Genomic DNA, 123,991 nt, shown 5'->3' with positions numbered 1-123,991 from the left:
TGCAGCCTGTGAAAAGGAGACCCCAAACACAGTAAGTTAAGCAAAATGAGAAGACAGAGAAACACCCACAGATGAAGGAGCAAGGCGAAAACCCACCAGACCTAACAAATGAAGAGGAAATAGGCAGTCTACCTGAAAAAGATTTCAGAATAATGATAGGAAAGATGATCCAAAATTTTGGAAATAGAATGGAGAAAATACAAGAAACATTTAACAAGGACCTAGAAGAACTAAAGAGCAAACAAACAGTAATGAACAACACAATAAATGAAATTAAAAATTCTCTAGAAGGGATCAATAGCAGAATAACTGAGGCAGAAGAACGGATAAGTGACCTGGAAGATAAAATAGTGGAAATAACTACTGCAGAGCAGAATAAAGAAAAAAGAATGAAAAGAATTGAGGACAGTCTCAGAGACCTCTGGGACAACATTAAATGCACCAACATTCAAATTATAGGGGTCCCAGAAGAAGAAGAGAAAAAGAAAGGGACTGAGAAAATATTTGAAGAGATTATAGTTGAAAACTTCCCTAATATGGGAAAGGAAATAGTTAATCAAGTCCAGGAAGCACAGAGAGTCCCATACAGGATAAATCCAAGGGGAAACATGCCAAGACACATATTAATCAAATTATCAAAAATTAAATACAAAGAACAAATATTAAAAGCAGCAAGGGAAAAACAACAAGTAACACATAAGGGAATCCCCATAAGGTTAACAGCTGAAACCTGCAATCCAGAAGGGAGTGGCAGGACATATTTAAAGTGATGAAAGAGAAAAACCTACAACCAAGATTACTCTACCAAGCAAGGATCTCATTCAGATTTGATGGAGAAGTTAAAAGCTTTACAGACAAGCAAAAGCTAAAAGAATTCAGCACATCCAAACCAGCTTTACAACAAATGCTAAAGGAACTTCTCTAGGCAGGAAACACAAGAGAAGGAAAAGACCTACAAAAAGAAACCCAAAACAATTAAGAAAATGGTAATAGGAACATACATATTGATAATTACCTTAAATGTAAATGGATTAAATGCTCCAACCAAAAGACATAGACTGGCTGAATGGATACAAAAACAAGACCAGTATATATGCTGTCTACAAGAGACCCACTTCAGACCTAGGGACACATACAGACTGAAAGTGAGGGGATGGAAAAAGATATTCCATGCAAATGGAAATCAAAAGAAAGCTGGAGTAGCAATTCTCATATCAGACAAAATAGACTTTAAAACAAAGACTATTACAAGAGACAAAGAAGGACACTAAATAATGATCAAGGGATCAATCCAAGAAGAAGATATAACAATTGTAAATATTTATGCACCCAACATAGGAGCACCTCAATACATAGGGCAAATACTAACAGCCATAAAAGGGGAAATCAACAGCAACACAATCATAGTAGGGGACTTTAACACCCCACTTTCACCAATGGACAGATCATCCAAAATGAAAATAAATAAGGAAACACAAGCTGTAAATGATACATTAAACAAGATGCACTTAATTGATATTTATAGGACATTTCATCCAAAAACAACAAAATACACATTCTTCTCAAGTGCCCATGGAACATTCTCCAGGATAGATCATATCTTGGGTCACAAATCAAGCCTTGGTAAATGTAAGAAAATTGAAATAGTATCAAGTATCTTTTCCAACCGCAATGCTATAAGAATAGATATCAATTACAGGAAAAAATCTGTAAGAAATATAAACACATGGAGGCTAAACAACACACTACTTAATAACCAAGAGGTAACTGAAGAAATCAAAGAGGAAATCAAAAATAGCTAGAAACAAATGACAATGAAAACACAATGACCCAAAACCTATGGGATGCAGCAAAAGCAGTTCTAAGAGGGAAGTTTATAGCTATACAAGCCTACCTTAAGAAACAAGAAACATCTCAAATAAACAACCTAACCTTACACCTAAAGCAATTAGAGAAAGAAGAACAAGAAAACCCCAAAGTTAGCAGAAGGAAAGAAATCATAAAGATCAGATCATGAATGAATGAAAAAGAAATGAAGGAAACGATAGCAAAGATCAATAAAACTAAAAGCTGGTTCTTTGAGAAGATAAACAAAATTGATAAACCATTAGCCAGACTTATCAAGAAAAAAAGGAAGAAGACTCAAATCAATAGAATTAGAAATGAAAAAGGAGAAGTAACCACTGACACTGCAGAAATACAAAGGATCATGAGAGATTACTACAAGCAACTCTATGCCAATAAAATGGACAACCTGGAAGAAATGGACAAATTCTTAGAAATGCACAACCTGCCGAGACTGAACCAGGAGGAAATAGAAAATATGAACAGACCAATCACAAGCACTGAAATTGAAACTGTGACTAAAAATCTTCCAAGAAACAAAAGCCCAGGACCAGATGGCTTCACAGGAGAATTCTATCAAACATTTAGAGAAGAGCTAACACCTATCCTTCTCAAACTCTTCCAAAATATAGCAGAGGGAGGAACACTCCCAAACTCATTCTACGAGGCCACCATCACTCTGATACCAAAACCAGACAAAGATGTCACAAAGAAAGAAAACTACAGGCCAATGTCACCGATGAATATAGATGCAAAAATTCTCAACAAAATACTAGCAAACAGAATCCAACAGCACATTAAAAGGATCATACATTATGATCAAGTGGGGTTTATCCCAGGAAGGCAAGGATTCATCAATATACGCAAATCAATCAACATGATACACCATATTAACAAACTGAAGGAGAAAAACCATATGATCATCTCAATAGATGCAGAGAAAGCTTTTGACAAAATTCAGCACCCATTTTTGATAAAAAACCTCCAGAAAGTAAGCATTGAGGGAACTTTCCTCAACATAATAAAGGCCATATATGACAAACCCACAGCCAACATCGTCCTCAATGGTGAAAAACTGAAACCAGTTCCACTAAGATCAGGAACAAGACAAGGATGTCCACTCTTGCCACTATTATTCAACACAGTTTTAGAAGTCCTAGCCCTGGCAATCAGAGAAGAACAGAAATAAAAGGAATCCAAATTGGAAAAGAAGTAAAGCTGTCACTGTTTGCAGATGACATGATACTATACATACAGAATCCTAAAGATGCTACCAGAAAACTACTAGAGCTAATCAATGAATTTGGTAAAGTAGCAGGATACAAAATTAATGCACAGAAATCTCTTGCATGCCTATACACTAATGATGAAAAATCTGAAAGTGAAATTAAGAAAACACTCCCATTTACCATTGCAACAAAAAGAATAAACTATCTAGGAATAAACCTACCTAAGGAGACAACAGACCTGTATGCAGAAAATTATAAGACACTGATGAAAGAAATTAAAGATGATACCAATAGATGGAGAGATATACCATGTTGTTGGATTGGAAGAATCAACATTGTGAAAATGACTCTACTACCCAAAGCAATCTACAGATTCAATGCAATCCCTATCAAACTACCACTGGCATTTTTCACAGAACTAAAACAAAAAATTTCACAATTTGTATGGAAACACAAAAGACCCCGAATAGCCAAAGCAATCTTGAGAAAGAAAAATGGAGCTGGAGGAATCAGGCTCCCTGACTTCAGACTATACTACAAAGCTACAGTAATCAAGACAGTATGGTACTGGCACAAAAACAGAAACATAGATCAATGGAACAGGATAGAAAGCCCAGAGATAAACCCACACACATATGGTCACCTTATCTTTGATAAGGGAGGCAAGAATATACAGTGGAGAAAAGACAGCCTCTTCAGTAAGTGGTGCTGGGAAAACTGGACAGCTACATGTAAAAGAATGAAATTAGAACACTCCCTAACACCATACACAAAAATAAACTCAAAATGGATTAAAGACCTAAATGTAAGGCCAGACACTATCAAACTCTTGGAGGAAAACATAGGCAGAACACTCTATGACATAAATCACAAAGATCCTTTTTGACCCAGCTCCTAGAGAAATGGAAATAAAAACACAAATAAACAAATGGGACCTAATGAAACTTAAAAGCTTTTGCACAGCAAAGGAAACCATAAACAAGACAAAAAGACAACCCTCAGAATGGGAGAAAATATTTACAAATGAAGCAACTTACAAAGGATTAATCTCCAAAACATACAAGCAACTCATGCAGCTGAATATCAAAAAAACAAACAACCCAATCCAAAAATGGGCAGAAGACCTAAATAGACATTTCTCCAAAGAAGATATACAGATTGCCAACAAACACATGAAAGAATGTTCAACATCATTAATCATTAGAGAAATGCAAATCAAAACTCCAATGAGGTATCACCTCACACCAGTCAGAATGGCCATCATTAAAAAATCTACAAACAGTAAATGCTGGAGAGGGTGTGGAGAAAAGGGAACCCTCTTGCACTCTTGGTGGGAATGTAAATTGATACAACCACTATGGAGAACAGAATGGAGGTTCCTTAAAAAACTAAAAATAGAACTACCACATGACCCAGCAATCCCACTATTGGGCATATACCCTGAGAAAACCATAATTCAAAAAGAGTCATGTACCACAATGTTCATTGCAGCTCTATTTACAATAGCCAGACATGGAAGTAACCTAAGTGTCCATCAACAGATGAATGGATAAAGAAGATGTGGCACATATATACAATGGAATATTACTCAGCCATAAAAGGGAACGAAACTGAGTTATTTGTAGTGAGGTGGATGGACCTAGAGTCTGTCATACAGAGTGAAAAAAGTCAGAAAGAGAAAAACAAATACCGTATGCTAATACATATATATGGAATCTAAAAAAAAAAAAGAAAATGGTCAGAAGAACCTAAGGGAAAGACAGGAATAAAGATGCAGACCTACTAGAGAATGGACTTGAGGATACGGGGAGGGGAAGGGTAAGCTGGGACAAAGTGAGAGAGTGACATGGACATATATACACTACCAAACATAAAATAGATAGCTAGTGGGAAGCAGCTGCATAGCACAGGGAGATCAGCTCGGTGCTTTGTGACCACCTAGAGGGGTGGGATAGGGAGGGTGGGAGGGAGGGAAATGCAAGAGGGAAGAGATATGGGGACATATGTATATGTATAACTGATTCACTTTGTTATAAAGCAGAAACTGACACGCCATTGTAAAGCAATTATACTCTGATAAACATGTTAAAAGGATAAAACAATATATGGGGCTAAAACAAATAAAGAAAAAACTATTGGGACTATTTGTGCACAGATTTTTTACGATCCCTTAGCCTTATTGAACTTAGTTGTCTACTTAATCCTCCATGTTTCTGAATGAATTACTGCTTTGGCCTCACCTTTCCTGGAGACTGTTTATTGAATATTTACTGCTTACCAGTCCAAGACTAAGCACTTTACATGCATTATTTAATTTGATTCCTATAATAATCCAATGAGGCAATGTTGTCTTCCTCCCCCTTAGTTCCCCATCCCAACCCCAAGTTTACAGAGAAAATGGAGGTCCAGAGAGGAGAGCCAGCTGTATGGGGTCATGTAATTTGTAAGTACAGATTAGCGGTTCAGTAAGAGGTCAGTTTCACTCTAAAGGCTCTTAATCACTGCAGTAGACCACCTTCTCTTGAATGGGTTTCTCACTGTTATTTGGGAAGCAAATTTTAGCTCAAGATACTATTCAGGGCCACTGTTTTCAAGGCTTTGAAAAATACTTCACATACCTCCCAGGTGAGTTTGCTGCCTGGAATACAAATGGGATATCTTCTTGGTTGAGCAGAAGGAGAGGGCATTGCAGTATGGCCACTGTCTCCCTCTCAGGCTCCACAGCTGCACCTGATTGAAAGGTCTTCTGGTGGAAGGAGCCACATAGAATGTTCTATTCACTTCCCACATCAGAATTTGCTTCTTTCTTGAATTCACTTCTGTACCCAAACAGACACAAATACAAATTACTTATTACAAATAAGTTCCTTGAAAATACTCAGTTAATGATCTTTGAGCTGTCCAGTTCTGTACTTCAGAGTGTGACCTTATGGCCATTTTCTTAGACTACTAATAGCATATACTTTTATAATGCTTAGTATGTTACAAGCATGGGTCTAAGCATTCATGTTAGTTTCCTGTGGCCTTTATCAAATTACCATAAACTAGGTGACTTAAAACAACAGAAATATATTGTGTCACAGTCCTAGAGGCCAGATGTCCAAACTCAGTATCATTGGGCTGAAATTAAAATGTCACCAAGGCCATGCTCTCTCTGGAGACTCTGGAGGAGGATCTACTTCTTTTCTCTTCCAGATTCTGGTGGGTACTGGCATCCCTTGGCTTGTGGTCACATCATTCCAATCTCCACCTCCATCTTCACATCACCTTCTTCTATGTCTGTCTGTGGTCAAATCTTCCTCCCTCTTATATATACCTGTGATCACTTCTAGTGTCCACCTGGATAATCTCGGCATCTCAAGATCCTTTACTTAATCACATCTACAAAGTCACTTTTTACTATATAAAGAGACATTTACAGGTTCCAGGGATTAGGACCAGATATCTTTGGCAGCCATGATTCAGACCGCTACAGCACATTACACATATAATTCACTTAATCACACAGCCATTGAGAGAAATATAGTTATTATCTCCATTTACTGGTGAGGAAATTGAGACAGAGAGAGATTATACAACTCATCCAAGATCAAATATTCATTAAATGGCAGTATCTGGATTTGAACCCAGGTTCCATCATTCCTATAGAAGAATTCTCCAGACTGATGTGCCGAGATAGAAATCAAATGAAAAAAAGTTTCTCCTTTAAAGGCAGTACTCCTAGGTTATGGAATTTCCCCACTTTCTCATCTTTGGCAGAACTCTTTGTTCTATTGTGTAATTTATCATCTTATACACACAAAATCACTTTAAGTGCAGGGTTTTTAGAATAATGTGAGAAAAGTATGCTATATTAACTGTATCCAGTTGAAGTATTTGCTGAATGAATGGACTTTCAACCAATCCATCAAAGGAACACCATTGTTGGCAATAAGCAGTAAACAAGCTAGATACTCCTTATCATTTTTAATTTTTAAGACAGACCCTTCTGGAAAAGCTTTCTAGACCCCTGTACTCCCAATATTTCAGCCCTAAATCTTATTCAGTAACCCACAGATCCCAGGAAAGGTTTAAGGCTAAACATCCCATGGCATCAAATCTGTCACTCTTCTAGTAGACAATCCTGTAACCTTTGGGCTATGGAGACCTATAGGCTTTGCCCTTTGAAGTCTTTGACTATCTCTGCTTTTCTTGCTCAGGTGAGGCTATTTTAACCAATCAGCTTTTCTCTTCCAGGAAGCTCTGTATTTATATCCTTTCCCAAGTCTACATTCTTTATAGCACCATTCAAACCAAATCATTTTCTATTTCTCTCCCCCACACACCCAGTTTCACCAAAGCAAATTTCATAGTTCTTCACATCACCACACTCTTAGGGTCAGGTCACTTGGCCCAAAGGCCACATCTTCCTTCCACAGAATCTCATTCTCCTTTGACCAAACTAGCACAAGAGCTCACATGCACTTCAGTGTATAGCCTTAAGCTGTCCCACCAGTTCTGAGACACCACAGGTATTGCTAGTCTACAAAATACTGGAAAGATGTATTCAAAGAATAATACCACATCATATAAAAATATTTTTTAAAATATTATATGTTGGTAGGTGGAATAAGACAATCCTTCATATATTTCCGGTCAGCATGTAAATTAATATAATCCTTTAAAAAAACAACTTGACTTCATGTATCAAAAACCTTGAACATATTAATGATCTTTGATCTAAGAATTCTATTGTGTAAATTGCTGTAGGTTAAGGTGCTGTAACTGCTTCCAAACATGTAAACTGGTTTAAACACAAAAGAGGTTTATTTCTCACTCATGTGACAGCCCTGGTAGGGTGGCTTTCCTAGACATCCTGATTTAAAGATGAGGAGGCTTCTTGCTAAAGCATTGCCATCCCCTATTCATCATCTGCACCTGGAAAACAGAAGCGACAAGAGAGCACGGGGAAGCTATATTCACTTAAAGCCTTAATCCAGAAGTGACAGACAGCACTTTCCCCCACCTTCCACTGGTAAAAGTGATGCATAGTCTATACAATACAATATGAAAACATATTTAAAATATAAAAATTTAAAAGCAAGAGACATTTGTAAAGAGTATAAATTTAATTAGGTTAAAATACTCTTATCTATAGAAAAAATTTTAATGCAACAAAATTTTAACTGATACTATCTATGATATTTCACTTTGTTTTGACTTTTTATATTTTAAATTTTTAGTGATTATTTTACTGCTTTTCCCTTGTTTTTTTTGTTTGCTTATCATAAAAGTTCCTTTAAGTAATAAAATATGACAGATGTAGTTGAAATCCCTTTACAATGTCTCCTGAGAACCCTCTCCTCACCCCAGAGAAAACCTTTTCTGGAGTTGGTGCATATTCTTCCTGATCAAGTATTTTACTCTGGGTATGAAAGTATGTTTGAATAAAAATCTACGATTACTGGAATTTTTAAAATTACTTGAATGGTATCCATTTTTAATTTATTTTCCATGTAACATTATCTATTCAATATATATCCGCATTTATTCTACGGCTCTAGTTCATTTATTGTAACACTTCCATAGTGTTTCATTGAATGAATATAATACAATCCCTTCATTCATTCACTATATATGGATATTTAGGGGTCTTCAGTTTTTTGCTATTCCAAAGAAATATTGCAGTGAACATTCTTTTATATGCTCCTTGTGAACTCGTGATAGATTCCCTAGAATATATTATCAGAAATGAAATTTGTCAGTCACAGGTTAGGATCATATGGAGGTTTATTAAATATGGCCAAATTGGTTTCTTACTGAGTGAGTTCATATTCTACTAAGAAAATATGAGGTTCAATTTTCCATACCTTTTGGCCAATTCTTTGACTCTTTCTCTATTTTTGCCAGTCTTACAGCATTTAATGATATTTCTGTGGTTTTAATTTTCCTTTCATTGATTAATTATAAGGTTAAACATTCTTATACTTTTGTTAGACATTTAGATTTCATCTAATAACTGCCTATTTTAATTCTTTGCCATTTGTGTTTATTTTTTACTAATTGATTTCCAGCATTCTATATGTATATATATATATATATATTCTCAAAACTCAACTCATTTTAAAATATAAGCATCCCAAATGTCATTGCTGATTTTGTGGTCTGATATATTGCTTGACAAATTAACCTAAAAGTCAAACTGATATTTGCTAACTCTAGTGGGAAATTATAATTATTTTCAAGTTGTTTTTATTGTCATTAATACATGTAGTTCACTAAAGGGATTTCTTGGGACAAACATAGATTCCACACAGATCAAAGAAAGACAAGCACTGAACTTCTTATAGTTCACCTTCCCTGTAGCTAAACACAACAGAATCTAAACATGCTGCCAACTGTCGAGGATTTTTGTACTGCTCATCCAGGCTTAAATATCTGCTAATTGAGATAATGGCTACAGTCCATCAGTTAATAGTATTTACAACAAAAACATATGGCCAGTACTTGGAAGGCCAGACATTAGCTAATGTGAGTCATTTCCAGATGATAAAGAGATCATTTATATTGTCCCTATGAATTCTGCTTGAGTACTGTGGCATCTCCCAGGCTTGACCTTAAAAGTAGATATTGGTGGCTTCTTATGTATTGACTATTGGGAGACTCTGAAAAAGCCTACTCGTTCATCACAGATTATGAGGTACAGACTGAAAGAAACTCTAGAGTTTGAGAGAGGTAGGGGAGAGATGAGAGAAAGAAGAGTCAGAAAAGATTAGAACAGAGATTGAGCAAATTGAAGTCTACTTTAGTCAGAAGAGGTAGTAATTTATGCTACAGTAACAGACAAACCCTAATATAATGACTTAACCCAATAAATAATTTTTCTTTAAGTACATTACATATTCAGCATGGGTTAGAGAAGGCTCTGACCAATGTAATTATCTGGGAGGTAAAAGCTTCTGTGATCATCAGAGCTTTCTCTCCAAATTGATATATATCGTTTCTGACCACACTTGGTTGTCCCTAGCAAATCTCATGGCCACCTGTAACTTCAACGGGAACTGATAGATTTTCCATGATATGCCTGGAAAGAAATTGGAAATATTTGATAAACAGCATAGTGACTATATAAAACCATCATTCTGTTTATCAAATGTGGTTCAACTGGTTCACTCTCTGTCCCACAAAGAGAATACATCTACCCCTACTCCAAGAAAGACAGTCCAAAAATCCCACTCATGGGACTTCCCTGGCAGTCCAGTGGTTAAGACTGTGAGCTTTCACTGCAGGGGGCATGGGTTTGATCCCTGGTCAGGTACTAAAGATTCCCCATGCCACATGGCACAGCCAAAAAAAAAAAAAAAAAATCCCACTCTGTCATGGCATTAAGCTCAATACCTTGGCTCTCTGCATTACATTCATCAGTCTCTACCTCAAATTTGGATGTGGCTACTCTAGAAATGGAGACTGCCAACTAAAACAACAAGTTAAATTCCAACACACACACACACACACACACACACACATACATTAGGGTATACATAGGCTAATGCTGGAAGCAATAGGAGGCCAGTTCAGGAAGTTAAGAACTGCTGAAAAATACTAGTTTAGTGATTTCTCTGTGACTTTTATCAATGAGCAGGATCAGGAAGCAGTCTGGCATTTTATTCATGCTAAACTAGGCCTAGGGTGATACCTGGAAAAGACAGACACAAGGAGCTTCCAATGCTTTGCCAAATTAATATGATGAAGTTAAAACACTATGTAGCCTGTATAAAGATAGACAGGCAGCAGGATATGACACAATTTACTTTTATCCCAGGGATGTCTGTCAGTTTCTAGGTCTGCAAAATTAAATTCCCTTGTGGGCTAACTAAATTTAAACTCCAGGACTCCTTTAGCAAATGCGTTTCTCATCTATTTCCACCTCATTTTCTTCCCGTCTGTCCTGCCTGTGCTGTCTACAGCCCCTGAGCTCATTTGGACTGAAGTCTCGTATCTGTGCTTCTGGCATCTAGTTTGTTTGGTCCCAACTGAGTTTTCCCCTACAGAAGATAGATCTATAAAAAGAAAGGGAATATTTTTCACAAGGACAGGGAACTTTCACAGAGCAACTGTTTTCATTAACTGATGGCACAGTTGGCTGAAAAATAAATGATAAATGAGAAAGTATGGGGTATCTTTTAATATGTAGATTATACTTCAAGAGGAGTAACACCAGGAAGTAAGGAAATAACCTTGTAACAAGTACAGAATGCCAAACACCAAGGGGAATAAACAATTGAAAAGAAAAAAACCTGGGGAACTTTTAAACAGAAGTCAGTGAAGGAGGCTCGCCCTTGCTGTCAAAGCATGACCTCTGCACTAGCAACATGGGGATCATCTGGGAATTTGTTAGAAATGAAGAATCTTGGGTCCTGAAACTTACAGAATCAGAGTTTTCATTTTAACCTCATCATCTAGTGATTCATGTGTGTGTCAATGTTGGCACTCATCTAGATTACAATTATTAAAAGTTATTAAAATGAAAAAATATAATTGTTCATATGTTCTTGCCTTCAGAAAGCAGCATCAAACACAATGCCTGACAACTAGTTGGTTATCAGTGACTATTTACTATTAAGATCAAACTATCCCTTTTGGACTAGAAGTATTTCTTTTCCTGTGTAGAATATAATTGCTGAGATAAAGTATATGTGGATGGCTAAGCAATAACATAAAATCTGAAAAACAATTTTAAGTAGAGGAATTTCTTACCATTTGTATATTTACATATTCCTGTAATGTACACATACATAAATCATGTATACAAATATGTAAAATTGTTATATAAATTTAAAAGTATATCCGGGGGGGTGGGGGTGGTGGTGTAATGAATCGGGCGATTGGGACTGACGTGTATACACTGATGTGTATAAAATGGATGACTAATAAGAACCTGCTGTATAAAAAAATAAAATAAAATTCAAAAATTAAAAAAATAATAATAAAATAAAAGTATAACCTTTGTCACTAAGTATTTTTATATAATAAAGGATACTTGGGACTTCCCTGGTGGCACAGTGCTTAAGAATCCGCCTGCCAAAGCAGGGGACATGGGTTCGAGCCCTGGTCTGGGAAGATCTCACATGCCGCGGAGCAACTAAGCCCATGCACCACAACTACTGAGCTTGTGCTCTAGATCCCGCGAGCCACAACTACTGAAGCCTGCGTGCCTAGAGCCCGCGCTCCGCAACAAGAGAAGCCACCGCAATGAGAAGCCCGCGCACCGCAACGAAGAGTAGCCCCAGCTCACTGCAACTAGAGAAAACCCGTGCACAGCAACAAACACCCAACGCGGCCAAATAAATAAATAAATATTAAAAAACAATAAAGGATACTTGGACACAGAGATGGATAAGTGTATACATCACATATAAGTGGCAGAATATGGAATAGGATCTAGTTCCCCTGATCATAATCTTACATTATATCTAATAATTTTGAGGCTTAAATATTTTAATTAACGTTAATTACAGTAGTATTCCATGATGAATTTCAAACAAGAATCAAGTTACAGCTTGAATGGTTTGGTTTTATGGTCATGTTCTTCTGGAATTTTAAACTAATAAAAATTTCATCTTCAGTTTAAAAATATTTGTCATTATTTATAATCATATATTTCTAATATTTGCTATTTTATGACTATGGGCTACTCTTCTGCTTTCTAAATAAGATGGGTTAAATTTAATTTGAATGTTAAGGCTTTAGCTCAGGGAAATTTTAATTTTACTAAATGTTATCACAAAGTTTTAAATCTGAAAGCTTTCTTATACTTGATTTATTTTAATCTATTTAATTTTTATAATGAAAACCATAAAACATAAAGTGATAAAACTAATTTATTTAATATTTTCCATGTGTTATCCACTTATGCCATACTGTTTTTCATGAGTAAAGTTCCTTTGCTTTAAAACGTAAATATACATTAGCACCAGCTTTTATTATGCATAATACCTTATTATTTACATCTATGAAGGCTTTAAAAATAGGGAATATAGAAAATTAAAACATATTTATTCTAAAGTAATCCAAAATTTTATGTATTCCATGATTACAATATAAGAATATTTGTGCACATAGAGGGTAAAATGCAAAATGCAAAAATATGTTTATTTTAATATAGGATTATAGATTTTTGCTATTCTAGCCATTTACCTAATGTTATATATTCTTTTCAATAAAAAGTGAGTTTTCTCTGTGTGTGTACATGTTCTCTCATAATCTGTGGCTGGAATTTTCATCTTCTTAATGATAGATTTAGAAAAACATAAAGTCTTAATTTCAATTGAATTAGAGATATTAACCTTCTTCGTAGCTAGTGTTTTGGTTCTGTTTAAAATTTTTCACCTCCCGAGTTCATATTCTCTCATCATCTAAAATCTTTATTGTTTTTGCTTTCACATTGAGATTTGCAATCAATTTGTATTGATTTTTGCTTGTGGCATGATGCTGAAACAAGTTTCATTATTTTCCCACATGGATATCCAATTTTCACAGCGTAATATTTTGAAATCAATGTAATTTTCCCACCACTCTCTAGTGCTACATTTTTCGTAAGTCAAATGTCTATATGTACACAGGTATGTTAATGGTTTCTGTATTTTCTTTTTTCTTTTATTTTTCTGTTTGTGATGCTATGATAATATATTAAGTATTTTAACTGTATGATAGATCTTTAATTAAAGATTGAATTTACTTAATAGAATATTCAGATTTACTATCTTCTTTTGTATCAGTTTAAGTAAGTTGTATTTTTCTGAATGTCTACCATACTTTTAACTAAAGTTCCAGAAAGAAAAAAGAGAGAAAGAAAGAATGGGACAGAAGGAATATTTGAAGAGATAACAACTAAGAATTTCCTAAAACTAATGGAAGACTTCAATCGTTAGATTCAAGAAACTCAAATTCTAATCCAGATAAAATTTAAGTTAGTGACAGATAAATAGGAAGATGGTTAAAGAAGTCACAAAAGTAGAGAAAGGAAAAGCAAAGAGATAGACTATGTAGAAAGCAAGTAGCAAGATTGTAAATTTTAACTCAAATACTATTGATACTGGTTATAATTTCAAGTACTAGTTACGTTAAATGTAAATTACTAAGTGCTAGGATTGGGATTTTTCAGAACGTCTCAGATGCCTTAAAGCTGTTCTATAGTCTCTGCAAGAGCTGATTCATTCCCAGTTTACGCTAACTACTAGAATGCAATTTTTTGAGCCTTAATCTATGGCATTGGGCATTTATAAGGGTCCCCACAATTGGTGGGCTCTGGAGGATAACTTTTGTTCCCATATCCTCTAATTTCTTCAATAGTGTTGCTCAGCTTCTCTACCACCACTTCAGGGTTGACCAAAGACCTCTGGGCCAAAGCAGCCCCAAAGGGATGCTGTATTTCTCTGCATTTCTGTCTTCTCATCCACTAATTTTTTACTGTCTTGTTAGGATAGTGATCACTTCAAGTAAATGTTTTACAACAAATTTTATGCAAGTTTTCTAGTTCTCAGTGAGAAGAGTGGTTTTAATTACCTAGTTTGCTACTATCAGTAAAGATAATTCCCCTTTTGTTTTTTTACATGTCATTTCATCTCCTTCTAATCTAGTTAAAATGGTTTCTTCATTTCTTAAACTTATTAAAAATAAGGGTTTTAATAGAATAGCATAAGATCCATTGAAAGTCAGAATCTCAGAATTCAATCATTAATATTATATTTAATATTTATAAGCCAAGGGTTTAACAGATTCATGGTATGCAATGCCCCATACTCAATTCTATCAATATTAAAATGGGCATAAGTTTCATGCAAGCACATTTAACATCAATTTCCTTTACCTTAGCTAACTCTAAGGAAAAACATAGTGAACATAGATATAATATTAGGGATACGGGGAAAGTAGACTCCAAATATTTATAGCTTAGAAGACACACAAGAGATAGGAATACCATGAAGCTGAAAGAAAGGATAGAAATAAAGGTAGATATGTGCAGAAGACAAATTCCACTTTCTCTCAGTTTTCCTAGGATCTACTATGGCTCTTTGAAGCTGTTCTGGAAGAGCTGGCAGTTCTCCTAGTATGCAAATAATGTTGAACTGGGGGCTCATATGAATCCTTCTCCCATCTCAGTTTCACAGCTTTATGCTTGGTTATTCTGGATAATGAAAACAAGGCCAGATTGTATGACCAGTTAACAGGCTGGATGAGACAGCTACCAGAACTTAAATAAATAGAAGTTAGTCTTAAATAACTCAAAGGCTTTCAGTTGCTTTTCTCAGTGTGAATGAGCAATGTGCAGTCAGTTGGCAAGAGATGGACTCAGTTACTTTAATACTTCAAGTTTTGCTAATGCAGATTTGTTCAGAAACTGCTTATGGAGTAGGGAAGATTTCCTGGTTAAGACAAAGTCTCTGATGACTGTTGAATAATGAGTATGAATTAGAAAGGTTGAAAAGGGCATGGGGAAAGGGCAATCGATGCGGGGAGACATTTAAGAGATATATTTTAAGATCTCATTATGTGAGAACCAAAGGAGCAATTTCTGACTCTAAAAAGACAAAAGTTTCTGACTTGAGTAATTGGGTGGGTGGATAATGGTGCCGTTTACTGTTATCATAAATGCAGTAGGTTGAAATCCTGAGATGCATCCATATTTAAGAACTGAGTTGAGAAAGAGGAGCAAAGCGCTTTGAGATAACATAGAAAACCCAGAGAAAGTAGTGTATTAGAAGTCAAGAGACTCGAGAGTTTCAAGAAGAAATAAGTACTCAAAGATGTCAAATAAACCTTGTATATCTAAAGAAAAAATTTAACAATAAATTTTGTTTACTGTTATCCAATAAATAATAAATAAATATTGGATTTAACAATAAGTTGATGATTAAGTACTTTTATAGAGCAATTTTGGCATCAAAAATAAGATATCACTGAGTTAAGATGCAAAGGAAGTAAGTAACTGGAAATAACAAGGTCAGAGTAGATTTTCAAGACTTTATCTTAGTTATAGTGAGATGGGACGGTAGCTGTAAAGAGGAGCAAGATTGACGAAGGGTTTGTTTGTTTTTTTTCTTCCAGAAGGAATAAACTTAGAGACTGAGAAAGACCCAAGGGAGTGATAGGATAAATATAAGAGAAAAAGTTCATAACTGATGGAGAAAATACCAAGTGAGAAAGAGGAGTCTTGACGGGAAGTAAGTAAGTGGTTGGCCATAAAAAGGAGAGGACATTTTTAACAACTGAGGATAGGCGAAACTGCTTAATGAAGATGAAGATGTGAACATGTTTGTAGAAGATTAGTTGTGTAGATGATGCATGATCAGATGCTAAACCAAGCAAGATACATTGATTAAGCTGCACTCTGAAAACTCAGTTGAAGCTGATTTTAATATAAATGTTATAATTATGAGGAATGACAATTTGTAATAGTCATCCACATAATGAAGTCTCTAAATAAGATAAATTATACGGTGAACAAATCCAATAATAGATTTTCATAAAAATCTTGCATGCAAGCCTGAAGTTGAACGACCATTATGGGATATAAGGGAGTTGCTAATGTTCCACAAAGGTTATATTCTCATCAGTTAGGCTACCCTGAGACTTCAAGGATATCCAGTCCGTCAACTAAAGAAAATGCCAGTTGTCAGGATACAGTGAACATATGAGATGGCAGAAATCAAAGAAGAGGACATGCCTAAAGATATGATACAACATAAGAGCTCAGAAAAGGGGTTTTGAAGCTTTCACTACAACTCACTGCACCTAGTAATCTTTTATTTATATTAGCCTTTGCTATTTAGATAGAGATCACACATCTTTGTTTGCCTGGTCTACAAGTGTCCCAGCCTCCTTTTCTATTCAGCATTTGTCATATGGAGAGCCTAGATTTAGGCACACCTAGTTGAATGTTAAAACTAAGAAAGGTCACGCTGGAGTTGAGTGAATATGCCAAGTTAGGAGAGCCAAGAAATTTAAATCAGATGGCCATGGCTGTTGGAGTTTGTCCTAAGCCACTCCTAGCCAATGCAGTTTGCTTTAATCTAATTTGACCTTGTTATGCTTGGTATTATAAATTTAGCTGCTCAGACTACAGGAAATTAGCTAAGGCTGAACTATTGACCTGATGATAAAAATCTAATCTCAGGAAAAATGCCTAAGAGGCTCATAAACCCCTGGAAGCTTTCTCAGGGTCTCCTAGGTTAAGAGCCAGTGCCCTAGAAAGAAGTAATTATTTGCCACCACAAGTGATCAGGAAAGGATTGTATTAACGTTTATTTGTTTCTTTTTTTAAGGAGAGAAAAGGGGGGAAAAAAGAAAAGAAAGATCAAATTAACTTCTCCTCTTCTCCTGTTAACTTGCATTGCCTTCCTTCTTTTCCTTCCCCATTTCCCTCCCCATCCTGGAAAACTAACTTATAATTTGAATATTGTTTCTTGAATACAAAAATCAATGCAAAATATTCAATAAGCAGGTAAGGGATTTTATGCTTTAGCTCAATGATTTGCCAACTTTCACACTGTAAACACCTGGAGGGTTGTTAAAACACATTGCTGGGCCTGCCTTCAGAGTTTGATTCAATAGGTTTGGAGAAGAGCCAGATAATTGCATTTCTAGAGTTCCCAGGTGCTGCTGTTGCTGCTGCCCCAGAACCACACCTGAGAACCACTGCCTAGCTCTAGGTAGCTGCACAAAATACCCTCTTCCTTCTGGGGTACTTGAGAAATCCCCATTCATTTTCCCCCTACCACATGGCTTCTTAGAGTCAATGAAAATTCAGGTGTGCATTGAAATCCCAGATCACTCCCGATTAGCCATGTGCTTCAGGAGACTCCTTGTGACCCTCAGGATGCTCTTGTAAGAATTAAATTAGAACATGTTAAGTTCAATGGCTACCAAGCTGCCTGATCACAAATCCAAAAGTCCATTGTTACCAACACAACGCCTGTAGGAGACAAAGAGCGTAAATGAGAGCATCCTGTGTTAAGCGTGCACAGCTCGGACATCTCAGCAGGCCAGAAAGAACTCGTGGGCAGTCACTGAAGCGACAGTTATTTCACATCCTCGTACGACTGCAATTTTAATGATAATTGGCGATTTTAAAGACTACTTAATAAAATTAAACAGTAAACCGCCATTCTAATTTGGTGCTTCTTAAATTTTGGGGGGGTTCTAGACTTACTTTGAGGAAAGCTATGGCCCCTTTTCCCAGGTCGGTGCATCCAATTCGTTGGCGAAACACTTAGAGATCTCCTGCGGGATCTATGTTTTCCAAATTCAGAACCTCTGGCTCTCAGTGCTTCAGGTTGATCCCTTCCTGATGAACGAGCAGTCTCACAATCCTATGGGCTACATCTGAGAAGATTTCAAAATCAGAAGCCAGGCGCCTACTGACCAGAGACAGTCTCTGTTTTTAACTCAATCCTCTTTTGTCCTAGAACTCAGCATCTATATTAGTTTCAACTGTTGGGACAAAATACCATGAACTTTGTGGCCTAAAACAACACAGATTTATCTTATACCTCTAGAAGTCCAAAGTCCTAAAATCAGAGTGTTGGCAGGGCTTCCTTCCTTCTGGAGGTTCTCAGCGAACCTGTTTTCTTGCCTTTTCCAGATTCTTGCTAAAGACCACTAGCATTCTTTGGTCTATGGCATGGGCCTCCATCCTCAAAGACAAGAGTTTAGCATCTTCAAATCTCTTTGCTTTCATCTTCCTGCTTCTGGCTTTGATTCTCATTCCTCTGCTTTCCTCTCTTCCTTTATAAGGCCTCCTGTGATTACCCTGGGCCCACCTGGATAAGCTAGGCTACACTTCCCATCTCAATATCTTTAACTCAATTGTATCTGTAAAGTCCCTTTTGTATTTAAGGTAGCATATTCACAGGTTCTGGAAATTAGGACATAGAAATCTTAGGGTGTATGTGGGGGAGACATTATTCTCTCCGCCACAGCATTCATTTCATTTATATCTTTCTAACATGCACTAGCTCTTTACTTTCAAGACCAGTCAAATAAAATGAATAATAACTGTGGATTTCAGTTAATATCTTAAACTTACTTCTAACATTTGGTAGAAGTTAGAAGTTCTAACAGTACTTAGTAGAAGTTATTACTTCTAACAACAGCCTCTCCAATGAATTGTGAAAAACTTCTAAAATTAGATGCTGGTAGCCACAAGTTAATAATTTTGCTTCCAATTCTCTAATGTAAAACCTGTACACTATGGAAACATGGTCTAATGATCCTATATTTTGAGATCAATTGAGAAAATATTGAAAAAGAACAAAGTAGGGGCTTCCCTGGTGGTGCAGTGGTTAAGAATCTGCCTGCCAATGCAGGAGACATGGGTTCTATCCCTGGTCCGGGAAGATACCACGTGCTGTGGAGCAACTAACCCTGTGCACCACAACTACTGAGCCTGTGCTCTAGAGCCCGTGAGACACAACTACTGAGCCCATGTGCCACAACTACGGAAGCCCACACACCTAGAGCCTGTGCTCTGCAACAAGAGAAGCCACCACAATGAGAAGTCTGCACACCACAACGAAGAGTAGCCCCCGCTCACCGCAACCAGAGAAAAGCCCGTGTGCAGCAATGAAGACCCGAATGCACCCAAAAACAAAATAAAATAAAATAAATTAATTTATTAAAAAAAAAGAAAAAGAATAAAGTAGTAGGCAGCTTATCTTAAAAGTACAATGTAATCAATCAAAGCTCTTGCACTTAAAGTGTAAAAAACACCATGAACATGCAATGAGAAAGATATGACTTCACAGAAATATTGTCAAAAATAAACTGTTATAGTTTTTTTAGCTGACTCCATGATCAATACGAGTTTTTTAAGAGAATGCAATTTTAAGCTGCATTAATAGTACTATATTTAGAAAAGGGGATAACATTCATTCATTCATAAAAGATCGTTTTGAAAGCACCTATGTGCCAAGTACTATGCTAGACAATGGAGATACTCTCCACTTTGTACTGCTACTCTGTCCTCATTAAAAAAAAAGAAAAAGTTAGGTTCATATAACCTGGATAAAAAAATGACATTACCGTTATAGGAAAACGCTTAAACTTTAAACTCAATAAAATCTTTGTGCAACAATTTTTTCTGAATTATTACATCCGATCATGCAGATTTATTAGCAAAAATGCACTTTAAAATGTTTATTATCATCTACATAATGCAATATTATGATTTTAAGCCATCTGTTTTTCAAAATGTTCAAACATCATCAACAGTTTGAAAATTTTTTTTTGTTTTAATTTTGCTTATATTCCTCCTAAATATCTCTCACCATGAACTGTAATCATTTATAGAATTTTAATTCTATTATTTTAAACTAAACTTTTAATATATTGCAATTTTAAGCTGCAATAAGAGTAGTAAAGGAGATATTTTAAAATAAAAGATAATTTTTAAGCAAATGACTATGTAGGTGACACTCTAAATTGTCTCAACCTTTTCCACAGACTCAAATCCCTGTTTTATTATTATATTTCAGATATACACATATTCTTAAAATTCCAAATTGATACGTAAGTGAGCAGATGCTATTTGTTTTAAAAGTTTTATGACAAAGAAGTAATTAATTCCTCTCCTTCAGTAAAGTAAACACGGAAGAAGATGGGAAAACATGAGCAGTGACTGGTGAATGTATCAGGTCACAAACTCAGGTGCACAGGAAGTGAAACTAGTTCTGGTTAACTTTTGATCACTTCACTTCACTTCACCTGCTGAGTTGTCCATCATTCCATTTGCCCATCTGGTCTGCAGATCAGACCAGTGGCACATCAGTGGCAGCTGAGTCGTCCTTCTCCCCAACTTCATAGCTTTTTATTCCAATTCTTTCATTACTATTATGCCTCTCTTAAAAGCTTGGGAAAATACTTTGCTGTGCTCCCAAGCCATGCTGGCACAAGAAGAAATTCTCCCATGCTATCTCAGACCATTTTTGCCTAAACATGCAACAGGTAATTCCTACCCACACCACACCAGGTTGGATAAAGGGGATCTTGATGTCTTGCTGCCTCCCGTGGCTTTACTGGAACTGGGGTTCAGATCCCACACCGTTCTAATTAGGGTTTCTATTGTTCTTCACTTCCCTGGTACTTGGCCTCAGACATCAGCCAAGGCACAGAGCCCATTCTCTGGGAATCACACCAATATCCAACCCTTTTGTAACTGCCCATCCCCTTTCCAGTCTAGCAAACTCGAATATTATCTCCAGAGACAAGAAACAGTGGCTCTGACTGACTTTGCAGCTTGCAATTCTGAAGCGCAGAAGCTAAGTACTGACTTCTTTGTTCTGTGTTCTGCTATAATTAATAGGCCCACTTTGATGGAACAGGTGCCTCTTGCCCTAGCTCTTTAAGAGGGTGGTGAGGAGGGAAGGGAGAGGGGTGAAAGGGTGGTTCTTGGATAACGAGGAGGTGGATACACAGTGCAGTCTTAGTCTCAAACTCATATAGCCTAGGAAAAGGACAAACATGAGAGTGAATGTTTGGAGAGGAAGCTCTTAAATTACGTGGAATTATTGATATTAGGAGAGTTGTGAAATGTAAATGGCTCTACTTGAAAGGGAATGGGATTAGAGTTAAATCCAGGCTAGGAAAGAATTTTATCTATTCAGGGAAGACAGAGAAAAGTGCTAGTTAATTAGCTAGTTTTTAAATGTGTGTATAATTTTACTAATTGTAATTTTTCCTGAAATAAGTTAAAATTTAAGTTTTTAAAATGCTATGAGAAATGGAATGTGCTGGGGCAGAAAATTCACTCATTTTTATAGCTTGTTCTCTTCTGGTCACATGGTGATAACAAAATTTAACTCAGGAAAAATTGAAAACAAAAATACAGAGATCTCATCCTCAACATCCTTTCCCCTTCTTATTGAAGACGTTCAATCCTAAATCTCAGATGCTACTAAATATTATGGGATGGAGTTCTCTTTCTCTCTCTTTTTCTTAAATGTATATTTTTGTATTGTTACTAAAATAATACTTGTGTTCTTGCTAGACGATTGTATTTTTCAAATGACAATGTAAATTTTATTTTACACAGTAACGGGAAAAGAATTCAGACACCAGTCCATAAAAGCGTTATAGTCTCCTGGTATAAGTACACAATCTGCTTAGCTCTATGGAGAATGTAAAGCTACAATTCCATAAAGGGAACAGTCTGAAACTGGCAACCTAGGCATGCTTGCCTGGGCCACACAGGCCAACCCCAGCCGTTACTGGGCACTCAGGAACTAGGGTGCCAGCTACTGATACCAGGGAGCAGCAAAGCAGTATATCTTTACTCAGGTAATCTATTTTGGCATTTGAAAGTTTATTTAATCCATCTTTGAAAGTACCATTTATGCAAGGTAGTATGTGGCAAAATATGTTCTTATAAGTGATTTTTGCACAATAATGGCCACTTCTAATTTCATTCTCCTTTTTTCCTTCTGGTTACGGTTTATTACTGCTGCTAATACTGTCAGGCTTTGTGCTTGACTTACATGTGAACCTGACTTAGCTGCTCTCCTGAAAGTCCCTGATGTGTTTCCTAGTATTGATAGATAGTGAGCACCTCAGGATACTTTCTTTTTTTAACTTTTTATTTTATACTGGAGTATAGTTGATTAACAATGTGGTGTTAGTTTCAGGTGTACCACAAAGTGATTCAGTTATACATATACATGTATCTATTCTTTTTCAAATTCTTTTCCCCATTGGGTTGTTATAGACTATTGAGCGGAGTTCCCTGTGCTATACAGTAGGTCCTTGTTGGTTATCCATTTTAAACATAGCAGTGTGAACAAGTCAATCCCAAACTCCCTAACCATCCCTCCCCGCACCCCTCCCACCCTGGTAATCATAAGTTTGTTCTCTAAGTCTGTGAGTCTGTTTCTGTTTTGTAAATAAGTATATTTGTATCATGTTTTTAGATTCTGCATACAAGCGATATCATACTGCATACAAGCGATATCATACAATATTTCTGTTTCTCTGTCTGACTTACTTCACTCAGTATGACAATCTCTAGGTCCATCCATGTTGCTGCAAATGGCATTATTTCATTCTTTTTAACGGCTGAGGAATATTGCATTGTATATCTTCTTTATCATACCACATCTTCTTTATCCATTCTTCTGTTGATGGACATTTAGGTTGCTTCCATGTCTTAGCTATTGTAAACAGCCTTGCAATGAACATTGGGGTGCATGTATCCTTTCGGACCATGTTCTTCTCCAGGTACATGCCCAGGAGTGGGATTGCAGGATCATATGGTAGCTCTATTTTTACTTTCTTAAGGAACCTCCATACTGTTCTCCATAGTGGCTACACCAATTTACATTCCCACCAACAGTGTAGAAGGGTCCTCAGGATGCTTTTTTTTTTTTAATAAATTTATTTTATTTATTTATTTTTGGTTGCATTGGGTCTTCATTGTTGTGTGCAGGCTTTCTCATTGCGGTGGCTTCTCTTGGCGCGGAGCACGGGCTCTAGGCACATGGGCTCAGTAGTTGTGGCACGTAGGCTCTAGAGCACAGGCTCAGTAGTTGTGGCGCACGGGCTTAGTTGCTCCGCGGCATGCAGGATCTTCCCAGACCAGGGCTCGAACCCATGTCCCCGGCATTAGCAGGCGGATTCTTAACCACTGCACCACGAGGGAAGCCCCTCTCAGGATATTTTCAATGACAGCTAACTAAAGGGACTTTATTGCCTCCCATAAATAAAAGTCCAGATGAAGAACAAATTGTAGAGTGGTCCAATTAGGGCCTTCGCTCCATTTCTCTGCATTTGTCAACTCTGCGCTTCTGTATGTATGTGTCAGGTTTTTTCTTTTGTTTTTTTTGGTTTTTTTTTTAGCTTGATTCCCCTTATCACTGTAACAGAACTGCCATCAACAATTATGGCAACCTGCGTCCTCATTCACATCTGGCTGGAAAGTCTGGCTTTCCATTGCTGTCCATTAAAAGTAAGGAAGGACTTTCTCAGAAAACCTGCCCTGGTGTCTCATTAATTAGAATATGAGGCTCATTTCTATTCTTAGCAAGTCACTGGTAAAGGCAATAGCAAGACCAACCACTTCTAGCCCATGAAATCATTACACAAATCTTATAAATGGAAGGAGAAAATCATCATCATCATTATCATCACCATCACTATAATCAGCATTTCAGATAGGTTTAGGAAATTAAACATATTGGTCATTTATGGACTTATTTTTTCTACTAGAGACCCCCCACTCCTGCATCTTGACAGTTACACTCCAGGGACCTATTCCCTAAGCATGGAGCTTCAAGCAGGCTTTTTCTAAATTTCTTATCTCCAACTCTTTCCTTCTCATGCCCCTCCTGCAAGCCTTCCCCATCAAGCACATTCTCTCTCCTTGGGGGTCTGCTAAATAAAAGTAAATAAATATACTATATACTATTCATTCATTTAATTGCTATTTAATTAAATTCCTTGTTTTTACCGACCTTGATAGTTTTAAGGAATACAAGACAGATATTTTATAGAATGTTCTTAACTGGGATTTGTCTGATTTCTTTTTCATGATAAGACTGGGGTTGTCTATAGGTTATTGCCTACATATTGTCTTTTTTTAGTCCAGTGTCAGTAACTAACATCTAAGGAAAGCATATGAGAAATCTGTATTATTGCTTTGCTCTTCTCATATATAGAACTTTCCCACATGTCCTGTAAAAAATTGATTCATTTTACTACAAAACCCCATTTAATCTAAACGTCTTTCATGTTTTCATACAGCACAAAATTAGATCATAATAGCTTCAAATAACGTTCTCTTTTTGGATTTAAATAGTTTATGAAGGTAATTAAATAGTAAAATCAGGTATTTTGATGCAGATAAAAGACAACTGACCATTCAGAGACTTCCTCTTTAAGCTTAATAGTTTGGCTTGCTTACCAATCACCGAAATATTTGACTGACACAGGATTTACAGGCATAGGTTTGATCATTAGCTTTGATATAAATCAATTAGTTCATATTTCTCCCTTACTGGTTTTCTTGGCACCATCAAAAAAGAATTGCCTTTTTGTTTACTTACCTCAGTCCGACAGAAATTTGTTCATTATGTTATTGCCTTTTTGGCATAAGCTTTCATGTATCATCTTCAATATTTTTAGCTTGTCTTCATGAGAATATAATATCTGGTCTCAATACTGCAGCTCTTAATATACGGAGAATTGCTTTAATTTTCCATTAAGTTATTGACAATTTATAAAACATATATCTATAGAAAATGGTATTTTTTTGTCTCAGATGTCCAGTTAGAGATAATAGTACATTCAAGAAATAGCACAAAGAGCCACAATAAAAAAAGATAGCAAATGCATTACCTATTTCCATTTCCACATTTGGCAGCTCGGGGTCAGCACAAGTTTATCTTTGACCCACCCATTACTGATAACGCATTCCTTGTTCTCATTCATCGTGCACAATGAAGCCATAGCAGTCGCTTGGCTGCTCTTCCTATTCCAGACATAATTCACAAACAACTAGAAAGAAGTAAAATAGCTGTCAATTGTGAATCATCCTAGAAGACCCCAAGAAGCACAGTCAATGAACAGTCCTCTGAGTATATATCGGTAGAGAGGCTTCTTTGTAATTCTATGTCAAGAATTAAAAGTTAGGGAATTTAACTTTAAGTTCAAGCCAGAATTAATCTAATTTCCATTTGAAAAGGCAAGATTGCAGCACTTAATTTCAGGCAATTTTGGCTTCTCTTCCATCTATCATTTCTCTTGACATTGGGTCTTAAGTTTTTGAGAGTGTGCTAAGGATACTTGGGGAGGAGGGGGCATTGGGACTGCTTAAATAAAGTATGATATAGGCATCAAAAACTACTATAAAAAGTGAGAAATCTCTTTGTATACTAATTTGGAAAGATCTCCCATATACATTATTAAATGGAAAACTTGAGGTACAGAATAGTATTTTATATGCTTGAAATGGGCACAGAAATAAGAATATGTATTTATACTTATTATATCTTCATAAAGACACACTGCAAGTTTTCACAAGAAATGAATAAAAATGGTTCTCTACTAAGGGCAGGAGACAAGTCAGGATGGAACCAAGACTTATCAATGTATCTTTTCATCTTGCTTTATGTATTGTTTTATTTAAAACCAGATGGTCTATTTAAAAGAAAATACAAATAAAATATTTAAATTCTCTCTTGACTCCACATACCCTTCAAGCTCTTTATTTCTCTGTCCCCATTTAATGCAAAATTTCATAAAATTATCTCCACTTTCTCACCTACCATTCACTCTTCAACCTATTTGAACCTGTCTTATTGCCTTCCCACCAGTACTCTTGCTGAAGTCATTAATGATACGTATTTTGCCAAACCCATGTAACAGTTTCCTTTCTAGCCCTGTCTTTCTAGATCAATCTGTATCATTCTACACTATTGACTATTACCTTGTTAGGTCTGTGACACTGTAGCGCTCACTTACCTCTTACTTCTTTTTTTTTTTTTTTTTTTTTTTTTCTCTTTTTTTTTTTTTTTTTTTTAAACATCTTTATTGAAGTATAATTGCCTTACAATAGTGTGTTAGCTTCTGCTTTATAACAAAGTGAATCAGTTATACATATACAATATGTTCCCATTTCTCTTCCCTCTTGCATCTCCCTCCCTCCCACCCTCCCCATCCCACCCCTCTAGGTGGTCACAAAGCACCGAGCTGATCTCCCTGTGCTATGCGGCTGCTTCCCACTAGCTATCTATTTTACATTTGGTAGTGTATATATGTCCATGACACTCTCTTACCCTGTCACATCTCACCCCTCTTACTTCTCTGATCACTCCGGTGTTTCCACTTCCACCTGAGCTCTAACTGTTGGTTCTCCTTATACGTTGGTCCTAGGCTCTCTGGGCTTGGTCTTGGGTCATCTTTCATTCTGCTACTAGAAGGTGTCCTTGAGTTCCTTAACTCGAAATACATTTATGTGGCAATTCCAAAATTTTATCTGTAACTCAGACCACCCACTGAGCTCTAGACTGGTGGGCACATGCACTCTTGGATTGTTCCCAGTACCGTTTTACTACAGACAATGCCCAAGTCAATGACCTTGTAAATATTTCTTTCTGCATACAGCCAGGTGCATCTGTTTGAATAAATTCCCAGAAATGAGATCACCAGAGCAAAGATACATGTTTTAAAATGTTAATAGATATTGCTAAACTGATTTCTATGGGGTTATATAATTTTACACTTGCATTAGCAATATATGAGGGCCTGTTTCCTTATTCCCTTGCCAACTGTTGTGAAACTTTTGAATTTTGCCAATGTGATAAGTGAAAAATAGAAGCAAAGTGTATTTCCAGTACATGTTTCCCTTATTATGAATAAGGTTGGACATTTTTTACACACTTAATTATTTTCTCTGAACTGCTTATGTTCATAACCTTTTTTGTTGTTGTTGTTTTTTGGGGTTTTTTTACTGTTACTTATCTTTTCTAAGAGATCTTTATTTAAGAGAATATCTCTTATCTGTGATACAAGTTGCAGATATTCCCCCAGTTTTTCATTTGTCATTTGATTTTGTGGTGTTTTTTTCCCAAGCAGAAATTTCTCGTTTTCTTTTTTTTTTCTTTCTTTCTCCTCCTCCTCCTTCTCCTCCTTCTCCTCTTTCTCCTCCTTCTCTTCTTCTCTCTCTTTCATGTTTCCTCCCCACTCTCTCCCACCCCTTTCAGTCTCCTCTCTTTCCTGTCCTTCCTTTTACATAGTCAAATATTTTTATCTTTCCATTTTGATTTGTAAATTTTGAGTTATATAGTTGGAAAGGCCTTTGCCTCTCCAGTGTTATAAAGGAATTGGTCCATATTTTCTTTCAGTGTTTCACATTTAAATATTTCAAGTGCTTAGAGGTTATCCTCATATACAGTGTGTGGTATGAATTTATCTTTTCCAGATGGCAATCTTGTTGTTTCAAGAAGATTTATTTAAAATTTTATCTTTGTCCTATTGCTGTCATACTGTGTACTAAATTCTTGTCTTTGCTTCAAACTTTTGATCATTTTCCATTGGCCTACCTGTCTATTCATGAACCAGGGACACACTGCTTTAATTGCTGAGAGTTTATAATATGTTTTATTTATTTATTTTTAAAATTATTTCTTTTTGGCTGCATTGGGTCTTTGTTGCTGCACACGGGCTTCTCATTGTGGTGGCTTCTCTCATTGTGGAGCACGGGCTCTAGGTGTGTGGGCTTCAGTAGTTGTGGCTCATGGGCTCTAGAGCACAGGCTCAGTAATTGTGGCACATGGGCTTAGTTGCTCCACGGCATGTGGGATCTTCCCAGACAAGGGATTGAACCCATGTCCCCTGCATTGGCAGGCGGATTCTTAACCACTGTGCCACCAGGGAAGCCCTTATAATATGTTTTAATATGAGGTATGACTCATTAGCCCTCATGGCTCTTCTTTTTTCAAAATTATCTTAGATATTTTTCCACACATACTTTAAAATCACCTTGTCTAGTTCTAGAAAAGGGAAGTCTTTTTAAATATGGAAAATAACAGAACATACTTATATACTGAGGAAAATAATCAAATAGAGAGGAGAGGTTAAATTCAGAGGAGAAAGGGAGATAATCAGGAAGAATTCTTAAGTGGGGCAGAGAAGATGAGTTCCAGAACATATATAATAAGAATGGCTTTTGATAGTAAAAGGAACATTCATTTCATGGCAAGAAAAATGAAAGTAATTGGCATATAGACTTACATTTTTTGCATGCTATGAAAATGATGGTGTTCCCATATGGTGACATATATTCTCAATTAAGTGTGAGGGGAGCTATCAGCTGAATGGAGTGGGGTGGATGAGGAATGGAAGATTGGGAAAGCATGAGGAAGTATTTTATAGTGAAGAAAACATGAGAAACCAATTGGTTTAATGAAGATTGGGATTGACTGATGACATGAATTAGAGAGAGAAGAAGGCTGTGAGCCCTTTGATGAAGTTTTCAGAGGATGAGGTGGCAGTACCAAGACATGAGGATGTTATAGCAAGATTGCAGGGTCCTCACAGGACCAGGAATCATAATAGTCCAGAAGGGACCATGAGGTACAAAGAGCATAACCTCTGGACCACAATATTTGGGGTATATGAGTATTTACAACCTCCACTTTAGTGGACCAAAGGGAAAATGGTACCCTCCAGGGAGAGCCACATTTCCAATAAGGCAAATAGTTGGAAGGATGGGTTTGATAAGACATTGAGGGTTTATAGGGGATTTGGTATGTGCAGATCTGGGTTCCAAGAGGGCCTAGAGGAAACTCTGGGCAGCAGGGAGAGTTGGAGAATGAGAATAAAGAAATGGGACACAATACATAGCCAGAGCTCAGAATCTTAGGGGAGTTGTTAAAATGCAAGTTCCCAGGACCTATATCCAACAGAGTTTCTGATTCAGTAGAATTGGGTAGCACCTGAGAATCTGCATATTAAAAGATGCAAAAATGATTGTTACTCACTCTGGCCTTGAGAACCATGTCTCTTGTTGGAGGCTGGGGACTGTGGCAATAACGGCTTCCTGCAGTAGTTTGATGAAGAGGAGGAAGCATCACTCTTCACAAGGTCAGGTTGTGTTGACTGAGAAACGCAATCATACTTTCACTCTCTCACCTCACTGTTGAAATGTGACAGAGTACACAGATGGTAATCATACAGCTACGCCCCTGTCTCCAGAAGGAGGTGAGTCAAATAGTTTACATAGACTAAATGTCAGATTAAATCAAGAGACCAAAATTCTGACTAAGGAAAAGACAATGAAAGCACTGCAAGAGGTTAGTAAACTCCATAGACATTTTTAGTACTGCATTTTAACTTTGACTTTTAATTTGGTGAAGACATTGCCCAGAGCTTTCTGGTCCGAAAACCACAGTCTCAATAATAAATCCTTTCACTAGTAAAAAAGCAGATGTAACAATCAATGAAAGATCATCAAGAATGTGGTTCAAACTTGATTTTTGTTACACATTTAAAAATTTACTTACAAATTTACTGATATGTAGGCAGAATTAACAGCCAGAGTGTTCTTCCTCAAGAAGATAATACTCATGTATGAAGTTTATAAAAAATATCAGATGCTTTTTTCTCTTCTCTTGAACTGTCTTAATTCATCTTAAGTATGTCAAGAAGTGGTAGAATCTACAGGGAAGTGAATTTTATTGAGTGAGAAAATGACAACCTAAAAATTATTTCTACTGAGAAAGGTTGAGTATCTTAAATTCCCCCCTGTAATAACAGTTAATTCAATTCTCTGCTATCTGTCTTATGCTTTCCTTAAAGATGCCAAGATACTTAACTTTAAAATTGTCTTAAAAGCATACATAAGCAGTGTATGGCAGTTTTTCAATTCAAATGACACAGAGGGTAAAGAGTAAAAAGTAAAAATCCACCCATTCCTCATCCAATTCTATACTTAATTAATTAGACTATCTGAAACTGTCCTTGTAAATATTTATACTTCTCAATGTATTTTTAACGAATGATAAATACCCTTTGTAACCTCCATTCTTACTGATATAACATGGAAATTATTCCATGTCAGCACATGCTGACTTTTCAGTCACTCTTTGTAATCATTGCAGAGCAACACAAAATATGGATTCTACCAATATTTATTTTACTTTTCTATATTTTAGGTTGTCTTCAATTCTTCAATTAATAATGTTGCCCTGAACTGAATATAATCTGACATAAATACTGGCTCACTATCAATAACTTTTTATTCCTAGAAGTAGAATTGTTGGGTCAAAGTTACATGCATTTTATATTGTGATAGGTACTATCCTCCAGAAAGTTGCACCCATTTATAGGCCCACCAACAATGCCTATAAGAGTTCTATTTTTAGTATGTTGCCAGCTCTAGACAGATCCAATCTTTTTAATTGTTCAAATCTCATTGGTAAAAAGTATCTCATCCTTATTTTAAGTTACAGTTTCCTAATTTGTAATGAATCTTAAGATTTCTTTCCCCAGTGCTTCATAGACATCTATAATTTTTCCATTGAATTTCACATTCTCTATGCTATAATTATTATTTGCATTACATCTACACAGAGTATAAGCGCCCAAAACAGTATTACAAATTATGCTTTAAACAAAGAAATAATATTTTTTAAACAAAGAAATAACATAATCTTTTATATTTACCCACATATTAACCATTTTCAATATTCTTCATTCCTTCCTGAAGATAGGAGTTTCTACTTGCTCTTATTTTTCCTTGGTCTATAGAAGCTACCGTAGTATTTCTTCTAATACACGATTCCTGGCTATAAATTTTTTTTATCTGAAACTTCTTTTATTTCATTTTCGTCCTTAAAGAATACTTTTCTGGCATATAGAATTCTGGCTTCAGTTATTTATCATTTTAAAAATATTATTCCATTTTCTTCTGTCTTTCATAGTTTCACTGAGAAGTCAGCCATAATTCAAACTGGTGGTTTATTCTATTATTATTTTTATTATTTAAAATTTTTATTTCTTTATTTTTGGCTGTGTTGAGTCTTCGCTGTTGCACGCGGGCTTTCTCTAGTTGCAGAGAGCGGGAGCTACTCTTCGTTGTGGTGCACGAGCTTCTCATTGTGGTGACTGCTCACCGCAGTGGCTTCTCTTGTTGTGGAGCACGGGCTCTAGGTGCATGGGCTTCAGTAGTTTTGGCATGTGGGCTCAGTAGTTGTGGCATGTGGGCTCAGTAGTTGTGGCTCACAGGCTCAAGAGTGCAGGCTCAGTAGCTGTGGCACATGGGGTTAGTTGCTCCATGGCATGTGGGATCTTCCCAGACCAGGGATCAAACCCATGTCCCCTGCATTGGCAGGCAAATTCTTAACCACTGTGCCACCAGGGAAGTCCTTTATTATTATTTTTAATGTAACATGCTGTTTTATTCTCTTAACTGCTGTCAAGAATTTCTCTTTATCTGTAGTTTCCAGCAGTGTGATCATAATGTGCCTTGGTATAGTTTTCTTTGTATTTTTCCAGTTTGAGGTTTGCTGAGCTTCTGGTATACTGAAAAAATTTTATGTCTATTGCCAATATTGCTTTCGAAAATAACCCTCAAACCCTCAAACCTGTGCTGTACAGTAGGTCCTTGTTTGTTATCTATTTTAAACATAGCAGTGTGTACATGTTGTCAACCCAAAACGCCCAATCTCCCCTCCCATAACCATAAATTTGTTGTCTAAATTTGTGAGTCTGTTTCTGTTTTGTAAATAAGTTCAATTTGTATCATTTTTTTTTAGATTCTGCATATAAATGATATCATATGGTATTTGTCTTTCTCTGTCTGATATACTTAACTTAGTATGATAATCTCCAGGTCCATCCATGTTGCTGCAAATGGCACTATTTCATTCTTCTTAATGGCTAATATTCTGTTGTATATAAGTACCGCATCTTCTTTACTGACTCATCTTTTGATAGATGTTTAGGTTGCTGCCATGTCTTGGCTATTGTAAACAACACTGCAATGAAAAATGGGGTGCATGTATACTTTTGAACAACGGTTTTCTCTGGATATATACCCAGGAGTGGGATTGCTGGATCATATGGTAGCTCTATTTTAGTTTCTTAAGGAGCTCCCATACTGTTCTCCATAGTGGCTGTATCACTTTACATTCCCACCAACAGCGTAGGAGGGGTCCCTTTCTCCACACCCTCTCCAGTATTTATTGTTTGCAGACTTTTTGATGATGGCCATTCTAACTGGTGTGAGGTGATATCTCATTGTCTTATTTTTTTTTTAACATCTTTATTGGAGTATCTCATTGTCATTTTGGCTTGCATTTCTCTAACAATTACTGATGTTGAGCATCTTTTCATGTGCCTTTTGGCCATCTGTATGTCATCTTTGGAGAAAAGTCTATTTAGATCTTCTGCAAATTTTTTGATTGGGTTGTTGTCTTTTTGTGATATTGAGCCACATGAGTTATTTGTAAATTCTGGAGATTAATCCCTTATCGGTTGGATTGTTTGCAAATATTTCCTCCCATTCTGTGGGTTGTCTTTTCGTTTTCTTTATGGTTTCCTTTGCTGTGCAAAAGCTTTTGAGTTTAATTAGGTAGCATTTGTATATTTTTGTTTTTATTTCCATTACTCTAGGAGGTGGGTCAAAAAAGATCTTGCTGTGATTTATGTCAAAGAGTGTTCTTCCTATGTTTTCCTCTAAGAGGTTTATAGTGTTCAGTCTTACATTTAGGTCTTTAATCCATTTTGTGTTTATTTTTTGTGTATGGTGTTAAAGAATGTTCTAATTTTTTAATATGTAGCTGTCCAGTTCTTCCAGCACCATTTATTGAAGAGACTGTCTTTTCTCCATTTTATAGTTTTGCCTCCTTTGTTGTAGATTAATTGACCATAGGTGCGTGGGTTTATTACTGGGCTTTCTATCCTGTTCCATTGATCTATATTTCTGTTTTTGTGCCAGTACCATACTGTTTTGACGATGGTAGCTTTGTAGTATAGTCTGAAGTCAGGGAGCCTGATTCCTCCAGCTCTGTTTTTCTTTCTCAAGATTGCTTCGGCTATTTGGGGTCTTTTGTGTTGCCATACAGGTTTTAAGATTTTTTTGTTGTTGTTCTAGTTCTGTGAAAAATGCCATTGGTAATTTGATAGGGATTGCATTGAATCTGTAGATTGCTTTGGGTAGTATAGTCATTTTGACAATATTGATTCTTTCCAATTGATTGTTCCAAAGAACATAGTATTTCTTTCCATCTGTTTGTGTCATCTTCCATTTCTTTCATCAGCATCTTACAGTTTTCAGAGTACAGGTCTTCTGCCTCCTTAGGTAGGTTTATTCCTAGGTATTTTATTCTTTTTGATGTGATAATAAATGGGATTGTTTCTTTAATTTCTCTTTCTGATCTTTCGTTGTTAGTGTAGAGAAATGCAACAGATTTCTGTGTATTTATTTTGTATCCTGCAACTTTACTGAATTCATTGATGAGCTCTATTACTTTTCTGGTAGCATCTTTAGGATTTTCTATGTATAGTATCATGTCATCTGCAAACAGTGACAGTTTTACTTCTTCTTTTCTGATTTGGATTCCTTTTATTTCTTTTTCTTCTCTGATTGCCGTGGCTAGGACTTCCAAAACTATGTTGAATAAGAGTGGCGAGAGTGGACATCCTTGTCTTCTTCCTGATCTTAGTGGAAATGCTATCCAGTTTTTCACCATTGAGTATGATGTTTCCTGTGGGTTTGTCGTATACGGCCTTTATTATGTTGAGGTAGGTTCCCTCTATGCCCACTTTCAGGAGAGTTTTTATCATAAATGGGTGTTGAATTTTGTCAAAAGTTTTTTCTGCATCTATTGAGGTGATCATATGGTTTTTATTCTTCAGTTTGTTAATATGGTGAATCACATTGATTGATTTGCATATATTAAAGAATCCTTGCATTCCTGGGATACATCCCACTTGATCATGGTGTATGATCCTTTCAATATGTTGTTGGATTCTGTATGCTAGTATTTTGTTCAGAGTTTTTGTATCTATGTTCATCAGTGATATTGGTCTATAATTTTCTTTTTTTGTGATATCTTTTTCCGGTTTTGGTATCAGGGTTATGGTGGCCTCATAGAACGAGTTTGAGAGTGCTCCTCTGCAATTTTTTGGAATAGTTTCAGAAGTCTATGTGTTAACTCTTCTCTGATTGTTTGATAGAATTTGCCTGTGAAGCCATCTGGTCCTGGACTTTTTTTTGTTGCAAGTTTTTAAATCTCAGTTTCAATTTCAGTACTTGTGATTGGTCTGTTCACATTTTCTATTTCTACATGGTTCAATCTTGGAAGATTGTACCTTTCTAAGAATTTGTCCATTTCTTCTAGGTTGTCCATTTTATTGGCATATAGTTGCTTGTAGTAGTCTCTTACAATCCTCTTGATGAGTCTGGCTAAATGTTTATCAATTTTGTTTATCTTTTCAAAGAACCAGTTTTTAGTTTCATTTATCTTTTCTATTGTTTTCTTCATCTTGATTTCATTTATTTCTGCTCTGAGCTTTATGATTTCTTTCCTTCTACTAACTATGGGTTTTGTTTGTTCTTCTTTCTCTATTTGCTTTAGGTGTAAGTTTAGGTTGTTTATTTGAGATTTTTTCTGGTCTCCTGAGGTAAGACTATATTGCTATAAACTTCCCTCTTAGAACTGATTTGCTGCATCCCATAGGTTTTGGATCATTGTGCTTTCATTTTCATCTGTCTCTAGGTATTTTTTGATTTCCTCTTTGATTTCTTCAGGGATCCATTGGTTGTTTAGTAGCATATTGTTTAGCCTCCACGTGTTTGTGTTTTTTACAGTTTTTTTTTTTTCTTGTAGTTGATTTCTAATCTCAGTGTTACGGTAGGAAAAGATGCTTGATATGATTTCAATTTTCTTAAATTTACCAAGGCTTGCTTTGTGGCCCAGCATTTGATCAATCCTGGAGAATGTTTCATATGCACTTGAGCAGAATACGTATTCTGCTTTTGGATGGAATGCTCTTTAAATATCAATTAATTCCATTTGGTCTAAAGTGTCATTTAAGGCCTGTGTTTCCTTATTGATTTTCTGTCTGGATGAGATGTCCACTGATTTAACTGAGGTGTTAAAAATTCCCCCACTATTATTGTGTTACTGTCACTTTGTCCTTTTATGGCTGTTAGTATCTGCCTTATGTATTGAGGCACTCATGTTGGGTGCCTATATATTAACAATTGTTATATCTTCTTCTTGGATTGATCCCTTGATCATTATGTAATTTCCTTCTTTGTCTCTTGTAACAGTCTTTATTTTAAAATCCATTTTGTCTGATATGAGTATTGCTATTCCAGCTCTCTTTTGGTTTCCATTTGCATGGAAGACCTTTCTCCATCCCTTCACTTTCAGTTTGTATGTGTCCCTAGATCTAAAGTGGGTCTCTTGTAGACAGAGTACAAAATAAGACAGGTCTTATTTTTGTATCCATTCAGCCAGTCTACGTCTCTTGGTTGAAGCATTTAATATGTGTATATTTAAGGTAATTATCGATATGTATGTTCTTATTGCCATTTTGTTAATTGTTTTGGATGTGTTTTTGTAGGCCTTTTTTCTTCCCTTCCTCTTTTGTTCTCTTCTCTTGTGATTTGATGACTAACTTTAGTGTTGTGTTTGGATTCCCTTTTATTTTTTGTGTGTGCATCTATTATAGATTTTTGGTTTGCAGTTACCATGAGGTTTTGATATGGCCGTCTATATATAAACAAGATTGTTTTCAGTTGCTGGTCTTTTAATTTCAAATGCATTTCCAATATCCTGCGTTGTGCTTTCCTCGTCTCACAATTGCTTGTTTTGATATCATATTTGTGTGTGAATGATTTCCTACCTTTACTGTATGGTTGGCTTTACCAGTGAGCTTGTCCAGTCATAATTTTCTTGTTTCTAGTTGTGGCCTTTTCTTTTTCACCTAGAGAAGTTCCTTTAGTATTTGTTGCAAAACTGGTCTGGTGGTGCTGAATTCTGTTAGCTTTTGCTTGTCTGTAAAGCTTTTGATTTCTCCATCAAATCTGAATGACAGCCTTGCTGGGTAGAGTATTCTTGGTTGTAGATTCTACCCTTTCATCACTTTATATTGTGCCATTCCCTTCTGGCCTGCAGAGTTTCTGCTGAGAAATTAGCCAATAACCTTATGCGAGTTCCCTTGTATGTTATTTTTGCTTTTCCCTTGTTGCTTTTAATATTTTTTCTTTGTCTTTATTTTTTGTCAGTTCAATTACTATGTGTCTCAGTGTGTTCCTCCTTGGGTTTATCCTGCCTGGGACTCTCTCTGGACTTGGGTGACTGTTTCCTTTCCCATGTTAGGGAAGTTTTCAGCTATTATCTCTTCAAATATTTTCTCAAGTCCTTTCTCCCACTCTTCTCCTTCTGGGACCCCTATCATGCAATTGTTGGTGTGTTTAATTTTGTCCCAGATATCTCTTAGACTGTCTCCATTTCTTTTCATTCTTTTTGCTTTATTCTGTTCCATGGCAGTGAATTCCACCATTCTGTCTTCCAGCTTACTTATCCGTTCTTCTGCCTCAGTTACTCTGCTTTTGATTCCTTCTAGTGCATTTTTCATTTCAGTTATTGTATTGTTCATCTGTTTGTTTGTTCTTTAGTTGTTTTAGGTCTTTGTTAAACATTTCTTATATTTTCTCTATCTGTGCCTCCATCTTTTTCTGAGATCTTGGATCATCTTCAGTATCATTACTTTGTATTCTTTTTCCAGTAGATTGCCTATCTCCATTGCACTTAGTTGTTCTTCTGGAGTTTTATCTTGTTCCTTCATCTGGGACATATTCCTCTGCTGTCTCGTTTTGTCTGGCTTTCTGTGATTGTGGTTTCCGTTCAGCAGGCTGCAAGGTTGTAGTTTGTCTTACTTCTGCTGTCTGCCCCTGGTGGATGAGGCTGTCTAAGAGGCTTGTGCAGGCTTCCAGTTGGGAGGGACTGGTTCCTGCCCACTGGTAGGTGGAGTTGGGTCTTATCCCTCTGGTGGGCAGGGCCGAGTCATGGAGTGTGTTTATCAGGCAGCTGTGTGCTCAGGAACACTTTAAGCAGCCTGTCTGCTGATGGGTGGGGCTGTGTTCCTGCCCTGTTGGTTGTTTGGCCTGAGGTGCCCCAACACTGGAGCCTACAGGCTATTGTGTGGGGCTAGGTCTTGTTGAGAAAATGGTGGCCTCTGAGAGTGTTCACACCAATGAGTATTCCCCAGAATTACTGCTGCCAGTGTCCTTGTCCCTGCAGCTAACCACAGCCACCCCCCCCACCTCCACAGGAGACCCTCCAGTACTACCAGGTAGGTATGGCCCTGTCTCTTATGAGTTCACTGTTTTCCCTGGGTTTTGGTGCATAAGAGATCCTGTGTGCACCCTCCAAGAGTAGAGTTTCTGTTTCCCCCAGTCCTGTGGAATTCCTGTGATCTAACCCTGCTGGACTTCAAAGCCAGATTCTCTGGGGGCACCTCCTCCAATTGCCAGACCCCCAGGCTGGGGAGCCTGACATGTGGCTCAGAACTTTTACTCCTGTGGGAGAACTTCTGTGGTATAATTATTTTCCAGTTTGTGGGTCACCCACCTGGCATGTATGGAATTTGATTCTATCGCGATTGCACCCCTCTTACAGTCTCATTGTGGCTTCTTCTTTGTCTTTGGATGTAGGGTATCGTTTTTTGGTAGGTTCCAGTGTTTATTGTTGATGGTTTTCAGCAGTTAATTGGATTTTGGTGTTTCTGCAAGAAGAGGTGAGCTCATGTCTTTCTACTCCACCATCTTGTCTCCCAATCTAGTCTCCAAAGATTTTAAAGAGCTATGAATTAATAAAAAAAGTTCATTCAGATTTATAGCATTTTAATCTAAATTAAAAATATAAAGGCAAAACAGTTTTTTAATGGGAAAGGTAAAGAACAGCCAGATCATCAATATAAAAATTAAATGCCAATTTCTTCATTTACTTAATACTTTTTAAATAAAGACAGTTAATCCATTCTCATTTATATAGTGGGAACATGGCTATCCTTAGATTTATTTAACTTTTTCTATTTCTATTCATTTAAACAATTTCTTTCTCTTAAAATTATGGATTTTTGCAAAACTGATATTATTTTCTCTTTCATTTTTTTTTCATTTGAAAGTGTGACCTTTTATTTCTATGCTACTTATGGTTAACCTTTACATTTAAAAAATGTTTTAACTTTATAACACATGTTTTCCTAACAATGACAAAAAGGAACTATCTGCAACTTCTCTTCCAACCAAAATAAACTTTTTAGCATATGGAGGCAACACGAGGCAAAGTCAACTTTCCTTCTGGTTGTACAGAGAATTAGGTTTATGGACAAAGGAGTTTGCTCCTGGGTCCTACTCTACTTCTTCCTTTTTTTTTTTTTTTCATATTAACAACTTATTTTTTATTTTTGAATATCACAAACTTCAGTCAGAATACTTTAAAAAATATTATTCTGCATGCGCTTAACAAATTTGACAAAGGGCAAGGATTCAGTTGACTTGTATTATGCTATGAAGTTTGAACTGAAAAGCCAATTCACATGTATTTAAAATCGTTAAGTACAGGTAACCATGAACACTTCACTGCATTAATCTGATGGCATCCTACCTCTATGCACACATTCATGTAACACTACTAGTAATTACCCTGGAGCAGAAGCAAAATGGAGATGGAGGAATTGCCCTACAAAGCAAGTTTGAGGGATTAAACAGTGTCGTCATCATCGTCATCACTACTGAGGACAAAGCTGCTGCCTGTAGACAGGGGCCCTTCCTCCTTAACATTCCCTAAACCACCTGCAGTCCCTCTCTCATTGGAATCTTCAAACAACTTGTCACTGGAATTGTCATCAAACAACTTCTCATTGGAATCGTCATCTTTGAACATCTTTTCATCTATGACTTCATCTTCTTTTACATCTACATCTTCCTCATCTTCTTTTCCGTCTGAATCTTCAAATATCTTTTCATCTGCATCGTCTTCTTCATCCTTTTCATTTGCATCTCCCAGCCCCTTTTCTTCTGCTTCTTTGTCCTCTTTTTCATCCGACTCATCGCCAAATACTTTTTCATATGTTTCTTCCTTCTCATCTGACTCTTCATCAAATTCCTTCTCAGAGCCTTCTTCATCAAACACTTTCCTGGAGCTGTCATCTTTGAATTCTGATTTTTTAGAGTCATTTTCTTCTAACTCTTCTTCAGAAACGTTTTCATTAAATTCCTTTTCAGAGCCCTCTTCCTCAAAACCTTTCTCAAGGCCGTCTTCTTTTAACTCTTTTTTCAGAGTCATCTTCAAACTGCTTTTCTGAGCACTCTTCAGACTGTCTTCTGAGCTGCTGTCTTCAGCTGCCTTTTGGGGGCTGGCCTCCTCCTCAGACTCCTGCTCAAGGCCATTCTCATCCGGATCCGTTTTGGGTCTCTTCTTTTTGGACTCTCATTCAGGGCCATTCTCTTTCGACCCTTTTTTAGGACTACCCTCTTCATGCTACGTCTCGGGGCTGCCTTCTCTGGACTCTCCATCGGAGAAGTCTTCTTCATGCTCTCTTTTGGGACAGCCTTCCTCAAACTCTCTTTCGAGGCAGCTCTCTTCAGATTCTTTTTGGGGACAGCCTTCTTCAGCCTCTTTTTCAGGGCCACTTCCTTTAGCATCTTTTTCAGAAGCAGCTTCTTCATCTTCTCCCCTATCTTCTGTTTTTTCAAACTTCTTTTCATCTATAAGTTCTTCAAATGCCATTTCAGTTGCGGCTTCTTGAACATTTGTTTGAGATGTGCCAGGGTGCTCTGAAAAATGCCTAACTCTAGAAGGACCCACCCTTCTGGAGCACAGATGGAATTTGAACGCTGAAGGCCTCTGTTGGCCTCAGGAGTGTTGAGGAAAGCCTCCCATCCTCTCAGCCTTTCCTCCCTTTCTCTCGTGGTCTCCTCCACCTGATAACCTGTAGTCCCATCCCACACTTGGGCAGTGATTTGATGGCCACCAAACCACATTCCATTGAGGGTTTGAATACAATAACCAGCTTCCTCGGGATCCCTAAAGGACACAGAGGCCACACCATCAGGGTGCCTATCAAGGAGAGGGAGCTTCCTAATTTGTCCAAACTGAACACTCTACTTGAAGGTTTTCTCTGATCTCGTTCGGCACGAACGATCATCCTCAAAATCCATGTGGATCATCCTCAAAATCCATATGATGAAACATATTTTTAATGATGACAACTTGCTCGTGGCGTATTCGGGATGGGCCAACTCTTCTCTCAGGTCTCCAATCCAACTGCTTTTGTTGAATAGACAACTTTTTCTTGTAGTCCTTGCACTTCTTCTTCTTCTTTGAGGTGTCATATTCCCCTTTCAGTTGAAACTTTGCCACCTCCACATGTAATTTGTAGCCTCTAATTTCATCTTCATCCAAAAGTTTTAATGCGAGATCCACAGATTCTCTCTTCAAATAACAGCAAATTCCATCTCCTTTAAGATTTCCTTGATTATCTTTGTAAAGCTTGACCTTAAATTCTTGTTTGAAGATCTCTCATAATAATGCAAAACTTGGACATGAGCTGTATAAATTCATCCACTGTAGTGTCTGGAGGCAAATCAGACACATATACATTTGTATTTCTGTCTTCTTCAACATGAAACCATCCTGATTCAGCCTTTCTCTTTTCTCCCCTCTTTTTGGGATAACTGGGTTTGGGAGTTTTTCTTTGCAGAGGTTCCTCTGCAGTCCTAGCACTGACATCTTGGACACTCGCAGTAGAACTAGATGCACCATCATTAGAAAAGCCATAATTGGCCTGATATGTAGCAATAAAATCTTCAGTGATCTTGGGGAACCACGCCTTCCTGTCCAGGTCCCATTCACACAGGGTGTCAGTCGGCTGCTGCCCGAAAGAATCGGTTTCTCCACTGGGATCTTTCTGGGGGTCACAGTCCTTGGTGTCTCTGTACAATTCTTACATTCCCAACTGCTCATCAAACTCGTCGTTTGCATCCAAGTTGTTGCCGCTCATGTTGCCGACTTAGCCCAGGGGCAGGGTCCAAGCGAGCGAAGAGGCCAAGCTGATGCTGGTTCACCCTGTCAGGTCTTGCTGCTGCCGCTCGATCCAGAACACGGCAGAAGCGCACACACGAGCTGCCGCTGCCAATCAAGTCTGAGACAACTGCGGCTCCCGCGGCAATGTCCAGAAACCACTTGAAAATGGAGGCCCACTTAGGCTGACGCAGTTGCCATTGTCCCCTACTCTGCTTCTTAGTCTAGCTCCACCACCCCCTCCCATGGAAGTTAGCTCACTTTGGTAAGAGAGTCTCTCATATGTTTTTGGCTTGAGGCAAACACTGGAGCCTGGTGCTTCCAGATGGAGATAAGTACCATTGTGCTTATTACACTACCCTTATGATACATTTCCCAGTTAACTACTCAAAAACCTGTTCACACTCAAAGCCTTTATGCCTCTGATCTTAGTGTTAACACATGGGCCCTAGTCTAGTCTATTCTTTCCCTGTATTATTAGTGGTTTCTACAGCTCTGTTGGATTTTAGCATCAATTTGATCCCATTTATATATCTTCCCAAAATTCCTAAATGCTTTGGGCTTACCAGTTTTCATGCTTTGTTGTTTCATATTTTTACATTTCTTCTAGCATCTTAATGTGAGTTTAGGATAAGGGAGACAGGAGCGCATACATTTAGTTAGTTACCTTCCTTTGAATGAATATTTACAATTAAAAACATCAAAACAAAACTTCAAAACTCATATTAATAAAGATGGTTTTATTCAGTTATAGGACAGGGCACATAAAAATCAAATATTTGATTAAAATTTAACCCTTTACTCAAAACTAGAAATTTTAAATATTAATAAGTAAATTTTTAACAGATGTCTAAATTGTTAACCACTTATTATTTAAAAACTTTAAGGCAGATATTTACTTATGCACTGAATCCCAAATAGGTAAAAAGAATAATCACCCAAAGTTTGTTATCAATTAAAACTAATTAAAGTTAGTACTTAATTAAAGAAAAATCGTTGCATGTTAAGGAAATATAGCACATGCTTAATGTCAGTTCCCTCTCCCCATTTCATATTAAAGAATCACATACTCTCCTTTCACTTCTCCTAAGCAGCATAGGAAAATCCCATATATAATAAAAGCTTAAAGTTTAATCTTCCCTAATATTATCTGATCATAAATTTCTTTGGTCAATGGAACGTATGATTTTTTCAACTTGTCCATGAAGTAAAGTGGATCAGAAATTTTCAATGGACTAAATCCTTCTTCCACCAACCAAAACTTCTGTAGTTTGAATGTTCCTGTTGTTTCCATCTTTTCCTATAAAACAGTGACCAGGATTAGTGGAGTCAGTCAATGTTATGTATAATATACAAATAAAATATTCAACAATATAGACTGTAATATATAATTATAACATTTTTATATCCAGTGACCATCTTTATTTTCTAATAAAGAAAATAAATAATTTTTTAAACTAATAATTTAATATTAGAAATTTAAAAATGCTCTTTAGAACACTTAAATCTTTACCTTGATTTTCCTGTGAACTTCATTCAACATAGAGTTATGAATATAGCTAATAACTGATTACAAATATGTCTAAAACATATAGGTTTATCTCTTCAATCCAATGTCAAGGCAATATTATTTACAAAGAATGCTACTAGACGGCAAGAAGGTAAAAGCTATAAAAGAGAGCAATCTATTCCATAAGGCAGAATACTGCAAGAACCAGAGGGGGTAAGGAATGATCTAAAACTTGGGTTCCCAAACTACGCACTGAGGTGCCTCATAGTACCTCAGTGAATTGCCAGAGTCCCCATAGGATATTTAAAATTTTCAAGGTAAACCCAGTGACATCTGTTGTCACACTACCAACTACTTGGTCAAGGTAGTTCACAGTTTCAATATTAGTTTATGATACATTCTTTTCAATGACATCATATCTTTGAGAAACAGGGTTTTTGGTGGTTGCTATGATAAAAAGCAAGTATAACCAAAAATCAAGGTGGAATATGGAATTAGTCTGGCCCTGTTCAGCACAATCTAATTCCAAAATTTGAGGAGCTGTGCAATGTCCAAGTTACATCTCCTTAATACATGTGGTTATTTAAATATGAAATAAAAGCATTTTTCTTTCCATTTATATGCATTATTTTTTCAAACAGCAACTAATTTATTAGACCTAAATAGTTATATTGCTTTGCCCTAAGTACTGAATAAATGAATGTTTAGGTATTTGTTTTGGCCCAAGAGTGCCATGAAATAATTACTAAGACACTAAAGATGTTATGAATTGAGAAAGTTTAACAATCTTTATTTTAAGGAATTTAAAGGAGACAAGGATATTATCTCTGTGGTAGTTTCAGGCATAGGGAAGCAAACTTGTTTTAAGTCAGATGACATGTAGGGTCCATACAAGGTTCTATGAGTAGTTTGGCCATTTTTATGCATCCTTCTGAACGAATGCAACTAAGTCAACTTTTCTTTGAACCTTCTTCTCTGATCTCATCCCCTATCCAACACTGTCATCACAGAATGAGATGTAACTGTGTAGAAACACATATTCTTTTCTCTTTTTAAAAACATTAGTTCACATTATACAATTTGACAGTCTGCCTTCTTTAAAAAAATATATTATTCCTGGTATGTTTCTCCAGGTTAGGTAATTTTCATCAAAATGGCACTTTTTAATGGTTTCATAAGATCTCATATAATTATAATATGTTAATTAACCTTACTCTTATTCTTGAACTTATATAGAGAATATTAAAAAATTTTACTACATAAATAATAACATTTTATATATAACATTTGTGCATCTTTAATTATGTCCTAAGGGTAAATTTCTGGAAATGAAATTACTAAATCAAAATATATGCAAATTCTAAGAGTGTGATCACATATTTACCAAATTATTTTCAAGAGAGAGCATAACAATTTGCGTTCCCACAAGCAGAATGAAAGGACCAGTTTAATTTCATCTCAGCCATACTGAGTAATATCACATTTAAAAATTTTTTGTAAATTTATTGCTGAAAAGAATCCTTTATAAATTTGTGCTAAACATATTTTTAATAAGATAGTTGTCTTATTCATTTTGTCAGAAGTAACTTATATGTTTGCATTGCTTATATCAGATCATTTATTATAATTTATTTATTAAATAATTTTAGTGCCAACTAAGTGTCATGCATTGTGCTAACTATAGCAAATACTGTAATAAACGTAACACTCATGGGCCAAGTTCTTTTAGGTGTTTAATGATCCTAAAATATTTTCTAAATTTGTACAAGACTGATTTAATCTTATAGAGGAGTCCTATGACAAAATATTTCTTCTGCTTAATGACAGTGACTTTTAAGTTGCCCTTGGAGGAAAATGTTTAAAATATTATTTGATCCATCAACTTTCTACTCTACTAAGAATTAAAATCCATTCTTTCTGGGGTGAGATGGGAGGGGCAGGAGGGAGCTGGGTGTGGTTATAAAAGGGTAACGTGAGGGAGCCTTGTGGTGGTGGAATTGTCCATATCTTGACTATGGTCATTGATACATGAAGCTACACAGGTAATAAAAATGTATAGAGCTTAATACACACATACACACAAATGAGTACAAGTAAAACACAGGAAATTTTAATAAGATGAGTGGATTATATCAATGTCAATATCCTGGTTGTAATCATTTACACAGGATCTTTCTGTATTGTTTCTTACAAATGCATGTGAATCTACAATTATTTCAAAAATTTCAATTAAAACCGTGTTACTTCTTTTTCATATTTAGCTACCTTTATTATTTCAGAGGACTGCTATGAAAATAATCTGAGACAATATATGTAAAAGCTCTTAAAATATTATGTAAATGGATACGTATTTATGACAGTTTAGATGATGTGTCTCATTGGCCAAGCAGTGACTTGGCCACAAGGATTACCCAGCAAATGCTTTAAAAAAGAATATTAAGTCAGCTATTGCTCTATCAGGGATGTAACAGTGATATGACAAACATATCCAGAAAAATTCTATGTGATGGGATGTTAAGAGATGATGAAGACTAGCTTTGGGAAATTCTATTTGAGGCACAATATTAAATGAATAAATGGCTGGATAAATGAGCAGGCAAAGTTACCCAGGAGCTGAGAAAATTCGTTTCCTTTTTACTGGACTTTACTCCAGCAGCCTAACAAGAGAAAGCCCACCTCTCAAAACCAATGAGTTCAGAATTCCCCCAAAATATAAGGTCCCCGAAGGAGACTGGACAGAATGAAGATAAAACATTAAAGGCAAAATTGCTTAAAGCCAATTGCCTTGAGGGTCTACACACATCCTGCAGACACTTTGATGTCAGCTTGGTGGAACCTAATTTTAGGTACACAGCACCAAATGTCTTCACAAAGCATGAAGGCATGTGTAAGATTTGGGTTTGGCTTGCCACCATCACTGGGCCCCTCATTTATCTGATTGAAGAGGAGAAGAGCAACAAATAGGACTACGACAAAGACTTCCTAGCATTTTATTGTCCTCCCTTCTATAATTAGGCTTCAAGTATGGCATAAATTAGCATCCCAATGCTTTTCATTGTTCTTGAAATTTTCTAATAAAAATAAAATGCACCTATTATCTAAGCGGTAAATATTATTTTATAACTAAACCATCTCCAGATTCCTGGTCTTAAATTTTATGGGTAGGTAAAATTACCTGAATTCTTAAAAATTGTGGGCAGGCATAAGCCGGTAAAAATGTTACAATTTGTTCATAAACTTTTTCCAAGTCTAAAGACGTATTTGGTTTTAAAGTTATAGAAGCCATTCCTGCTTTTCCTTCATAATCTGGAAAAAAAAAGTTTGTAATAGCATCAGTTTTACAAGTGGTAGGTGAACTTTTTAAAAAATCCAGTTAATTACACACTAATTGTTACAAATGTAGACATTACATCTATTGCAGCAATAACAATGCAACAGTAGCATAAATGAGAGGGTCTTTCCCTGAGCATATGATTTACTCCCTAGAAATGATTTAGGAGGAAGGAAGTGCAGAGTCTATGTTTAATTGTTTACACTACAAAAACGAAATAGATGGAATAGAAAACACCATAAGTGACCCATAATATGCATCCTGCCACTATTATTATAAAATATTAAGAGGAAACATTTTTTTAAAGGCAAATATATTTTAGAGAAATGTCCATGTTAAGCATCAATGCAAAAAATAAAGGTATTATTCAATATGTTCAAGTTAAGAAACTAGAGGCAGGTATTTCCACAATTAATTCCACAGATCGCTTACTGCTTATCATGCCACCTTTTTTCCAGGGCTTTGGAATCTCTTGTAGCATTTTCCCAGCACCCAGTGCCTGTCTATTAGAGTTAATATCCTCTTTCTTTGCCCCCTATCCAAACATTCCCACACTCAGTGTCCCCTGCACCTACAAACATTAATTGGAAAATACTGTCATTTATTTTAAAAAAAAAAAAAAGGCAGTAAAGGGGAATAGCTGTCCTGTGATTTCAAGTTGGTCACTTTTCTTTGCCATTTTCACCAACGTGAGACAATCCTCATAGGCATATTTATAACAATAAATGAGGCCAACCAGATTTTAAAATAATTTCTGAAAAAGATTCAACTTAACTACAAGTCAGTGTTATTAAACATTTAAATTAGAACACATTCCTATTTAGTGGTATGTATAAACTCTAGTCATCAAGAGAAAAATAACAGACCATTGAAAAGCTGTAAATATTCTAGCAGTGAGTCACTGATCAGAGTTTTCAAGATCTGCTTAGAAATACACACATACATTAAAATGCAGTTGGTACCTTTCCCCTGGTGTGACCATGAAGTTTGCTAGCTTGGTCTAGGGCATTACTTGCCAAGCCAAAACTAAGATATTTATTTTAATATGTGAAAAATGAAATGCTGAATTAATAAAATTGTTGCAAAGTGAAAGGAAAGTGGCACATTCTGAGAACCCTTTCCAAACCTGAAACATATTCATACCTGGTACAGCCACACCATAGACATTTGTGTCCTGTATGAAATCCAACATTCCAATAATATCGGCAACCTCTGTGGTTGCAATATTTTCCCCTTTCCATCTAAACAAAAAACAAGTTCCAGTTAGTTACCTATACTTGAATAATGAGGTGCCCAGCTTTAAGTTTTAGTGCCTTGCATTTGGCTCTGTGCAAGCACCTAATAATAAAAAATAATGGCAGTTTTCAAAATGAAAAACATTTCTAAGGAAGAACTTTTTTGAGAAGTCAACAAAGTCAGTATCTGTTTTTTATTTAAAATTACATCAGTATCTGTTTTTTATTTAAAATTACATTTTCTGTGTCTCACTGGTATGAACTGCTACTGTAAAAGGGTTTTTTTAATATGTCATTAAAAAAAAAAAAACAAATCCCTCTTTGTTTTGTAATATAATAACAGTGAAGTACAAAGCATTCTCTATCTCTAATGATAGAAAAAATGGAAAGGAAAGCTATAGTTGTCTTTCGGTGTACTGACCCCCTTTAATTTCTAGGAATTAACCCCTTTGGCTCTTTTAATGCACATGAATGTTTTAATTAAAATGATTTTACATAAGGTGACCTCCTAACATGACACAAAGAAGGTGAGGAAATAGGAAGTATAATTCATTTATTCATTCAAACGTTTTTGGACTGTCTACTGTCTGTCCTCTACTGTTCTATAGTCATTGATTAGTAAAGCAAAATAAATTCATAAGCCTAAAATAACCCTAAGGAATTAAAAAAGCAAATATAAGAAAGGGAAATTTTGCTGTTTCACTATTTTTGCCATTAGGTCAAGAATTAGACCATATTTGACTAAATTGGTTTTCTGTTTTAACCTTACCATTTAGACTTCACATCAGCCTGCCTGTATCATATGCTAAAAAAAAGGAGCTCACTGATTTGGACCCAAATGATTCATTAAGATAATTACAAAAATGACATCGAAATGTAACTTATGTTTCAATCTAGAAACAGATGGGCAGTGTATTTTTAAACTGGGAGACATTATTGAGATAAAAGCTCTCCGTTCCCTGAAGGTAGACAGCAGGTGGTGTATAATGTTTCCACAGAGCCTCACTCAGAGCAGGGTTCACAATCACCGAGCAAGCTTTGCAACCGACGCTATTTCATACCTGAAAGTGTCTCCAATACGGTCCCAAAAATAAAGGAAATTCTCCTGGTCTTGGACCATTAAATCTCCGGTGTTAAAGTAAACATCTCCCTTCTTAAAAACATCACAAAGCAATTTCTTTTCTGTGTGCTTCTTATTTCCGGCATAGCCAAAGAAGGGATTCTTTGCATTCACTGGAGAAATGAGAAGTCCAGGTTCCCCTGGGAGAGAGGTATTTTCAGTGATTTGACTAAAACTATTATTACACATCATGCATGTACCTAAGTTACATATGACCAACACATCCAGTGTAGCTTATCTTACTTTCCTCTGAACTTATTTTTATTATATTTGACATCAGTTACTCTGGGTGCCTAAATCTAACACCGTTTCACAGACTGCCAAAGCACAAATCACTTTGGAAAAACTAACAAAAAGGAAATTGTATGTAAAGAAAGGAATATTAAATTTATTTTACATCCTGGGTGGATACAGCAATGGCTACTTTTTTTGATTATGTAGATTCTAACACTGATAATAATGACAATTATATAAATAACAACTACAATAATAATTTTAAATAAGATTATGATGGTAGCAATATTTATTTATTGGGCATTTACTATGGAGCAAGCCCCATGAGAAATGCAACTGTCACCTTATTAATTTTTCAAAGAAATCCTTTGAAATTGATCATTATAATCCCTATTTCACAGGGAAGGCACTAGGGTCCAGAAGAAGGAAGTATGTTAGCAAAGTCCAACAGATAAAAAGGAATGGACCTAGAACTCAAATTCAAGTCCCTATGATTTTTCTGTAAAATATTATCTCTGATTTAATAAATATGTTATTAGCAGCTTAAGAATATGTTTTATTCCTCTGGAATGTTACTCTGGAAATCCTCAATGGACAGGAGATAAGCCACGAAATTTATTAGTTTTACTTACATTTAGACACATTATTTAAAATAATTTTTAATCGGACTTATTCAAGTTAATCAAGATACTGCCCAGCAATCAACAAGGTAAAAAACTACTTCTAAGAGTAGAAGACAAAGGGGAGCAGCAATCACTTCCCCAGAAGATTTCAAGGCCATTGTTGACTTGTTTTGGCCGCTGTGAAGACATCTAACATCTATGTGATGGGTTAGATGAGGCTGTATTCCAGCAAACTCTAAAGCGATTTATGTCATTTTAACACTCTCTTTTCAACTCTTTTTTTTTAAAATTAATTAATTAACTTATTTATTTATTTATTTTTGGCTGTGTTGGGTCTTCGTTTCTGTGCGAGGGCTTTCCCTAGTTGTGGCAAGCGGGGGCCACTCTTCATCGCGGTGCGCGGGCCTCTCACTCACGGCCTCTCTTGTTGCACAGCACAGGCTCCAGACGCGCAGGCTCAATAGTTGTGGCTCATGGGACTAGTTGCTCCGCGGCATGTGGGATCTTCCCAGACCAAGGCTCGAACCCGCGTCCCCTGCATTAGCAGGCAGATTCTCAACCACTGCGCCACCAGGGAAGCCCCTTCTCTTTTCAATTCTTATTGCTCCCACTCCTCTAGGCTTTATGGGTTCCAAGGGCACACATGCCACTGGCCAAAACTAGGCTGCCCTGACTCAGCAGGGACCCATCACTGTCACTGTCATCACCGACACCATCATTATCATCATTATCATAATCACTGCCATTGTTACACTTATTGAGCACTTTCTGGGTACCGGTCACTATTCTGAGCACTTTACATATGTATCCTATCTCATCCTCATCACAAACCTGTAAGACAGGGTCTCATATTGTCTTCATTTTACAAGTGAAATTGAGGAAGAAAAAGTAATTTGCCCAATATTACACAGCTGCCAAATGTTGAAGTTGGAATATTTTTAACCAGGTCCATCTGACTCCAAAGGCTCTCCTCCCTCGCATATCCCATCCATCTACATCCCCTATATACATTTCAGAATTTTCTAAGCCTCTTATACTTCCCTTAAAATTTATGTTCTTTATTTTTCTTCTTCAGGACACAGGTGATAGTTTCTTCACTGACAAATTAATTATTGCAAATGCTTAAAAAGGTCAGAGTGTATACTTATCTTTCCCTCCCAGGCATACGTTATGAAAGACACAATGCTTTAATGTAAAATAAAATTGAGCAATCCATAATGAGAATTACAAAATTGTAAAGCAGATATTTGGGGACAATCTGTTTTTGAAAAACCCTGAGGTTGCATAAGTAGTTCTGGGATTCAAGTTCCAATATCAGATATTATTGTAATTGTAATAAATAAAACACACTAGAAAAGAGTGCTTTAGTAAAGTTCTTTGTGGGCTTCCCTGGTGGCGCAGTGGTTGAGGGTCTGCCTGCCAATGCAGGGGACACGGGTTCGAGCCCTGGTCTGGGAAGATCCCACATGCCGCGGAGCAACTAGGCCCGTGAGCCACAACTACTGAGCCTGCACGTCTGGAGCCTGTGCCCTGCAACGAGAGAGGCCGCGATAGTGAGAGGCCCGCGCACCGCGATGAAGAGTGGCCCCCGCTTGCCGCAACTAGAGAAAGCCCTCGCACAGAAACTAAGACCCAACACAGCCAAAGAAAAATATAAAAAATAAAAATAAATAAAAAAATAAAGTTCTTTGCAGTCTCCTTAGAAGTGACTTTTTTCTTAGATGCTGTCTATAGAATTGAATTAGAGAAAGATATTTGATAAATGCTCTTGAAATTCAGAGGATTGGGAAATTTGTTTTTTAAAAGACAAGGCTTATATTTTTGTCCAATCTTTCAGCTACCAGGAAAACGACCAAAAACCAAAAACCAAAACAAAGAAACCCGGGTCTGTGACCTTTATCTCCATATTTGAAGTCATCTCTGAAATGAAGTTTAAACATATTCTGAGGCAGTAAAAAGTAACTTTGGCCTGATTCTTTCAGACTGGATCTCAAACCAATTCTAAGGGCACATCTCTACATTTAATTTTCTAGATTGATTATATGCAGCCGCATGTTAACTAGGGCACTTGTTTTCATTAAAATTTCTAACCCAAAACTATGAGAAAGACTAGCCTGGTGGAGGAGGAGGAGTGGGAGGAAGAAGAGAAAGGGAGGGAGGTAACTGGCCGCATGACAGGCCCTCCACAGGGCTCTGCATACATCATCTCATTAAACTATCAACAATCACCTCCCGAAAGAAATACTGCCACCTCTACTCTGCATATGAAGAAAATGAGACTGAGACAGGTTGAGTGACTTACCCAAAGTTGGACAGTTTCTAAGTGTGACAGCCCAGATTTAAATCCAAGTCTGTCTCACTTTCCACTATACACAGAATCATAAATTGCCATTCATTTTTATATTATATCTTGGTGGTACAGGACATTAGACATATGGCACTGTAGGAGTGGTGGATTAAGAAAACTATAAGCCCACAGTAATCACTTTTAAATTTTCGTAATTACCATCTGAGTGACCCATGTGGGGCCTCTAACTTCTAATAATTAAACCATTCTACCTGCATTAAAATTCCAAATAAGTCACATATTAGAAATAACCATTCCTTCTCTTCTAAATTCAGTAATTAAAGAGAAATTCAGGAACTTTGCCTGAGGAGACATCTTCAAATACAAGAATCTTACCTTTTTTCACAAGACTACACCAGCCGTGTTCATTTCTAATGGGTTCATCTTTCTGAAAATCATACTTTATCAAGTCAAAAGTGAAAAAAAGCTGCAAAAACAAAATCAAACAAAAAACAAGATTTAGTTATTTATTTGTGCAATGACATCTCCTGGTAGTAGATTTAAATTTCAGTCAATTGAAATACAGAATTAGAATGTGGATTTATTAAAACAAGCTTTCCTGGTAAAAAGTTAAATAAATATTTAAAAATCAAAACTGAAGGTATTAGTAACCAGCACTCATGTACTGGCATTTATTTTCACTTCTTTTATGTTGCACCTTATCTTAGAAAAGCCTTACTAATTTTAATCTTTTTTTTTTAGTTTTTTTTTTTTTTGATGTGGACCATTTTTAAAGTCTTTTTGAATCTGTTACAATATTGCATCTGTTTTATGTTTTGGCTTTTTGGCCCCGAGGCATGTGGGATCTTAGCTCCCCAACCAGGGATCGAAATCTTAACCACTGGACAGCCAGGGAACTCCCCTAATTTGAGTACCAGGAAGCAATCCCTGCACGAAATCACATACTCTGCTAACTATAGTTAAGAGGACACTTTCTTGCCTTCTCTTTTTTGCAATCTTTCAAACATCCCTTGAAATGGAAAGTTTTAATAGAACTAAAATGTCAACTATGTGAATGCAAGGATTTTGTTGTGTATTTTAACTTACCATCCCTAAAAGGGATTAGATGCCTCAAAAGTCCTTGTTTTTGTCACTTACTTAGACCTTTTCCCCAGGCCTTTCAACTTAATGTCCTTAAACGAACCCTCCGTACCTCTGTCCACAGTTGTGGTGTAAGATGGAAATTTGTTGGAACATCCCCATCACATCAGGAAACAAGCTAACTGGACATCTCTCCTTGACCCCCAATATTTCCAGCTCCTCTGCTCTTGTAACATTCATATTACCATGTCATGCAGATTCACAGATCCTCAAAATCTGACCCTGGGAGAGAACTGCAGATTGCTTCAATCCAACTCCCTCATTTCATGCATAAGAAAATTGAGGTTTTCCCAATCAATTAAACAAGCGATCTTATTAAGCTGAACCAGCATGTAGTAAACTAAAATGGAGGTGATAAAATGAAGTGAGAAAAAAGAATTAGGAAGGACAAACAAAAGAGAGCAAGAGAGAAGAAGGAGGAGCATGAGGAGAGGGAGAGAAACGAACAAATAAAGAACAAATGGGAAAATATGAATAAAATTAATGAGATAAATGTAATAGTATTATTTATTATCAAAGAGTAAACACAAACATCTCAGGAAAGTCAGCATGTAACTACGATCACAATTCATTGTTGGAATTAAAATACAAATGAGAGCAACTAATATATATATTTTTTATAAATTTATTTATTTATTTACTTATTTATTTATTATTTTTGGCTGTGTTGGGTCTTCGTTGCTGCGTGTAGGCTTTCTCTAGTTGGGGCAACGGGGGCTACTCTTCGTTGCGGTGCACGGGCTTCTCATTGAGATGGCTTCTCTTGTTGTGGAGCACAGGCTCTAGGCACTCAGGCTTCAGTAGTTGTGGCTCGTGGGCTCTAGAGCACAGGCTCAGTAGTTGTGGCACATGGGCTTAGTTGCTCCGCGGCATGTGGGATCTTCCCGGATCAGGGATTGAACCCGTGTCCCCTGCATTCACAGGCGGATTCTTAACCACTGTGCCACCAGGGAAGTCTGAGAGCAACTAATATTGATTGAGTACTTACTGTGTCTCAGTCACTGTGCTAAGAGCTTTTAATTTAATCATCAAAAACCCTATAAGGTAGAAATTAATATTATCCTATTTTAAGATGAGGGCCAATGAAAGAGACAGCAAAGCAAAAAAACTGTTACTCTAGACATAAAGATTCTTATTAAAATGCAAGCTTGCATGTTGTTGGTCTTTGTCTGTAATTGGGCTAATAGGATATTGGCTACTTGCCTAATGACTCGTCAAAAGAAAGATTCCAGAGGTTCCAGAACTGCATTTATCATTTTGGCCAAACTAGAACAGAGTCCTGTTTATTACTCTCTCCTGTTTTAACATGCTTTATATTTTGAAAAAGTTGCCCAGCAACTGGTAATATCATCTTTAACATTATTTCTTTTAGATTAATTTGGCAACCACATGCATGGGTAAGATTCATTTCACACCAAATCACTGTTCAGTGTGCTTGTTATCAGATACAGGGGACTTGATGGTCAGAAATTGAGTAATTTTATAATACAAATGAAATTTAAATATATCACAGCACCTTCTAGAAGTAGCCTGGATCAGAGCATTAAGTCTCAGCTAGAAGGATTTCTATTTTTTTTCCTGCCTTCAAGAGGACCCATGAGGTTACAAAAATGGTTATAATAACACAAATAAAGAAATAGATGCCACACTTCAGTATCTCCTAAATGTATAGTATACATACATGTACAGGTATAGGTACAGGAAGAGGTATACATGGCCAGAACACAGCTGCAGGGAGTCTCATTTGTAACAGTCTAGACAAATGGGTCCCCAGGACTGTACAGCATACACCTATGTGACTGTGCACACTGGCCCTTGGAGTTCCCACACATACCTGTATGCTTTTGCATATTCAGATTTGTAAATTTAGAAGTTAGAAAGGGAACACAAAAATTATTTCCTCTATAAATAAATGAGTAGACTTTGAATCCAGAAGAAAGTGACTTGTCAAAGTCAAAAAGTCAAGTAGTGGCAGAGCTAGAACTAGAGCCCTAGGTACAGTGATTCCAATTCAGGATTTTTTGCCTCAGCATTATACTACATTGCTTTGACCTATACAGTACAGGCTCATTTATCCTACACCATAGGTAAAGGGTGGTTTCTCTGTTTCCTTAAACAGAAGACCCTTAAAAGATACAAACACACACACACACACACACACACACACACACACTCATAAACTTATCATCTATCTCTCTATCATAAATATACATCTATATACCTATAGTAACATGTAATATTATATAGAGTTGGGACATTATGAATACTCATTTCTAGGATGCACTGTTATGCAACAGCATAGTTTTCTGAATGGTTCGCAGACTTGTATTTAAAAAATAATCATTTAAAAAAAAATCAAGTAAAACAGAAAAATAAGAAGAAAAAGTTAAATTTCCCCAAATTTTAACCAAAAGTAAACCATTCTTAACATGGTGTAATATATTCTCAATACAACGTGATCCCTGGCCATTCTACCTAAAATTTCAAAAACACCTCCCAATACACATGCACACACACACAGTCTCCTTTCCCTGTTTAATTTTCCTCTTTTGCACTTATGAGTATGTGCTATAGACTGTATTTTATTTATTGATCTTGTCTGTTTTCTTTCCTCCTCTATAGAACATGACCTGCACATGGGCAGGAATTTATGTGTGTTATGTTCACTGTGCTCACTTGTGTCAGGCATACTGGAAACCTATTATAAATATATATAAAGAAAGGCATTTGATGAACATCATTACAAATGCATTTAAATCAATAGAGGGAAAGGTATGAAACTGATTAGTAAAATAATTTATGAAAAATGAAACCACACCATTCTAGTAAATGCAATCAATTTACATTTTCTTGAATTTAACAAAAGAAAATGGAACCAAAGTTAAACTAAAATGTGTCTTTAGCATAAGAGATACCAGTCGCTATGGGGTCAAAGAATTTAACTTTAACCACAAATTTAATTAGAGGCCTGGCCTTTGCTCTCAGCTTCTGGGAGATAATCTCAAAGCCCTCACAATGTCATGAGGGACAGGACTTTTTATTTGCCTAAGGACCTTGGGCAACCAGATAGTAACTCTATGATTGACAGTGGGTCTCTGAGTCATGCCAATAATGTTATGTAGGGTTGGGGCTTTGGGTCACCCAGCTTGACCTCCTGAGGGACTGGAGGTGGAGGCTGACCACAGAGGCAGCCAACTAGATTTAAAAGATTGAGCCCCCGCAAAAGACTCTGGACATCAAGGTTGGGTTAGCTTCCTGAGTTGGCAATACTCCATGCATTGTCACACATCAATTCCAGGAGAGTAATACCCTCCTGACTTCGCAGGAGAGGACAACTGGAAGCCTTGCATTTGGTACCCTCCTGGATTCTACCCTACTGTTCCTTCCCTTGACTGATATTAATCTATATCCTTTAGGTGTAATAAACTGTAACTATTATATGGCTTTTGGTGAGCTTTGTGTTCCTTCCAGTGAATGATCAAACTTAAAGGTGGTCTTAGGGACTCCCTAACTGCAACTGATGTTAAATGTGAAGGTGGTCCCACATGAACTGTTTTCTAACTTCACAGTTGGCTAAATTTCTTAGTCTCCAAAAGATGCCTACTTTAAGACAATAAAAAAAAGTTTATACAAATGTGAACAAAAGGAGCCTTTTTATTAAGTCTCATACTTTATCTTTACTTTGTATCTATGGATTTAACACCATAAAAGATGAGATAATCAATACTTATACCTTCTTCTCTCCTCCCACACAATTCCCATTTTTGTTAGTTATAAGTATTTTTATATTGTCAGGATTTATACTTCCATTAGATCTATAAACATAATTCAGAGCTTTTCAATCCTCTATATTTAAGTGGATTCAATCAAACCTTTCAACTGAAGGTGGTTCCTTCAATTTCTAAACTGCTTTATCTTCAGGTTCACTAGAATTTTTCATTCAGTGAATATAAGGAAGTAGTATATTCCTGTAAGTACATGGGAATTATATTCTCTGATTTCTTAAAAGTCTGAGAACACTACTTTGTTGCCTTTGGACTTGTAGGACAAGTTTGTTAGAACTAAAATTCTTAGGTGAAAACATTACTTTCTTTTTTGGGGGGCACTGAGTGTAACGTTTTTGTTTTGAAAGATGCCTGAGACATTTCCCATCTTCACCGTATACTTTGTACATCTTGCTTTTTCTGCCTTAGCATCTTCTTATGGTTCTTCAATTTATGTTCAGTAATTTCACCAGAATATATATATTTTCTTATGATCATTCTGTACCATATTTTTTCCCCCTGGAACATAATGTGCTCTTTTGCTAAAGATTCAAATCTTTATTTTCAGGAAGTTTTCTTCTATTAGGTTTCAAATAGTTGTTTTCACTTTGATTTGTTTTCTTCTGCCAGAACATGAAATGAAGCACATGTCAGATCATTGTCTATGCTTTCAAAATTTACCTTTTTAATTTATTTTATATTATTATTTGCTTATTCTTTATATCTGTGTAACTCCTTAATCCCATCCATCTTGCTAACAATGTTTTCAGTCTTGTTTATTTTTAAGTCCTTCAGTGTGGTGTTCAGCTCTGTAATATTTTCATTTTTCCCTTTTATTCTTTGTCCTTTGGGTTGAGCATGCCTACTTTCCAACTCTATTTGTTGATCTATGATTTCCTTGCATTTTCCTTTGAGCTCTTATGTTTAAAGAGAATATTATTACAATTTTTTTAACCTACGGGAAATTGTTTTTCTAAACATTTTCTGGCCATTTGGGGGGACTTATTATTTTGACGTTCATCCATATATTTTTAGCTGTTTTTTATTTAGATTCATTTTCTCCCTTTCTTTCAAGTTTTATTTCCTCTATGGATTTCATGTTTGTTCCTTCCCAATTATTATTACTGGGCATAGAAAAGGAGAAGGCGGTCCCCAATTTTTACTTGGATTTGTCTCTCAAATGCACTGTCACCAAATTTTTTATATTATTTGCTTTGGGGGCGTATATGGGACACCCCTTCCTTCAGTTTCATGCATTTAAATAGTAAGCATAGCACAGAAGAAGGACATTTGGGTCAGAGGAACTCTGTTGCTGCTTCATCTTTTTCTTTCACTTTTAACATCCTATCTCCATTTAGAGGCTGATTCCTCTCTGAGATGGTAAGTGTAAGCCTCCAATAAGTTTAAATTTTTGAGAGACACACTTAAATCTCCTCACATAGTTATGAAACAGTTATTGGTCCAATTTTTTTCTGATTACCTGCTATGTAACGAAACAACATGCAAATGAAATGATAAAAGACTAGAATTCATATGACATTGGGTACTTTTTTTTCATTTTCAAACTGAAAAAAAAAAAAACAAAACAGAAAAAAAATCAGAAGTTGCCCAAATAAATTGGAGACAATCATAACTTCCTGCATTATGGACATTATAACAGTCTGACAGGGACTTTAAGATATTAGAAAATTATAATGAAGTCAAACCAGTAATACAAAATACAAATCTTCATTGTATTCCTATTACATGATTACTTAGGAATGACTCAGCTTCACCAAAAAGCTTTAATGATGAATACCAAATTTTTAACGGAACCAGTGCAATCCATTCAGAAAATTAACTGTAAAGAATGTAATAATACTCGGTAATATCAGCACTTACTTTCCCCCAATTATTTTTGTTCGCAATGCACATGTATTTCTGAAATGTCAACAAGACCCTCACAGTCCCATAAAATGCATTATAAAAATAGTTTGTACCTTCTTTAAGTTTCAAACATTAGGGCAATTTATACCAGCTTTGAATCTATTTCTTTACTCTTTAAAAATTATACTTTTATCTCTTTTGATAATCCTCACTAAATGTTTCTTTTTACTTTTTTAAAATATGCTTTTTATTACTTCCTTCCTTTTATACTCTTTGAGTTTATTTTAGTTGTTTTTTAAAATTAACTTATAGAAATGGATATTTAGCTCACTAATTTTCAGCTATTCTTATCTGAGTTTTGAAATGTAACATTTTCATTATGATTCAGCTTAAATTATTTTCTATTTCTATTTCTATTTTTCTATTATGATTTTTTTCTTTGACTCATAGAAATTTAGAGATGTTTCATTTCCAAATATATAGGAGATGATCTAGCTGTTATTTTAAACATTTCCATCTTAATTAAACTGTGGTCAGAGAACATAATCAATATATACTCAAGCCTATGTAATTTGCTGGAATTCCCTATGTGGTCCTGTAATCTTTGTGAATGTGTGATAAACGCTTAAAAATAATGGATATTCTGCAGTTTTTAAATGCAGTGTCCTATATATGTTCATTAGTTCAAATAGTTTAGTTATTGTATTATTCTAATACACTACGTCATTGAAAAAACTTTTTGCATGTTCTATCAAATAGTAAAGAGCTAAAATAAAATATTCTACTATGATTCTGGATTTGTTTATTTCCCCTTGAGGTTATATAAATTTTGATACTTTTTTAAAATTTTCATTTTTATTATTTAAAAATATTATTGTTGAATATAAATTCTATTTTGATAATTATTTCCTCCAAACAAGTTGAAGATATCTGTCCACTATATTTTGTCTTCCATGGTTGCTATTGAGAAATTAGCTGTCTTTTACTCCTAAGAAGGTAATTTTTTGGCTACTTTAAAAATTTTAGTGATATCTTGACATAGGTTTTAAGGAAACCATATATTAGAAGCCTACATATAATTTTTGAGTGATATAAAAATGAATGGAAAGTAGAAATAGTGGATTGAAAACACAGAAAATGGAGTCAAATTAATACATATCGGGACCTATGCTTGTTTATACATTATATCATTAAATTTGAAAACTGAACAAAAGAACTAACTATCATTATCCCCATATTACAGGGGGAAAAGATGGGAGATAATTGAGGTTTTTACAATCTATGGCACCACAGTTCATCTAGAGGCCACTATGTTATTTATAGAAGTTCTCAAATTTAAAAAAAAGGTGATAATATTTAGTATAATTTACAAGCACAAAGTCTAGAGGAGAGGTTAGCAGATCTCAATATATTTCTTTTGTAAAGAAAATATTGTACTTACTTTGTGAAGGAAATTTGCTCTCCCAACTGATCCAATTTTCCCAGTGTGATTCATGAAACAAATGTTTCCTTCAGTAGCTCCATAAAGCTCACACATCTTAATATTTCCAAATCTGTCTAAAAATTCTCTCCATACGTCACTCCGTATGCCATTTCCAACTGCCAAACGTACCTGATGATCCATTTCTCCTTCTCTCTGTTAGAAGAAAAGATTTTACTAGTAATTTACTATTTCCAGTTCCCAATTTTTTCTTTCGTTGCTATTACTTAAAGAGCAACCATCCAGAAGTAAGTTGCATGTGTGCAATAATGCAAAGGAGTAAAAAAAATATCATGTAAGTCCACGGCAGAACTAAGTCCAATAGCTAATGAAACTAACACTGGCCCAGAGTAATACAGCTTTATTTCCCTATATCTGGCAAAATCGCTTCCTAAATTTGAGATGCTGAAGTCTTATTTTTCCTGAAATATGCTTTCTTCCTTACCAGAATGGAGGTTCCTCAAAAAATTAAAAGTAGAACTACCATACAATCCAACAATTCCACTCCTGGGTATTTATCTGCAGAAAACAAAAACTCTAATTCAAAAAGATACTGCACCCCATGTTCATTGCAGCATTATTTACAATAGCCAAGACATGGAAGCAACCTAAATGCCCATCAATAGATGAATGAAGAAAATGTGGTATATATACACAACAGAATGTTATTCAGTCATAAAGAAGAATGAAATCTTACCATTTGTGACAACATGGATGGACCCTGAGGGCATTATGCTAAGTGAAATAAGTCAGACAAATAAAGACAAATTCTGTATGATCTCACATATATGCGTCATCTAAAAAAATACAAACAACAGCAAAAACAAAAACCCAAAACGCTGAGCAGAGAACAGATTGGTGGTTGCCAGGGGCAGGGTGAGGAGCGGGCAAAAATGGGTGAAGGGGGTCAAAAGCTACAAATTTCCAGTTATTAAATAAATAAGTCTTGGGGATATACTGTACAGCATGGTGACTATAATTAACAATACTGAATTGCATATCTGAAAGTTGCTAAGAGAGTAGAGTTGACCCTTGAACAACCAGGGATTAGGGACAAGGACCCTCCATGCAGTAGAAAGTCCAAATGTAATTTCTAGTTGGTTCTCAGTATCACCGGTTCCACATCCACAGATTCAACCAACTGCAGATCATTTAGTACTGTGATATTTACTACTGAAAAAAATCTGCATATAAGTGGACATGCACAGCTCAAACCCATGCTATTCAAGGGTCAACTGTAAATCTTGAAGTTCTCATCACAAGAAAAAGAAAATTTGCAACTATGTATGGTGTTGAATGTTAATTAGACTTATATTGGTGATCAATTTGCAATATATACAATATATTGAATCATTACATTGTATACCTGAAACTATATGTTTTATGTCAGTTATACCTCAATTAAAAAATTAGAGTAAGAATATAATATCAGCTTAGTCATGGTATGTCCATGATTCCTTCTGAAGTACCTCCAACCTTACAAAAGTAATACAAAATAACAAGAAATAACAATAAATAGACAACAATAATAGAGAAATCAATGTCCCTGACACAATTAAAAAATGATCCAATGAACACATTCTTTACCTTAGTTCCTTCTCCGTCTTAAAGGAGATTTTAATCTATTAACTCTCAAGAACAAAGAGAATGTGAAAGAAAGGTAATTTCACAAACTGAAAGGTGAATAGATAAAAGGCATGTGACTAAGCAGAGTAGTTAATTCTGAAATCTAAGCCCACAGTTGGGAACGCAACACATGCTCCTAAGAGTGTCAAGGAAACAACAAAAAAATGAGGAAGTCAGAAGACTTGGTTGGAAATTTGTTTAAGAAGCATCTGCACCCCTAGACACCCTGATTCAGATAATACATCTGGGAGTCTGACCTCTGCACACTGGTCAAACACTGGAGACACTCTGGAGAAGCCCAACCAGATACCATTTCAGGTGCAGGAATCTGAAAACAGTAAGTTCAATGCAAGCCTGAATACTAAATGGTGAGATCTCAGAGCCAAACTAATCTACAGAGGTAGAAATCAGAATATTCAAACAACATTTGGTAGGACAATGACTGATTTTCTGATGACAATCAGGGGGAATATCTTCAAGAAGAAAATAAATAAAATTGATTAAAAATACTTGAAGTGTTGTCAAATCATATTCAGAAGTTTAGGCTATGATGGAGATATGAATTAGTAACAGGCATTTAGAAAGCAAAATTTAAAAAGTCAATTATTTTCAGTAATCAAAAGTTAAAAATTGTTATTATATTTTAAATACATTATGTGTCAGCTATGAATAAAATATATATAATTTTTATAATGAAAAAACTTATTATCAAAGTATTTTAAAATGATCATAATTAGACCAGTGCCATAGAGGGAGAAGAAACATATGTGTGTGAATATGTGAGTAGGAAGCCAGGTAGATGATAGTTAAGACTGAAAAATCAAGAAATAGTAACATACATGTTTTATTAAGAAATATGGAAGTAAATAAAAACCAAAATATCTTAAAATAATTAAATATGTTTACCTCTAGAGGTCAAGTATTGATAGGAGGGGGTATTGTTTTCTTGAGAGTACTACTTGATTTTTCAGAATTGTAAAAGTACTAATTTAATAAAATAAAAATTAAATTAAAAAAATAAAATAAGAGCCGAGGTTGTGGATACATCAGAATCTGACTTGCTGATTTCCTTAGGCCCTTAAACCCTTAAGGGTTTAAGGTAAATATTCCACTGATAGAAAAAAACAAAAAAACAAACAAACAAAACAAACAAGCAAAAAACCTCACTCAATCAAAGTAGCTACTTCCAAGACAGATGATTCTTTTCTACCACTAAATACTACCAGGAGCAATTCTGTCCTGGTTCCACCTCCCATGGGCATGTCCAGTATTGCCCACCTGGCACGGAACTAGCTCTTGGATTTTTCACTACCATTTTCATATATAAAACAGTAGTGTTATAAATCTTAGGATTTATTCTGCTTTAACAGAGAACAATCTTTTATTTTTATTTATTTATTTTTTTAATTAATTAATTAATTAATTTTTTTTGGCTGCGTTGGGTCTTCAGTGCTGCGCACGGGCTTTCTCTCGTTGTGGCAAGTGGGGGCTACTCTTTGTTGCAGCTTCTCATTTCTCATTGCGGTGGCTTCTCTTGTTGCTGAGCACGGGCTCTAGGCGCATGGGCTTCAGTAGTTGCAGCACATGGGCTCAGTAGTTGTGGCTCGCCGGCTCTAGAGCACAGGCTCAGTAGTTGTGGCGCACGGGCTTAGTTGCTCCGCAGCATGTGGGATCTTCCCGGACCAGGGATCAAACCCGTGTCCCCTGCATGGTCAGGCAGATTCTTAACCACTGCACCACCAGGGAAGTCCAGAGAACAATCTTTTAAATGGCATGATTCTTGGATGCTTTTCAGGTTAGAGATGAGTTTTAGCAAGTATTATTTATAAAATGAATTGGCACACTCTGGAAAACCAATAAGAAGGTGGTTTACAAACCAATTTCCATAGACTTTAACCTGTGTCGGCTATATAGCTATTCAAGCTTACTAAATAATAATATTCATCCAAAGTCATTCAACTGATATAGAAAATAAAATCATCAAAACTAGGATAAGGCTTTTGTCTAGAAATATCAAAGTCATGTATTTAACTCTCAAGATATGTATTTATTTAAAGTATTTAAATATTTATTCTATTTTCCTTTCATTTAAAAGAAAGCCCAGAAGATCATGCTTTGAGGAGTATGAAGAAAGATCAACAGATTCATTATTTAGTGTTGTGAGAAAAAAGAGAATGCATATTTCTTCTGTTGTTGATATGCATGCACTCCGAAAACAGTAAAATACAAATGACAATTGATATAAGGGATATAAATTAGCTATTTTCAGTTTATTGAGATACAATCTAGTTTCAGTGACATTATTCAGATTTTTGTTTACCTGATTAAATTCATGAGCAAGGAAATATATATATACATATATATATGAAAATAATATGATTCCTTTTTCTATAATAATGATATAAAAATTACATGAAGCTCTGTAGCAAGATCAAAATATATAGATATATAGTTATTTTTGGCACACACACAATCACATGTATATACATAATGGAGAGAGAGAGAGAGATAAACAGAAGTTTTAAAAAAACTAGTTTGCCCAGGAATGGAAACTTTACCTAAAAGATATATAATACACAATAAGGTGTTATCATAAATGTTATCAACATGTTATCAAGGGTTTAGCAGGGGCTAAATCCAGCCTACTTCTTGTTTTTGTAAATAAAGTTTTATTAGGACACAGTCACACGCATTTATATGGATTGTCTACCCTGCTTTTGCAATACAGAGGTAGAATTAAGTAGTTGTGACAGAGATAGCATGATCCACAAAACTTAAAATATTTACTAATCTGGTGTTTTACAGAAAAAGCTTGCTGACCTCTGCCCTAAATTATAAAAAAAAAAAAGTAAAAAAAAATCAACTTAATATTTACACACGTTAAGCATCACCAGGTAAACTGGACAACACACTGGTGCTACAAATTGGTGAAGCTTCCTCATCCAGATTCCCATTTAAGTTCATTCTATGTCTTCTTCTTAAGAAACGCTTTATCTCATTGGAAATAACTGGGAGTTGGTTTTATTTGTAAAGCAGGTGTAGAGTTTCTTATACACATTGAGCATATTGGTAGGTGGGCAAAACATTGTTCAGATGAGCCTTTAAAAAAATCCTACCCAGGTAGTGATGTTGTGAAGCTCTCTTGGTAACCCTGGAAGATGACTGGAAGCCAAGGGAAGGGATCAAGCAGAGCCTGAAGTAATAGCAACATTAACCCAGCATCAACTGGCACGATGCACTAGGAGGTTGGCAGGAGTCAGAGATAGCAGCTAAAGTGGTCCAGATAAAAGATGATTAGAGGAGGAACCCAGATTATGGTCAGGGAAATGGAAAAGGAGGGTCAGCAGAAAGACAAACGTGTGGAAGAAAAAATCATCAAGATTGGCAAAGGGAGCCTTCAAACGTCGCCCTGGAGTATATGGAAATTGAGAGGAGGGTCTGAGGTTGCTAATTATATTTGGTCTTGCGTCCATTTTGGTAATGCGTCCATTTTGAAGGTGATTTGTAAAATTAGTGGTAAATCATCTAAAATACAACCAAATCTTCCTAATGCCCATCTATAATTTAAAGAATCTCCTCTCTGTCCAGAAGTCTCCTGAAGGCTTCTTTAATTTTATTTTTTATTTTTTTATAAATTTATTTATTTATTTATTTTTGGCTGTGTTGGGTCTTCGTTACTGCATGAGGGCTTTCTCTAGTTGTGGCAACCGGGGGCTATCCTTTGTTGCAGTGTGTGGGTTTCTCACTGCAGTGTCTCCTCTTGTTGCGGAGCATGGGCTCTAGGCATACAGGCTTCAATAGTTGTGGTGCGTGGGCTCAGTAGTTGTGGTGCATGGGCTTAGTTACTCCACGGCATGTGGGATCTTCCCGGACCAGGGCTCGAACCCATGTCCCCTGCATTGGCAGGCGGATTCTTAACCACTGCGCCACCAGGAAAGTCCCTGAAGGCTTCTTTAGAACAAATTCCTATTCCTTTCACTTCTTCCTGAGTTATGAAGTTACCACCTAACTGTCACTGGATATCTAAGCTGTGTTGGGGACAGAATGAGAAGAGCATGCATAAATACAAGTACAATTAAATGAACTAATGAACACATAGCACCTTCATATGTACATACACAAGAGAAAGACACAGAGTGGCAGAGACTAAGAGACAGAGAGACAGAGATGGAGAGAGTCTGAGAGAGTGCATGAGAGACAAAAAGACAGATAGAAAGCAGGAAAGGCAGAGAGTGAAAGTGAAAGACAGAGAGAGTGAGAGAGGGAGAGAATATGATCAAAACAGAGAAAGGGACAGAGTGAAATAGAGAAACATAGAAACAGAGTGACATATGCAGAGGCAGAGAGAGACCCACCACATGTGAGAGAAACACAGAGACACTCAGAGAGCTGGACGCACACACACACACACACACAGAGATGCAAAGTGAGACACATTCACACAGCACAGAGATCCACAACACACACAGAGTGAAAGACAGTGACAAAGAAGCATGCACACAGAGGGATATTCTGTCACTCTCTCACACACACACAAACACACACATACACACACACACACAGCCAAAAAAAAATGATATAAACTAGACACATATATCGGAAGACAGAGAGGCACACACATAGAGACACATAGCTGCTCACAGAGACATCAGTATTGAGACACATGGAAAGAGATACATGCAAATAAAAAGACTTACAAACAGAAATCAAGGCAAAGAGAGTCCAAGAAAGGGGGAAAAGCAGAAATCCAGAGAGAGTGGGACGGGAACAAAAGACACGTCTGCAGCTGTATCAGAAGCAAGGGAGTGAAATATGTCTGTGCCTCCATGACCAGATTATTATATTATCTCATTTTAATCACCATGACAACCCCATGAAATAAGAAGCATTATCCCCATTTTGCACATGGGGATAATGAAGTTCAGGTCCAAAGTCATACACCAAATAAACAGAGATAGAATTTGAACTCATCAAAGTGTAAGTGTTCTGTGGGCAGAGAGGGAGGGAAGGAACGAGGGATGAGAGGAAAGAAGGAAAGAAGGAAAGAAGGGGCGGAGGGAGAAAACCAGCTCAAAAACCCTTAACAGCCCCTGCTCTATTTTTCCAAGCCTTTCTCCATGATTTCAGTAATAGGAAGCAATTGAAACCTGGGTTTCTAATTCAGCAGTAAGTGCTTAAATGTTTATACACTGGCACACACACAGAGTAAGCCATTTTACTTTACACAGAAAGGACTCATTTTATTGTCAGCCCTTTAAAATCCCATTTGAAATTTAAGAATTTGCTGAATGGGTCAGAGCTTTTAATGTAGAGACCCCAGGGTTATGGATTTCAGTAGACAGTCCCTCTGGCTTTCAGTACCACACATCACAATGATATGCGGATAGCAGCGAAGGAGTCACGTTAATTTGTACCAAGGCTCTTGTTTCTTCAAAACATCCTTTGAGAGCTGTTTTCCAGGAGTGTCTGTTGAGCTGCTATATTTGAGGCAGTGGTTGAACTACAGTTACGTCCTACCCAGTCACAGATTTATTCACTTGCCAAAATACGCAGGTCTCTAACAACACCTCTTAGAAACAAAACCTCTTTCTTCCAGACCATGGGCTTAATCCTACACAGTGAATCTACAACACACCCAGGCTGAAGAGCCTCTTTGTATGCCTGTGAAAAGTGAAACTCTGGAGGCTCTGTTTCAATACAGGTAATTTTGTGTATCAACCCTGATTTCTCAGGAAACAAAGACGGTTGATAGATGGAGAGACAGAAGAGAAACATAAACTCAAAGTGGAAACAAAGGGACAAATCATTTCTGCCTTCAGCCCTGGATAACTAGCGGCTTAATGCACAAAAGTACGGTCTAATTCCTAAAGGATCATCGAAAACATATTAACAACATGTGTTAGGGATTATGATTCTTCCATCATGATTCTATTTAACAGAAGACCTCTTTTCCCTAAAACCCACTGATAATCACATACGCGCATGTACCACACCCACACATCCCTGTAATAAGAAGAATAACTATACATTCCAACAGTTTGCTTCTTTCACGGACACTCTTCTACTACACACTGGAAAAATATAGGCAGCAAGCCCAGTGGGTATCACAGAACAGGGACAAAGAAACCTTAAATGCAAACAGGATATGAGAGAATCCTGTTAACAAGAAAATGGGCACAAAACAGCAGTTTCTTACACTGAAGCAGGAAAGGCATGGTGGAGGGGAGAGGGCAGGGGACTCTTGTGAGAAAGGACATAAGAGGATTTAAAAGGAGAGGCCCCCAAGGCTAAGATAGCGTGGGCTCAGCTGCCCGAGTCTTGGTGTAGCTGCCTTTCCAGTCTGGTTACTGGCAGGCCACGGTTTCAGAGATGACAGTCATCAGTTCAACAAACCATTTGGAGTCATAAATAACAGCTAGAAAAGACCTCTGTGATTGCAAATGTTACAGCAGAAAGATGTAACACATAGTGGGCTTATTTCCAATTCATTTTCTAGAAATAATAAGTAATTGAGATTACCATTTGCAGACCACTCACTCTGCACAGGTGCTTTCTATCCTGGCAGCACTGGTGAGAACTGAAAATGGGAGGAAAGCAATGCTTCAGACCAGAGGCATTGCACAGTTGCCTTGTAGAGAAAGACCAGCTCCAGGAGTCTGCAGGACTCACCTCTGACCCAAATGACTGTTTTCACTCACCTAAAAAAAGGCTGTGCAGATGTAATGGGAGGATGATCTTCCCTGGAGACCCAGAAAGAGGTCACCTGAGCCACAACTACCACAAGTCACTAATGAATGTTCTGAGAAGTTCAGAGGCCCATTAAAAGTGCAGGATAATTTCTGCTGTGAGCTGGACGCAGCAATGGCCTGACACCCTTCACGCAATGATGCTGACTTTGATTTTTCCAAAGTCTCTCACTGGACTCTGTCCTCCCCAGGAACTCTGACTTTCTCATTACAATTGAGCTTTCCTTTCAGGTCTGGACTAGGCAAAGATTGTGCCGATCGTGAACACACAGGTGTCCCAGCAACTGGTCTCATTACATTTGTTACTTTATTTTTTAAAATAATTCAACAAATTTTTACTGAGCACTACTATGGCAGGCACCATTCTGAGTACTGAGGATGTAACTAGAGATAAAAATGATAAACTCCCTGCTGTCCTGGAACTTATATAATAGGGTGGGGAGATGAAGTGACAACAAATAAAAATTATCTATAAAATATGTAATGGGGAAATAAGTTCTATGAGGAAAATAGAGCAGGGAAAGAGGACTCAGAGACAAACACTGTAATAAAGAGCTGACTCCATTCTTGATGTTTGACTGCTGAGAGCTTTCAAACCACCCCCAATCCCCTTTCCTCTTCTGCCCTATATCTGGGCAAGCTCTTGAGAAAGCCCAGGGTTCCTTCCTTTGGCAGCAACAGGAAATTCAAAGCGCATGAGCGATCCTGCATGCACAAGGCCCCTCACCTTAGTGCTAGCCTCTTATCACAATAAGCGCTGAACCTGTCTCTTTCCCCTGCTTTCTCAAGCCAGTTTTTGACCTGCTTGGGCCCCTGCCCTACTCTCCCCAGAAAGTCCCATTATAGGAGCGATAAACCTGTTCATATTCTCTTACTGCACGTGTGGCATCGTCAGTCTCAACATCTGAACCAGATTTTGGGTACGGGGTCCATTGGAGTTGGGAAGGTGACCATACCAGATGTTTATAGGGGTTGTCGCCAGGAGGAGGAGGAGGGGATTTCAATGGATCAGGGAGTGAGGCATGCAAACATATGGGGGAACACTCAGTGGGAGGAAACTGAGAGCCCTGGTGCATTGAAGAAAGAGCGAGGAGGCCAGTGAGGCTGGGGTGGAGTAAACAAGTAGTCGGGTGGGGTGAGGGAGCGCACAGGGGAGGAGGTCCCAGCAGGGGAAGCAGATCACATAGAGCTATGTGGCCCATGCCAAGGGAACCTGGATTTTCCTCCAAGTAAACTATCAGAAGGATTTGAGTAGTGAAGTAACATAATCTGACTTACATTTTAACAGAATCATTCCAATTGCTACGTAAGAATTGAAGTTAGGGGGGCAAAATGGAGCTAAGAAGAGGCCATTGCTGGAATTTCAGGGGAGAAGTAGTGCTGATGGAGATGACAGCAGCAGGTCGGGTGGTAAGAGGAGGTTTGAGTCTGGATATATTTAAAGGTTGAAACTGCAGGATGTGCTCATGGACTGGACAGGAGGTGTGAGAAAAAGAGAAGCTGCAAGGGACATTCTAGAGTGTTTGTGACTGAGTACCTGGAAGAATGGAGTTGTCATTAACTGAGACAGTCAAGATGGAAGCAAGGGGTACATGCGGATGCGGGAGGTGCTGGCAAAGTTCGCCACTTTTGAGACGAGATGTCAATCAGATTTCTAAGTGGAGATGCCAAGTAGGAATCTAGACACATAAAAGTTGACATCAAGGGAGAAGACAGGGCTACAGATATAAATTTGAGAGTTAAGTTGTAGATGGTATTTGCAGCTGGGAACATGTCCAGAGAGAAAAGGGAAAAGCTTGACTGAGAGTCCTGGACACACTAACAATTAGAAGTCAGGAAGACTGAGGAAGATCCAGCAATGGAGACAATTTAAAGCTATAAACTGGCATTCCCGAACCTGGTTTATATGAGTCTAATCTAAAAACAGGTACTGATAAATGCGGTTCTGAACCTGTCAGGCTGGAGGCTAGAACAATTTTGGCACATCTGCTATGATAACAAAAATGTCTTGCGAGGCCTCTTGGGAGAAGGCTGTCTCCTCTTCCAGAGAGCCCCCAGCATTACGGTCAATCTGTTTTCATTTGTATTTCAGTACTTAACTCATTAATCCTTATGTCAGCTCTGGATGTAATTGTTATTACACTCATTTTATAGATGAGAAAACTGGGGTGGAGACTGCTCAGAAAAGCAAAAATTTGTCCAAGATCACAGAGCTTGTAAGACAGGGAAGATAGGCTTGAACTTCAAGCTCCCCAACTTCAGGGGGCAAAGAAATTAAATGCTTTGCCTGATGTCACATGATGAATTAATGGAAAAGATGGAATTAAAACCCTCATCTTTAAATTCATTGTTACTTTTTTCCATTGGGAATAAAATCATCTATTGGAAAATTTTAGTTGGTAATAATTTGCTAAAGATTCTTGTATTTGCTGGTAAGCCTTACTGGAAGGGCAAAGATCGACCATTTCTGACCTTGACTTCCTATGTCCGTAGCATGAGTATCAGGAACAGACAATTAAAGGAATAGGCAATATGAAAAACAGCAAATAAATAGTAAAATAAATAATCTTGAAGGTAAATTTTAAAATGTTAAGTCAGTCTGGAATGTAGGAAAACCTTACTAACATACCACATTTACAGTAACAGCAGGATATACCCCAAGAGGAAACAGGTATGTTTTCAGGGTTTCTTATTTTATTTTTATTTCTAATGTTTTTGTGTGACAAGTGTAATATAAAATTGTTAATATTTTAACATTATTAAAAAGTTTTATTTTAAAATAATCATGATCTAAATTGACTTTTGCAATCAGTGTTGTATGATTTTTGTTAGTCAAAGGCCAATTATTTTTTAACACCACAAAACTTACTCTAATTTTATAATGACATTCATGGAAAACATTACCACGTTCTGCATAAAAATAAAATCCTTCCATTTGTATTCGCTTCCCAGTTTACATTTTTTCACATATATCTCATAACCAGATGGTGAGAATCAAAGGCCAAATTAGGAGAGGTAGGTATTTTATATGAAGACAGGAACTATGGCTCAAAGAGAAGAGACCAGCAGAGAGTCATACAACAAGGGCTTGAAACTGAGCCTGTCTTTTGATTCCACAGCCAACACACTATCTGATGGCTTTCCACATAAAACTAAATTTGTAGGGAAATTTAATAAATAAAGGATATATGTATTCTTAATGGAAATGACAGCAGGAAAGGTATAAGCAGATAGACAGAAAAAGATATGTATACTTTATATGTACCACTACCCATGAACTACGAATCACTAAGTATTAAAATTAGCACTTATAGTCTTTAATATATACGCAGTTCTAAAACTTTCCAAAATATTAATTCCCTCCTAATTCTACTAACATTTAGGTTGCTAATAGCTATTTTTTTTTATCTTACTCCCTCATATTTCTTTTTGTTTTTTGCCTTCTGTCTTTATTTATTTATTTATTTATTTATTTATTTATTTATTTATTTATTTATTTGGCTGTGTTGGGTCTTTGCTGCTGCGCGCAGGCTTTCTCTAGCTGCAGCAAGGGGCGGCTACTCTTTGTTGCGGTGCACTGGCTTCTCATTGCAGTGGATTCTCTTGTGGCGGAACACGGGCTCTAGGCACACAGGCTTCAGTAGTTGCAGCATGCAGGCTCAGTAGTTGCAGCACACGGGCCCTAGAGTGCACAGGCTTCAGGAGTTGTGGTGTGCAGGCTCAGTAGTTGTGGCTCGCGGGCTCTAGAGCACAGGCTCACTAGTTGTGGCACACAGGCTTAGCTGTTCCATGGCATGTGGGATCTTACTGGACCAGGGAACGAACCTGTGCCCCCTGCACTGGCAGGCGGATTCTTAACCACTGCACCACCAGGGAAGTCCCCTTCTTCATTTATTAGTTGGAATTCTTCTGGTTCCTGTCCCGGGCATTTGTGTACCTGATCTTCTGAATGAAGTAGAATATAAGCCATGCTGAAGAAATAATCATCAAAATAATAAAGGATATTGACATGAAGACTAGAGAGCCACGGCTGAAGTTCTTTGGCAGCATTCGAGTTCCAACTGCTATTGTCATTTGTACAGAGATGTTTTTCTCCAGGTAACTCAAAATATCCTTACCTCTCAATTCTGTAATCATGACAGCAATAAAATGTCAAGTGCCTGGATGAGTCATGGTGACTGGCTCCTCTTTGGATTTATTATTGTAGATGACCGCAGCAACTGCATTGTGGAAAGCAGCCTGTGATATTTTCTCTTTAAAGGTGCAATTTCCCCTCTGCAGCAAGGCAATCCACTGTTTGATGTTAGGAGGGACAGAGAACTGTGTTTGAGGATCACAACTCAGATGATCAGCAAAGTTCTGAAGGCCAGAAGTCTTAAATCAATGTTGTTGGCAGGGCCATCTTCTCTCTGAAGGTCCTAGTGGAGAATCCTTGCTTGCCTCTTCCAGCTTCTGGTAGCTCCAGGTGACCTTGGCTTGTGGCTGCATCACTCCAACCTCTGCCTCTGTCTTCACATGGCCTTCTCCTCTGCCATCCCTCATATTTCTATATTTGTAGTTTCTAAGCAGAAAAGAAAGTTCTGGTTCCTTGCCAACTTTTCTAAATGCTTTCATATTTAGTATGAGAATAGTAAACACATCTTTGATTTATTTCAGAAAAACTGGGTTTTAAAAGAGAGCTGATTTTCTCAACCATGTAATAATATGCTTCAAATATTTGGGGAAAAGAAAAAATTTAAAAAGTAAAAATATCTTTAAACTACTAGGTCTTGGAGGTAAAATCAATTGTTGTGAGTGTTGTCGAGAAGACAATGGTAATGAAACTAAATCAGAACATCTTAATAACAGCTAAAATTCACGTTAATTTTAAAACGGCATTCCTTAGAGGTTACTATGTGTGATGAAAAAGTTTCCACAGCTTAATGCTTTGAGAAACTACATCTTTCACAACATGTGAAATGAGGAAAACATAATGGTAAAACACTTGAAGTTATATAGAAACTAAGAAAATGAAAACACGATAAAAAGAACAAATGTTTTAAAAATATCCATTTTCAATTAGAAAAGAAAAGAATAAATGGTAATGCCCATGCACTTAGCCTGTAACTGTCTTCAGACCTATTCAAAACATAACTGGTAAAACAAATAAACAAACAAGTTCAAGAGATTTAGGTTAAGTCAGCATCATTTAGTCTCCCCTATTGGAATTTTATTCTCTGGTACTGTTGCATTGTCTTTATCCTTACATCTTATCTAAATATAACAAGGAAACCTCTTAAAGCTTGAAAGAAATGATAGACTTTCTTTGGAGAAAATAAAGTAGGTGTCCTTTCATGTTGAAGTCTTGAAAAATCTCACGTCATCAATTTCAACATTTTCATTTTTTTACCCTCAAAAAACACTTAGGGGTTCACTGCAGGACTGTCTGAACATTATTAGTGACAAATTTAGTACAATCCATATGGAATTTAATGAACAATATTTAATATTTAATGAAAAATATTTAATAAATATTTATCAAATATTCAGGTGTTTAAAAATGTCTCTCTTTTCATGGTGGGAGTTGAGCATAATCCGTTTTGTCGAAGTTTTAATATACTTTCACTACAGTAACCAGAATCGTAAGTATACTTTCTGGCTCCCAATAAATATCTTAGATTTTAAGAAAATAGAATAAAGAAACAGGATATAATTAATAGAAAACATATATACAAATATATACTAAAGAATATAAGCTATGCCTTGAGAATGTCAAAATGTGGGTGTTCCACATTGAGAGCTATAGACAAACTATATAGTGTAAATGATAAACCATAATGTTAACCTGAAAAATAGGCATCATACTTATGCATTATAACATAGGTCTTTGCTAACTAGGTCCCATCCCTTGCACTCTTTGGGCTCCAGATTCTTGCATCCAACTGCCTATTTTACTTCTTACCCTGGATGTCTAATTAACACACCAAACTTAACAGGTCCAAAAGAAATTTAATTTTCATTCCCCAAATCTCAGTTTTCCTTATCTCAGCAAATGGTTTGCAATTTGCCTAGACATTTGAACCAGAAACCTGGGACTCATCCTTGATTCTATCCATTTCTTCACTCTTCACTCCCTATTCTTGAACTAACAAGTCTTGTTATCTTTCCTTCAAAATAGATCCCAAATCGTTATAGTATTTTCCAGTTTGCCTTCATCTTTTTCCAAATACTCTGATGGGAACAAAATCAAATTTCTCCTCCAGGGTCTACTGAGCCCCATAAGATCTGGTCTATGGATGACCCAGCTCCTTCACTTTAAACACTCAGGCTATGTCCTCTGTGGGCTGTTTCGTTTTCAGTTTATTCCATCCAGACTGCAGTCCCCCAGCTTTTCCGTGGCTGGATCCCACCTGCCATAACAATTCCTCAGCTCACAGGTCACCATGTCAATGAATTCTTCCCTGACCATTCAATCTATTATAATTAGCAATGCCCCACTCTCACCACTCATTGGTCTCCATCACCTCAACCGGTTTTGTTTCTTCATAATATTTATCATTATCTGTAATCACTTTTCTTCATGTGTTTGCTGGCTTATTTTCTATCTCCTCAAACCAGACTGTAAGTTACGTGAGAAAAGGGGTCTTGTCTGTCTTCTGTGCCCCTGTCGACTCAAACCTACAACATTACTTGCATGAAGGAGTGAGTGACGTGATCCTATTCCTAGGTAAATCCCTAGGTATGGCAGAGTTATTTAAATAAGATAAACTGTGCAGCAAGAGTCCCCCAGAGGATCACTGATGTCTAGAGTTCCACCACATTCCTCATCTCTCAATATTAAATGCAGCATTAATATTAAGAAAATATAGAGCTATACCCAATCATAAAATGTATGATGGTCTTCAGTAATGTAGAAAATATGGAAGATTGGAAAGAGCTGCCTTCCTAGTCTCAGAGGAAGAGGATAATTACCCCGACACTCCATGACTAAGAGGAGCCAAGTACCTCAGCTTTATTTTTTAAGGACAGTGCTGTTGCCAGCAGTTTGAGGCACATCCAGTGTTTATGCGGAAGGAAATTTTGTAACCGGAGTTTTTTAAAAAGAGAAAAAAGATGGGGTTGGGTGGGGGGTGGTAAGTGCTTCCAGCCAGGGAAAACCAACCCTAGGATGTTTTTATACAACTATATACAAACACTCAACTCAGACTGTGGCTTCTGCCTGCAGGTAAATGTCCTTTGGAATATATTACTTACCTGAGATTGACAACAACTCTGGATATACTTAGGGAATATGTGGTTTTGCTTTCTTTTAGATTTATATTAAATATCTATGGGGCTTCAAACCACGACTCATGAGACAAGCAATTTAATTTCTTTGAGGGTGCTGACCATGTCACTTGTTCACTCTGTGGCCCTACTTGAACCCACTGCTATGTTGGCTGCATAACAGACAGGGCCACTTCCTTTCAGGGGAAGTTCACTGAAAGGAACGAACACTGCCCAGCAAGAAAGCAAGATCTCCTTGAAGGGATAAGATGTCATAACAAAATGACTTTCTCCTTTTCCCAATCTTTAATGCCAAGAACTGTTTGTACTCTTTCTGTGAGAAATCAACAAAGAGGATTAGGTAATACAACGCATCTCTGCTCAAAAAAATCATTCAGTTTTCCTTTGGCAAATCTATATTTATTTCCCTCTCTCCTCCTCAACTTGTCTTCAGGTAAGTGGTTAGAGATTATTACACAAACACTAGTCTTTCCTCAAAGAACTTTAATTAAGAATTAGAATACTTAATAACTAAAAGCAACCAGGAGTTCTGCTTTCAGTTCTCAGTTCTCTCAAATTCTCTGCAGCTCCAGTATTTTCCCCCAAATCACTGCATTACAAATTCAGAGAGGTGAAAAGACTATTTCATTTCATTTAAAAAAGTCAAAGGAAAACACCTTGAAAAAAGACTTGTAGCAAATATGACAAACTGTTAATTCCTTTATTATATGAAACGAGAGCTCAAATGAATAAGATAAAACATTATGTGCCAAAGAGATAAATGAGTAAAAGACTCAGAAGAGGTATTTTAAAAGGGAAATACAGCTAGAAAAGTATCCCACCTTGCCAGTAATCTTAACAAAGAAACTAAAAATATGTTTGTTTCTAGTCTATAAAATTATAAATAAAATTAGAAATCTTTTCCTCATTTTTTTAAAAAAACAGGACGTTCTTTGTTCAAACAGAATATCACTACGAAGCCCAAGCAAGTTGGGTTTCATCTACCATATTTGACAGGGTGGGCCATGGAAACTGGCCTATTCTCCCTGTTCTCCATCCTACAGGGACTTTTGAGGAAGCTTAAAAAGCATAACGTGTTTTAGGTGTTACCCACGTAAGTAAAATGTAAGTGTTACTGACTGACAACAACAACAACAAAAACAACTAGTGTCTAGTTTTCCATGAAGGACGCTGGAAGACCACTATTTTTAATACCACTCAGTATCGATAAGAGACTGTGCAGTGGGCATACTCCCACATTGTCGATGAGATTCTAAATCACATCCACCACTCTGAACAGCACTCTGGAAATATGCCATAAAAAAATCACCAAAATACCCATGCCCTTTGACTACCTTCACTTCTGAGGCCCTACACTGACTATATTCCATGAAGATACGAAGTACAGCATCGTTTAAGGTGGTAAAACTTCAGAAAAAAATTAATGCATGAATCCAACTATTCAATAAAAACTTACAGAGCAAATGATCTTGCAAAAGTTAATGTTGCTAATAAAAGATGAGAGGAAATAAGAATGGCTGGGGGCACGGTCTAGAAAAGCCATGAAGAAGTTCATTAGGTAGTGCTTACTATGTCCTATACTGAAGGAGGCTTTCATTTTACTGGAGGGCATTAATTCCTTAAATTACATAGTCCAGATATCATATCATCAAAGAATACAATGAAAACTATAAGAGAAAATTTGTAGCTTGTGGCATTATAATTATTCTACTGGGAATCCTCAGGTAAGACCACTACTCTGATATTGGCAAAATCTCCTGGAGGAAAATAAAGGTGAAAAAGCTAAAACACTTTTCTGGGACTCCTTGTCTTAGGAATGGATGTGGGGAATCTTTAGCTATTTGACGTACTCCTGACCAAAAAAAGAGGAAGGATGGCTTCTCCCACAAGGAGGCAGGTCAGGAGTTAGATGGAAGGTCTCTCCATGGCAAACTCCAAGCTTAAATTTACAGGCATTTTGTAAATAAGATTATCCAGCTTCAGATTCTTCTCTGTGTTATCTCTCCTGTGTAATTCCATATCTTTAATAAAGTCTTATTTAAATGCCTCCAGCCTCGTCTCAGTTGTGCTGTGGGTAAAGGAAGGCAACCTCTGTCACCATCCTTCAAGGGGGCTGGTTTTGATTTGATTACAGGCAGAGTCCCTTCCTTGTAGCCTCAAGAATGCTTAGACAATCAGACAGTGAAAAAATAAGCATCTCAAAATACAAATGAGACCAGGAAAAGGACAACAACTTCTGAGGGCAAAAAAGCAAACGAACTAATAAAGACAAGCTTTAGGCTAATGTAACTGTCTCTGCCGGTCTATTTTCAGAAGGGGGCAATTTATCATAATTTCATGGAAATGATTGCTTGAGGTGGTGGGGAGACAAGTGCAAATCAAAGCAAAGTTTCTTTTTAAGTTTACAGCAAAACCAAGCAAAAAGATATTCTAATCTAATCGCTTATTCAAAAGAAAACAAATAGAAAAACAAGTATAACCATTGTTATTAGTTTTTGTGTGTTATTTAAAGACCAGCATTTTAAAAGATGATCTAATTCAACCCTTGGAATAACTGCTTTCTGTAGACAGAAAATAATTTCATAATCAGATGCATGCTATGTTTACAGAAATTTTAATCCGTCTAAACATGAAGGGGACTGGATTACGAGTCTGTCTTCTCCTGCCTCAATATAAAACACAGTACATTCCTGGTATCCTCCTTTTATTTTCTCTGACTTGTTTTATACTCATTTTATCTTGCGGTTTTGCATACATCTTTGTAAGTCAGTTAAACTATGCTCTGGAAGAAAATGGAGTATAAGCAAACAAAAATTATTTTCTCTCAATTATTTTCTTTTTCTTTCTGAAATTACTTTTTCTCTCTGACAATGATTACTCTTACCTTAGGTTGTTTGCAAAGGTAGCGACAAAGTTCTCCAATGTACTGAAACACAGTCACATTATACTTTCTGCAGTCGTTCCAAAATTGGCTTGCTGAAAATTTCTTCTTTAACACACAAGTAGCACCTACAAGAAAAGGTATAAAAAGGCAAAAGGGAAAAAAAATTCAAGGGCAGAATTAACATAAAACACAAATGATGTTGCTCTGTCTAGAACACTTTTGCTCACTTTCAAGGCTTTTATAATCCATCAGTGGCCATTTATATCAAGCTCATTTGAAAACATTAATCTTACAGTCCAATAAGTCTTTTAAAAATATTCATGTTGTAATTCTATATTTTGACTGTAGATATACTCTTTGCAATACATGGGATGAAAGAAGCAGCCAAAATAAGTAGGAGAATTACAAGTATTAGAGCATGAATATAGATAAGGTCATCCTTCTTCATAGAAACCAAGAATATTCACTTACTTTCGACATTGAATATATACATAGTATTCATTTTTAAAAACTTTTAAGCAGTCTCAATATAGTTTGAGATTGAGAGTTAGTAAGGTAGCGTTAGTATGAAAGCACCAACAAAAAGGTTCAATAATGACTGCTAACTTTAACAACCTAATTTTAATAACAATGTAAGTCATATGAATATGTTCCAAGGAAAATGCTAAAGTCTTGACCCTCATCTTTATTTATTGTGGGCATTGATCATATTTTAAATATACTATTCTATAAGATTACTTTATAGTATTTTAGACATATATAAATAATGGTGAATTATCTCTGTGTATTATTTCTGGGCTAACTAGTAACAGACACATAATCTCAGCATAGTTATGAATGGAATCTACTGAGTCACCAGCTCTACCAACTGACTTCTTGGGTATCTGGGATACACTGTTTGCAAAGATAGCCTCAACAATTTCTCCTACGCCTTTACCTTTGCAATGTGAATTTGCCACCCTTCCCTTCAAGAAGTGGGTTCTCTTTCCCCACTCTTCAAATCTTGAATTTAAACTGGCTTGTGACTTGCTTTGATCAACAAAATGCAGGTGAAATGATCCATGTTACTTCCGACGAGGCTAAGACTTAAGAGCTACACAGCTTCTGAGTTCACCCTCTGGGAAGGCTCCTACCACCATTTAAGGACAGGGGCGGCAACCACTCAAGGGTGAGCGACCACATGGAGAGGGAAGCCCTGTCAACAGCCAGATCCAACCACGAGGCCAAATTACTGCTCTTTCCACTTCAGGCATACACTGAAGTATGTGATGAAATTGTGTCCTTTTAATAAATATTTTTTTATAATTGTATAACATGCACACGATCACTCTGAATTCTACTGATAGAGTTTTGAACTTTAATGAAGGCAAGTTCCAATTATTAGGCATTTTGAGAACTTATGAAACAGAATATAAAAGCTTACCTAACTCAATACATCCACCAATTCCCAGGAGAGATCCTGAACTATGATACAGAGGAAGGGTTATATAAATGATGTCATCGGAAGTACAACCAAAAGCCCATAATCCAGCAGAACCCTTCATAGCCTGCAGCTGACAAATCACAGCTGCTTTTGGGAGACCTAGAAGAAAAGAAAAAAATAAATAAATAATAGAATAGATACTATGCTGGTATCAACTACAACAGCAGTTGAGACAAAAATACATCAAAATAGTCTGTATCGTTGGTAAAAGGGGTCATGCAAATGTCAGCTACAACTGTAATTAATCTCTAGAATCTTAGATCTACATAGAGTTTGAGATCTTGTAAGGTTCAAAGAGTCGTATCTGCTATAAAGATGCCAAAAATACATCATTCCTTCTCTGGTTCAACATATTTACCAAATAAAGCCCAAGTTGTCATGGGTTTTTGGTGACAGCAGCACATGTAGCTATGAACTCCAGTTTACAGTGACTTCCAGACACTCACCAGGGTTAACCTCAAGTCCGCCTTGCTGCTGCACCTGCTTTGACATTTTCTGACAGGCTTTGTGCTCCATTTCCATTAACTGGAAGATCTCATACACAAAATTGGCATGATCTTGCTTACCATCCTAACCAAAATTCATTTATTATTCAAAATAATTCATTTTTTCAAAAGAAGTTTCTGTGGCTTTTCCTGATAGGTTGGCATCTCACACCCTAAAAGAGTTTATTGTCATCCACATGCACAGGGAACCCCTCCAAAATTTCTTGTCAAAGCCATGTATAAAGATTTTGAGTGAGACTAGCATCCTTGATTCTTGATAATGCAATGCCTTTCTTTTCTTCATTGAGAGAATCAAATATTTATGCATTTTCTGCTTCCGAGAAGCTCCCACCTACTGTTCTTCAGGCACCATATTCCCTACTTTCCATATTGTTCCTGATCTCATGGCAACCCAGCCTTAAAAATAACTTTTCAGTTGGAGGTATGTCGAAAAAAGAAGGATGCTTTATCTAGTTATTTTCCACCTGTGTGCTTATGTCACTCCTGTAAAGCACTTTAGTGAGCGAATTAGTCATGTTTTCATTCCTAATTTGGTTAGCTTTAAGTGAATAATGATCTCATTAATTTATTATTAAACCATTCAAGGTACTCAGACTTTTTGATAAAGGAGACAACAGATAGGAGCTTATCCAACAAATGAAAGTGATCAAAGGCTCATGGAGTTTAAAGTTTTAAAGAAGGAAAGAAGGACCAACAGAATAAATGAAGCTTGTTAAAACTGCAATTTAGAGTCCCTTCTTGGAAGAGTTAGAAAGCACATTAACATATTAAAGCTTTCGACAAGCCCAACAGTACAGAAATGTTACTATTTCTTCAATGATGTTTCTCAAGCTTATGTGGTCATAAAGCCCCTTTTCAACTTTTATTTCCCTTCTTTGTAGGCATGAAGGGACATGCTGTGCCACATGCTTGGAGAAATGCTACCTTAGATGGTCTCCTGAGTCCTTTGTTCTTCTAACCTTCTATGAATCCCTAGCATTGAAACTCTCCACATGTCCGCAGATGTGAGGAGGCCACTGGGATAAGGTCCAGGCATAAAGGTGGGAGTGAGGCTGTGTCCAGTGAATTGGGGATTAGCAGGAAGAAGGAGGAACAGATGATATCAAGAGAAAACCAATTCAGGGGCAGGCATGAAAAAATCTGGGGAATTCAGGGATAATTTTGGAAAAAGGAAAGAATCCATAAGATTAAGGAGAAGGAGAGACAAAAGTAAATAGAGACTTAGATGGTGATAGCAACTGGCCCCAGGCGCAGCACGGAAGGCAGTTCTGTCTTTTTCCTCCTCCCTCTACTTACCGGAGTGGCTGAAGGCAAGGCTGCTCTGTCCAGGTGTAAATAGCCTTTCCTAGAGATCTTCAGGCACCTAACCAATTTCAGTGAGCGACAACAGAACTAGAAGTTGGCAGACTGAACACATACATAGGCCAAAAGAATGGAATTGGAGATGACAGCAACACAATTTTAGAAAGGCAGATGGGGACTTCCCTGGTGGTCCAGTGGGTAGGACTCTGCACTCCCAACGCAGAGGGCCCAGGTTCGTCGGGGAACTAGATCCCATATGCGTACCGCAACTAAGAATTCACATGCCACAACTAAGACCCGGTGCAGGGAGGGAGGGAGGGAGGGAAGGAAGGAAGGAAGGAAGGAAGGAAGGAAGGAAGGAAGGAAGGAAGGAAGGAAAAAATAGAAAGGCAGATGGACAACTGGTGACTGACACAGCAGACCCAAGAAGATGAAACCTAAGCTGAAGCCTTGAAGAAAGTTGGTTTGCTCCCACAGAACCCCAGCGAGGCTCAGAAACTTGATGACCAGGTACCCCCCAGAGTGGAATATCAATATGGAACTATAAAGAGGGAGCTAAATGGGAGTTCTGTTTAAGAAGCAATTCCATCAGAGTCATAGATAAGGGAGTCACCCCTTGTTCATCAAGATCTCACAGAATCTCCCAGGTCAAAGACACGTGAATGGTATAAAAACTGACCTCAATCCTTTCCTTACTCAGAGACATTCTAAGTCTGTTCCTGGGTCCATGGATATAATATTTTGGTGAGCTTGGGCAAACAGGACTTCATAGTAGTAAAATGATTAGGAAAGATTCAATATAATCCAAAATGCTCCCTTATAACCTGCCTGAAAGGGCCTATGAGCAAACTCTACTGCCATCATTTAACTTTTCCAAGTCTCATTTATTTACATCACTTCGTAACTTGCACCAACACCTTCATCGTTATCAACATTATAAGATTTTTATGTGAGAATCAGTGATTTTTATGATAATAGGTGACATACTAATATAAATTTTCATGTTCATTACAATTATCATCACTTAATTCAGCTCTGGGTTTTGAGTTGCAAAACATCAGCTTATATTAGAGAGAGAGAACAAGAGAGATGCTTTTAATAAAAAATGTCAATTAAGTCTCTAACAAGGCTCAACGTGAGACAGACTGGGAGCTGGTGCCTGGGATCCTTTATTGGAGTTGCTTCACCTTGAGCAACGGAATACAAAGAAACTATAAGGGGCTAAAAATAACTGCATGCATGCACAGTTGAGGCAATTATGAACAATAAAATACAAAAAGGCCACAAATCAACTGCCATTTCTGAGGTGCCCGGAGCAAAAGCAGGGTCCTGCACATGATGCCTGCACACATTACCACCAAGGGGGTGGGCAGACCACCTGAGCCACCCTCCAGCCTGACCCACCAATCCACCACTACCCTCACCCTATTTAAGGAACCAGTCCCTCCTCAGGGAGTGGGTAAGGGCACCTGTTACTTGTTTTCATTTCCTCATGCTGCAGCATGAGTCCCAATAAAGCCTAGCATGAATTCCTCATCTGACCTCTTATCAATTTCTATTGAGTAGAACTTAATTAATTTCTATTGATTAAAGAGTCCAAGGGCCCTAGTCAGTAAAAAATGTGATTTTACATTCTTTGATAGCTTTGTATTTATAAAGCATGACATCTACTATATGCCTAATTCTGTATGTTGCTCTGCTTTGATCTCTACAAGACCCCATGTTGCTCAGAACTTTAAGCTAACAAGAGATGATTTTTGTATAACTTTCCCTGTATAAGATCATTCACAATCCAAATTTGGAAGAATGTCAGTAAATGCTTTTGAAATTTTACAATGCAAAACATAAAATAAAATAAAATTACAGCCCCAGATTGCTTCCTCCACACTGGTATAAGATCTGATATGTATTCTCTGGGAAAACATGAGCCTCTGGAAACACCAGGAAGAAGAGCGGTTGAACAAGTAGGGAGAATAAGAGAAGTCTGCATCCTTCTCCAGCTCCCTTTTTACACTTGACTAGTTTTCCCTTCAAGATTCTTATCTGAGGACTCTAAAGCGCCCAGAAGTAAAAACTGACAGTCACGAATCTCCCAACAAAATGTCGTGAACAATGAAACTAACCAGCCCACAATCCCACTCAATCACACAGAGCTTCTAGTTAGGATTTGGTTTGTTTTTGTGTGTGTGTGTTTTGGTGGCTGCATTTTAAATATGCACAGCCAAAGGTCACCAGATACTTGAGGAAATCCTCTAGGGTAAAGAACAGAGACCAACATAAAACAAAAGATAAAAGGATGTCAGAGAAAAATAGAGACAAGGTAGAGAGGAGAAACTTTCAAAAAATATTAATATTCTGAGAGGTATGAGACAATGAAGTATCAATAATACAAAAATAACATGCTACAAAATGAGAAATATTAAGAGAACACAAGGGCTAAAAGATAAATCCCTCAAAAAGTAAATCAAGGGGTCCCATCAGTGAAAAACAGATTTTGTTTTTGGCTGACTGCTAAAAGCTAAATTTTAGAAAGTAATCTATTGTCAAAACGTTTACACCTTCCCATCTTGATTTTAAAAGCATGTCAAACAATCCACATCAGATGCCATAAACGTGAACTGCAAGAGGAAATGGTATAATCTCAGTGAATGGGAATTGGATTCAAAAGGGTTTGCTTTTGCTTTTTAGAGCATTCCTAGAATGCTCTAAAATATCAAGGCAGTTGCTTGTGTTTAACTGTGAACAAATAAAAATTTATTGTTTTGCACTTAAAAAAAGTAAATCAAAAGGTAAGAGAAGGAAAATAGGATATAAAAGATTAGAAAATTAATAACTCAGTGCAAGGAGGCCAATCTTTAAAAAGTTAGAGTTCCAAAGATAAAAGAACGAACAAGCAAACAAATATAATAGAAGGAGGGAATGGGCAGAAAGAATAGAAATAAAGAAGGAAAAAGAAGAATATGTAGACACCTTTAAAAAAAAATTTTCAAGTACCTAGACTTGCAAGACATGAGTTTCTAGATTTAAAAGGCTTACAAATTTACCAGCAAAATGGATAAGACTGGTTCCAGTACAAATAATCATGATATCATAGATTACTGAAGGCTAATAAAAGATTCTAAAAATCCCAAAAAAGAAAGAAAGAAAAACAATACCAGGTTGCAAGTAAAGGATTAGAAATCAGAAAGAAAAAGACTTCTCAGTATGTGTACTGGAAGACAGAAGATAAAAAAGCAATGCCTTCAAACTCCTGCATCAATATCATTTCTAATCTAGAATTCCATACAAACAAGTGTAAGGGTAGAAAAAGACACTTTCAGGCATATAAGGACTTAAAACGTACCTACTAAATACTCTTTATCAAGCAGCTAATGAAAGCAGTGCAGTGATAAAATGAAAAGCAAACTAAGGAAATGAATTTAGAATCTAAGAATCAGGGGATCAGAAAAAAAGAAAAGAGTTGAAGGGAATTCTCAGGGCGATGGTGAGGAATGAACCCAGGACAGTAAGAGAGCAACATTTCAAGACTGGAATCGTAGGGAGGAAAGCTCTGGGAAACATGCAGCCAAGAACATGGGCTTGACAAAATACAGACTAGCTTTTCAATATCTAAAGGTGAGTTACTTTTTGATAAAGGGATGGGTACGAACCATTTATAGGTGTATAGAAAACTAAGTAAGCAAACAAACAAAAACAAATGATTAATTCAAGGTTGGGGAGAGTTTTACATGAAAGGAAATAAATATAATTTTGTTATACTATAGAGCTCAGCAAGAAATAGTATTTACTAAGTTAATTGATACTGATACCAATCAAATAAAAATTTATGATGAAACAATATTAGGGTGATGTTGGGGAGAGAAAGTATCTGCACCAGAGAGAAAGAAATGAGTGGAGGGAGAGAGTGGTAAAGAAAGAAGAGAAAATCCTCATTTCCATTGTGGAAAAGCAGTACATACTTTTTAGTAGGTACCTATTAAGTATCCAGTAAAATACTATTAATAAATCTATTTAGATAAATGGAGGTGATTACAGAAAGAAAGATCTAAAAATACTGAATATAATTGGTTTCGGGATGGAGAAATAGAGGGGTAAGCAGGGTATTTTTCTCTAAAATTTTTAAAACTATTAGAATTTTTCATCTCTGTGCTGTATAACTTTAATACAAATAAATATCAAACAGAAAAAATTAATAGCACTTTTGCTTTCAGCCTGTTGTGCAAATGTACCAAACACTCTGGTTTTAAGAGATCTTCAAGAAAAAAAGATGTAATAGTCTGCTCCACACTATTCTCTTTTGGGGTGGGGAGGGGGGTTGGAGGGAGGGGGGGAGTGGTAAAGATTGTTTTGAAGACCAGAGTCACTTTCTATTTTTACAAGAAAACACCATAAAGACAAATTGGTCAAGTACCTTCCCTTGGAAGTTTTCAAAGCATATAATTTCCAGAATTTTATTGTCTCTTTCAAAGTCCAAAGTCAGTCTGAATTTATGCTGGTGACTTGATACATATTAGCATTTCCTAGTTCACTTATCAAAGCTGTTGCAAAGTTAAAAAGAAAACCATAGTCTACTCTCCAGTATAGAGGAGATCATTGTTAGCCTCCAAATAGGAAAAAGAAAAAGAAAAAAGTAAGAAAACTTTACCAATGCAATAGTAGTTTTGCCTACAATACTACCTGTGCAAGAGAAATTAGTACCAATATTTTTAATATGCCTCTAATTCAAACTCCCAGTCATCTTCAAACTAATTACAAAAGCTTACTTAGACTACCAAAAATATCATTAAATTTTTCTTAAGAATCAATTAAGTTTAACATTTCTTTTGAATTCTCAAGTAGTTTGATATTCTTTGTGTGTGTGTGTGTGTTGTTGTTTACCTAAAAAAAGGAAAGTTTAGTTACTTGATTCTATTTTGTATCCTTCCTCAAACCTGCAATGCCTTCAAGATTTCCTGCTTCTCACATGTTCCAATCAACTTATGGAAAACGAGGAGAGCCAGCTACAGGTGCTTCAATTGCAGCCATACTTGGATTGTGCTTAGGATTTAACATTTTATACAAGAATATAGAAAATTGTTTTAAAGTAGACTAATGGATTTTTTAATCCAGCAGGATAATTACAAACTATTTAAACTAATCTTTTCATTTTATACATTAGGCATCTAAGGGAAGCTAGCAAAGATCCTGCCGAAGAAGCTGGCCAAATTCCACACTCTGAGCAACTGGGTTGGCTCAAGTCTTCACACATTCCTGTGCCATTTGTACTACCAAACTTGAAGAAAATCTTTCCACACGAGACAATGGCCAAGTGAACATGGTGACTTGTCAAGTTAAAGTTAAAGCAATTACCTTTTTCATCCAAGTTTGGGAGTTCAAAGATCTAAGAACCCCAGGCCTTCTTGGATGCATGCTTTCTGAGATGTCTCGTGACTATGAAACCAAGCCCCCCTAAAACCAAGTTCTCTTACCAACTTTATGATTAATCTCTCTATATCCAAAGCTTTGTTTCCTTTCTTGTCCCCTCTGACCTCAATTCTGGGCTAACTGAACAATAATCAACCAGAGTCAGATGACTAAAATTGCTCTTGCGGATAACATAGTTAATGTACTCAAGTAGCTATTATAGATATCATTAACGTGTAAACTCAGGTTGTTTCTCCAGGGTGAGATGAGCTCACAGATCCTCAAGCCATGGACCACCTGGTCAGAGAGTTGTAAACCAGAGACAGCCTGACTTCCCGAGAAACTGTCACAGAAATGTCACAAGCGGATGATTAACCCTAGCTTCTTTGTTCTTCCGCTTTAAGAAACTCCTAACTCAAAGATCAAGTTGGAGTGGATCTGAGGCTGGGCGCCCTGCAATAAATCCTTACTGGGCTGCAGACTCCCACTGTCAGAGTGTGGCTTTCTGTGTCAAGGGCACATGAGTTGTTTGCTCAGTTACAACTACACGTGGCAGAGATCTGCCTGAAATTGCTGCTTTGCAAATACGCTGCATTCTTCTTAAGTTTCAAGAACAAATGGATCTTACCTGTTGTTCCAGAAGTGAAAATATAAAGATAAGGAGCCTTGAGGTTTGAGGCAACATGGTGGCTGTGTGGCACCTGGCTGTCAGATGCTGTGCTCAGTTTTTCTTTGAGTGAAATTATGCCTTCCGGAACAGACTCTTTCATTGCCCAAACACTGATATCTCCTGGGAGGCTCGGAAGGATCTCCTCTATAGTTCCAAGCAAATCTGAAAGCCAAAGGACTAGGCATAAGTAAATAAGACATAAATCTCAAAGCACTCACCTTGTGTGTTCTTTTGCATGTTGGAACAGGGATGATACGTAAATACAACGCTTACTTCCTTTCCACGTTGGATAAATAACATCCCAGCCATTTTATGAGTATGTTTCAACATGACCAAAGGAAAGGAAAATCTAGTTATTACCTGATGTAATCAATGCAAATAGCCCAATTCAAATTGAACTTTGGAGATTCCATTATCCAGATTGTGTTTTTTCCCCCAATTTTTAAATAAAACTCTATTTTCGTACTTTGCTTTAAATCTAAATTCAGGACACTGCACTAAACATTCTCCTTGAAATACGACTCAGTAGCTCATTATTCCAAAAAGCCATCTGTCTGTCACTGTTTAGTTCTACTATAATGTAATGATCCAGGAGAAACACCTGACCGGATTCACAAGATTCACAAGATTATGGCTTAGACACCATTTCAGAGTGAAAAGTTAAATGAGGAGATCCAGAGATGCTCTTTTCTCTGGATTAGAATAATTAAAGGTAAAAGGTCTTTGAAAGCAAAAGGAGAAAAAGAACGCCTTCCAGAAAAGGCAGTAGGATCCACGGTGCACAGCAGGCTATGATCATGGCAGGTGAGAGTGGGCTGGTGAAAGCAGAGCCTGTGTCAGCAGCAGTGGGATCCAAGGCCTGGCTAGAACCAACGTCAAGCAAAAAAGAAGGCAGAGGAGTAGAAAAGCCAGAAACACGGGTGTCTTCAGGCCTGAAGAGCTTAGGGGTCCTCACAAGATCAAGGGTCTGGGTTGAAATTCAGACTGGAGAAAGGAAAAGGGATACTTCTCTCAGGAAGCATCTACCGTACACGTTAACAAACAAGCAACTGTGGAAGGGAGACTGTTGAGTCACTCTGGGAGACTGAATCAGACCTTCTTAATTTGATCTTTAATGTAGGAGAAACTGTCGTCTGTCCAGGAGGAGGGTAGTGGTAGAGAAGGAGGGAGATGGAAGGTGGGTGCAGGTCCTGGAGAAGGAAATATTCAGCGTGAAGGTATCTAGCACTCTATGGGGGTACAAAAGAAGCAGAGCATCGGCATTCCTTGGATGAGGTGGAAGCGAGTGAGGCCTCATTTTTTTTCCGGAGTAGAGAGACAAACAGTTATTTATATTCTTTAAATTCTTTTAAAATGTAACACTCCTTTCCTTTAACATGGATCTTTAACAGTGAAGATCCACTTTCATGTTCTACATGGGTGCTCCAGTTTTATTTCCGTATTATAATACATCATACTTTTCTAAGATAAAAGCGATTTCTGAGTCCTATATTATTTATCTTAAAATCTACATTAACATCCACGGGGATATTAAGCAGTGGCCTTTTAGAGTTAATGTAAGGAACGCCAAAGATTACCAGCAACCACCAGAAGCTAGGAAGAGGCGAGGAAAGATTCTTTCTTAGATCCTTCAGTGGGAGCATGGCCCTGCAGACACTTTGATTTTGTACTTTTAGCCCCCAAATCTGTGAGGGGATGAATTTCTGTCATTTTAAGCTACCCAGTTTGTGTTATTTTATTACACCAGCCCTAGGAAACTAATTCAACCAAGGTCACAAGTTGGCAGACAGAACTGTTAGTCTAACCTAACTCTAAAACCTATATATTACCTCATTAAAGAAATCAATGATAAAAAATATTATTAAATGTAAAATATACCCTGGTCAGAATGATAAGGTCCATGTAAATATAAACCTGTCCATCTAAATAATTACATTTTAAAATAATTTTTAAACAAAAAATAAAAAGTAATCACCAGATATATTCTATTTTGAAGCTGAATTCAGGGTGCTGCATTAAACATCTTCCCGGAAATGTAAATCACTGTCTCGTTATTTCAAAAAGCCATTGTCAGCCCTGACTTAGTTCCACTATAATACAAAACATTTGAAAAAAACTCATGATTTACCACCTCAAAATCCATAACCCAAATTGTTCACAAAGAAGCAGCAAGAGAAATACATCAAATAGGACTAGGAAATTCACAATAAAACCCACAAGAAAACTGCAAAAACACAGAAAAATGACAAGGAGTTGAAATATCAGGGTTGGGGAGGCAAACTGGGGCTTGAAATTTTTTGAGTTAATTTTTATTTCTTTAACAAATCCAAATAAAATGACCTGTAAGATTCCAGAGAAAAATCTATTTGTACTGAGCATACACAGCATGCTGCTGTGTACAGATTGCTTTGGTGAGAAGAAGAAGTGAAAAATCACAAGGAATGCCAGGGGAAGGACGAGTCATAAATAAATGAAAAACCAGGACAAGCAAATGATCTGCACTTGGTATCTTCTTTTAATTTTTAGCACTAGATTTTGTTTAAATGATTCTCCCGGGCATTCTGAACTTATAAGGATAAGTCTCTGCCTTGACCCATTTCATTACCTTAATTTCAAATTTCTCACCTGGAATTGTAAATTCACAGCACAAACTTTATGTGTTCTTAATAATATGTGTGTCTAAATTGGCAAAATAACTACAAAGAAAGTTACAATATGATTAACTGTGGCCCCAAATCTTTGTTAGAATTGTAGAGTCTAAAAAAATCAGAGTACTTACAAAGAGCGATGACTTTTACAAGAAAAAGGAAGTGAGTGGATTTCCTAGGAATCAGAGGAGATACAATTTAATCTCCTTCATACATTAAAATGAAATTGACTTAGCTGAGACATTTAGAATTATCAAAGAGAATTTTATCTAACCAAATGATTTCTTCAATAGTGGTAGGAAGTGTGGATGAGGATAGCGAAAATTGAAATAAAAATTTGAAAAGTCTTGTAGGGGATAAAGAATCATTATTTACGTATCACTGTCAATCTTTCTTAATCAAATGGAAAGTTTTAGTGTCATTTTACAAGTAAATTTTAAATATCAAGTCCCACCAAAAAATAGCATGTGTTTAAATACTTCACGGTAACTTGTTTGTGTTTCATGAAGATTTACTCTTTAGGGAAGTGTCCTACCATTGAAACCCATAGAACTGTAAGCACCTCAAAATGATGCCTGTCCTACTTCATTCTTTCACTGACTGTGCCTGGCACACACACCGTAGGTGCTGGATACGGAATGGAGCTCTGTCCATGGGATCCACTGTAGGTGCAGGTCTTACCAGTAAATTACCATAAGAAAATGAGACAGACGACAATTCTACGAGATTTAACAAAGGCTGCACTACAGGAGAAGACTGAATCTCTCTTTTCAAAGCAACAGATTCTTCCAGGAAATACACACTGTTCCTCGCATAGACAAGGCACTGTGTTAGGAGGGGCTGCAAGCATAAAAAGAGGTAAAATTATGATCTCTGCTTACAATCCTTTAGTACCGTTTGTACAAATTAATTTCTTGTTTCTACATCATTATTATGCCTCTTATTCACATTTCTAAGACTATGAAATCAATGAGTAAAAATGTAATATATTCCTCTAATATGCCATTAGTGTGAATTATGTTATTCATTCTGCATTAAAAACTTTTTTTTTTAAATTGAGGTATAGTTGATTTACAATGTTGTGTTAGTTTCTGGTGTACAGAGAAGCGATTCAGTTATACATACCTATATATTCTTTTTCATTATAGGTTGTTATAAGACACTGAATGTAGTTTCCTGTGCTATACAGTAGGACCTTGTTGTTTAGCTATTTTATATATAGTAGTGTGTATCTGCTAATCCGAAACTCCTAATATATCCCTCCCCCCTTTCCCCTTTGGTAACCGTAAGTTTGTTTTCTATGTCTGTGAGTCTGTTTCTGTTTTGTAAATAAGTGTATTTGTATCATTTTTTTAGATTCCACATATAAGTAATATCATATGATGTTTGTGTTTCTCTGACTTACAAAAATTATTTTTAAATTATCTTATTCTACATAAAACAAACTAATAGGTATTTCAAAGGTATTGCTTGTAGCTTTTAAAACACTGGCAAACATTTAACTTTAAACTTTTATGTGTTAATACAACTAATATGAAATTCAGCTGCACAGGGTTAACTTGAGCTTTCCATAATGCAAAGCAATATTCACACAGAAACCAAAGTGAAGTTGTAGGTCTCATCACATGCTCATAACTACCATCCTACTGCTTAACAGCAGCTCAACAGGTTTCTCAAAGAACACATGGGTAGGCTATGGTGTCTAAGAAAACTGATGTTTAAGTAAGCAATGTCCTAAAGCAACGTATATCAGGATGTAGATAACAATACTTCTTATCAGGCCAGAAACTAATTTCATCATCAATAATGTGCCAGCTATTTTTACAAATATTATTTTATTGATAATCATAACCCTAGGAAGTACACAGGAGCATAAGCCTTTCATCAACATATGCTTCCCTGAAGCACCTTTATTAACTGCCCTGAATACAAGCACACAAGTTTGCAAATGGGTTTATGGGTTTTCACTTTCAGCTGTCCCCACATCTTTTGGGGAGTAGACAGTGTATTTATTATTGGCAAAATTGTGCAAGAAAATAAAAAGTAGAATACTTCACTTGACATTATTTCCAACACATCTCCTATTGCCAGTAAATAATTATTACTCAGATGTGTTTCTCCCATTCAGCCTTGCCACTTCTCTGAGGAGGCACAATCCCTCTTTAAATTGTTTTTGCTTCTGTCAGTATTCAAGCACCATTCCCTTACAGTAAACACATGTTCAACATATACTGTACATAAGAATCCCAGGGTTGGTATCCTCATAATCAGTGAAGAAAATAACACATGCTTATTAGAACACTACCTTTTCCAACTAGTAAACCAGGAAGCCACTTAAACTTCCAATCAAAAGCAGTTATTTTCTTTTTCAATGGAGGTATAATCCTTGACAGAGCTGAGTCTAAAACGGGAAAAAAAAATGCAAAACAGCCATTCATTCTACTACACATAAAAATTAAAATAGATATGTGAGGCTATCATAGTACGTGGATAAAATATTACAGGTTCACATGACCCATGTCTTATCTATCTGAATATGTATTACTTTCTATAGAACTTTCTACAGAATTTAAAGGGTCTTATTTTTCCTCTACCTCTTCCTTTTGGTCTTTGAAAAGAAGATGCCTTTATGGTTGAAAGTCGTTTGGAGAATTACAATGGCTTGATTGTTAACTGGAATATTTGCCCTGCACAGTCTGAATGCAACAGATCATAAAAACGAACAGGGCAATGCTGCATGCATTACTGTAAGTCTAGAGAGCTGACATAGGATTGTACTTCTTGTGAATAGAAACACAAAACCCAAGAATGTGGAGACACAAAATACTACTGAACATAAAGTAAAAACATTCTGGATAATATCAATATATATTTTTTAGTTATCCGCTTATAATTATAATGATTTAATATGTGATATATTGAGAAAGGAGAGAGTGCAAAATACACACATGCAAGTAAATCTGAAATTCTGTGGATGTTTAGTCTAAACACTAAAGACTACAGAGTCTAAAATGCTTTGACTTTTGGGGAGTCATGATTCTAACATTTAGTAACACTGATATAAAATAACACAACCAGAAATTCCATTGATGTATCTACTGCCAAAATCAGCTACCAAAAGAACAGCAGAGGGACAATTCATGGGCAAAAATAGGCAAGTAAGTAAACAGTTAGTGAATGCCCATATGTACCGTACAGTTTTTCATTAGGTCATTCAATCACCTATTCATTCATCCAGGCAATAAATATTTATTGAGCATCTCCTTTACACTAAGTTCTGAGAATTTAGCAGCAAACAAAACAAACTTCCTTCTCTAAGAGCTTACATCTGAGTTATTGGCATTCCTCAGAGCTACACAAATATCTATACGTGAATTGGCAAACAGATCTTTACCATTCCATTGAGTCACTGGGATAGCCAGCATACAGTGACTGAGGCAAGAGGATTGGTGGGAAAAGTGCTGAAACAAAGTAGACGAATGGATGGAAGAGATGACAGAGAGAGAAGGAAAAGGAGCAGGGCAGAGGGAGGGGTGGAAAGTGAAGGGAAGAGGAAAGGAAAAGATGGAGATGAGGGAAGGAGCAGGAGCAGGAATGAGGACAAAGACCCAAAACCTGTGTACCCAACAGGTTTTGTGATTTAGCATCAGAAAATCCAGGCTCCAGTTCCCACACTGCCTCTCCTAGAAGTAGGACCTTGACAAGATTACTTGCCCGCTCCCAACCATGCTTCCCTCATCTTTAAAACCAGGCTATGGCTGTGGTGAGCATGACATAAGATAATGTGTCTAAAAACAGCTTGTTATTTACACAGTACTTTAAAAATGGAAGAGATTATGATTTATTATTATCATTATTCTTATTATTGCTAAATATGTCAAAGGATATAATTACAAAAACTTTTAAAAGCTACATACAAACATCTCAACATTTTTCTGTTTGTTCCAAGTAAAGAGAAGAGGATATCTAGGTGGATGATTATCTTGGCAGCAGGCACTATTTGCAATATCAGAGTTGAAATATTGGGGGGAAAGAAGTAGGTTTAATACAAGACTATTTAATAATTTTCAATAAGTGCTGAAATTTTCCAAGGAAAGTTGGGATGCCACCTGACACATCTTCTAAACGAAACTATACAGATATAAGCTTTTTTGCGACTATTTTTGAATCTTCAGAATGAGAACTAGGAATAATAGTTTTAAAAACATTTAAATTTTTTCTAGTTATCTGTGCATGAAAAACCTGATGCCTTAATATTAGCAACTTTAATTTTACTATTTTTATATGACTGGAATGCATTTTTTTTCATGGTTATATCAAAAGGGGATTAACAGTCCCAGAAACCATTGGGCTATAGTGTATAATACAGCAGAGTCTTACATCAGATACCGGGTTTTGAGTCCGCTCCGTACCTACTAAGCTGTGTCATCCTAGACACCCTAGATGAATTTCTTTTCCTTTCAGTTTCCAAAATATAGCTCTGTACCTGCCTCTCAGAATCACTGGGAGTACCTTTTACACAGTCAGCCTTGAGTAAATGGCAACATTCATATTTCTGTTAATGACAATTAGAGCAAGAATAACATTTATTTCCCTGGAGGCTTAGTTGATACAGACAGAACTATCAGACACCTGACATGATTAAAACGTCACCTATCACCATGGACCACCATGGACAATATCTGTTTGACACTGTTTTTATATAATTTATGAAAAATAACATTTTGCTAAAACATAGCAAAGTGAAACGTTAAAGGTCCTATCCCAAACAGATAGTCCGACTTACTAGTCTTTCTTACAGCTAACACCAAATTAGAATGTAGCAGCAAAATCCAAATGAGATCCCTTAGTAAAAGCCTCCGATGACTCTATAATGATAACAGCAATTATGTTCATTCACCAAGGATTTACTTTGTACATACTAGGCACTCAGTTAGTCACTTTACAAAAGCTGTCATTTAATCCTCGGAATTACACTGTGAAGGAGATGGTATTATCACCATTTTACAGCTGAGTAAAGTGAGACTCAGAGCAGCTGATAATCTTATCTTCAATCACACAGCTAAGAAGTGGCAGATCATAAGTGAAACCTGGGACTGTCTGGCTTATCTTGATCTAAACCACTTGACTGGTCTTTCCATCTCCATACACTCTCCCCGGGGATATAATGATTTCATAGTACATCTCCATTAGAAACATCCAATGAGAATTTAAGACCTCTGGAATGGAAAATTCTAAAAGCTATATGTATAAGTTGTTCATGGATTAGACTCAAGATGCCAAGAATACAGTTTTCAGGGTAAGAGCTTCAAATACAAAAAAGTGACCGTGATCTAAGCCATGCTGTCTTACAAAACAAAATCAGTAATTAATAAAAATAGAACTGTCCTATCTTTGAAAAACATAAGCAATTTATGTATTTTGGAGGTATGCTAAAAAGAACTGTTACTAGGATTTAAGGTTGATTTCTCCAGGTACCTACTTACTGAGCAAAGCAATTAAATGTTTTTGGCTTAAAATTCCAACAAAACCTGACTGGTAGTGGTAAAAACAAAAACAAGTAAACTATGCAATTAGTTATTGGGAAGCAAAGCAAAAACTGGCACAAGTAAAACTGCAAAATTAATTGGTCCTAATTAGGCAAGAACTTGGTCAAGAGCAAAGTTTGAAAACTCTGTTTTGAGAGGTAACCAGCCCTATGCACTTCAAGAGGAGTCCCTCAGGAGACAGGATATGGGATGTTTCTCAGGTTGGCCTCAACATCACGGCCACAGAAATCTTTTCAGAGATATCGTGGCCCTTCTAGTTTGCTCTTCGAAAGGGACCACATGGCTTTACTAATTTTTTGCACAATTTAAGGTTTAGATTTGCTCCAGAAACTGCAATCTAAATTAGAATGAGCAACTAAAGTGTCAGAATATATCCAGAGATGAACTGTGATAGTTTTCCCTGCTGCATTCATATTATCACACCCCTGCACTAGAGGTAAATATTGTTTCACCATGTTATCAAAATTCTGTGTGACTCCTTTATCCTACATATTGCTACAGTTCAGAGAAATTTTATCATACTAGTTAACTTCTTTCCAAGGTGAAGAGGAGCTGAATTTCAATCTTGGAGGATATTACTGTTGAATGGAAAAAAAAAAAATGAACCAAAATACACAATAGAGGCCTTCTGCCTTCTCCACTCCTATAACGTAAGATAAAATCAGTGCTTAAGAGTAGTAAGGGATAGATTGGGAGTTTGGGATTGATATGTACACACTGCTATATTTAAAATAAAATGCCTTTCTGTGAAAAAAATATCATAAAATAAAAAGAGTAAACATTTTTGCTATTTTATCAGGTCACAAACTGAGCTGGAAGGACAGCTGTTAACAAGCAAAAGCGAAAGCCTTGAATAACGAACCTTTCTACTATATACTGCCTAATTCATTTTCGTGTGATGTGCGATTATTATATAATCAAGGTTACATGGAAAGTACTGTACTCTAGACATCACTGGTGTATAAATGTAGATTTTTTCCCCCATACTTCTCTGTAAATCTAAAAATTCTATATGAGGTGTCAGTATATATCTATTAACCTAAAATACTTTTAAATATTTTCACTAAGGTCCTTGCCACCATCCTCCTCGTCCTCCACCTTCCTACCGCCATGCAAGAAGCATAAGCATAAACCACTTAGATTATACCAAAGCATCAGATTTCATACTGCACTTCCACTGTGTTATGCAACCCATCTTACTAGGTTCTTCATTAGTTAGGCACTCAACCAAAGACTTTTCTTTGTAGTTCACTGTCAGTATATGTATGCAAAGCCTAAATCGAAGGAGAGGGGGAAGAAGGTTAGCACTTACTGAAATAAACAAAATGATGCACAGGTTTGGATGGGAGAAGGGAGAGAAAGAGGCTGAGAGTCTAGCAAGAGCCCGCCACTGGCTGGGAGGTGGGAGCCCAACCTTGCCAGGTAAATCCTAGCTTGCAGGCAGTGCAGCATAAGAGCAGACACGAAGACTGGCATTCATGCACTTGGCGATCAAACATGTTTCTTCTGCAAAGGCAGTCAACCCTGATAATGTTACTATTCGAGGCAGTAGGTATTCCACAATGAAATCAGGATTCCTTTCCTCCTCGTCAAATAATCTTGTCAGATCTGACAAAATTTAGAACTTACCAAGCTCTATATCTCTGCGTTCTTGCGCTCACTGAAGGTATCAAGAAAGGTAAAATGCGCGGCCCTCCTCCCTCCCCCTCCCCCCCGCCCCCCCTTCGCTAAAATAATAAGCAGCAGAGATTTCAGAAGTCTTCAAAAGCTGTCCTAATAATTAATAATTTACAACAGAGTACGTGATTGAAGTGGGAGAGGGGGAATTAAACCACTAGCCATAGAATTATAAAACTATTTTGTACCCTCAACATGCACACTTCATCACACACCCAGAATATTAGTTGTGAATTGGTTCTAACAAAAAATGAGGGGGCAGGGGTAGGAGGCAGGGTTGCCATTCTGCACAAGCGGACCACACCCCATACTCTACCTGCACCCACCACGAGGGCCCTGGGCTCACAGCTGCGGATGCAATGCAGGAGGGAGACGGAGCGAATGTTGGAGTTGAGGAAGGCCACCACGCAGCCCAGCTTGGCCAGGCCGAACCACACGTGAATGAAATCGGGCTCATTGCTCATCAGCAGAGCCACGGTATCGCCCCTTTTCAGCGTGGAGTGGTTCAGGAAGACATGGGCCACTCTACTACTCCTCTTGTCCACATCCTGATAGGTGTAGATGTCTCCCTCATAGATGATGAAAGGTTTCTGAGGCTGCTTCTTGGCATGCATCAGGAATTTATCCAGGACAGTGACGAGCTCCCCTTTCAGTCTGTACATCTCCATCCGAAATCCACAGCGTACCACCTTCAGCAGGTACCAGAAGTCGTCCCAGAAGTAAGGGTACAGGAGTTTCTGCATGAAGCTCAGGAAGACCATTCCAGCCCCTAGTCCTGTTAGCCATGACAGGAGCATGGGGGCCACAGGGCCAGAAGGCAGCTCTGATCCCGGCCCTGCCATTGTCCTCTTCTAGGTGCACCTCTCCTCGGAGACAACTGGTCCGCGATGTGCAAGGCTAGCACCTGCAGCTCGTCCCAACCTTTCCGGGAAGAAGAAGGGAATCTTGCGAAACAGAATCAGAAGTTTGCACAGAAGTCGCCCCAAGGAGTGCCGGGGATCAGGCGTGGGACACCACCTGGTGGATGAGCAGACAGCCCATGAGATAAGCTCAGGGCCTCGGGATCTACGAATCGAGCACAGCCCCCTCGCCTCCGAACCCCGACGGCGGCCCGCGCCCTGCGGCTTTCTCAGGCGCCTGCCAGTCCTCCCCGGGCTGGTTGGGTCAGTCCCCGGTGCCTTCTAAGCCCCTGAGCAAACCCCACCACAGTCAGGGGCAGATGCCCTCCTCGTCGAGGTAGTCTTTCCGGTGCCTGCAACTTGGAGGCTGAATTCGAGCTGAGAGAAGCTGGGGTGGCGACTGCTTAGAAACGCACCGGCTTCCCGCCTTGGTCCACCAGAAACCGCGCAGGGTGACGGGGCCACGCCTCCGTCCCGGGTGTCCCAGGTCTCGTGGGATCCGGGCCCCGCAGCGCCGCCCCGCGCCGCAGCCGCAGCCCAGCGTCCGGGAGCTCCCCTCGGGCACGTCGGGTCCCCGCGGGGCTCCCAGGTGACCGCCGCGCCCCCTGGAAGAGTTGCCTTCTACGCGGGTCGCGGCTCCCCTCCGGTTCTTGAGCTGGTGCAGCTCTCCTCCGAGCCACGGCGGAGCTGTTGCCCGCCTCCCGCCCGCCTCCAGGCTCCCAGCCAACCCCTGCTCAGACCGCGGCCGCTGGAGCGGCTCTGGCCCCCACGCCGGCTCCTCCCTCGGCGCACGTCACGTTCAGCCCCCCGGCGAGTGTGCTGCGACCGGAGTCCCAGGAGGGAAAGCCGCATGGCGTGGGGTCGAGGGGAACCAGGCTGCGGGAACCGGGTCGGGGAGTTCATTCATTCAATAAATAGTCAATACAGGAAACTAAACTAGAGGCTAGAGAGGCGAGGGGAAGAATTAAAGAACAAACCCCAAAACTGCCGTAGGGGGCAGGGGGGAGGCAGGGAACAGGGAGACAGGCAACAACAAAAAAGATATTTATGAATTGGAGAGACCAAGAAATATTTGAACTCTTTGTTCATGAAACATCACAAAGTTGGTTTGCCGTTCTACAAAAAGTATTTGTGAAAACTTATATTAGTAGGTTGGTATTGACATTTATACTAGAATTCTATCCTTAGAGTGCCTTGATAGTGCTTTTTATAAAATTTTCCAGTACTGATTGATGTGGGAGCTTAAGTCCATACCCACATCCGTATTTTTTTAAAAAGCATAAAATAATTTTTTTCCATTGAGATAATTTAAAGAATGAACAGAACTTCAAAACTAAGGATTCCAAGAGGGGGAGAGGGCAAAGAGGAGCCAAAACAGGTAATTGCAAATAACAATAAATTTTATACAATGGTGAAATTTTACTGAAGATAAACTGAGGGGTGCTTAATTACACATTTTTTTCTTTCACATACCACCATCCCAGCTCTCTGCTTTTAAGAAGAGTGTATAAATGGTTAATTGCACATATTGAAATGATTAAGCATTGCCTCACTTTGTCAGCTTTTCCTCCTTCAGTCTTATGTTCTGCAATTGGGTTCTAGCTAACCTCAGATTTCCTCATAAAGAAAAAACTGATAACTCCAAGGCAGACTGGTTTAATAATCTGAAAATGATTACTTTGAAGTCACAGTGAAGAGCCCAAAAGAAAGACAAGCCCTTAAAACCCTTTTGTGTAGATCAAGAAAATGCTTTCTAAATTTATTTGGAAACTCTGGTCTTTTCAATTCAGAAACACCTTTCCATTTAAAGAAAAGTATTAGTACCCAGTAGTTTACAACTGAGAAGCTAGTTTACAACTTGAAAAGCATCTTTGACATTCTACGCTTTTATCTCCTAGATCTAGTCTGAATCAGTCACCTCCAAGAAAACTATATTTGAAGCAGAGAATAGAATATGGAGCAGTTGGTCTCAGACTTTTGAATTCCAATACAAGTAAAATCTGTCCACCTCTACTGGAAAACGAGTAAAGAAACATAGGTTTGCCATCTTTTTAATGTGTAAAATTAAAAACAGTAAGCACACATTAAAACAATTACCATCTACTGTCACCACTGTTTCATAAAGGGAAGAATTTATTTCAGCATTAAAGAAGGAAGGGAATACCATTATAATAAAAGACAGTCTTTGAGAATAAATAAAATTAACTTCATGAAAAACTCATGTGTTACACTGATTTTTCTTATCACGGACCTCCTAACATCATCCCAGGTCATGGAACAAAATTTTTAGCAACTATTGATATAAGTGAGCTGAGAAAATATTTGGCACCATAAATGTGAGACAGTTTGATTTATTAGAACTAAAAACATATGTTGCCAAAATTTATATTGGCTAAGGCCAATTCCATGCCTGAAATCTCACCACAAAGAAGGAATCAATGATCATCTTGGGACAGCTAGAAGTATTGTGTGTATTCCTACATTAGCCCCATGTAAAAGAAAAATCTTGCTTTATTTTCAGTCCAAATATGCTCTACTCTACCCCTTTCCCATTTCCGATTTGACTTTCCTCTCTAACCCACTCCCACCCCCCTCTTTACCCTCAGTTACGTTGAGGATGAATTGTTTAGTGAGTAGATCAAAGTAAAACTGAACAAAGCATCATATGATGAGCCATGACTTATGCCCATAGGATTTTAGCACTGTAAATTGAAAATTTTGACTTTGTGAAGATCAGTTACTTGTGTCCGTATGTTTTCTGATGAAATCCTACAGTAGTCACATTTTGGATTATGGGAGGTTTGGGGAAGAAGGTAGAGGTTTAGAAAGGCCCCAGATGATGCTACATTGGCACCAAAATACCATAACAGGTATTTGCACTGGGCCAAGAAGCACTGAGTTCCTACACTGCAGCTGGCACTTGGGGAAGGGGTTGAGGTGGAGTGGAATGTATGAGGAAGAGAGATGGTGAAATGAGGGTGAGAAATGCTGAGTGTAAGTAAGACTCATCCACTTTAAAATTCTGTCCAAGAACAGGGTTTTGTTCAGGTTTTAATTACTGTTTTACTCTCTGATCGGAGTTCGGTTTTTAATGGGAAGTTTACTCATCCTACAATCTGATTGTTTGTTTTAATGAACAATTATTGCCCACTATATTATTCCTCACAAGGACTCATGAAGCGAACTCAACATTAAAGATGAGGCTTCCTGTTAGAGGGTTGGGTGGTATTAAAATTACCACATGTCTTAGATACACCAAACACTTCCTGAAATGTAAAATTTTTATAGCACCAAATAAGTGATTCAGTAATAATGGTCTGGGGAACAATTCCCAAACAAATTAAATTTTTAATTATCATTTTTGCCACAGAATACAAACTATGCCTAGAAAGTCATGCCAGTCAGAATTCTGCCAAGACATTTTACACTCATATTTTATTCATGGTTTTTAAAAACAGTTTGCATACATCTGGATACTTCTGTTTATGATAACTTCCCCTTCCTCAGTGCTGGTGAAATGTACTATTTGGAAAAGATGTTTATATAAAGTTTTATCACTGACTGAGTCCTCAGCATAAGCCTCATTTCTATTTTATAAGCCACCTATGTGGAGGCAGGTCATTTGATCATTAGTGAGATAAACCAAAGAAACTCTTCGGCAGCTTTTATTAGGAATTAACAATGTTCTGAATATTGCAGTGAGTTGTTCCATGGGCCCCTATTTTTGCATATCTGATAAGGTCTAAGATTTAGTCTAGAAGGTATGGGCAGGGAGAGTGGGACTTCTGAGATTCAGAGCGTATATCTTATTTCTTGACACATCCTGCAAATTCCTAACACTTAAAATTAAAAATTTCCGCCAATGGCTTAATTATAATAATCATTTCTCTCTGGGCAGGTAGGTGGTCCAGAGCTGGCATGACTCTGCAGACTTCAACCTGTGCCTTCCACTTAGAAAAGCAAAGCAGCTGCTACAGCTCTTGCCTGCTCCCAGTCATCGACCAAGAGAGGAGGGGACCAGGGGGCACCTCAGTTGGTGTTTCTTTGTTTAGGTTTCATTTTTTAGCTTTTAAGTGAAAAGTTTCAAACATACATAAAGATAGAAATAATACAAATATTGCTTCCAAACCAAACTCGGGTCCACTTGCCCAAATGCAGCAAAGCCAATCTACTGACACCTGGTTGAGGTGAAAGAAATTTCAGTATTTATTGCAGGACACCAAGCAAGGAGAACATGCTCAAAAGACCCAAACTCCCCGATGACTTTCAGGGAAGGGTTTTTAATGTCGACCTGAGGGGTGAGGGTTGTAGGTTACCTGATCAGCTTATGGACTTTCTTTTGATGGGCTGGTGGTGAGGTAACAGGGTGATGTTTTGCAAATCTTAATTATCAGCCTTCTGATTCCGATCAGTCTGGCGTCTGCTGCCCGCGGTGAGCGTGTAGTCCCCATCCTCTACCTGGGTGAAGGTCTTAGGTTCTACAGACCAACTCAAAGACATGTATCAGTTTATTATACATATCCCTTCAGGAGGAATTAGGACTCTTTCATTGCTGAACTATTTTTTAAGCTATCACACTTTTCTTGCTTAACTGCTTTTCCTTTGTTTCTGCATTCCCCCACTTCTCTAATTAGTAACTGCTTGAGTCTGCTCTCTGGAACTTGGGGAAGGCCTAGGAGACCAAAGCCTTTTTTCTACAAATATGGAGGGGACATGGAGGGGCTTTTTTACCCAGGAAGGCCCTGCAGGGTTCTACTTGGTTTCAATCCTCAATCCTGCTACTCCTCAATCCTGGGAGGAACAAGGGCAGGGCAAGAAAGAAAATTAAGTTTTTGATTGAGAGGTTCATCACAAACTTGGCAAGGGAACTTGGTTTTAGGGGACTTGGTTTCACAATGTCCTCCCCAATATACTCATCATCTAGGTTTCATGATTGTTAACATTCTGCCCAATTTTTTCAACTATTTTTTTCCTGAAGTATTTAAATTACAGACAACATAGAGTATTTCTACCCTAAATACCTCTGGGTGCCTCTGCAAAAAGGATGTTTCCCTACCTACTCGCCATACAGTAATTACATCAGATAAAATTAACAAAAATTCTTTAGTACTATCTAATACTTAGTCCATATTTAATTCCTTCCAAAATGTCTTTTAGAGTTGGTTGGTCTAAACCAGAATCAACTCAAGCTCTTTGTCTTTTAATCTGAATAGATCTTATCACAACCTCTGTATCTTTTCCCAAGACATTTCCTAGTTAAAGGCAACAGGCCAGTGGTCTTGTAGAGTGTCCCAACTTCTGCACTGGTCTGATGCTTCCCCATGTCTCCTTTAACATGTTCCTTTGTCCCCTGTATTCCAAATAAACTGGGAATTAGACTTAAGGACTTGATGAGACTCAGGTTAAACATTTTGGGGGCAACTATAGGTGATTCTATGTACTTTAGGTTGTAGTACATCAAGATAAACATAATATCTAGTTGCCCTGAAATAGCACATCACTATTGATGATGAAATGTAGCTTACTGTATACACTGATCTGTACCTTGCTTCCTTCACCTAATGTGTCCCTGTGATTACAATCTGTCATCATGCAGAAATCCTCATTTTTTGTGTGTGTGGTTGCATATACTCCATTGTGTGCTATTATCACAACCTACTCAACTCACTCTCTGCTGATGGGCTTGTTTTCAATCTTTTGCCATTACAAATATTGTTACAGTTAATGAGCATGTGCACATAGTATATACTTTTGCCAGTGTAACTTTGGGATAGCTTCCTAGAAATGAGATTGCTGAGTGAAAGAGTAAACATATCTGTGATTTTTCCAGATATTGCCAATTTACCCTCCATATCAGCTGTATCATTGGCATGTTCACCATCAGTGTATGAAATTATCTGGGAAGTGCAAAAGCAGTTACTAACGACTTTCATTAAATTGGAAATATCAGGGACGACGTATAATATTTACACAAATATGTACAAGTTAGTTCATGTTATATATTGTAAAGGTTTTTGTTCTGTTTTCTAACGCTATTATTGAAGTGTTTCATGCCTATCAAATGTAAATTTTTCTTTTACTTTACATGAAACTATTTAATTCAAAATTCATATCTGTTTTATGATTTTGATGATACTGAATTTCCAGCCTATATCATATAGTAAATTAGAAAAACATATTTAAAACAAAAGCTAAATTAAATTAACAGACCTTTGCAGAGTTGAGAAATATGGCAGCAACGTGGCCTCTAAATGCAGGCCACACACTTCAAAGAGATACTGTTCCCCAAATTATTACAAGAATGTGTGTTCTGATTTGCTACAGGAGGTACATACAAATTTTGCCTCGTTTAATAGTTGATATCCATGAACTGCATAATATAATATCAAATGAAAACCTAAAGATTACGGACAAGGAATTTCTGATGCATGCCAACAGGAAAAACCTGTCGACTTTTTAAAATCAGCTTTTGAACCCTTAGAAAGATTACAAAAGCCCTAATATGGACCTTTCTCAATGTGGATATTTCATGAATAGAATACAGATTTGATGATGTATTTTACTGTTAATGAAAGACACCCAGTAACAGATGTAGAAAGCCTGCTACTCCGTCACAGCTGTGAGTTTCCAACAGTCAATGTCAGTTTCTGTGTCTCTGTTTCAACAAAATGAGAACCAGAATAAACACAGTGACTGACACCCTTGTTTAAAGATCAGAATACAAGAGACACGACTTCTAGCAATGACACGCTGACAGAACCTCTGGCTAGAGGATTTACCCAGGGGAGGGCAGAAGCACGGTTAGCTCTCGCTGCTGCCATCTGACCACATAATTTGTCAAAGCTTAGGCACAGGAGTGCCTCATGCAACTCAGGACCATCTTTGACAAGGCTCTACAGGGAATGTTATTTAAGTCATTTCTCACCAGGGAAGCTTATGAATGGCGCTCTCCCTGCGCCCTGGCATAATACTGGTAGATCACCAGTGAAATTAAGCGTACAATCTGGGCTTCAGGGTCACCTGGTGATACCCACCTGACCTTGTCATCTAGACCAGATGGACTAAATAGTTTTCTTACCTGCTCTTCAACCCCAAGTACACTGGAATCTGGTCTCAGCAGTCTTACATATAAGTCTTTACACTCATATTAGCAAAGGTTGCCCAATTCAACCCCCTGATATGAATAATCCTCAGATTATCACACTCAGGTCTTTATGTCCTCTGGCTTCCAAGATCACATGATAAGACTAAAGAATTCTAATTCATATTCTTCTCTTGGTGGGCCCTTTTCAAAAATTCCATGTACTTATACAGTTCTATTTAGTACCCCCTCCTATGCCAATAACAAATGCAGAGAAAATTGTACACTGAGGGGTACCTCAGTGCTGTATCACCTAGTGTATTATTTACTTCATTGGGACAAAGTTAGCATATTCTAATTCTCTCCAGGCATTTACTAAGTACATATTCTTCATTGTAACATTTTTTTATCCTTTTCACTGTCATTGAGGCTATTCTAATAGCAGGCCAAGATTTAGAGAAGCTGCATGGCAAATAAAAGGGCTCAAAGTAGGTAAATCAGAAATAGATAACCATAGCCAATAAGGCCTACATTCTCCAGGTCCATAAACATCAGGGAGTCTCGGTAGGCATAAGCAATAGCTCTCACATCTCCATAACCACCCTACCTGGACCTTCCACTAAATAAAGAAGAGTTTCCTTGGGTGATGCTTAGAGACCAAGCTAATACCCCAGGAAAACTTCTGCCTTCTTTTCCTTTCTCCCAAGACTTGAACCCTGGCCTCCACCATTCCCTCCCATCACTACCCCACAGAGTCCTAACTGGTTGCACCTCTCCTTCACCAGCCTTAATACTAAGACTAAAGGATTAGGATATATGATTTGATAATCCTGTATTCACATAACCACAATGGCCAGTTGTAGTATCAGGTGGAATGGGAGGGATGTAGGCCCACCTCAAGCATATAAGAAACTTGAGTAGTTCCTTTGGCTTCGTTTAATCAGCAGAACACCAAGGGGCCCAGCCTGCCCTCCTTTAGCAGAGAGCACCTACTGGAAGATGAGTGATTCTGCCTGATATCTGAGGGACCCTCAGCCCACATGTGAAAGAAATGTCACTGCTGGGACCCACTCTTGGGCCTCTCCCCTCGAAGTCCTCAGGCTCTAACATCAGCAGGTTGGTAGGTGGGTCTTTCAACTCCTGCAACTGGCCATCCCTCACTGACTCTTACATTTGATGGATCCTTAAACTACCAATGTGCTAAAGGTCAATTTGATGAGTGACACATTCACCAATATTTAATTTACTAAAAGATGATTTGCTGAGCTATTGAGAAGTTCTTTAATGTTTCAGGTTTTTGTTTTTGTTTTGTTTTGTCTTTTGCATCTCCCTGTATTGCTACCAATGCCTCAAGCTTGCCCTTGTACCTTCCAGAGGCTGTCAGACAAATACTAGAATGTGTGTAAGACAATTAATCCAGCAGTATTGCTGCCAGAGGCAGGGAAGGGGCAGACCCAATTGCGGGAGCAGGGCAACATTAAGCTGCAGACAGAATTTAAAGGTCAATCTATCCTTTTAATATAAAACAGGAGCATTAGCACAGGGTCAAGTGGAGCCAGAAAAGGTGTAGGAGGAGGCAGGGACCTCATTTAGCAAAATGGAAACTTTTCCAATAGTCCAACACTTTTCTTCCCAGGCTCAATGCTTGGTATATTTCCTCACACTAGATTAGGAGAAGGGTGGAGTAAATATAGGGATTATTGGAGCTTCGTTATGGAGCCAGAATGAGGAAGGGATTAGTAAATATGAATGAGGATTTTTTTCTTAAAGCATCTTAATTATTTAAAAATGCATTTGAGGGTTAAAAGATTGGTTCAACAGATTTTAGAAGACAGAATAAAAGGACTAGAAAATACAAATTACTTTATTTTCTTGCTAGGGTTTATTTAAACCACCGGTCGAAGGCTAACCCACCCATTTACTACCCTACTTGCTTCAGCAGCTCCTCTTCTGCTTTAAGCAAAGCCAGTAGATTGTTTTCTGATGTGCTTTCATGAACTGTTTGACACCTACTCAGACTTAGTTGCAGAAGATTTTGGAAAAAAAAGGAAAAGCATGCTTATTCACTAGACTAAAAAGAGAGATTCATCCACATGCATATACAGAAGTATCTACAACTGAGGCATTCACAGTAATATATGGGTTCTTTTTGTTTCTTTTAACTTCATGACAAGGTAAATAATTCAGAATTAGCTATGTGTATATATATATACACACACATATATATGTATGCATGTATGTATATTCTTTCACTGTCTAATATCAATAATAAGAAATATTATTAGTCAAATTTAAATGTTCTTTAGGTGACTCAGAGAGTTTCTTGAGAATATCTTATTTATCAAATAACTTTATTGAAGTATAATATATAATAATAAGAAACAGCACAAACTCAAAGTGTACAATTCAATAAGTCTTGACAGATGTATATGCCTAAGAAATCATCACCACAGTCAAGATAATGAACACATCCATCAACCCTCAAAGTGTCCTCCTTTGAATCCCTCCTTCCTGCCACTCCCCACCACACCTGCCCCACCCCTGTCCCCAATCAAATCCTGACAGTTCTATCATTATATATTAATTTGCATTTTCTAGAATTCCATGTAAATGAATCATATAATGTGCACTTTTGTTTTGGTTTGGTCTGTTTTCTTTCACTCAGCATAATTATTTTTAGATTAACTTATTTTGCTGCAAGTAGAAATGGCTTGGGATTGACATATATACACTAATATGTATAAAATAGATAACTAATGAGAACCTGCTGTTTAGCACATGGAACTCCACTTCGCTGTACAGTAGAAACTAACACAACATTGTAAAAGAACTATACCCCAATTAAAAACAAAAAGAAATGGCTTATTTCTTTATATTGATAAGTAGTATTACACTGAATGGATATACTACAACTTGTTTATTCATCCACCTTTTAATGAAATTTTAGTGTTTTCCCAGTGTTTGGTCATTATAAATAAAGCTGCTATGAACATTATTGTACAAATATTTGCCTGGACATATTCTTTCAATTTTCTTGAATAAATAGCTGGGGGTAGAATAGCTGAGTCATAGGGTAAGGATCTATCTAACTTTCAAAGAAACTCCCAAAATGTTTTCCAAAGTGCTAGGACAACTTTTTATTCTCATTAACAGTGAATGAGAGTTTCAGTTGCTCTACAGCCTGATCAACAGTAAGCTAAAACATTTTCATTTTAGACATTCTAATATCTGTGTAGAAATATCTCACTGTGGTTTTGACTTTATATCCCTAATGAGTAATAATGAGCTACTTTTCAAGTGCTAATTTGCCTTCATACAGCTTAAGTGTCTATCCAAATCATTTGCCTATTTTGCATGGAGTTTTTTGTTTTCTTACAGAGTTTTGAGAGTTCTTTTTATATATATTCTGGATAAAAGGTCCTTATCAATATGTGCTTTGCAAATATTTTCTCCTGAGCCTCAGTTTGTCTGCTTTTCGCCCTCAGATTTCTTAAGAATGTCTTTCAAAGAACAGAAGTTCTTTATTCTGTTTAAGTCTTATTTATCATTTTTTTCTTTTATGGTTCATGCCTTTACACCCCATTTAAAAGTCTTTTGCCTGAGGTTTCACAAAAAAAGCCTCCTCCTATACTTTCTACTTGACAAATACGAGTTTTAGGTTTTATATTTATATTTATGATCCATTTGAGTTAATAATTTATACAGTTTAGGGTATGGATTTAACTTCATTTTTTGGGTATACTGATATCTATTCCAGCACCATTTGTTAAAAAGACTTCTTTCTACACTGAATTTCTTTTGCAACTCTGTTGAAAATCAGTTGTCTATATATGAATGGTTCTATTTTTGTAATCTCTATTATGTTCCATTGATCTATTTGTGTACCTGTACAGAATTTTTTCAGTATCTTCATTATTCTACCTATAATCTTAAAATACATCATTAATCCTCAAACATTAATTTTCTTTTTCAAAGTTGCTTTGGCTTTTCTATATCGTTTGTATTTCCATTTGAAGTTTAGAGTCAGTCTGTCAGTTTCTACAAATAAAGTCTGTGAGATTTTTATTCATATGCACTGGATCTATAGAATAATTTGGGGAGAACAGCCACCTTAACAATACTGATCTTTGAATCCAGTAACACAATATATCTCTCCATTTATTCAGTCTTCTTTAACATCTGTCAATATTATGTTGGTAGTTTTTGTTGCACAGTTACAGCCCAGCTTTTGTCAGATTTATATAAGTATTTGATAATCTTGATATTACTATATACAGTATTTATAAAATTTTTCAATATCTGACTTTTCTTTGCTGGTATAAAGAAATACCATCAATTTCTGTATGTTAATCTAATACCTTGGAACTGTTGCTAAACTCATTTATTAGTTACAATAACTTTTTTGCACATTCCACTGGGTTTTCCATATAGATAATCATGTCATCAATGAATAAACATAGATTTACTTCTTCCTTTCCAGTTTGGATGCCTTTATTATTTCTTTGGTTTTACTTTGCTGTGCTACCAAGAATTTGCAGTACAATATTCAATAGAAGTGGTGAGAGGACATCTCTGTCTTATTCCTGATATCAGGAAGATAACATTCAGTCTTTCACCATTAAGTGTGATGTTAACCGTAGATTTTTGATTGCTATTCCTCATCAAGTTGAGGAAATTCTCATCTATATCTAGTTCAGCACAAGCTTTTATCCGGAGGGATGTTAGATTTTGTCAAGTGCGAGGAGAACCAAGATGGCGGAGTAGAAGGACATGCTCTCACTCCCTCTTGTGAGAACACCAGAATCACAACTAACTGCTGAACAATCATAGATAGGAAGACACTGGAACTCACCAAAAAATATACCCAACATCCAAAGACAAAGGAGAAGCCACAATGAGATGGTAGGAGGGGTGCAATCACAGTAAAATCAAATCCCATAACTGCTGGGTAGGTGACTCACAGACTGGAGAACACTTATACCACAGAAGTCCACCGACTGGAGTGAAGGTTCTGAGCCCCACGTCAGGCTTCCCAACCTGGGGGTCCAGCAACGGGAGGAGAAATTCCTAGAGAATCAGACTTTGAAGGATAGTGGGATTTGATTGCAGGACTCTGACAGGACTGGGGGAAACAAAGACTCCACTCTTGGAGGGCACACACAAAGTAGTGTGCGCATCAGGACCCAGGGGAAGGAGCGTGACCCGAGGGGAAACTGAAACAGACCTACCTGCTAGTGTTGGAGGGTCTCCTGCAGAGGTGGGGATGGCTGTGGCTCACCCTGAAGACAAAGACACTGGCAGCAGGAGTTCTGGGAAGTACTCCTTGGCATGAGCCCTCCCAGACTCCGCTATTAGCCCCACCAAACAGCCCGGGCAGGCTCCAGTGTTGGGTTGCCTCAGGCAAAACAACTAACAGGGAGGGAACCCAGCCCCACCCATCTGCAGACAAGCAGATTAAAGTTTCACTGAGCTCTGCCCACCAGAGCAACAGTAAGCTCTACCCACCACCAGTCCCTCCTATCTGGAAACTTGCTCAAGCCTCTTAGATAGCCTCATACACCAGAGGGCAGACAGCAGAAGCAAGAAGAACTACAATCCTGCAGCCTGTGGAACAAAAACCACATTCACAGAAAGATAGACAAGATGAAAAGGCAGAGGGCTATGTACCAGCTGAAGCAACAAGACAAACCCCAGGAAAACAACTAAATGAAGTGGATATACGCAACCTTCCAGAAAAAGAATTCCGAATAATGATAGTGAAGATGATTCAGGACCTCAGAAAAAGAAAGGAGGCAAAGATCGAGAAGATGCAAGAAGTGTTTAACAAAGACCTAAAGGATTAAATAACAAACAAACAGAGATGAATAATACAATAATTGAAATGAAAACTACACTAGAAGGAATCAATAGCAGAATAACTGAGGCAGAAGAACGGATAAGTGACCTGGAAGACAGAATGGTGGAAATCACTGCTGTGGAATAGAATAAAGAAAAAAGAATGAAAAGAAATGAAGACAGCCTAAGAGACCTCTGGGACAAAATTAAACACAACAACATTGGCATTTTACGGGTCTCAGAAGGAGAAGAGAGAGAGTAAGGACCAGAGAAAATATTTGAAGAGATTATAGTCGAAAACTTCCCTAACATGGGAAAGGAAATAGCCACCCAAGTCCAGGAAGTGCAGAGAGTCCCATACAGGATAAATTCAAGGAGAAACAGGCTGAGACACATAGTAATTAAATGGCAAAGGAGCAAGGGAAAAATGACAAATAACATACAAGGGAACTCCCATAAGGATAAGCGCTGATTTCTCAGCAGAAACTCTACAAGCCAGAAGGGAGTGGCATGATATACTTACAGTGATGAAAGGGAAGAACCTACAACCAAGATTACTCTACCTGGCAAGGATCTCATTCAGATTTGATGGAGAAATCAAAAGCTTTACAGACAAGCAAAAGCTAAAAGAACTCAGCACCACCAAGCCAGTTGTACAACAAATGCTAAAGGAACTTCTCTAAGTGGGAAACACAAGAGAAGAAAAGGACCTACTAAAACAAATCCAAAACAATTAAGAAATGGTCATAGGAACATACATATCAATAATTACCTTAAACGTGAATGGATTAAGTGCTCCAACCAAAAGACACAGGCATGCTGAATGGATACAAAAACAAGACCCATATATATGCTGTCTAAAAGAGACCCACTTCAGACCTAGGGACACATACACACTGAAAGTGAGGGGATGGAAAAAGATATTCCATGCAAGTGGAAATCAAAAGAAAGCTGGAGTAGAAATACTCATATCAGATAAAATAGACTTTAAAATAAAAATGTTATAAGAGACAAGGAAGGACTCTACATAATGATCAAGGGATCAATCCAACAAGAAGATATAACAATTATAAATATATATGCACCCAACATAGGAGCACCTCAATACATAAGGCAACTGCTAATAGCTCTAAAAGAGGAAATTGACAGTAACACAATAATAGTGGGGGACTTTAACACCTCACTTACACCAATGGACAGATCATCCAAACAGAAAATTAATAAGGAAACACAAGCTTTAAATGACACAATAGACCAGATAGATTTAACTGATATTTAGAGGACATTCCATCCGAAAACAGCAGATTACAATTTCTTCTCAAGTGCACACAGAACATTCTCCAGGATAGATCACATCTTGGGTCACAAATCAAGCCTCAGTAAATTTAAGAAAACTGAAATCATACCAAGTATTTTTTCTGACCACAACGCTATGAGATTAGAAATCAATTACAAGGAAAAAAACGTAAAAAACACAAACACATGGAGGCTAAACAATACGTTACTAAATAACCAAGAGATCACTGAAGAAATCAAAGAGGAAATCAAAAAATACCTAGAGACAAATGACAATGAAAACATGATGATCCAAAACCTATAGGTGCAGCAAAAGCAGTTCTAAGAGGGAAGTTTAGAGCTATACAAGCCTACCTGAAGAAACAAGGAAAATCTCAAATAAACAATCTAACCTTACACCTAAAGGAACTAGAGAAAGAAAAACAAACAAAACCCAAAGTTAGCAGAAGGAAAGAAATCATAAAGATCAGAGCAGAAATAAATGAAATAGAAACAAAGAAAACAATAGCAAAGATCAATAAAACTAAAAGCTGGTTCTCTGAGAAGATAAACAAAATTGATAAACCATTAGCCAGACTCATCAAGGTAAAGAGAGAGAGGACTCAAATCAATAAAATTAGAAATGAAAAAGAAGTTACAACAGACACCGCACAAATACAAAGCATCCTAAGAGACTACTACAAGCAACTCTATGCCAACAAAATGGACAACCTGGAAGAAATGGACAAATTCTTACACAGGTATAACCTTCCAAGACTGAACCAGGAAGAAACAGAAAATATGAACAGACCAATCACAAGTAATGAAATTGAAACTGTGATTAAAAATCTTCCAACAAACAAAGGTCCAGGACCAGATGGCTTCACAGGTGAATTCTATCAAACATTTAGAGAAGAGCTAACACCCATCCTTCTCAAACTCTTCCAAAAAATTGCAGAGGAAGGAACACTCCAATGTGTTCATAGGAACACATTCTATGAGGCCACCATCACTCTGATACCAAAACCAGACAAAGATACTACAAAAAAAACTACAGACCAATATCACTGATGAATATAGATGCAAAACTCCTCAACAAAATACTAGCAAACAGAATCCAATGACACATTAAAAGGATCATACACCATGATCAAGTGAGATTTATCCCAGGGATGCAAGGATTCTTCAATATACACAAATCAATCAATGTGATACACCATATTAACAAATTGAAGAATAAAAACCATATGATCATCTCAATAGATGCAGAAAAAGCTTTTGACAAAATTCAACACCCATTTATGATAAAAACTCTCCAGAAAGTGGGCATAGAGGGAACCTACCTTAACATAATAAAGGCCATATACGACAAACCCCCAGCAAACATCATTCTCAATGGTGAAAAACTGAGAGCATTTCCTCTAAGGTCAGTGACAAGACAAGGATGTCCACTCTCACCACTATTATTCAACATAGTTTTGGAAGTCCTAGTCACAGCAATCAAAGAAGAAAAAGAGATAAAAGGAATACAAATTGGACAAGAAGAAGTAAAACTGTCACTGTTTGCAGATGACATGATAGTATACATAGAGAATCCTAAAGATGCCACCAGAAAACTACTAGAGATAATCAATGAATTTGGTAAAGTTGCAGGTACAAAATTAATGCACAGAAATCTCTCGCATTCCTATACACTAATGATGAAAAATCTGAAAGAGAAATTAAGGAAACACTCCCATTTACCACTGCAACAAAAAGAATAAAATACCTAGGAATAAACCTACCTAGGGAGACAAAAGACCTGTATGCAGAAAACTATGACACTGATGAAAGAAATTAATGATGATACCAACAGATGGAGAGATATATCATGTTCTTGGATTGGAAGAATCAATATTGTGAAAATGACTCTACTACCCAAAGCAATCTACAGATTCAATGCAATCCCTATCAAATTACCAATGGCATTTTTTACAGAACTAGAACAAAAAATCTTAAAATTTGTGTGGAGACACAAAAGACCCCAAATAGCCAAAGCAGTCTTGAGGGGAAAAACGGAGCTGGAGGAATCCCTGAGTTCAGACTATACCACAAAGCTACAGTAATCAAGACAATATGGTACTGGCACAAAAACAGAAACATAGATCAATGGAACAAGATAGAAAGCCCAGAGATAAACCCATGCACCTATGGTCAACTAATCTATGACAAAGGAGGCAAGGATATACAATGGAGAAAAGACAGTCTCTTCAATAAGTGGTGCTGGCAAAACTGGACAGCTACATGTAAAAGAATGAAATTAGAACACTCCCTAACACCATACACAAAAATAAACTCAAAATGGATTAGAGACCTAAATGTAAGACCAGACACTATAAAACTCTTAGAGGAAAAGATAGGAAGAACACTCTTTGACATAAATCACAGCAAGATCTTTTTTGATCCACCTCCTAGAATAATGGAAATAAAAACAAAAATAAACAAAGGGGACCTAATGAAACTTCAAAGCTTTTGCACAGCAAAGGAAACCATAAACAAGACAAAAAGACAACCCTCGGAATGGGAGAAAATATTTGCAAATGAATCAATGGACAAGGATTAATCTCCAAAATATATAAACAGCTCATACAGCTCAATATGAAAAAAACAAACAACCTAATCCAAAAATGGGCAGAAGATGTAAATAGACATTTCTCCAAAGAAGACATACAGATAGCCAAGAAGCACGTGAAAAGCTTTTCAACATCACTAATTATTAGAGAAATGCAAATCAAAACTACAATGAGGTATCACCTCACACCAGTTAGAATGGGCATCATCAGAAAATCTACAAACAACAAATGCTGGAGAGGGTGTGGAGAAAAGGGAACCTTCTTGCACTGTTGGTGGGAATGTAAATTGATGCAGCCACTATGGAGAACAGTATGGAGGTTCCTTAAAAAACGAAAAATAGAATTACCATATGTTCCAGCAATCCCACTACTGGGCATATACCCAGAGAACACCATAATTCAAAAAGACACATGCACCCCAATGTTCATTGCAGCATTATTTACAATAGCCAGGTCATGGAAGCAACCTAAATGCCCACTGACAGACGAATGGATAAAGAAGAAGTGGTACATATATACAATGGAATATTACTCAGCTATAAAAAGGAACAAAATTGGGTCATTTGTTGAGACATGGATGGATCTAGAGACTGTCATACAGAGTGAAGTAAGTCAGAAAGAGAAAAACAAATATCATATATTAATGCATATATGTGGAACCTAGAATAATGGTACAGATGAACCAGTTTGCAGGGCAGAAATTGAGACACAGGTGTAGAGAACAAACGTATGGACACCAAGGGCGCAAAGCGGTGGGAGGCTGGGTGTGGTGGTGTGATGAATTGGGCGATTGGGATTGACATGTATACACTGATGTGTATAAAATTGATGACTAATAAGAACCTGCTTTATAAAAAAAAATTGTTTTGCCAATATGACTGGTATAAAATGGTAATTCACTAAAAAAAAAAGATTATGTCAAGTGCTTTTTTGCATGTATTGGGATGATCTTATGGCATTTGTTTTTAAATCTACTTTCATTGATTTTCTTATATAAAAACCAACACTGCATTCCTAGGATAAGCTTCACTTAGTCATGATATATTTTCCTTTTTATGTATTGCTGAATTTGATTTTCTAATGTTTTGTAAGGAATTTCTTCACCTTTGTCCATGAGCAATAGTGGTCTCTACCTTTCTTTCTTTCCTTATATTTTCTTTATCGGTTTTGGTATCAGGGTAATACCTTCCTCATGGGATGAGTTAGGAAGTATTTTTTTTTTCAGTTTACTGGTTATTGTTCTTCCATGTTTGAGAGAATTCTTCAGTAAAGTGACATTGCCCTGGAAGTTTCTTTATGAGAAATTTCATAACTACAACTACTCAATGTCTTTAGTAGATATAGGTTTACTTAGATTATCTATTTTTATTCATTATGCCTTAGTAGATTGTTCTTTAAATGAATGTGTCCATTTCATCTAAATTGCCTAATTTGTTGGTATAAAGTTGTTCATAGTATTACCTACTGTGGTAGGCACAATTATGGCCCACCAATGATGTCCAAGTCCCAATACCCAGGACCTGTGACTATGCTACCTTACATGGTAAAGGGATTTTGCAGATGTCATTAAGTTAAGGACCTTGATATGGGGGAGGTTATCCTGGATTATCCAGATGAGCCTATATATGAATTCCTATCTGATGTTTATTATTTTCTTTATTCTGTTTCTTTGAAGTTTGATTTGGTCTTCTTTATTAGTTTCTTAAGGTAGAACTCAGGGCCTTGATTTTCTACTAAGTACTGCTTTAGTGCATCTCACAAACTTTGAAATGTTGTGTTTTTAGTTTCCTTCTATTTAAAACACTTTCTGATCCCTTTTTATTCTTTGACTCATGGGTACTTTATAAAGTTGTTGTTTAGTTTCTAAATATTTGCAGATTTTCCAGATACCTTTCTCTTACTGATTTCAAATTTAATTCCATTGCAGTCAGAGAACACACTTAGTATGATTTTAAATTTACTAAGACTTGATTTATGACCCAGAATATGATCTATGAATGTTCTAAGGACACTTGAAAATAATGTATCCTCTGCTATTGGTAGATGGAGAGTTCTGTAAATGTCAATTAGGTCAAGTTGATTGACAGTGTTGCTCACATCTTCTACGGCATAACGGATCTTCTGACTAATTGTCCCACAATTTATTGAAGAGGGGTGTTGAAATCTTTGTATTTGTGCATTAATCTATATCTCCTTGTGATTCTATCAATTTTCACTTCATGTGTTTTAAAACTCTGCTAGTAGATGAATAAACATTGAGCATTGTTATGTCCTCTCGATGCATTGATACTTTTATCATATTAAATGACCTTGATAATATTCTTTCCTCTTAAATCTACTTTGATATTAATATAAACATTAATAATGTTTATATATTCTATGTTTTTACTTAACATACTCAGCCTGTCTTTTAGTTTCTTGAATATATGGAATGCAATTATACTTATTGTTTAACTCATCCTTATTAATTCCATTGCTTATGTAATTTCTGTATCAATTTCAATGGATTGATCTATCTCTTCAAAATCAGTCATATTTTCCTTTTTCTTTGCATACCTGGTAATTTTTGATTGGATGCTAGACATTGTGAGTTTAACTTATTTAGTGCTGAATATTTTTGTATTTCTTTAAGTACTGACCTATTTTCTGGGATGCAGTTAGGAAACACAAAGTTTGATTCTTTGGAAACCTGTTTTTAAGCTTTGTTAGGCAGAACTAGAGCAAAGATTGTTGTAGTGCTAAGTTTGCCCCACTACTGAGATAAAACACTTTTTCTACCCAATGCCCTGTGAATAATGAGATTTTCCACTCTGGATGGTCGAAATAGGAAGTATACCTGGCCCTGAGTAAGCTTTGCATACTGCTCCCTCATATCCTTTTGATTGGCTCATTCCCCAACCTCGATACTTTATTCACATGCATTCACTGATCTGAACTCAGCTGAAATTTTAAGTACTACCCTCTACAGATTCAGAGTTACTCTGGGCTTCTCTCTCCTCCCTGATACTATGCCTTGCAACCTCTAACCATGTTGGTCTCCCAGGATTCTGAGCTCCATCTCTTCAACTCAGAGGGACTGCCAGATTCCACCTTGCTCTCTCTTCTCGTTCTGTGCCCTGGAACTCTTTCCAGTCAATAAGCTGGCACAACTATTGGGCTCATCTCATTTACTCCTTATAACTCAAGGATTACTGTTCTTCATTGCTGGATGTCCAGTGTCTTGAAAACCATTTTTTAATATACTTTGTCCGTTTTTAAGTTGTTTCAGATGTGAGATTTAATCCAGTCATATTAGTCTATCTTAACCAGAAGCAGAAGTCTTCTTCACAGGATTTCCTTATCACTAAAAATTATATATACTCTTACTTTTCCCTCTCAAAACCATTTTTATTGCTTTCAAGAAGTACCCACGACTCTGTGTACTAGCTGTTAAAGTTTTGATGTACAGAGAGATTAATACTTACATTATATTGTAATTCCAAAAGATTGTCAGTATTCCTTTCTTCCAGAATAAAGAGAATATTATATCAAGGAATTAGCTTTGAATGAATAGGAAATCTATTTAAAAACTATTCCAATGAAAATGTTATTATTGAGTGTTATATAACAAAATTACTTTCATAACTACCTACACTTAGTCCTGCTCCTTTTTGCTGTATAATTATTTAGCATCTATGGTAAAATTTATTTTTCTTTTCACTTTCTTTGAAATACTATTTTATGAAAATCCTGCTCTTTTTTAAAGCTTTTAAGAATATTAACATAATGCTGTACCATATATGCTGACTCCATTATTCAATGGATTTCTTTCTTTTTTTTTTTCCTGTAACTAAGAATAAAACTTCCATAGGAGGCAGTTGTAAAGTTTTAAGGAGTTAATGTATCAGAACCTACTTTGTAAAATGTAAACTATTCAGTGAAGGATCAGAAATGTTATTAATGAAACTAAAGTCCATTAGCTTCTTCATATTGTTGAAATATGACAATATGAAACAATGAAAGCCTTGAGTCAATGAAAGCTGTAGGTTTGCTATTATATTATCTTTTTTTCTTTCCTGTATATTCCAAATATATTAATAAGTAAGATAAATTACCAAGCTATTAAGCAATTTGTTTCTTATGTATTGTGTAACTTCTCACCTAAATATGATTATTCTTAATATGTATAATTATAAATATATTATCATTATAAAGTAATTTAATTAAACGTTATTATTTTATCCACCTTAATGGTAATTCTGTGAGTACAAGCAACTTTAGCTGGAGCAGCAAAATTGCATGCTTCACTCAAATGCATTTCATCTACCGAGGGAGGACTGGCTCTTCTTGAAGAAGATGCATTTACAAGAAAGTATAAATTCTAAGAGAATTAATATGGGACACTTGACATTGGTGGACCATTTTGCTCAGCAAGTGAAGACATTTCCAAACAAATCTTTTATCTTGAGAAAGAAGTCCACACCAGTCAGGATGCAGACACAGGAGCAGTCAGGTTAGCTCTGTCTTACTATACTAGGCAGCTCTTAAGGAGAGAAACACATTGCTCTGCTGTTGATTTCACTCGTGTATGGTTTGGACTGGCCAAGTTGGACTATGTAGCAGCTCTCCTCACGCCAGTGCTCAATCGAACTCCTGTCTGCTCTGCTCATCAAAGCAGAGCCAAGTTATTGGTATTGGATGACTGTCTTATTTTATTTAAATTGATGGTCAGCCTACTACCTTTTATTTCCATAGAAACATGTCAAATATGCCATTCATTTATTTAATGGATATACATTTAGTACCTACTGTGTAGCATATATTGATAGATTCTGGGGATACAACATGAAATATCACAGTCCCCTCTCTCAGGAAAGAGAGGTGGACAGGAAACAACTAGTATGATGGTTTATATAATGGATGAATTAATAAAGTGCATTGAGGGGCAAAAGGAAAGAGTTCTTGAGCAGCTTGGGAGAGTCAGAGAAATCTTTTTAAAGGAAGTAATATTTGAAGTGAGCTTTTCTGAACTTTCTCATACCAAAGAGTAGGGGATACAACCTGGGTTTCACCTAGGCTTTGCGTCACATGGCAAAGTTACTTGGCTTCATTGTGTTTTACATTAGACACCTACCACCAAGACTACTGTGGACCTTAAATGAGACAACATAAAGAACAACACTGTGCAGCACATCCTAAGTTTCTAGTAAATATGATCCATTCTTTCTTTCTTTGCATTACTAGATGTTTAGTCTTATCAGGTATTAGGGTAACACCAACTGGCTCAGGACTCACAAATAAGGAAAAGCAGACCCAGAGAAGCTGGTCGGCCATAGCCACACAGGTAATTAATCTCCTGAAATAACTTCCAAAGTTAATTTATGACCCTTCTAGAATTTACTTCATTTTCATTTTTCTTGACTCTAAACAGGCTTAGATTCTGAGCTTACCATTCCTAAAACAGGTAGCACTCAAAAACCTATGAAGATTTTTAAATGTGATAAATGCTTAATTATTTTTTATCAGTTGGATCAAAGATTAAAACTATTTGTTCTTACTTTAAAAATTTTAAGTATTTTCCTTCTCATTTTTGATTATGTGACTATTTGTGAAGATAAGTTTATCTGTCAGTTTCTGGGAGCTACCTTTAGCATTTGGTTCATGAGCAAGAATTATTCTTTACAAACTTTAATACTTTACTGAATAAACTAGATGATGCCCCCAAGGATTCTGTCTCTTCACATCTCAGAACGGCAGCAAATATAGGCAAAACAGCCTTAATTATACTCAAGTCCGAAACGACAGGTGATACTTTTTGATAATTTATTCATACTGTTCAAAATCTCTACTGCATGAAAATCCACATGAACAAAATCTGTGCCTTACATCTATATCTCATTATAACAATGCAGGTGAAGAAAAGTCCTAGGAAAAGAAAAATTTCTAAGAAAATAAGTATTTCTAAGACTGTATTTTTCTTAAATAGAAACTCATGAGATGAATGCCAGTAAATATTACCTTTCCAAATTTTTTAAATATTAAAATTGATATTTAGGTATTAAAACAATATTTATATTAATTGTACCTATATGTCCACTGCCTGAGATAAATTAGTCAAAGTTGTGCCTGAGATAAATTAGTCAAAGTTGAAATGAAATTATTTGTTACAGCATCTTTTTTTCTTTTTGCTTTTTTGTGAATTTATTGGTTTTCATGTTTATTTCATTAGATATTTCACAAGCACTTATTTGCTACAAGAACATATTTGTGCTCATTTAGCTTAGAAGCAAGCATAAGGAGTCATCACATTTACACATGTGCGTTAATCCAGTGCAGATTTGGTAGCCCGGTGATATTTGGGGTGTGAATTAAAGTTTTCAACATATTGCACTAGATTTATACACAAAACATTTAGTCTGAAATCTCTTGTGAAATGAGGACAGTTGAAGTGTCAAAACATAATGTTTCAAAGAAGAAAGCAACAGTGGAAATTAATGAGTGTTTGCCCTAACAAACCTGCATCTTGGTACTTGGGTACTCCTTGTTCCAGTCCTATTGACTAGAAACTGTACAGAAATTGAGTACCATCTGGATGAATCAACCAGGAGAATTTATACTGTTAATCTAGCTCTTGATTGGGAAGCATTAAACTGGATATCACAGTGTGTCAACAAAACACTGTAATAATAATTTTAATTATTTATGTTATTTAATAATAATTATTATTATTAATTATACTCAGATAAATGCTCATGGGTAATAATGTATTTTAGCTTCCTGTATAGTTCTCTACTCATACATACCCAGGACTGCCCTCTTGCACGTGAAAGTCTATCTCCAGGAGTGACCATAACAGCTTGCTTTTATTCCCTAATGGGCAACTAGGGTTCCCTTTCCTTTCTTTGCCTATGACTGCCTTTCCTTTCCTCCACTCTGAATCTTGGTATTTTAGTACCCCCAGAGTTTTTGACAATAAGAAGGGAAATAATGAGGAAGCTAGTTGGAAAAGAAAAGTGGAAAGTTCCAAGATGGGTTCTTCCTCAACTTAATGTCTCACCAGCAAGCTACATTCTCAATCTCCCAATTAAACTTTCACTTCTCCGAGTTCCCCAACCTTCTCTTCCCTGGACTTCTAATGCAGATTTTTCAGAGAATTGCCAAGATAATTTTTTTTTTTTGCATAAAGCAGAGCTAAAATCCCTAATGTTTAATTAAACCTTAGGGAAATGGATTGCAACTGATTGCAAACAAGAGAAATCAACTAACACTATGCAGATTTAAACAGGAGGAGAATTGCTAAAACAGCTGGAAAATAAGACACAGGCAAGGCAAGAATCGAAGGAACCTGGGCACAATGACCGTGGCTAAAATCCCACCACCAAACACCATGTGGGTGCAGACACTGCTGTCCTTGCAGATGACACTGGATGCAGCCTCTGGCACTAGACAGTGTACACTGTTGTACCATGGTGTCTGCGGTCAAGAGTAAGTTATGCTGCCAGATGAATTCTTGCTCCAGACCAAGGGCCTGTAAGGTTGTTCTAAACCCTCACTTCCAGGGGACAGAGAAAGAGGGGGTTTGGATAGTGGAATGGGAGTGTTTTGCAGTAGGAGAAGGGCCCTGCCTCCTCAGGTATCATAAGGTGGAGAATTTTCCAAATGTTTAGGTTTCAACACCTAAAGAGCCAAAACAAACTAAATGTCCAGTAGAGTGACATTTTTAGAAATTTCGTGAATTTTCCCTTATTCGTTAGTTTAAAATTTTTTTAAATTTTATTATTGAAATCTTTTTTAAAAACCTTAAACTGAGTTCTTCAAACAATGGGATGTAGCCTGTAAATCAGTCATGAAATCAATTTAGTGAGCTGTGACTAACATCTTTTAATACACTAGAATGGAACAGAAATTATCGTTGAGCATATCACATAGTATGTTGAGATTTGTTCCATAAAACTTTTGTTTCAGTTATGTATATATGTAGGTATATATTTATTTAATTATGATGTAAAATACTTCTATTACGATGAGTCTTAGTCAAAAAAAAAAATTGAAAACCGCTGCTGCAAAGGACTGTACTTTGCACAGACTTGGAGACTAGAGAGTAACTCTAGTTTTTCATGTTAGTGGCCTGGGAGAGGAGACAAACTGTGGGCAGAACGGACAGGTCAAGGTAGGAGAACTGGGAACGTGGGCAACTCTCAGGGCCGTATGAGAAATGTAATTAGAAGCTGATGTAGCAGAAAGGACCTCAGAGGACTCTGTGTTCTCTCTCCATTGTCCTTCACCCAAGCCTCA

General features: G+C 37.0%; 1 protein-coding gene and 1 pseudogene across 1 annotated transcript; both read right to left on the bottom strand.

Annotated features, from left to right (window-relative positions):
- Positions 1–39,322: 39,322 nt before the first annotated feature.
- Positions 39,323–41,624, bottom strand: LOC132363763 (HIV Tat-specific factor 1-like; annotated as a pseudogene).
- Positions 41,625–42,515: 891 nt separating this feature from the next.
- SLC27A6 (solute carrier family 27 member 6) lies at positions 42,516–99,658 on the bottom strand. The gene is made up of 10 exons (XM_059919447.1): positions 98,332–99,658; positions 88,100–88,303; positions 80,201–80,359; positions 78,778–78,902; positions 60,217–60,411; positions 52,381–52,471; positions 48,782–48,980; positions 47,629–47,726; positions 46,330–46,460; positions 42,516–42,944 (listed from the first exon to the last, which is right to left on the bottom strand). Exons 1-10 carry the CDS (start codon positions 98,855–98,857, stop codon positions 42,768–42,770), a joined length of 1,905 nt encoding a protein of 634 aa, XP_059775430.1. The 5' UTR covers positions 98,858–99,658; the 3' UTR covers positions 42,516–42,767.
- Positions 99,659–123,991: the final 24,333 nt, after the last annotated feature.

Source organism: Balaenoptera ricei, chromosome 3 (genome assembly GCF_028023285.1).
Source record: "Balaenoptera ricei isolate mBalRic1 chromosome 3, mBalRic1.hap2, whole genome shotgun sequence".
Taxonomy (NCBI): domain Eukaryota; kingdom Metazoa; phylum Chordata; class Mammalia; order Artiodactyla; family Balaenopteridae; genus Balaenoptera; species Balaenoptera ricei.
Note: the sequence above shows the minus strand (reverse complement) of the source record. Positions and strands in the feature narration are given on the sequence as shown.

Excerpts from the sequence above, each read along its gene's own strand:
- SLC27A6 (XM_059919447.1), bottom strand. The coding sequence starts at position 98,857 with ATGGCAGGGCCGGGATCAGAGCTGCCTTCTGGCCCTGTGGCCCCCATG. Across the intron at positions 60,412-78,777 it reads ACCTTTGCAAACAACCTAAG|AGAGAAGGAGAAATGGATCA; the intron begins GTAAGAGTAATC and ends TTCTTCTAACAG. Across the intron at positions 52,472-60,216 it reads GAGCAAATTTCCTTCACAAA|CTTTTTTTCACTTTTGACTT; the intron begins GTAAGTACAATA and ends TTGTTTTTGCAG.